The 144,179-nt window shown below is 41.8% G+C and overlaps 4 protein-coding genes across 6 annotated transcripts; 1 reads left to right on the top strand and 3 right to left on the bottom strand.

The window, feature by feature from the left end:
- Positions 1-37,795: 37,795 nt before the first annotated feature.
- On the bottom strand, positions 37,796-38,886 carry LOC135707510 (ring-infected erythrocyte surface antigen-like). Its single transcript, XM_065229356.1, has 3 exons — positions 38,875-38,886; positions 38,170-38,352; positions 37,796-38,023 (listed from the first exon to the last, which is right to left on the bottom strand). The coding sequence occupies exons 1-3, from the start codon at positions 38,884-38,886 to the stop codon at positions 37,796-37,798; spliced, it is 423 nt and encodes a 140-aa protein (XP_065085428.1).
- Positions 38,887-39,330: 444 nt separating this feature from the next.
- LOC135707509 (glutamic acid-rich protein-like) lies at positions 39,331-83,805 on the bottom strand. Its single transcript, XM_065229355.1, has 4 exons — positions 83,688-83,805; positions 40,325-40,428; positions 40,114-40,241; positions 39,331-39,613 (listed from the first exon to the last, which is right to left on the bottom strand). Exons 1-4 carry the CDS (start codon positions 83,803-83,805, stop codon positions 39,331-39,333), a joined length of 633 nt encoding a protein of 210 aa, XP_065085427.1.
- An 11,640-nt stretch (positions 83,806-95,445) lies between these two features.
- LOC135707469 (uncharacterized) lies at positions 95,446-141,573 on the bottom strand. Of its 3 annotated transcripts, XM_065229291.1 has the most exons (4): positions 141,454-141,573; positions 133,694-133,910; positions 96,294-99,601; positions 95,446-96,239 (listed from the first exon to the last, which is right to left on the bottom strand). In XM_065229291.1, exons 3-4 carry the CDS (start codon positions 99,589-99,591, stop codon positions 95,602-95,604), a joined length of 3,936 nt encoding a protein of 1,311 aa, XP_065085363.1. In that variant the 5' UTR covers positions 99,592-99,601; positions 133,694-133,910; positions 141,454-141,573; the 3' UTR covers positions 95,446-95,601. The 3 variants fall into 3 exon arrangements, with proteins under 3 accessions (XP_065085363.1, XP_065085361.1, XP_065085362.1); XM_065229289.1 differs by having other exon boundaries at positions 95,446-99,601; XM_065229290.1 differs by lacking the exon at positions 133,694-133,910 and having other exon boundaries at positions 95,446-99,601.
- Positions 113,458-114,830, top strand: LOC135707508 (uncharacterized). Its single transcript, XM_065229354.1, has 2 exons — positions 113,458-113,833; positions 113,896-114,830. Exons 1-2 carry the CDS (start codon positions 113,458-113,460, stop codon positions 114,828-114,830), a joined length of 1,311 nt encoding a protein of 436 aa, XP_065085426.1.
- Positions 141,574-144,179: the final 2,606 nt, after the last annotated feature.

Raw genomic sequence — 144,179 nt, 5'->3', positions numbered from 1 at the left:
CCGATGACCCCAATGACCTCGAGCCGTTAACACCCGCACATTTTCTGATCGGCTCATCCCTTCAGTCGATCCCTGAACCCAGTTTAGCAGAGCTGCCAGTTAACCGTCTGGATTCCCTACAACTAACGCAAAGGAGACTGCAAGACTTTTGGAAGAGATGGCGCAGGGAATACCTCTGCCAGCTTCAAGCTCGGACTAAACGATGGCAGCCAGCAGTTCCAGTCGATGTAGGCAAGTTGGTAGTCATAAAGGACGATAACCAACCCCCCACGAAATGGAAAATGGGAAGAATTTGTGAAGTCCACCCTGGTAAGGACGGTGTGGTCAGAGTTGTGACCCTAAAAACTGCCACAGGTTTTTTAAAAAGACCGGTCGAAAAGCTTTGTATCCTGCCGCTTCCTGATGAAGATGACAGAGCGAAGCCGAACGAAACAGCCTCAGCGACATAGAACCACATTCCCTTCCCCATCCCATCCAGTCGAAGAGGATCTGCTTTTTACTTTCAGAAATTCAGCGAATTTCAGGGTGGGTGAGAATGTCGAGGAGTGTGACCCATCCGACTACAACCATGGCATCCCCACGCGACTAGCACCAAAGCAGCACAAGAACCACACACCGATATGTCGATCTAGCCCTGCACGATCGAATCAGTTTTCTCAGCACACGCAGGAACACTCACTCTGGAGAGAGCGAAACCATCATCATCGTCATCATCACCATCATCGTCATCGATTGCTGTAGGAGTGATAAGGATGACTAGTGATAAGAGCGGTGAGAATATCACCCACTCTCAGATATCGACGGAGGAAATCATCGCATCAACGAAGCACCGGACTACCTACGGCGATCTTCGGAAGCTGCGACCAGTCCACCTCAACCAAGTCACCGAATCGCACGCGCGGAGACCCACGGAGGAATTTTAATTCGTGTTAATTTAAGTTTATATGTAGTGCTGAATATATGTAGTGTTTTAAATTAAATTGTTTGCATGTTCACTAAAATAAAGTGTAGTTAATTAATTAACCGGTCGCGAGTTACGTAATTGGTGTTTGAAAGACAGAACAACCCTGGATTCTTCAGCACAACACCGTGTTCCACCTCACAGCAACCTTATCACCATCGATGTCCGGGGCTGGAATCGCAGCTGAGCTTGTCCATCGAAGGTAACTGGCCCACCCCGTTCAGTGTGAAATGAAAACGTGTGCTGGAGAGTACTGGTAAGGATTATGCATGGAACAGCTTAGAAAATATGGAAAGACAGGCTTATAGCAGATACTTTTGGTGAGATCTTTCTTTTTGTATTCATTTAATTTTGTTTACATTTTCATATAATCTTTACTTTCTATTGCCGAATAGAGATTCCTAAATATATTCCATTTCCTACTAACACAAATGTTCCCTCCCGTGGCATCTATGAAGGTTCCCTGCACCTTCTTAAGTAGATGTTGGACTAATTTTCCTTCCTATTCCCTGGGATTGTAAGGATGTGGTCAGGTGTATAATGCGATGCTTGATTTGCAGATTTTGATGTATGGGAAAAACCACTAGTCCCAAGTGTTTTTTTTCACGGCAACACACGATAGTTCCTACAAAATGTATTGGTCCAGGATACTTTCAAGAACTGGCTGTGTTGATGTTAGATTAGATTAGATTAGATTAGATTAGATAAGCTGTATTGCGAATATACGTTTACTTGGGTACTCCTATGGCCGTCAGAATGGTTCATCGGTTGAGAAGTGAAGTATTTCTGAAAGTGTTGCGTTATATTTCTCAATGTTTTGGTTTTATGATAAATACAGAAAAACAGACACAACGCATTGAACACATTTCTCTTTGTTAACACTACCGCCATCTGTCGTATACACTCAACAGATGACTGCAGTGTGTAAACGTCAAACGCAAGGGAATTGATACTGCGCGCCACAACTAGTGGTACTACCAACTAAGAAACATTTAAATTTACCGTTAAAAACGATTTCGATGAACATTTTGAAAGTGTTATATCTGCTTGTCTGTTATATTATCTTCACTACTGCAACTTCGGGTAATCCGCAAAAAGTACTTGCATTTTTCTCAGGCACTTTTGATCCAACTGCAATCACTCTCTCATACTCAAAATGTGCCACGACCAAATTGGCACAACGACGCTCTCTGACTAAAGCGCAGGGCTGACAACGGAGTCCAGTTTTTAGCGAAAACCCCCAATCCACCCAACTGTCCCCAGTTCTGGCCCATTGAAAACGACTGGGCAATTATGAAGAGGAAACTGAAGGTAAAAGGTACAGTGATAATAACGGGACCTCAGATGAAAAAATGGTGGGATAAAATCGCCAAAACAGTGGACGAGACCGTTTTGCACCGCTTCATAGTTCGAGAATTCCTTTGAAACCGCAACGAATAATTCGTTTCGTATTTTTTCTTAAACTATAAGAAATAGTATGCCCTTGAGTAAAACCCGCTTTCAAATCCGTCAATTCAAATCCAAAATTGACCAAAATGGTGTTGTTCCATTACTAAGTGGGCCATGCTTTATATCTATTGATTTCGCACAATCCCAGAAGTGATGGTCTGAGACTTTTAAGTGCGTAAAAAAAACTGATTTAACTTCACACGTAACATGACATCATGGACAGGGCGAACCCCTGTTCTTTGCTGTGGAAAAAAAACGGAAAACCAAAATCCGAAAAGCGTGACTGGCAAGAAAAATGAAATGAAATTAATAAATAAATGCAGCCTAGTTATCAACTGAGTATCAATAAATTTTTAAATGAAAATGAGAACTCCGTCAGGGATGAAGGTTACTTCCCAAGTTTTGATTTTATAAGGCTTCTGTAGATCACGATTTCCACACGATTTAAACACTCGATAAAACTTGAAATGATACTTGGGTTGTTTCTTAGATATCGTGAATATTTTAGTTGACAAACTAATCCCTTTTAACCACCAGCTAGAATTTCCCCGCTCTATCTCAAAAACTCCCCCCATTGTGCAGCCACATCTGCATCGATGCGACCGAACACCAGTCCGGCACTACAAGCCGACCGACCAAATTGACCGAGCACCCTCCAAATAAAAGCACCGCGAGATTTCGGAGACCTTAATAAAAACAAGTTATAGCCATTCCATCTACCAATCAAGCTCGATAGGAGGAGTGGTCTCGGTGTTTCGCTCGGAGTGCACTCTTTATTTTCGCATTCGAACGTCGCCGTCATAGTCGCTTATTGCTTCGCTGCGCGTCAAATCCCCCACCACCGCCGCGCTGCCATGCCACCCAATCGAACACAACGTTCGACGACGAAAATCCCTCAAGCTCAACGACGGTTCCTCCAGTCGTGGTCCTACACCATCATGTCTATTCGAGCCTGGAGCTCCCACCCGCCGCTGCCGGCCACACACAAATAGCTGCTGCTATGCTGCATTTATAGCACTGCTTCTTCTGCTGCAAGGCTCCCCTCTTCTTGCTTGCATAGAGGGTAACTTCACACACACAAAAAAAAGAAAAAGACAACAACCCAACACCCTTCTCGCGAGCAGGGAAGCCGTGTCGACTAGCACCGTAAAACAAAACCGTCTACCGGATTGGCATCATCGTCATCATCACCCATCGCCCACCCAAACGAGAGCAGCACCAAAACACAAAACCGAATGCAGCGCATCATTCGACATGTGTGTAGTTGCTGCTATCATCATACCTTGCTACATTCTCATTTGTTCGCACTCATTCGCTTCGAATGGCATCGCGCGTTTATCACTGCTGGACCTCGCTGTGAGTGGGGGAAGTCGATGCCTTCGTAGCACATGTCGGTACGCTTATGATCACTGACTGATGTGATGTTTGATTGTATGGAAACTGTTGAAAATAGGATGCACAAATAACCCTTTAGTTTTTAGGGTGTCAGCGTGGGTGATCCTTATTGTCTAACGTTTGCGAATTTCTGTTGATATCGGCTGCTGATGACATCGGTGACGGAGCTCAGCATTTGAGATCCAGTTGTGAGGCCCTCTCGCACATGTTATCACGCTCATCACAGTGTCATATAACATAACGTAGCTCAAATTCCGATTACTATTCTAAAGCACCCTGCCTTTCCTTGTTAGCTTGTTAACTTCTAAGCGATTCTTTTTTATTTTATTTTTTTCAATTTGCTTATTTGGCTAAGCTAAATACGGAGCCAAAAGTGTTATTCAAGAGGACTCGTCCTGAAAGTTCTGAGCCATCTCCATCAAAACGATTAAGAATCGTAGTAGCGGTTCTCGATCCTTTTCGAAACCTTACTGCTCTTGTCGTCATGCGATTCGATATCCCAAGAAGTTTCGCTAATTGGCTCTCATTGCAAATCAATACCTTCGAGGTGGGCTTTGACAAGCTGTTGTACCTTCCGCTCTAAGATCTTGTAACCTTCGTTGACATGGTTGCTGTGGGAGGAATCACGGTACGGAAACGATGAACCATGAGCCAGTTAGTTGGTGAGTGCGTAGTAAATAGTGTTACTATACATGTTACGACTCGCCGGTGCCGGTGGTGTAGTGGTAAGCGTGACTGCTTTCTCACCCCATAGGTCTGGCTTCAATCCCAGTCAAGGTGGGTGGCATGAAAATCTCTGGTCACGCCTTTTTTCTTCGGAAGGGAAGTAAAGCCGTTGGTCCCGGCCCATGTGTGTTTGAAGCTGCCTTCCTGCACATTCAATTGCCGTCAATGGATGGCAATGGATGTCCGTCGGTGATTGGCACTAGATTGCGGAACAGAGACCGAAATAAAATAATGGAAATAAGACATGTTACGACTAAGTAGACTGAGATATAATTATAAGCACGCTATGAATTTATGACATCTACAAATAAAGCACGGTATACATAAATATAGGGCATAGCAAGCAGTTCCATAGCATAATTCCACATAATTACCATCTGATGCTTTCAGTGCTTTGTACTTCAGAGATGTTCTTCCAAAAACTTGATCGTCTGTACGTTTTTGATATAAATTCAGATCATACTGGTATCATGCGTGAATATCTGAGAGACGCACTTTGAATTCCTGGACAGTTGAAGATCTTCAGAATAATACCTAATCAACCAGAAGAATTGAAAAAATCTCCTGAAATAAACTTCGGCAAAACTCTCTAGAATAGTTCTGTCCACAACTTGAAACAAGTTTTCCAAAGAACTGAAGGGAAATTCTTCTCAGAGCTTAAGGGATGTTCTTCCCAGAATATCAAGGCAGATCTTCGAAAAACTAAATATTGTTCTTCCCAGAAATTTAGAGATGTTCTTCCAAAATCTTAAAAAGTCCTTCTCAGAACTACAGAAAAGTTCTTCCCATATATCCAGGGAAGGTTTATTCAGAACTTCAGCGATGTTCTTCCCAGAACTTTAGGGATGTTTAATTTTGAAAACATTAGAAAAGTCCATCTCTGAACTACAGAAAAGAGCATCCCAGAACTCCAGAGAAGTTTTATCCAGAACTTCTGCGATGTTCTTCCCAGAACTTTAGGGATGTTTTTTTAAACATCAGAAAAGTACTTCTCAGAACTACAGAAAAGTGCATCCCAGAACTCCAGGGAAGTTTTAACTAGATCTTCAGAGATGTTCTTCCCGAAACTTGATCATCTGTATATTTTTGAAATAATTTCTGACCATACTGGTATCATGGGTGAATATCTGAGAGACGCTATTTGAATTTCTGGACCGTTGAAGATCTTCAGAATAAAACATTGTCAACATGAAGACTTGAAAAATTATCCTAAATTAAACTGCGGAAAAAATCTCCCCAGAACTCTAGAAAAGTTCTATCCATGAACTTTAGGGACGTTCTTTCCAAAACTAAAGGAACGTTCTTCCAAGAGCTTTAGGGAAAGTTTTTTTTTTCAAAAGCTTAAGAAAAATTCTTCCATATCGTCAGGGAAATTATTTCTAGAACTTTAGGGAAGTTGTACCCAGACCTGTAGGGTAATTCTTTCTTAAACTTCAGAAAAGTCTTTCTCAGAACTCCAGTAAAGCCTTCCCAGCACTTGAGGGAAGTTTTTCTCGAAAGTTCACTTCTTCCTAGAACTTTAGGGCATTGCTTCCCTGAACTTAAGGGATGCTCTTCCCAGTACTACTTATTTATCTACAAGTTCAGGGAACTAATTCTCTCAATTCCAGGGGAGTTCTTCGCAAAACTTCAGAAAAGTTCTTCTCAGAACTTTAGGAAAGATTTATCCAGAACTTTGGAAATGCTCTTCCCAGATCTACAGGGAAGTACATCAGTAAAGTACGACAAAAAACTTCAGGGAAGTTTTTTCATGAACTTTAGGGACGTTTTTACCACAACTATAGGAAAATTCTTCCAAGAGCCTAAGGGAAGTTTTTATTTTCCTGAACTTAAGAAAAAATCTTCCCATATCTTTAGAGAAGTTCGACTTAGAACTTTAGAGAAGTTCTACCCAGACCTTAAGGGGGTATTCCCAATCTTTTGCCTTTTTTCGGCCTGTTTTTCAATTTTTTTTTTCAAGGAAAATGAATAGTAATGCGCCTAGCTCTTTGGGATTCTTGTTTATTGAACATTAAAGTTTACAAATAAATTTTTTTCGACACAAAAAAAGACATTATTGACGTCACAAAATGGCGGCAAACAGACCCCTGTTCGCCGCAAACGCCTGGACGGGCGAAGACTTTTCTCTGGAACGGCTTCATCTGAAACATATTTCGTGATGAAATTAATAATTTGCATAAGATTCTCTGGAGCTTCTCCCGTTGGCAGCAAAAAATCTTGCAAATTAACAAAATGGCGGCCATATGAAAAAACAGGCGATTTTTAGCCCGCTTTTTTGCAGCTTTAAGGTGTTTCAAACAATGTTAAATGTTAATATTTTTGGCTGAAAGTGGGAGAAGCTCCAAAGAATTTAATAAGGAACAAAATGCGCAAAAATTCAAGTCAATATCTCTTTTAGTTTCTGAGAAAAATCTTCGCCCGATAAAAAAAAAATGTGGTTTCGAGAAAAACGCGTTTAAAGTTTTGACTTTAGTTAAAACCATTTGGGGGTTCTTACCATTAGTCAGCTATGCCTGGACACCGAATTCGCTGATCGGAAAACGGTTTGGGGGGATGAAAGTATATAGTCTAAAGTACAAAAAAACGTGAAAAAAAAAATTGATTTTTTGAAAAAAAAAAAAAGATTGGGAATACCCCCTTAAGGTAAGTTCTTTCTAGAACTTCAATTTTTTTTTCTAAGAACTCCAGTAAATCTTTTTAGAGCATGAGGGAAGTTTTTCTCAAAACTTCATGGAACTTCTTCCCAGAAATATAGGGAAGAGAACTTCTTTCTTGAACTTAAGGGATGTTCTTTCCAGTACTTTAGAGAAGTTCTTGCCAGAACCTTCCTACAAGTTCAGGGAACTACTTCCCTGATTTCCAGGGAAGTTCATACCATAACTTGAGAAGAATTTGTTCTCAGAGCTTTAGGGTTGTTCTTCCAAAACTTCTGAAAAGTTCTTCTCAGAACTTTAGAAAAGTTCTTCTCAGAACTAGAGGAAAGTTTTATCCATAAATTCATTGATGTTATTCCCAGAACTTTAAGGAAGTTCTATCCAGAACTTGAGGGCAGTTCGTCCCAAAACTTAAAAAAAAAATCATCTCAGAGCTTTAGGAATGCTCTTTCTAGAGCTCCAGGGAAGTTCTTTCAAGAACTTCAGTAAAGTTCGTCAAAACATTTCAAGGAAGTTTTTCATGAAATTTAGGAATGCTCTTTCCAAAACTATAGGAAAGTTCATCCAAGCGCTTAAGCGAAGTTTTTTTTTCCAGAACTTAAGAAAAATTCTTCCCATATCTTCAGGGAAGTTCTTCCCAGAAATTTGAGGAAGTTCTATCGAGACCTATAGGGAAGTTCTTTCTACAGCTTCAGATTTTTTTTTCTCATAACTCCAGTAAAAACTTCCCAGAGCTTGCCGGAAGTTTTCCTAAAAGCTTCATGGAACTTCTTTCCAGAACTTTGGGAAATTTCTTCCCCGAACTTAAGAAATGTTTTTCCCAGTACTTTAGAGAAGTTATTCCCAGAACCACATTAAATTTCTTTCTACTTGCTCAGGGAACTGCTTCCCACAATTCCAGGGAAGTTCTTCCCAGAACTTAAGGGATATTCTTCCTAAAACTTCAGAAAAGTCCTTCTCATAACTACAGAAAAGTTCTTCCCAGAACTCCGGGAAAGTTTTATCCAGAACTTGAGGGAATTTCTTCCCAAAACTTCAAAAAAGTTCTTTTCGGAACTTCAGAAGGGATCTTTCCAGAGCTCCAGGGAAGGTCTTCCTTTAACTTCAGTAATGTTCGTTAAAAATCTTCATCGAAGTTTTTCCCTGAACATTCGGGACGTTCTTTCCAAAACTGTATTTTTTTTAAATTTATGAAAAAATCTTCGCATATCTTCAGGGAAGTTCTTCCCAGAACTTTGGAGAAGTTCTACCCATACATATAAAGAAGTTATTTCTAGAACTTCAGAGAGGTTTTTTTTCAGAACTCTAGTAAAATATTCCCAGAACTTGACGTAAGTTTTTCTTTTGACAGAACTTTATGGAATTTCTGCCCTGAATTTAAAGGATGTTTATCCCAGTACTTAAGGGAAGTTCTTTCTAGAACCCAAAAAAGTCCTTCCTACCAGTTCAGGTAACTACTTCCCACAATTCCAGGGAAGTTCTTCCCAGAACTTTAATTAAATTCTTCTGAGAACTTTAGGAAAATTTACCCACTACTTTATTAATATTGTTTAGAGACGTTCTTCCCAGAACTTTATGGAAGTTCTTCCCAGAACTTTATGGAAGTTCTTCCCATAACTTTATGGAAGTTCTTCCCAGAACTTTATGGAAGTTCTTCCCTGAACTTTATGGAAGTTCTTCCCAGAACTTTAGGGAATTGCTTCTCTAAAATTGTAGAAAGTACTTTTCATAACTTTATGGAAGTTTTTCCCAGACCTTAAGGGAAGCTCATCCCAGAACTTGAGGGAAGTTCTTCTCAAAACTGTTGGGAATTTCTTTCCAGAACTTAAGGGAGCTCATCCCAGAACCTAAGGAAAGCTCATCCCAGAATTTGAGGGAATTTCTTCTCAAAATTTGAGGGAAATGCTTCCCAGAATTTAAGGAAATTTCTTCTCCAAACATGAGGGAAGTTCTTCTCAAAACATTAGGAAATATCTTACCAGAACTTAAGCGAACTCATCCATGAACTTGAGGATTGTTCACCCCAGAACTTAAGGGAATTGCTTCTTAAAACTTGTGGAAAGTTCTTCTCATAACTTTATGGAAGATCTTCCCAGATCTTAAGGGAAGCTCATCCCAGAATTTGAGGGAATTTCTTTCCAAAACTTGAAGGAAGCTCATCTCAAAACTTAAGGGAAGTTCTTCTCAGAACTTAAGGGAGCTCAAACCAGAACTTGAGGAAAGTTTATCTCAGAACTTGAGGGAATTTCTTCTCAAAACTTAAGGGAAGTTCTTTCAAAACTTTAGGGAAGTTGTTCCTAGATCTTAAGGGGATTTCTTCTCCAAACTTGGGGAAAGTTCTTCTCGAAACTGTTGGGAATTTCTTCCCAGAACTGAAGGGAAGCTCATCCCAGAGTTTGAGGAAATTTCTTCTCAAAACTTGAGGAAAGCTCTTCTTAAAACATTTAGGCTTATTCTGCGCGGCGTGTGAGGTGAGGTGACAGTGAAGTGATGGTTAAGTGACAATTGTCACCTCGGGTGAGGTGAGTCTCCGTGCAAATCAAATGGATAGTCACTTCAGAAGTGACAGCGTGTCACCTCGCCTCACACGCAGTGCATATTAGGCCTAATTACGGAAGATCTTCCCAGAACTTAAGGGATCTCATCACAGAACTTGAAGAAAGTTCACCCTAAAACTTGAGGAGGTTCTTCTCAAAGCATGAGGGAGGTTCTTCTCAAAACTTTATGGAAGTTCTTCGCAGAACTTAAAGTGTGCTCATCCCAGAACTTGAGGGAATTTCATCTCCAAACTTTAGGGAAGTTCTTCCCAAGGAAGATCATCTCAGAACTTGAGGAAAGTTCACCCTAGAACTTGAGAGAAGTTCTTCTCAAAACTTTATGGAAGTTCTTCCCAGATCTTAAGGGAAGCTCATCCCTGAGCTTGAGGGAATTTTTTCCCAAAATTCGAAGGAAGTTTATCTCAAAACTTAAAGGAAGTTCTTCCCGGATTTTAAGCGGATTTCTTCTCCAAACTTTAGGGAAGTTCTTCCCAGAACTTAAGGGAGCTCATCTCAGAACTTGAGTAAAGTTCACCCCAGAACTTGAGGGAATTTCTCTTCAAAACATGAGGGAAGTTCTTCTCCAAACTTGAGGAAAGTTCTTCTCAAAACTTTAGGGAATTTCATCCCAGAACTGAAGGTAGATCATCCCAATACTTGAGGGAAGCGCATCCCTCATTCTCAAAACTTTAGGGAAGTTCTTCCCAAGGGAGATCATCTCAGAACTTGAGGAAAGTTCACCCTAGAACTTGAGGGAAGTTCTTCTTCAATCTTAAGGAAAGCTCTTCTCAAAATTATAGGGAATCTCTTCCCAGAACTCAAGGGAGCTCATAACAGAACTTAAGGGAAGCTCATCCTAAAACTTGAGGGAATTTCTTCTTAGAACTTGAGGGAAGTTCTTCTCAAAATTTTAGGGAATTTCTTCCCAGAACTTAAGCGAGCTCATCCTAGAACTTGAGGGAATTTCTTCTCAAAAAATTAAGGAAGTTCTTCTCAAAACTTTATGGAAGATCTTCCCAGATCTTAAGGGAAGCTCATCCCAGAGCTGGAGGGAATTTCTTCCCAAACTTGAAGGAAGTTCATCTCAAACTTAAGGGAAGTTCGTCTCAGAACTTAAGGGAGCTCATCCCATAACTTCTTCTCAAAACTTGAGGGAAGTTCTTTTCAAAACTTTAGGGAAGCTCATCCTAAAACTTGAAGAAATTTCTTCTCAGAACTTGAGGGAAGTTCTTCTCAAAACTGTTGGGAATTTCTTCCCAGTACTGAAGGGAGCTCATCTCAGAACTAAAGGGAAGCTCATCTCTGAGCTTGAGGGAATTTCTTCTCAAAGCATGAGGGAAGATCTTCTCAAAACTTAAGGATCTCATCACAGAACTTGAGGAAAGTTCACCCCAGAACTTGATGGAAATTCTTCTCAAAGCATGAAGGAAGCTCATCTCAAAACTTGATGGAAGTACTTCCCAGACCTTAAAGGAAGCTCATCCCAGAACTTGAGGAAATTTCTTCCCAAAACTTTAGGGAAGTTCATCTCAAACCTTTAGGGGAAGTTCTTCTCAAAACTGTAGGGAATTTCTTCCCAGAATTTAAGGGAGCTCATCCTTGAATTTAAGGGAAGCTCATCCCAGAACTTTATGGAAATTCTTCCCAGATCTTAAGGGAAGCTCATCCCAGAGGTTGAGGGAATTTCTTCCCAAAACTCGAAGGAAGTTCATCTCAAAACTTAAGGGAAGTTCTTCCCGGATCTTAAGCGAATTTCTTCTCCAAACTTTAGGGGAGTTATTCCCAGAACTTAAGGGAGCTCATTTCAGAACTTGAGTAAAGTTCACCCCAGAACTTGAGGGAATTTCTTTTCAAAACATGAGAGAAGTTCTTCTCCAAACTTGAGGAAAGTTCTTCTCAAAACTTTAGGGAATTTCATCCCAGAACTGAAGGGAGATCATCCCAATACTTGAGGGAAGCGCTGGGAAGTTCTTCTTCAATCTAAAGGAAAGCTCTTCTCAAAATTATAGGGAATTTCTTCCCAGTACTGAAGGGAGCTCATCTCAGAACTTAAGGGAAGCTCATCTCTGAGCTTGAGGGAATTTCTTCTCAAAGCATGAAGGAAGATCTTCTCAAAACATAAGGATCTCATCACAGAACTTGAGGAAAGTTCACCCCAGAACTTGATGGAAATTCTGCTCAAAGCATGAAGGAAGCTCATCTCAAAACTTGATGGAAGTACTTCCTAGACCTTAAGGGAAGCTCACCCCAGAACTTGAGGAAATTTCTTCCCAAAACTTTAGGGAAGTTCATCTCAAACCTTTAGGGGAAGTTCTTCTCAAAACTGCAGGGAATTTCTTCCCAGAATTTAAAGGAGCTCATCCTTGAATTTAAGGGAAGCTCATCCCAGAACTTTATGGAAGATCTTCCCAGATCTTAAGGGGTGCTCATCTCAGTTCTTGAGGGAATTTCTTCCCCAAACCTTAGGGAAATTCTTCCCAGAACTTAAGGGAGCTCATCTCAGAACTTGAGGGAATTTCTCTTCAAAACTTGAAGAAAGTTCTTCTCCAAACTTGAGGAAAGTTCTTCTCAAAACTTAAGGAAAGTTCTTCTCAAAATTTTCTGAAATTTCATCCCAGAACTTTAGGGATTTTCTTCCGAAAACTTGAAGGAAGTTCATCTCAAAACTTTAGGGAAGTTCGTCTCAGAACTTGAGGGAAGTTCTTCTCAAAATTTGAGGAGATTTATTATCAAAACTTTAGGGAACTTCCCAGAACTTTATGGAAGTCCCAGAAGGGGACTTGAGGGAAGTTCTTTCCAGAACTTAAGGGAGCTGATCCCAGAACTTGAGGAAAGTTCATCTCAGAACTTGAGGAAAGCTCATCCCAGAACATGGGGGAATTAATTCTCAAAACATGAGGGAAGTTCTTCTCAGAAATTCAGAAACTCATGCAGCACAAAGTTCCACCAGAAGCTGCTTAGAATGCTCTTCAATGATGGTATCGGAACTTTTAATAACGACTAAACAATGAATCTGCTTAGAATTCTGTAGACCACCTTCAACCAAGCTGCTTAAGCCACAAATAGCCTTTTATCAGAACTTTTGGTTACTTGGGACAGCAGGTACTCCATAGTATACCCGCTTCAGAGGAAGTCCGATGCTGAGGAGAAAATCCGGGATTATTGAAAAATCAGTTTGGTCGATACCCAAACTGTATTCGTTCTGATGGGGCTGGCGAACTTTCTGGTGGTTCGATAATGAAGTTTCTCGCCGAGAAAAGGATCGTGGTGCAGCGGACGGCACCGTATTCACCAGAACAAAACGGTGTGGTAGAGCGCAAGAACAGATACCTTGTAGAGACGATGCGATGTGTGCTATCGGAAGCGGAACTTGATAAGTGGTTCTTGATAAGTGTGATGCGGGAAGAAACCATCGTATGCACATATCAGGATTTTCGGTACAGAAGCGTATGTCTACGTTCCAAAGGAAAAGCGGCGTAAGCTTGACATGAAGGCGGAAAAGCTGGTGTTTGTTGGGTATGAAGAAGGACGGAAGGCGTACCGATTCCTAAATCTCGAAACGGACTATGTCACAATCAGCAGAGACGCAAAGTTTCTTGAACTGTGTACCGTGTACTGTGTGTATCGGGAACCTGTAGTTACAGCGACAGGAGTGGTTGAACTTCCATTGGCGTTGCCCTCGGAAGAGGAGGAGCAGCTGGTTGAAGCACCGGGTCAGGAATTTGAGTCTGATGCAGAGCCTGATGACGTCGATGATTCTCGGTTCGATAGTGCCACTTCCGAAGCTGAAAGCGTTCTTGCGGAGGAGTTCGTACCCAGGAACTTGCACGAAGCCTTTACCTGTGGAAAGAAGAAGGAATGGAGAGCAGCTATGTTGGACGAATTGAAGTCACATTCGGACAACGATACGTGGGAACTTGTTGGGTTTTCAAAGCGAAGAAAAATGCAACTGGTGAGGTAACGAAATACAGGGCTCGACTTGTGACTCAGGGATACTCCCAGAAGTACGGCGAAGATTTTTATGAAGTCTTTGCTCCAGTAAACAGGTACACAACTCTACGAGCTCTTCTAAGATTTGGCGAGTAGCAGGAAAATAACGTTGACACATTTCGACGTTAAACCCGCTAACTTATATGGCAATCTAGATCAGGAGTTGTCCATGAAGCAGCCGCCTGGATGCGAGGTGTCGGGAAAGAAGCACATGGTGTGTGTTCAACACTGGGGTGGACAACCAGAAAAGGTCTACAGTAATCGACACCAACTTTCCGGAACGGTGTCACGAGTGTAACTCGTTCCGACGGCAAATCTGCCATCAGCTGATCCAACACTTTCGGTCTGCATCGGAAGCACGGCACGCATTCGTTGATTACGGTGTTGGCTAATCTTCTGATCTGCGTGGGCCAGTACTTCTCCCGTACTCTACTTATGAGATGCTGTTGCCCAGCGTGGAAAAAAATCTGGTGGTAGTGTATGACTACTAGTTTGCTCAGGGGATGATGATAGCTGATAATCGCTGGATGCTTGCGACTCGCTGGAATAGGTGCCTTGGATAGCCGGCCACCTACGTACAGTACCCCGTCAACGAGAATTGGTGTGAGTTTGTTGATCGATGACGACGGCTTGACTTGATTTTCGCTCTGGAGTGCAGAAATCTTCCTCAGGACTTACAACAACAAAAGAAAAAGAAGAGAAGTCCACACACCAAGGCCCCTACACCATAGGCATAGGGGGAAACTTGATGGGGACTTCTCACTGACTGAGGTGTTTTCCTTTTTTTCGAGCAATCACTGCTAGAAGAGCGAAGTGCAGTCGCAATTCCAGCCAAGTCCAAGCCACCCAGTGACATCTTTTCACCGTTTGCCTCAGAGGGAATCGTTTCCGGAGGAGATTTCTGCACTCCAGAGCGAAAATCAAGTCAAGCCATCGTCATCGATCAACAAACTCACACCAATTCTCGTTGACGGGGTACTGACGTAGGTGACCGGCTATCCAAGGCACCTATTCCAGCGAGTCGCAAGCATCCAATGATTATCAGCTATCATCATCTACTGAGCAACAGCTTCTATAAGTAGAGTACGGGAGTAGTACTGGCCCACGCAGATCGGTGTATAGCGGTGTGCGAAAGACCGGATGTTGCGGGATGCGTTGCTACACTTGGCCGAAAGGTGAGTGCACCAACAGAAGCATACCGGGTGGCGGCCAAAAAAATGGTCCATTACCTGAAAACTACGAAGGACTGGAGGTGAAAGTTAAATTCCGATGAGGGTCTAATTGGCCATTCCGATGCCGATTGGGTATTGATGATATTAAAAGACGCAAGTCTACAACTGGTTTCGTCTTTCACTATGCCGGCGGAGCTGTTTCGTGGGTTAGCCGAAGACAGAATTGTGTCACGTATTCTGACTCCATCGAAGAAAGAATGGAGTCGGAATATGTGTTACTGAGTGAAGCAAGCCAGGAGCTGGTACGGTTGCTGAGTCTGTTTAAAGATCTTGATGTGCAACAAGTTTGTCGGAACAGAAAGGTCTACTCGTCGATTCAAGCATATCGAAACAATGTAATACTACGTAAAGCAGCTGTTCGAAGACATGGTTTTGGATCTAGAGTACTGTTCAACGGAAAATAAGGTGGTTGATATTTTGACTAAGCCATTGGGTACCATCAAGCACCCTAAGCTGGCTGGAATGCTAGGTCTATCATCGTTAGCAGAACCTGTTCGTTGAGGAGGAGTGTTAAAGGTGCAACGATCATCCTAATAAGGCTTGTACTCGAAAAAAATGTATCATTTTTATTCGTGTGTAACTTTTTTATCCGTGGGTAAAAATTGATGAAAATCTGGGTATAACTAGTTTGGAGTGAACTGTTTACATGTGCAAAATTTCATAACAATCGGTTCAGTGGTTATTGAGATGTCATCGAAACGAGAAGGAAATCGCCGGAGAATTTTGCGCGCCGTCATCGAAAATCCGACTGCGACCATGAGATGGATCGGAAGACAACTTAGAATCACCCATTCAACGGTGTCTCGGGTGGTAAAATCGTTTAAGGAGTCCCAGACGACCGAGCGGCGGGTTGGAAGTGGAAGAAAATCGAAGACAGCTGACCCTGTGAAGGCCCGGAAGGTGTTGGATTATTTCAAGCGTAATCCGAACCTTTCGATTCGCGACGCGGCTCTGAAGCTAAAGTGTTCTGTCTGGTTCGTTCAGCAAACCATGAAACGAGCTGGGCTTCGTGTATTCAAGGTCCGGAAGGCACCGAACCGGCGTGATCAACAAAACACGGCGGCCAAATCCCGCGCAAGGGAGCTGTATCGAGAGTGGTTAACGAAACCGATGTGTGTGGTTATGGATGACGAAACCTACATCAAGGCAGACGCAAAGCAGATACCGGGGCTGGAGTTCTGCGTTGCCAAATCACGGTTTAATGTTCCTGAAGACATAAGGAAGAAGAAAGTGGACAAATTCGCCAAAAAATACTTGCTCTGGTACCATCAACAGCGAAATTTACCGCACCGAGTGCCTTCAGAAGCATCTGCGGTCCCACGGAGGCGAAACATTATTTTGGCCGGACCTGGCATTATGTCATTACGCGCGATCGACGTTGGATTGGTACAGAGACAATAACGTTGTTTTTGTACCAAAAACCGCCAACCCCCCAAATTCACCAGAGATTCGTCCGGTGGAAAGATTTTGGGCCATAATTAAGGCAAAAGTTCGAAAATCATCCAAGTGCTTAAGAACGAGCTGGACTTGAAGAAAGAATAGATGAAAGTGTCCAAAAAGGTCGGCTCCACCATTGCACAAAATGTAATGAGGGGTCTTAAGGGAAAGGTGTGGGCTTTCAGTGATGGAAAGAAAATCGAATAAAGTAATTATGCTGAAACATAATCTATATGTATCAGTTCATTCCCTGAAAGTTTCAAGAAAATCCGACTTAAAATAAATTGTTGGCGAACATTTTTGTCTGGTGCATTTTTTTTTGAGTACAGGCCTTAATAATAAACACTATCAAAAATCTTGACCCAGTAGCATGCCGGTCCTGTGACTCAGTTCAGAGGTTTGGTGCTACTGACCTAGTTACCCGGGAGACTTGATCGAGCCAGAGTAAGTCTCTTCAAGTCTCAGTCTTCAAGTTTCTGTGATTTTCTGGCCTGAACATTCTTGAACTACCACAGACGTTGTCCAATGTTCGTAACTTTTCCAAAGTTCCCTGAAGTCGTTGAAGAATGGAAAAATAGTCGTAAAAATTAGTTCACGCAATTCGATTGCTAATTATCATTTGTATTTGTTTCGGAAACAACCATCAATGTACATTTCAGTGAGTTAACTGTCATTCAAAGTCATGAAAACCGAAATACATCAACAGCTCTTTGGTTCATCCCAATTATCAGTCCCGGGCCAAAACTGCAACAAAGCGAAACTGCTGGCTCGATGTGGTGACGGAACTTACCATTGCCGCCAGCAGCGTATAGTTTGAAAGAATGCAATCAAGAAATTCCAACCGGGGAAAATGCTGCACACTGCACTAATGGGACTCTGGAAGAAACCAGGGAAGAGCCAGAGCAGCAGCATAGCGGGCTTGCGGGCGGACGGACGAACGGGTCGGAGTGAAGCAAAATACTATCTAGAAAAATGCCAGTTGACAAATTAGAGAAATTGATTGTGATGATGAACAATGGCAGGACTGATTGGAGGCAGGATGTTGTCCTTTCTTCCTGATGACGACGTTGATGACGGTGATGAAGATGAAGAGTTGTGGAGGAAAATTCCTTTCCCGTCATTCGACGTTATCCGTGGAAGATGAACTGATGAACCGTGAAAGCATATCCTTGCGTTTGTTTTTTGAATTAAGGAAGATTGACAAAATGGGAAATTGGGTTTGACTGGTTGCAATTCTCTCGAACAGAAAAATGGCAATCGGGCGAAGCTTGCCAACTCTTTCCTCTAGTTTGAATTGATGCAATTTGCCTTCCTGCTTCTTCACACAAACACACATGGTGCGAGTTGGTACCATAGTCATCGTCGGACATGTGCAACCGGATGCTGCGCCTAGCTGCCTCAACTGACTGCTGCGGTTGATGGGTTCCGAAAAATACATACCAACATGCAGATATCGACCAACGACCCGACCAACCGAAGGACCTAGAGAAAGAGAGAGAGAGACGTACGCACCGGGATATTTTTCTCCTCCCACTACCTACATACATGCACTGCAGGGAGATTAAAATCTCCGGCTGAAAGAAACGAATCGGAAAACAACAACGTCCTATTAAAAAAAAAAATGTACTGACGCTTTTCTGCAAAGCGTAGGAAATAGTTGGTCTATATGTGCAAGCAGCACCACACACGAAACGGATGCTAGGTACCTACTGGTGTATTGGCGATGATCATGTGCATCACCAGCAACGGTGGCATCGAGGAAAAAGGAAAAACGTGAAAAGTTTCGGCATGTGCAGGACCAAGGCAGGCTTTTTTGTTTTGCACCGATCCCATGTGGCCCTTTCGGTGCTGGGATCCAAATTCATCTAAAACCGCTTGAGAGCTTGAAAATCTCCAAACCAGACATTTTATGCTAAACGCCTTGGAAGTATTGGTAATGCAGAGTAGGCCTTTTTATTCCAATTTCTCAGTTTATTTTGAAGCAACCGTAGCAGGCATACAGCACCGATAGGTGAATTAATCCAGGCATGCCGTTTCTGCCGTGCGATAAAACCAGAGCTGCCAGGTGGTTTTATAAAAAATCTGTATCCACTCTATTAAAAAATCTGTATTTTCTGTACTGACGATTTTTTTCTTAATTAATCATGTTTTGTTGTTTTACAAATACAGTGCATACAAAATAACCATAAAAAGTGCTTAATCACCTATTCGGGCTATCGTACTAACCATACGGGATACAATTGCGCCATTTGTGATATCGTCCGTACTTATTTGTAAGAGTGATATGAAGCCGTTTGAAAATGTATGGAGATTTTAGTTTCTATTCATTATCTTCCTGATAAGCAGTTTTAAATGCAAAAAAGTGCACGAGTTCATTACTATTTGATATTTTTAATATAGATGAATACAATTAATTACATCATTTGTTTGGTAGTTACACTGAAAAGTCGAGAGATGTCGCCCCGCCAGTGCTGGTAATATCATTTTTGCAGTATGGAGAATATCAGAAAATCCGCCATTTCTTACGAAATACATTTTCAATGCAAGTAAAATGTTTACGAGTACTTGTATTTGTACCATTTTAATGTGCTCGGGCACTTTTCTTGTATTTAACATACATGCTTATATTGGAAATATTCAATTAATACTGTAAATCCCCATACAATCTCAAATCGTTTACTACCAGCTCAATATGCATCCGAAAGCGGTTGGTCCTCTGGTTGTGAATGCTGTCAAAAACACCATAACATGATTAATTGTCGATGGAAATTTGATAGGTTCCCGAGCAGAGGGTGAGAACAAAATGAAAACAAGAATTATGTTGTTTTCATTATTCCTGATAACTCAAATTGATTTCATTTTGATGGAGTTGATGGCTAACAGAACAAAAATTAGAGTTAAAAGATTTGCGAAGAATATCAAAATTATAACATATATTGATATTAGTGAAAACTGCTTGATAACTTATTTTGATATAGATATTTATTTAGATTACAAATTTAGTTATCAACATGTTATTGCATGCATGCCGAAAAAACAAAATAAAAATACATCAAATTTTGATGTCATCATGAGTTATTAAAAGGCAGCTATATAAACGCACAGTGGAATCGATTAAATGTTCCATAAACTTTTTAATTTTTTTTTATGTTAGAGGAGCATAGCGACGAGTAAGCTTCTCCTAGTCTTTTGAGCCAAATTGGATTTCGTTTTCTTTCATGTTCGCCTTTTTCCTTCTGTGAAGTTATATTTAGTAGAGAGTCGCGAATTTTGTGATATTCTCCATACTGCAAAAACAGTTTTCCAACCACTGGAGGGGCAAAAATTCTCGGATATTTGATAAAACTACCACTCAAATTAAATGGTTAGCTAATTTAGAGGTGTTAATTTGTTTTTATAAATTTTGAATTTATTTTTTCTCAAGCATTTTATAAAAATCTGTATAAATCTGTATTGTTATTTAAAAATCTGTGATAAATCTGTATTCTGTATCGGGTCTGTATTAAGATTAAAAAATCTGTATAATACAGATAAATCTGTATAAATGGCAGCGCTGGATAAAACCCAACCTATCCTCGCCAAAGTCGCAAAAAGTAAAGGAAATCCTAAACTGGATCCTTGTTTTTCTTTATTTTTCGGGATTTCTAATCACATCGTCCGTTGTATGTGAAAATGCGCGCATTCGCAACGCTACTGCTGCGGCTGCAGAAAAGTGCACAAACTACAGGGGGCCTGTCCGAGCATGGCAGGCAACGACGACGACGACGACGATGATGCCTGGAAAAAAACAAGAGCAGTAAGGATTGCCGAGCTGGGCTGCTCGCTGGGAGGAAGCTGAATAGTGCACACGTATGCGTTTTGGTACATGTAGGTGGAAGCATAGGAATGTGAAAGAGGCGCTATCGAGTAGAGTGCAGTTTCGCGTGTAGGATTTTCCATTTCTTTTATGGCGCTTTCCCGCTGTGATGGACGGTCAGTGCTTGGTGCTTTCGTCTTTTCACCTTTTTTTTGTTATCGGTCCGTTTTCCCAACGATGCTGATGAAGAGGAAACAGGATTTTGCATACACCGGAGAATGATGCAGAATGGGTGGCCCACTTCGGAGCTGGGTGACATTTTCCTGGAAATTAATAAAATTGCATATTTTAATAAAACGCACAGTCGGTGTACAATAAATCGAATTAACGATGATAGATTTTCAATATTATTGTCGCTCCAGCTGAAAACTGGGAAAACCCACTGGCGAAAATCGATTTTACGTTATACAGTGTCGGAAGTAGAGCGCTGTAATTGCACAATCAGAGACGAACCAATTGCTGAAAGTCTTCAGACTTTAAATCTCTTTAATAAAGTAACCTAACCTCAGAGCTGCCAGGTGGTTTTATAAAAAATCTGTATCCACTCTATTAAAAAATCTGTATTTTCTGTACTGACGATTTTTTTCTTAATTAATCATGTTTTGTTGTTTTACAAATACAGTGCATACAAAATAACCATAAAAAGTGCTTAATCACCTATTCGGGCTATCGTACTAACCATACGGGATACAATTGCGCCATTTGTGATATCGTCCGTACTTATTTGTAAGAGTGATATGAAGCCGTTTGAAAATGTATGGAGATTTTAGTTTCTATTCATTATCTTCCTGATAAGCAGTTTTAAATGCAAAAAAGTGCACGAGTTCATTACTATTTGATATTTTTAATATAGATGAATACAATTAATTACATCATTTGTTTGGTAGTTACACTGAAAAGTCGAGAGATGTCGCCCCGCCAGTGCTGGTAATATCATTTTTGCAGTATGGAGAATATCAGAAAATCCGCCATTTCTTACGAAATACATTTTCAATGCAAGTAAAATGTTTACGAGTACTTGTATTTGTACCATTTTAATGTGCTCGGGCACTTTTCTTGTATTTAACATACATGCTTATATTGGAAATATTCAATTAATACTGTAAATCCCCATACAATCTCAAATCGTTTACTACCAGCTCAATATGCATCCGAAAGCGGTTGGTCCTCTGGTTGTGAATGCTGTCAAAAACACCATAACATGATTAATTGTCGATGGAAATTTGATAGGTTCCCGAGCAGAGGGTGAGAACAAAATGAAAACAAGAATTATGTTGTTTTCATTATTCCTGATAACTCAAATTGATTTCATTTTGATGGAGTTGATGGCTAACAGAACAAAAATTAGAGTTAAAAGATTTGCGAAGAATATCAAAATTATAACATATATTGATATTAGTGAAAACTGCTTGATAACTTATTTTGATATAGATATTTATTTAGATTACAAATTTAGTTATCAACATGTTATTGCATGCATGCCGAAAAAACAAAATAAAAATACATCAAATTTTGATGTCATCATGAGTTATTAAAAGGCAGCTATATAAACGCACAGTGGAATCGATTAAATGTTCCATAAACTTTTTAATTTTTTTTTATGTTAGAGGAGCATAGCGACGAGTAAGCTTCTCCTAGTCTTTTGAGCCAAATTGGATTTCGTTTTCTTTCATGTTCGCCTTTTTCCTTCTGTGAAGTTATATTTAGTAGAGAGTCGCGAATTTTGTGATATTCTCCATACTGCAAAAACAGTTTTCCAACCACTGGAGGGGCAAAAATTCTCGGATATTTGATAAAACTACCACTCAAATTAAATGGTTAGCTAATTTAGAGGTGTTAATTTGTTTTTATAAATTTTGAATTTATTTTTTCTCAAGCATTTTATAAAAATCTGTATAAATCTGTATTGTTATTTAAAAATCTGTGATAAATCTGTATTCTGTATCGGGTCTGTATTAAGATTAAAAAATCTGTATAATACAGATAAATCTGTATAAATGGCAGCGCTGCCTAACCTAACCTATCCTAACCTGTAATCGCACAAACATGCGCTACACGCTATTTTGAGGCTACTCATTTTTGAGTCGAAAATCACTCAGTTCATCCAAAAGGAAAGTTACCCGAAAATGGGTAAACGTGCTTTTACTCAAATCTGAGTAAACGTGCTTATTTCGCTTCCCGCACGTGCAGATGGCTTGCCAAACCAGGAATTTCTTCGCAAATTTGGACATCTTCTGAGTGCGGACATGCTCCGGAACGCTGAACTTATCCTTGGCCGTGAAAAACAGGTTGCCGGGGATCTGTTTGAAGTCGGCCTTCACATATGTTTCGTCGTCCATGATGCAGCATTCAACTTTCGTCAGCATGTTGAGGTACAACTTCCTGGCACGGGTTTTGGCGGACTTGTTCTGCTTCTCGTCGCGATTAGGGGCCTTTTGTACCTTGAACGTTCGAAGACCAGCCTTAGTTTTGGCCTTCTGGACAAAACTTCGGCTTAGGTGCAGCTTCTTAGCCACATCCCTAACGGAGGCGTTCGGATTTCGGTTGAAGGCCCCAACTACGCGGTTGTGATTTTTGGTGTTGTACGGAATACTTTTTCCTTCACTTCTGGGCTTCCGATCGGTGGTCAACCGTTCCTCGAACCGCTTAATCACTCGCGACACCGATGAATTCGCGATTCCCAACGTTTTAGCGATGGAACGATGCGAGAGATCCTTGTTCTCGTGATGAATGCGCAAGATTTTATCACGCACGAGCTGTTCTTTCGACTCCATTTCCGCGAGTTTTGATCACAGGACTTTAAAACTTGCAGGATGTAAATAATGCACTATGAACTAAATCCACCCAAATTTTCATTAAATTCTACCCAACGGTTAAAAAGTTAGAGCAATTTCATAGTGTGGCAATTTCATCGTGGACACCCTTTATTACGTAGCTGCTTCATTTTCACTGTTTCACTTCTAAAACCTCACTGCACAAAAATCGCCTGTTCACAACGTGCGCTATTTTGAACTTAGGAAAATGTTCATCTCAGAACCATTTACCCAGAACTTGGGTAGATTCCACTCATCGGAGCTAAACCAGTTTACTCATTTTTTAACAACTCCATACAGCATGCAAAATGAGTGCGATCTACCCAGTCACTGAGTAGCCTCAAAATAGCGTGCAAGCAGTGTAAACACGGCGAATGAGAACGACCCAAATTTGAGTTTAGTTCACTCGTAATCGCCAAAAGTGCAGGAACGCAGCGATGAGTTAAATTTGTCTCATGGTTTTCTGTGGAAAACCTAAAAAATCTGCCGGAAAATGAGGAAATTGACGAAAATTTTATTCAGTCTCGGAGTAGTACCAATAGACTGAGTGAATCCAATCTTTACTTTTCTCAAATTCGGGATTTTTTCCCTGGAAAAACCTGGGAAAACATGAGGCAAATTTACTCATCGCTGAGTTCCTGCACTTTTGGCGATTATGAGTGAACTAATAATTCTAGAAAGAGCTGGAATTAGAACGTAACAGCTTTTGTAAACAATGACTTCTCTCGAAAATTTCTCGAAAGACATGGCTGTCTCCGGCAAATCGACATAACCAGCGAGAAGGGGAAGACTTCCCCTACCCGATGGATATGTGGGTTTGTGTAGGCCTGCCTTAAATTCCTAGAAATTACCTTCCATAGAGGTAACTCTAAGACTAGAAGGTCCCGAATAAACGTGCTCAACTTTTTGGCTCAGCTCTGGTACTCTCTTCGGTCCCAAGCTAATCGATGAACCCCTCGAATCATAGGAAAATCCATGAACCCCTCATTTTATCTGTCAAACTGCCATACACGCTTATTCTGGTCAACTCAAAATTGAGTTGAATGTACTCAGCGGCAAGTAGGGCTACTCAAAATTGAGTAGCCTTATGTTGTCTCACTTTTGAGTAAACGACGTTCTTACCTAAGGCCTGTACTCGAAAAAAAAAAAAATGCACCAGACAAAAGTGTTCGCCAAAAATTTATTTTAAGTCGGATTTTCTTGAAACTGTCAGGGAATGAACTAATACATATGGATTATGTTTCGGCATAATTACTTTATTCAATTTCCTTTCCATCGCTGAAAGCCCGCACCTTTCCCTTATTACATTTTGTGCAATGGTGGAGCCGAGCTTTTAGGTCACTTTCATCTATTCTTTCTTCAACTTCAACTCGTTCTTAAGCACCTTGGACAATTTTCGAATTTTGGCCTTCATTATGGCCCAAAATCTTTCCACCGGATGAATTTCTGGTGAATTTGGGGGGGTTGGCGGTTTTTGGTACAAAAACAACTTTATTGTCTCTGTACCAATCCAACGTCGATCGCGCGTAATGGCATGATGCCAGGTCCGACCAAAATAATGTCTCGCCTCCGTGGGACCGTAGGAAGGGCAACAGACGCTTCTGGAGGCACTCGGTGCTCTAAATTTCGCTGTTGATGGTACCCATTGTGATGTACGGTTTACTCAGTCTACCGCATTGGCATATGGCGTGCCAGAGCAAGTATTTTTTGGTGAATTTGTCCACTTTCTTCTTCGTTATGTTTTCCGGAACATCAAACCGTGATTTGGCAACGTAGAACTCCAGTCCCGGTATCTACTTTGCGTCTGCCTTGATGTAGGTTTCGTCATCCATAACCACACACATCGGTTTCGTTAACCACTCTCGATACAGCTTCCTTGCGCGGGATTTGGCCGCCGTGTTTTGTTGATCACGCCGGTTCGGTGCCTTCCGGACCTAGAATACACGAAGCCCAGCTCGTTTCATGGTTTGCTGAACGAACCAGGCGGAACAGTTTGCCTTCAGAGCCGCGTCGCGAATCGAAAGGTTCGGATTACGCTTGAAATAATCCAACACCTTCCGGATCTTCACAGGGTCAGCTGTTTTCGATTTTCTTCCACTTCCAGCCCGCCGCTCGGTCGTCTGGGACTCCTTAAACGATTTTACCACCCGAGACACAGTTGCATGGGTGATTCCCAGTTGTCTTCCGATCCATCTCATGGGCGCAGTCGGATTTTCCATGACGGCGCGCTAAATTCTCCGACGATTATCTTCTTGTTTCGATGACATCTCAATAACCACTAAACCGATTGTTATGAAATTTTGCACATGTAAACAATTCACTCCAAACTAGTTATACCCAGATTTTCATTCATTTTTACCTACGGATAAAAAAGTTACACACGGATAAAAGTTGTGCATTTTTTTCGAGTACAAGCCTTAGACTGAGTCAAATCCACTCAGCGATATTTTCAGTTGCGGGCCGGTTTTTGTTTTGATTTTTATTGAAGGAAATGGAAATTTCCTGCTCCGGATTAGTTCTACCGGAGCAGAAAATGGTTCAACATCGTTTCCCTAAGCAATTCGTACTTGACATGACTCCGACATGACTAGCATTTTTCCAAGTCCAGGATTTTGCTGACTGAGTGGCTTTTACTCAGATTGACATTTCTCGTTTACTCAATTATTGACAACTCGATACATCGGACAAAAGTGAGTACGATCGACTTACCTGGTGGGTAAGCTGAAGTTAGCGTGCAGCGAATCAAAAAAAAACATAGTGTAGTATTAGCATTTTAACTAGAATGGGGTTCGTTAATCGATTTGCTTGGGACCAATAGGCTAGTCAAGTAGTGGGCCAATTTAAAATCGTTAGTTTCCACTGGTTGCTGTTACGCCCTAATTCCAGCTCTATCTAGAATTGGAATAGTTTTCGAGTTCGTGATTAGCGGCGCTGGTGGTGTAGTGGTAAGCGTGATTACCTCTCACCGCAGCAGGTCTGGGTTCAATCCTAGTCGGCGCTGCCACGATGTGATGTTCTGAGGCATAACACGCCTTCCTTCGGAAGGGAAGTAAAGCCGTTAGTTAAGGATTTCCCTGGAAGTAAGTCCAAACAAATATATTTTTGTAGCTATGCTCTACTTTTATTCAGTGATCGGTTAAGACTAATTAACAAATGCAACTTATGCTTCGAAGTTAGTTCTTGGTTACTATCGAGTGTGGGAACAATGCGGGTGCTTATTTGTTTCTGCTAATGCTGCTAGTGCATTCTGGTGATTCTCCTGCTGGGTGGTCTGATGACATCATGCTATCGGTGATCGTCGTGATTCCAGCGAAAGTTATCCAATCGTCTGACTATCGTCTGATTTGGCATACAATTAGCTGACTCTGGGGGGAATCTGCTAAATAATGAAGCGGGTTGCACTATGTTACTAACTCGTTGGTCCCCGGTCCATGAGTTGATGGGTCGATAGGTAGGGTCCAGGTGTGGGAGCTGCCTCCCTGGCGTCGGTAGCATTGGTGCTCAGCACGGAAAACAAGATCGACGGAAAACAAATCAAGGAAAACATCAGCGCCGGTGGTGTAGTGGTAAGCGTGATTACTCATCACCCCAACAGGCCTGGGTTCAATACTAGTCTGCGCCATCGGGATGCTCTGAAGCATAACATCTCTGATCACGCCAAGGGGTATTCAACTCTGCACACCATAATCTGTGCCGCGAGATTCAGTGGTGCCGATAGCTGAGACAAGCTCTATGCCGAACGTGCCGAAGTAGGCCGAAGTGTACCAATCATGACCCTGAAGTTATAGTGCCTTTTGTGATTGTGTTTACATTTTCAAATTCCTTGATTGTTTATCGCAAACATTAAGCTTCATTTTCATTTGAACGTGAGTGGGCAGTGGAAGATTAACTTGATGCTATCCAACCTATACGGTGTTTACCCAAATTTAACCCGTCCAATACAAAAACGTGTACAGAAACGAAATTTCCTCCAGCTGCCTGTTCCCCAATAAAATCAGATCCGGAACTCGAACGGGCGAAAGACTCTAGAAACAGCATCCTCGGACCAGTTCATCTGATCGATTCATAAGTACGTGACCTCGAAGACATCACCCAACCCTATCGTGTCGCTGATAATGGTATCTCTCTCCACCACCCAATTACACACGTTCAACCTTACCAAGTTCACGATCTTATGTAGTTGTGCTATCTTATGCAATGTACTACCATTGAAAACCAATGGGAAATGTACCAGCGATGAAAACCATCAAATCAGTGTCAACATTTCAAAGAGGCTTAATTTCTGTTATAAACAATGCCGTTAGCCGTCGATTTCTCGCGGATAAAAGCTCACACATGAAACCTAATGACACCAACAGGTAGATGCATGTTCTCTATTCAGCTAGCATTTGGAGGAGTGAACTTTTATTTGCGAGGGTTAAAGCAACTGTTTACAAAAAACATTTACGTTCATTTAAAAAGTTAGCACTGAAATATCTTCCCACTCCTGATCAGTTATACTTCGGAAATGATTTGTAGATAAGCTTCGCATTTGCAGTTCTACTGTAGACAGGACCCGGTGGTCGTTGTTACTCATCTGCACGCCTATGAGCTCTTGGCGAACAGCAAGTTGCTTAGTGTCGTCATGCGGGAACCGTTGACTCCACCAGATAGAGCAAGAGTTTACTGGTCTTACAAGAACTCTACATCGGGGCCTCTTGAGAAAAAACTAGTGCAAGGACGATGACAGAGATGCATCTGCAAAATGGCCGGATCGTTGATGATAAGTGTGTGCATGTTGTTGGATTCACGGAATGGCATGTAATTGCATTGATCTGTTCCTACTAATCCTATACTATTTCGTTAAGGCAACCGTACATACACACTACGAAAATGTCATGTAAATTTAGGTTTTGGAAGCGAGTTTAGAATTCAATAAGAACCGTGAGGACGAGAAAAAAGTGCAGAAGGAGAGTGAGGAGCAGAACCATCCAAGACAACTGGAAATTCATCCACGGCGTGGCCAGACTCCGTAGTGTCAGTCATTAGGCATACGGCGCGGTTAGACCCCGAGGTATCCGGAATACTCACCAAACGGCCCATCGACTGTTAGACGCCACGAGGATAGCGAGGAGAGGAGGGGGGAGAGAGAAAAAGAGAAATATAGAAGAGCCGTCGCGGAAAGTCCCAAAGTACGTGACCGGCTTGAGAACCAAGTCGAGGGTTAAAAAAACGTGTGAATAGTGAAGAAAAGTGACCAGAAGGAAGCTGAGAAAGGAGAAGAAGTGGCTGCGAAAGGACCAACAGCGGGCCCGCGCTGAAGAACAAGAGGAAGAAGAAACGTTAGGCGAAACGAGGTAGGAGATAGACAATAAATAAGTGGGAAGAAGAAAGGTACCTGCAGACAAACGAGAAATACAGTGGAAGTTTGTTATGTGTGCACGGGAAAAAATCCGATTCCATTTTCATGAATAAAAAATCATGAAATGAAAAAACTTGCCATCCCATGAAATCGTAACAATGATTCATGATTTCGTCATGGAAATTCATGATTTCATAATGCAGTGGAATCAAGACCGCTACAAGCGTTATACGTACTTGGCAAACCGTCTTCATAAACCGCACTACATAGGTATCTCTTATACGCCTTTTGTCTTCCAACTTATTCAAGTGCTGATAGTCTAGTGGTGAAAGTATGGGTTTAGTGATCTCAAGGTTCTTGGTACGAATCCAGTCTGATGCTTTATTTTATTCTTTTTGCATTTTTTGGTTAAAAGTTAAACCCATGAATTTAGCTCATGATTTCAACTCGGATGATTCATGATTTTGGCAATATTTGCTGCGTTACGCAAAAGTTGCTCATGATATCATGAATATTATTCATGGTGTATTTTCATAACATGAAAATACGCTGTGTTCATGAAATCATGAGTCATTTTTCTCATTTCGGAGATCGGATTTTTTCCCGTGTGCAATATATTTGAGTGTTTCCTAGGGGTCGATATTCAAGCGCGTATGCCGACCCTGAGGCAGTGTAGAGGGGGGTCTCATTAGTGCTGGTCAGGGAGTACCCCACCTGTTGCAAAGCTCATCGGAAGAAACGCGATCAAGTGCTGAAGAAGGTGCAGAACAAATTGGTGCTATTGAAATCGATCCGGCTGTGGATCTCCCATACAGCCTGGCATCTCACTCCGTATCGGCTACTCTTATTATAGGTAGTCACGAAGGGTTGTTGTTTATCATTTCAGGCTTCCTACCAGTTTCTGCTCTGACTTGTCTACTTGATGGATGATCGGCAGAACAATAGGAAGCGGTCGCAGTTATACCCGAGCAAAGGATTATACCAAATTGATAACATTAACGGCGCCGGTGGTGTAGTGGTAAGCGTGATTACCTCTCACCCCAGTAGGCCTGGGTTCAATCCCAGTCGGCGCCGCCGGGATGTTCTGAGGCATAACATCTCTGATCACGCCTTCCTTCGGACGGGAAGTAAAGCCGTTGGTCCCCGGTTCATGAGTTGATGGGTCGATAGGTAGGGTCCAGGTGTGGGAGCTGCCTTCCTGGCACGTCGGTAGCATTGGTGCTCAGCACGGAAAACAAGATCGACGGAAAAAACAAACCAAAGGAAAAAAAAAAAAAAAAAATTGATAACAAGTTCTGATACCCGGTTATCAAGATTTGAAAACCGAACGTGTTATCATTGTGGTTGAATAAACAGCCAACATAACAAAAATTAAAACAAAAGAATACTCATTGAATATCACAAAAAATACTGATTTAGTTATCATTGAAAACATCTTGATAACAAATCCTGTGATCCATGCAAACTTTGTCAACACATTTCAAAATATTTTATCGATTTGGTATTAAAAGCTTACGCTGATAACTGAAATATGACTAGCAGTGTTTACTTTTATACCATGTGAATAAAATTTGAAGTTTTGAACTAACCTTGCATCATTTGATAAGCTTTCATGATAAAAAATGATAACACAATTAGTCGAGGTTGATAACTAAATTAGTTATACGATAACAACTGAAAACAAATTGATATCTGGAATAACAAGATTTGTTTTAAAGATGATATCAGGTTGTTATTTTACTTTGCTCGGGTATCCAGTCATGGTTGTAGTTTAAAGGGGGCGGAGAAGTCACTCCTCAACAAAGGTGGACACACATCGAAGGACGAAGATGGGAGGACTACAAAACGGCCGGTGGTGTAGCTGGTTTGATTTCCAGTTCCCACAAGAAGAAAACCCCACCTGGGCACGATTCGGAGCATCGTCAGCCTTAAAAGAACCAACTGTTGGCTCGACAATTCCTGGGGAAGAAGCTGCCAGTATTCTGTGGAAAGTTGGAAGAGTGGCCGATGTTCATAATCGCATATGAAACATCAAATGAAGCTTGCAGCAGAGAGAGATAAGAAACCCTGCAGGATATTCGGTCATCTTTATCATCGGATTCGAGCATGGAAATGCACGTTGCAAACTTAATTTTCGGTGCAATGTGGGTCAGTGTAGTGAACCACACAATCCTCTGCTGCATTTCGACCAGTCACCAGCCGCCAATTCGCATACCATCCAGCGCAAACCATCGGTGTTATTCCGGATGATTCCGCTAACACTGTACAACCGAAGCTCTACCGTGGACACCATAGCTTTCCTCGACGAAGGTTCTTCGTATACGTTGGTCGAGAAGTCGCTGGCAAACGTACTGCAAGCAAAGAGGGTCGTGCAACCACTTCGAGTGACGTGGACAGCAGGAGTGACCCGATTGGATAAGGATTCAAGAAGAGTGGAGCTCTATATTTCCGCACGAGGATCGTCACACGGTAGAAGATAACGCAACAAACCGTAGCTATGTCAGAGGTGGTCATCGAACATCCCCACCTTCGAGGTTTACCGGTGTCCGATCTCCGCAGAGGAGTTCCTCAAATCATCATCGGCCTACACGACATCCATCTACACGCACCCATCGAATCCAGGATCGGTTGACCGGATGAACCAATCGCCGTCAAGTCGAAGCTGGGATGGACGATCTACGGACTTACCCATTCAAGCCACTCAGAAACGGGAATAGTTGGAAATCACAGCTGCGACATCGTTACGATTTGCACGACCTGTTACGGAGTCATTACGCCCTAGAAGAATCTATGATTTCCGTAGCGCTGCTCCCCGAATCAAGCGAAGACAAGAGAGCGAAAGAGATCTTGAACAGCACGACCGTCAGGATTGGGAACCATTTCGAGACGGGTTTTTTTAGGAGAGAGGACGACCGACTATTCCTAGCCAGCTACCCGATGGTGGTCAAACGGTTCCAGAAACTTAAACTAAAACTTTCAGGAAAATTAACAACCCCGAATTTTTTTAAAATTTATTTTCGTGCACAAAACTACCCAAGTAACCAAAAGTTCTGATTAAAGGCTATTTGTGGCTTAAGCAGCTTGGTTGAAGATGGTCTATAGAATTCTAAGCAGTCTCATTTTTAAGTCGTTATAAGAATTTGAAAGTTCCGGTACCATAATTGAAAAGCATTCTAAGCAGCTTCAGGCGGAATTTGAACGGTAATTTTGTTGCTAATAAAGACTTGTGCGGATTGCTTCATGTGGCTTGAAAGTTCTGTCGGGACGTTGTTCGAGCTTTATGTAACTTGAATGTTCTGTCGGAACTTCTCTGGATTAGTAATGCAGTAATGACCCTGGCTCCCTTTCTGAAAATATTTTAGAATACACTTTGAAACCCATGCTTTTTTTCAGTGGTCTTATTGCACAGAGAGAAAGGCATGAGAAAGATTTGGAATTACGGCTAAAATTAAAATGATTTACTGATAAGTCTGATGCGTGCAGAGGCTGACAAATTCTGGTCATTACTGAAACCGGTATATGTCACTTCGCAGATCATAACTCCTGTCCGATACCAACAGTTAAGCAGAAATCGCCATAGTGAAATCGTTGGAAGATCTCTTCTACACTGCCGACCACATGCGATTATGCTTACGTTTGTGACGTAGGACTTCGTCTGTGATTTCTGTATGGGGGTACACTTTGTAAAAACCGAAAATGGAACATGCAACAAAATTATGAAAGATTTTGAACGTCGTGAATTTGCAATGGTTTCGTTTGTGAACGATATCGTATCGCATCGGATTGACTCAGTAGAACTGTTATCAAAGCTTAATTTTTACATAAAGGGTGATACGGTCAAAATTTTGTCAATATCAACTTGACGTATTTCTTTCAATTTTGCATTTAAAAAACCTGAACACCCCTCATTTTGAAGGTGTGTGTGTGTAGAATGTTGCTCCTATTTTGATTTTGGAATTCACTCTTCAGTTGTCAAAATGCCATCCAAGCAAGAAGAGCAGCGTATCAAAATTTTGCTCGCGCATCGCGAAAATCCGAGCTACTCGCACGCAAAGTTGGCAAAATCGCTAAAAGTTGCCAAATCAACCGTTACAAATGTAATTAAAGTGTTTGGGGAACGTTTGTCGACAGCCAGGAAGTCTGGATCGGGGGGAAATCGAAAACCGGAAGCCGCTGAGACGACAAAGAGAGTTGCCGGTAGTTTCAAGCGAAACCCTAACCTCTCTCTCCGAGATGCCGCAAATAAGCTGGGTGTATCGTCTACAACCGTGCATCGAGCCAAAAAACGAGCCGGACTATCGACTTACAAGAAGGTAGTGACTCCAAATCGCGATGATAAACAAAATACGACGGCCAAAGCGCGATCCCGGAGGCTGTACACGACGATGCTGACGAAGTTTGACTGCGTGGTAATGGACGACGAAACCTACGTCAAAGCCGACTACAAGCAGCTTCCGGGACAGGAGTTTTATACGGCAAAAGGAAGGGGAAAGGTAGCAGATGTTTTCAAGCACATGAAACTGTCAAAGTTCGCAAAGACATATCTGGTTTGGCAAGCCATCTGTACCTGTGGCTTGAAATGCAGCATTTTCATAGCTTCCGGGACTGTCAACCAAGAAATTTACGTGAAAGAGTGTTTGAATAAACGTCTGCTGCCTTTCCTGAAGAAACACGGTTGTTCCGTACTGTTTTGGCCGGATTTGGCATCTTGCCATTACGGTAAAAAGGCCATGGAGTGGTACGCCGCCAACAACGTGCAGGTGGTTCCTAAGGACAAGAACCCTCCCAACACGCCAGAGCTCCGCCCAATTGAGAAATACTGGGCTATTGTCAAGCGGAACCTAAAGAAGACCAAAAAAACTGCTAAGGGCGAGCAGCAGTTCAAGGCAAACTGGCTTTCTGCGGCGAAGAAGGTGGACAAGGTGGCTGTACAAAATCTGATGGCAGGGGTCAAGCGTAAGGCCCGGCAATTTGGATTTCGAAAAGCGGAAGCCTAACTAAATATTTTTCCTGAATTTTATACTAATTGAACTTGAAAAAGAAATTTAATTTGATTTTTTAAATAAACGATTTCACCGATTTACACGCGTTTTCCCTTGACCAAATTTTGACCGTATCACCCTTTACCTTCTCGGCAGCTGCGAACTCGAAATATATTTACTATAAATCACATTCGCACAAATTATGCCAAATTTGGTCCACTAAATCAAATTATGACAATAAACATAGTGCAACTATTGATTTTATAATGACAAAAACCAGATTAAAGCAGTACTTTAATTCTAATCATAATTTTAACACATGACTTGTAACTTGTTTTAAAATGGTCTACATCTGATTAACGACAATAAATATGAATTCAAAATTGTGGACAGCATAGTTCGCAATTCTGTGGGCTTGCTCTGATTTGTCGAACTTTGCCTTTCCCATTCCGGTGCTACGAATTCAAAGACATCAATCGGGAAGCTTTGAAAAAGCATCCATTAGCGCTAAAAATGACGAATTCCAGACGTTTGTTTTTGGGAAAGCAATCCCACAGTATGGCATCAAGAGGAGAAGGCATAACTCAGCAAAAGGCAACAATAAATTCTTTTCTGCTGATGCTCGATTGTGAACTTCCTCCTCCGACGGTTGTGAACGTCTTCCGCCGAACGGAGTTACAGTGCAATGGTGCAGGAAAAAGTGCATTACAGAGCAAAACTAACCTCAACCATTGCTCCCGTCTCCTTCCCGTTGCTTCGCTTCCCGGCCAGCGCTCTGAGAGGCACTGAGGTTGATGTCGCCGTAGCTTTTGCCAGCACCATATTACCGTTGCTGCTGATTATGACGGAGCAGATGATGATGACGATCAACGATGATGATGATGATGATGATGGTGGTGCAAGAAGACGTGTGTATGCAAAAAAGCGCATCTAAAGAGGCAACATAAATCATACTTTTTCCTATGCTGGCTGGATGGATGGAACAACGCGTTTCGTCTCTGCTGCTGTCATTCCGGCAGGAGAAGAAAGAAAGCGTCCTTCGAATCGAAGCTCCCTCGCTGGCTCTGACTGACGTTGATTTGCGAGTGGTTCGTGAGGGAGAACGGACCACTTTGTTCCGAAAAATCCTCGAACGGACTCACCGTGACCCTCCTGGATGCACCTTCGGGCCAAACTTTCCGCCAACCATCACGCCTCGGGTCGGTGCTTTTTCCTCAATCACGTTCAAGGTTCGTTTGGATGATGCTGTCAAAAAAAGCTCAAACCAAGAAGGATTACACACTCTGTGCACCCACCGTCGGCTCCACCCGGGAAACGCCCTCCTCCCCGGATTAAGCTGTACCGAACTAATGCTGATGACTTACGCCCTCCGTCCTGCTCCACCTCGTTCCCCCGCTAGGTTCGAGGCAAAAGGGCTACTTATTTATCATCCCCACCACACCGCGGCTTATCCCCATAGCACCTGATCACCACCGTTCGTTACTGCGTTGTTGGCAGCCGGGATTCGATGTGATGGACTAGCAGTCGGAGCTTTGACAGTCACACGAAAGCGTAGGGGTCGGTGGAGAAAAGGGGCAAGACACATCCATTTTTCCAGGAGCTGACTTTTTGCCGTCGCATCGTTCGAATGCAGCTTTCGGCTACTGCTACTCTTCCCAGCTGCAGCTACTGTTGGTGTGTTTTGATACCGGGATGTTCATTTGTCAGCGTCAAAAAGTCTCACATTTTTACCATCACAGCATCACGGCTGCATTCGGCAAGGGGATCGGCAGTGGCAGGTATGTTGTAGCTTATTGCGATTTGGCTTTTCGTTTTTTTTTTTTCTTTTTGCAGGGCCGAGATGTGACCGTCGCAGTGTACCTTATCGATCATTTTGGCGAAGCACATATTCAAAAGCTTGTGTGGTGACGGTGTAGACGCGGACATTTTCGATTCAGTTATTTGAGATAAATATTGCGTTCTAAACTAGTGAAACAATTACCAGGTTGTTAATATTTAGTACTATTTAAGAACACCGATAAACTCGGATTTGTAAACCAGCTGAACAAGCGAAGTGTCCTGATTTTTTTCTACAGTTTCATAACCGCAATTTCCCGCCATCGATCGTGCGTACCCCGAGAACTTAATCCCATTATTACCGCCGCACCCAAACCGCAAAAAAAAAAACGAACAAAAACGAATCACGACCCGTTTTAGTGCATCACATTGCAACATATGTCCGGGGAAAACCTGACCTTCCCCAGCGCGCGAATCCTGAGCTCCGCCAGCAAGTGTATGATTTTAATAATAAACATAAATATTGAAATCCAAAACTATAGTAATTTAGATTTTTTTTTCGCGTTAAACACTGTAATTTTCAGATGACGGCAGTTGAAAGTGGGGAACGTCTTCATCCACCACCAGTGCAGCAATAGCCATCAGCAGAGAGGATTCGCTCCGACATTCACCGATCACAGAATTGATTCACCCTACGGCGCGGCGGGCTGAGGATCGGGTAATCACAGAAACCACCGTCACTCAATATTCGTCCAATTTGATAGCGGTGTAGGCGTTTATCCGGTGGAGGGGAAGGTGGAAGGTAGTAAACGTTCATGTAAAAAAGCGAAAGCCTTGCAACGATTCTTTCCGGATAATGTTGGAAAATTGCATCCATACAAACAACTGGAATTTGCACTATTACAGCCGCCGTCGTCGTCGTCTTCGTGGTGCAAAGTGCGACGAGTTTCGGTTATCTCAGACGAGTACGAGGTAAGGATGGGGATAGATAGTCGTAGCCGAGATAGGTGGTCATAAAGGCAAATTGAGAGCACCAGAACCGAAGATGTGGTTCAGTCTGCAGGTAAACTAGGCCTAGCCCCTCAACTCGGCCTACCATGCAAATAAATACTTTTCCGTCAAGATATCCAATCTTAAGGGAAATAAAAATTTCACAACACTCTTAAAATTGTGATCTGCAAACGCTATTTAATACAATTTTGTCTTTGTTATATAAATTATAAGGTCTTGAAAACAATTAAAAAACCATTACTGGCTGACGTTACGTGAGGAATTCAAATATTGCTTTAATTTGATTTTGTCATTGTAAAGTCAATGTTGTCGCAGTGCTTGTTGTATGTGTCCATCATTTGGTTCATAGGTCCATATTTGGCATAATTCGTACGTATTTTGCTTGATCCTATTCCATTTAGTTTTATGACGGCATTAATGGTGGCAAAGTTGCCTGGACAAAGTTAAACGTCAAAATTTGTTTATCTACCGATCATTTTTTGTGCGATCATTGTACCGAGTTTCTACTCCAGCGTTGGATCAACAAGTTGCGTGGCATCCTCGATAAGGGATCGCCCGGGCTCATCAATCGGAAGCAGTGAATCAGGAAGTGTATCTACATAACTTGGAACAGGTGGAATGATGCGAGGAAGTTAATGTGCGCTTGCTTGGATTTATTGAAACAGTTGACCCTTTCGGCGAATCAAACCGCTGCGAAGGCAGCTAATTTCCAGCTGACTGACAGCTTCTGAAGTTTCCCGTCGGCAGTTTTCCGCAGTCCCAGTTGCATGTTATTCGAATCATCATCGAAGTGCAATTTCTGGAGAAGTCTGGTCTGTTTTTATTCAGAACGTGACGCAAACGCCATTGACAATATTTTTGGTATTCCAATCAATTTTAAGCATCTTCCAGTGCTTCGTGAACCGCATTCACTTCACTCTTCTCAGTCGGCTGTTCTGTCATCGTTGACCGGTTCAGTCGGAGCTGTTGGGCCTCCCAGGAACTTCTGGAATTGTATTCCTTTTCCCTTCCGTCAACAGTATGGCTAGTACTATTACTCGACTATCCTTCGGCATTTCCTTGTGATTCTGTATTTAAAAGCTCCAATCGATTTATTTTATCTCTGTCTCTAGGCGGATCCATATTTTTAGTTTAATTTGTAAACAGTACGGAGTTTTGTAATACACATTATTGGTACCAAAAAACACCAATATATGCCTTTTGTTCCCGTTTGAAACCGAAAGGTTTTAAAATTGCTTTTATAATGATAAAACACCTTTATGGAGTATTTTGTCGTGACATCAATAAAAAAAAATACCGACCAAGTTTATGGTTGACTAACTCATTAGTATTATACAAGGAAAGAGTGCTGCAATAAAATCATTTTTAAAACCAGACCCGTTTTGACTTTATCGTCAGACTTTAAATGGTTTTTAAAACAGCAAAACGCTGAACTACTAACCAAGAATGTGTTGCACCATTAAATGCTGATTTTAAAATGCTCCAAATCTTCCTCCGAAGCTTCATCCAAATCTTCTTCCAAATCATCCTACAATTCTTCCTCCAAATCTTTCTTCAAATCTTCCTCCAAATCTTCCTACTAATTTTCCTTCAAATTTTCCTCTAAATATACCCCAAATTTTCTTAAAAATCTTCCTATCTATCTTCCTCTAAATCTTCGTCCAAATCTTCCTCCAAATCTTCGTCCAAATCTTTCTTCAAATCTTCCTCCAAATCTTCCTTCAAATCTTCCTTCAAATCTTCCTTCAAATTTTCCTTCAAATCATCCGCAAAATCTTCCTCCAAATTTTCCACCAAATCTTCCTCCAAAACTTCCTCCAAATCTTCCTCCGAATCTTCCTCCAAATCTTTCTCCAAATTTTCCTACAAATCTTCTTCCAAATCACCTTTTCGTCCAAATCTTCCTCTAAATCTTTCTCCCAATCATCCTCCAAATCTTCCTCTAAATCTTTTTCTCAATATTTCTCCATATCTTCCTCCAAATCTTCATCGAAATCTTCCTCCGAAACCTCATCCAAATTTTCATCCAAATCTTCATCGAAATCTTCCTCCGAAACTTCATCCAAATCTTCCACCAAATCTTCCTCTAAATCTCCGTCCAAATATTCCCCCAAATCTTCGTCCAAATCATCCTCCGAATCTTCGTCCAAATCTTCCTCCAAATCTTCGTCCACCTCTTCGTCCCAATTTTCCTTTAAATCTTTCTCTCAATCATACTCCAAATCTTCCTCCAAATCTTCCTCCAAATCTTCCTTCAAATCTTCCTCCAAAACTTTCTTCCAATCTTCCTCAAAATCTTCCTCCAAATCTACCTTCAAATCTTCCTACAAATCTTCCTACAAATCTTCCTCTAAATTTTCATCGAAATCTTCCTCCAAATCTTCGTCCAAATCTTTCTTCAAATCTTCCTTCAAATCTTCCTCCTAATTTTTCTTCAAATTTTCCACTAAATATACCCCAAATTTTCTTACAAATCTTCCTCCAAATCTTCCTCTAAATCTTCGTCCAAATCTTCCTAAAAATCTTCGTCCAAATCTTTCTTCAAATCTTCCTTCAAATCTTCCTTCAAATTTTCCTTCAAATCATCCGCAAAATCTTCCTCCAAATCTTCCTCCAAATCTTCCTCCAAATCTTCCAACAAATCTTCCAACAAATCTTCGTTCAAATCTTCCTCAAAATCTTCCTTTAAATCTTCATCTAAATCCTCCTCTAACCTTCATCCACATCTTCCTCCAAAATTTCATCCAGATTTTCCTCCAAATTTCCCTCCAAAGTTTCATCCAAATCTTCTTCAAAATCATCCTACAAATCTTCCTCCAAATCTTCCTCCATATCCTCCAAATCTTCCTCTAAATCTTCCTTTAAATCTTCCTCCAAATCTACTACCAAATCTTCTCCCCAATCTTCCTCTAAATCTTCCTCCAAATATCCCTACAAAACTTTCTTCCAATCTTCCTCAAAATCTTCCACCAAATCTACCTCCAAATCTTCCTAAAAATCTTCCTACCTATCTTCCTCTAAATTTTCATCCAAATCTTCCTGCAAATCTTCCTCCAAATCATCCTCCAAATCTTCGTCCAAATCTTTCTTCAAATCTTCCTTCAAATCTTCCTCCTAATTTTTCTTCAAATTTTCCACTAAATATACCCCAAATTTTCTTACAAATCTTCCTATCTATCTTTCTCTAAATCTTCGTCCAAATCTTCCTCCAAATCTTCGTCCAAATCTTTCTTCAAATTTTCCTTCAAATCTTCCTTCAAATCTTCCTTCAAATCTTCCTTCAAATTTTCCTTCAAATCATCCGCAAAATCTTCCTCCAAATCTTCCTCCAAATCTTCCTCCAAATCTTCCTCCAAATCTTCCTCCAAATCTTCCTCCAAATCTTCCAACAAATCTTCGTTCAAATCTTCCTCAAAATATTCCTTTAAATCTTCATCTAAATCCTCCTCTAACCTTCATCCACATCTTCCTCCAAAATTTCATCCAGATCTTCCTCCAAATTTCCCTCCAAAGTTTCATCCAAATCTTCTTCAAAATCATCCTACAAATCTTCCTCCAAATCTTCCTTCATATCCTCCAAATCTTCCTCTAAATCTTCCTTTAAATCTTCCTCCAAATCCACTACCAAATCTTCCCCCCAATCTTCCTCTAAATCTTCCTCCAAATATTCCTACAAATCTTCCTTCAGATTTTCCTTCAAATCTTCCTCTAAATAATTCCCTAAATCTTCCTCCAAATCTTCCACCAAATCTTCGTAAAAATCTTCCTCAAAATCTTCCTTTAAATCTTCGTCTAAATCTTCCTCTAACCTTCATCCACATCTTCCTCCAAAATTTCATCCAGATCTTCCTCCAAATTTTCTTCCAAAGCTTCATCCAAATCTTCCTCAAAATCTACTACCAAATCTTCCTCCCAATCTTCCTTCTTCCAAATATTCCTGCAAATCTTCTTACCTATCTTCTTTTAAATCTTCGTCCAAATCTCCCTCAAAATCTTCGCCCAAATCTTTCTCCAAATCTTCCTCCAAATCATCCTTCAAATCTTCCTTCAAATTTTCCTTCAAATCTTCCTTCAAATCGTCCTTTAAATTTTCCTTCAAATCATCCTCCAAATCTTCCACAAAATCTTCCTTCAAATCTTTCTCCAAATCTTCCTCCAAATCACCTTTTCGTCCAAATCTTCCTCTTTCTCCCAATATTTCTCCATATCTTCCTCCAGATCTTTCTTAAAATCTTCCTCCGAAACCTCCTCCGAATCTTCATTCAAATCTGGACGTGATTTCAATCTCAATTTGATTACTTGGAGTGGCTCAAATCCAAGTTATTTTGTCAATTTATTTTTGATTTGATCTAGTTTTTCACCATTGGGCAGACCTTTCAAGACAACCTTAAACATACGTTCAGTTATGGTGTCGTAAGTGAAAGATTCTGGAGAAGACGTTTGAATCTGTTCAAGGTTTCAGCCAATACACGGCCAGTTTGAACTGAAAACTTGAATTGTACGAAAATCAAAAGTTCCTTGCGACAAGCATTGAAATCGGAAGTGGTTATCACAATAGGGGGGGGGACCTTTTTCTGGGATTTTTGCCTGGATGATGAATCATTCTCATCATCCGTGAGCATATCAAATTGAGTGCTCAAATGAATTTCATCAGAAGGGGGATCATACGATTGTCCTTCTCTTTTGCGTTTAAGCGCCATGGCGGCAGGAGTTTCTACAAATCGACTTCAAAGCAGATTACTATAATAATCCGAAGGATCGAAGAAGAATTTCCCTGATCGATATCCAAGCAGGATTACCTCTGGTAGGGTCCAAACAAAAATAAAAGAGGAATAAGAATCAAACAAGGTAGAACATTTCCTAGTAATATTCAGCACTGAGAAGGTAGCTTTAGGTAGCAGTAACACCGGCTTGCAAATAGATTCAGACGAAAAGGTGTTAAGTCACGAAAGGTCAGGAAGTCACGAAAAGGTGTTAGGTTTTAAACGCGTATAAGTTTGTCATTTATATCATGAGCACTTCCATTATCGATTTTGACTCAACTTGGAGTTTATTATTTTTAGTCTTGCTATGGCAACATTAAGTTATCTGATGTACATACTAAATTAATTTCATACGACACTTATGAGTAACTGCCACATGCTGAGTAATAAGTAATTGAAAAGGGCATTTTTATAAATAAGATCGTTAATATCGCATACCGGCTTCTGGACCACTGTACATTTTTAAATTGTCCTCTTCCCTGGAGGCAACCGAGAGATGTCTGAAATAATTATTTTGAACCATAATATATGAATTCATAATAATTAATCAAATTAAAAAATCATTTTATTTTGACAACACTAAATGTTCAGGCTCCTTGCCAAAATTGAACTTCTGATCCAGTGCAAATAATGTGCAGCAAGGCTCAACTGTTCAACTTGATATCTCTAATTTTGGCTAGAGAATCGTCAAGCTTTTCCTGGAAGATAAAAATAGCTGCCTCGACTAAATTGCTCCCACGGAAACAACTAATCCAAAAACACGCACGCCATCCTCCTCGAAGCCTACAACAATCACATCCCTCTACTACTGACAGCTTGATACGCCAAGTCGAGTCCATTGCTCTGATTGTTACATCGCAATTGATGTCAGCGCATTAAACGAGCCCTCATCCAAACTCCCTTCCTCCTACCGACGGTGAACTATGGCGATCCCAATCCCTCGCGATCCCCACCCCATCGTCCACCAACCATCTCGCTTAAGGAAACTGAAAAACGCACGGCCTGCATCTTCACGACCAATTAAAGCAACTCAAATTTAGGTTACTCATAGACTGAGTAAAAATTTTCTAGATTTTCCAGGAAAAACTTTTCTAATGTGAGGAAAATCGAGACAGGTTTCACATATTAGTAAACACCTAGACTGAGAAAAATGTTCCTCAATTTCCCTCAAATTCGAGCCCATTTTTGAGGAAAAGCGGAGGCAAATGCTATTCTCTCTCAGTCTACAAGTGACCTACGTTTTTGCTATTTTGAGTTATTATCCACTCACTTTTGAGTCGATCTCATTGGCCGTGTCCCATCCTTCCGCTGCAGACGATACGACGAACGAAAATACGAATAAAAAAAGTGGAGAAAACTATTTCAAGCCCATTAACCAGCTCATTTCCCAGAGGGCATTTCCTATCGAGTGAGCGGGTGGTTGGCAGACAGAGCCCAGCAAAAATATAGCACAAAATCGATTTCTGCGCTTCGCGCAACCAAGTCGTGAGATAAAATTTAACGCACGATTTTCGCCAGGGTCCAGAGCCTCTCGTCCCGTCGTCGTCGTCGTCGTCGTCCGCGGAACGTGAGACCCCTTGCCCACCCGATACTGCACCACGCGGACGACAACCGAAGGGGATCAATTTCATTGCATCGCTCTGCTTGCTCCGGCCACCCCCGCCATCCCCTCCCCCCACAGCGGCTAGATTTATCCCGAATAGTTCAAGACGACCACACGAATTAAAGCCGTCGAGCGCACACTGACTGGCTGGGGTCAACGTTGTGCGAAAAGAAGATTACTGACGAGATAATAAAGTATAATCTTCGCTTCGGATACGTACCTACGACGGTTGAAATCGAGGCCTCGCCTAGTCCTTCACCACCGCCGCCGTCATCATCGTCGTGTGGGTGTGTGTGTGTGTGTGAAGCTGTGTCAGGGTGTGACCTCCGGGGCTAGATTTAGAGACAGCGCGCGAATCTTAGAGACGCGATTGCGAGCGCCGAACTGGAGCAACGCGGGGAACGCAAATTGCCAAACGAACCGTCCCTGTTTCCTGGGAATCGCAATAGAGCGCCGCTGACTGTTCAAAAGTAGCATCGGATCCGCGAACCGCAACCGACCGGTCACTGCACTCGTTTAGTTTTATATATTTTTTTTCGCATTTTCGGACCCTTCCAGGAACGGCTCACGAAGCACACGATCGCTGCGTCCAGCCGGGTCCCTCCAGCCCTCGAAATGAAGGTCAATAATCTTGATTGCAATTAACCCGTCAATCCGCCGTCGAAGGAGTGAAGTTCGATGCTCCTCCACTGCGAGCAAGGATACCACGACGGCTAGGGCCTGATGGTCTGTAGCTGCAATTGTTCGTTCGGCGGCGCGCGGTATTGTGTAATCGAAGAAAGCACGTGCGCCCAATTTTTTTTTCGGGCGCATCAGCTGGTCGCATATAGGTATATTTTTTCATTGTTTACCAGTAGGGGAGAGCGAAGAAAGTGCGTGTGAATTTTTGCTCATTTACATCATCGCCGACCGTTCAACAACGTTGTTCAGGCGGAGTCCTTCCGGCGTGTTGTGTTGGAATTCTTATCTTTTTACTTTTTCGGTCGTTTTTTTGCCTGCCCGTGCTCAACGCTCAACAGGTGGTGACTCGGAAATGGGCTCGTGCGTAAATTTTTCTTCGACTCGTTTATTGCTTGTTCCTCCTTTGGTCGAATGATGTAATTGGATTGGGTGGCCGTCCGTCCGTCCGTCGTCGTCGTCGTCGAAGGGCTACATATGGCTGCGGAAAGGTTCTCTCGTTTTTCAAGGAGTATGGTCAGTTTAACAAGGTTAAAGCGGGGAGTAATGCACCTTGGAGGGTATGATGGATTTTGGACAATCGAGTCACACTGAATTTTGACCTTTATATATGGTATGGTGCATCTAGGGGCTGTCCATATACCAAGTGGACGGCTTAGGGGGGGGAGGGGGTCAGTGAATGTCCACGCTTCATACAAATTTCAATGCATGATTGTCCACGCAGGGGGAGGGAGATGGTCTAAAATCTTTTAAAACATCATCATCCAACAACATCCACGCTCTGCTCCAGCTACCAATTTATAGGTTGAAAGCTATCAAGAACGAAGTAACTTACCACTCTCCATTTTGAGGTATCGTGCCATTAACACAGGAAACGAGCTCGTAAAACTGAACTTTCGAGAATGGTAATTTTTTTCCATAATATTCCAGAAGCCTTACAGACATCTACCAGAGGTCCTGTGGACTTCTAACATAAGTTTTGGATATTTCTACCAGAGGTTCTGGGAACTTCTACCAGTTCTGCAGGTCTTCATGTGCACTTCTTCCAGATCTACCTGTAAAATTCTTCCCGATCATCCTATGGGCATCCTCTAAATCTGCCTGTGGCCTTTGTCCAATCTTCCTCCAAATCTTCCTCCAAATCTTCTTCCAAATCTTCCTCCAAATCTTCCTCCACATCTTCCTCCAAATCATCCTCAAAATTTTCCTCCAAATCCTTCCAAATCTTCCTCTTCCTTTAAATCTTCCCCCAAACCTTCCTTAACATCTTCACTCAGATTTTCCTGTGAACTTTCTTCAAATCTTCTTCCAAATCTTCCTCCAAATCTTCCTCCAAATCTTTCCCAAAATATTCCTACAAATGTTCATCCAAATATTTCTCCAAATTTACCTCCAAATCTCCTCCAAATCTTCCTCCAATTTTTCCTCCAAATTTTCTACAAAATATTCCTCCAAATTTTTTTCCAAATCTTCCCCCAAACCTTCCTTAACATCTTTACTCAGATTTTCATATGAACTTGCTTCAAATCTTCCTCCAAATGTTTCCCCAAATCTTCCTACAAATCGTCCTCCAAATCTTTATTCAAATCTTCCTCCAAATCTTCCTCCAAATCTTCTTCTAAATCTTCTTCTAAATCTTCTTCTAAATCTTTCTGCAAATATTCCTCCAAAGCTTCCTCTAAATCTTCCTCCAGATCTTCTTGCAAATCTTCCTCCAGATCTACTTCCAAACCTTCTTGCAAATCTTCCTCTAAATCTTCCTCTAAATCTTAATCTAAATCTTCCTCCAAATCTTCCTCCAAATCTTCCTTGAAATCTTTCTCAAAATCATCCTCAAAATCTTCCTCCAAATCTTTCTCCAAATATCCTTCCAAATCTTCCTCCAAATCTTTCCAAAAATCTTCCTCTAAATTTTCCTCAAAATCTTCCTCCAAATCTTCCTCCAAATCTTCTTCAAATCTTCCTTCAAATCTTCCTTCAAATCTTTCTTCAAATCTTCCTTCAAATCATTCCCCAAATCTTCCTCCAAGTCTTTTTGCAAATCTTTCTTCAAATCTTCCTCAAAATTTTCGAAAAAATCTTCCTCCAAATCTTCCTACAAATTTTTCTCCTCATTTTTCTCTAAATCTTTCTTCAAACCTTCATCCAAAGTTTTCTTCAAATCTTCCTCCAAATATTCTTTCAAATCTTCATTCAAATCTTCCTCAGACTCATCATCTAAATTATCCTCCAAATCTTTTTCCAAATCTTCCTACAAATCTTCCCCCAAACCTTCCTTAACATCTGCACTCAGATTTTTCCTATGAACTTGCTTCAAATCTTCCTCCAAATTTTACCTCAAATCTTCTTACAAATCTTGCTACAAATCTACCTCCAAATCTTCATTAAAATCTTCTTCCAAATCTTCATCTAAATCTTCCTCCAAATCATTCTCAAAATCTTACTCCATATATTCACCCAAATCTTCCTCCAAGTCTGCCAACAAATCTTATACAAAATTTTCCTCAAAAATTCCTGTAAACTTCCTCCAGATTCTACTCCTGTGCACTTTATCCAGATCTTCCAAGTCTGTCAACAAATCTTATACAAAATTTTCCTCAAACATTCCTGTAAACTTTCTCCAGATTCTACTCCTGTGTACTTTATCCCGATCTTCCTGTAGACTCCCTGCAGATTTTCCTGAGGACATCCTGCAGGTCTTCCTTCGAACTTTCTCCAAATATTCCTGTGACCTTCCTTCAGATCGTCATGCGAACTTACGCCAGATCTACCAGTGGACTTCCTCCTGATCCACCAATGAACTTCCTCCAGATTTCCTATGGCCTTCCTCAAGATCCAGGTCTTACTGTGAAGTATCTCCAAACCTTCCTGTCAACTCCCTCCAGATCTTGCTGTGGACCTCCTCTAGATCTTCTTGTAGACTTCCTCCAGATCTTGCTATGGAATTCCTGTACATCCTTCTGTGTACTTCCACTAGATTTCCCTGTAAATTTCCTCCAGATCTTCCTGTGGAGTTCCTTCAGATCTTTCTGTGGAAATCTCCCAAATCCTCCTTCCTCAAGGTCTTCGCCAGATCTTACTGTGAACTTCCTCCAGATCTTTTGTGGGCTTTCTCCTGATATTCGTTCACACTACTTGCAGATCTTCCAGTTGAATTTCTTCCAGATCTTCCTGGAGGAAGACTTCCTCCAGAATTTATTCAGGTCTGCGGATTTTCTCCAGACCTCCGGTGAACTTCTTTCAGAGCTTTTTACGGATTTCCAACCGATCTTCCAGTGGACTTACTGTTGATCTTCATGGAGACTTTCTTTAGATCATCCTGTGGACTCCCTCCAGATTTTTCCAGACTTCCTCCAGGTATTCTTGTGAACTTCTTCCAGATCTTCTTTTTCACTTCCTCCGGATCTTCCTGTGTACTTCCTGTGGACTTCTCTTCTTGTGGATTTCCTCACAGTCTTCTCCAGATATTCCTGCGAACTTCCTCCAGATCATCCTGTGGACATTCTTCAGATTTTCATATGAGCTTCTTCTAGATATTCCTGTGCAATTTCATCAGATCTTTCTATGTACTTCATGTGGACTGCCTCCTGACCTTCCTATGGACTTCCTCAAGGTCCTCTCCAGATCTTCCTGTGAACTTCCTCCAGACCTTCCAGCGGAATTCCTCCACATCCTTGTGTTGGCTTCCACCAGATCTCCTTGTAAACTTCCTCCAGATCATCCTGTGAACTTCGTCCAGATCATCTGGGCAATTGTTCCAGATTTTCCTGAGGAATCCCTCTAGATTTTTCTGTGGACTTCCTCCTGGTATTCCTGTGGACTTTCTTCAAATATTCCAGTGAAGTTCATCCAGATTTTAATGCAAATATACTCCAGCTTTACCTGTGAACTTCCTCCAGATTTTCCTGTGGACTCCCTCCAGGTCTCCAGTGGAGTTTCTCCAGGTATTTCTGTGGACTTTCTCTAGATCTTGCTTTGGACTTCCTGCAGGCCTTCATGCGGACTATCCTCAAGAATTCTATAATCTTGAAACTTTTATTTTTTTTTTCTAAAAACGTAGCTTTTTTATGGAATTGAATTTGAAAATTTGTTGCTATAAATCGTTATATATTTAAAAAAATTTAACAATTTATTTTCATTTCACAAAAGTTTTTATATGATTTTCTGCATTTAAAATAACTAAATATTTAAAGTATGTTTCTGATTCCAGTGACATTAATTGCTTAAATCATTCATGGGGGTAAACCGTGAAAAAAAAACCTGGAATTTAATTTCTTAAATTAAGTGGCAACCCTGCAAGATCTTCCTGTGGACATCGTCCAAATCTTCGTGTGGCCATCCTCTGTGTACCACCCCAAGATTTTTCTGTGGATTTCTTCCAGATTTCCTTATGAACTTCTTCCATATCTTCCCATGGACTTTCAACCAGATCTTCCAGTGAGCTCCTTTCAAATCTTCCTGTGAACTTCCCCTAGGTCTTCCTGGGGATTTCCTTCAAATCTTCCTGTGGTGACCCTCCAGATCTTGCAGTAAACTTCCTCCAGAGCACTCTGTGGATTTCCTCCACGTTTTCCCCCCGAGTTTATCCTGTGTACTTCCTCTAGGTCATCCTGTGAACTTCCTGCAGGTCTTCATGTGCACTTCTTCCAGATATTTCTGCGGAATTCCTCCAGATTCTTCTGTGGACTTCCTCCAGATCATCCTTTGTATTTCCCCCAGGTCGTCCTCTGGTCTTTCTGCGGGTCTTTATGTGCACTTCTTCCAGATCTTCCTGCGGACTTCCTCAAGATTCTTCGGTGGACTTCCTCCAGATATTTCTGTGGACTTCCCCTAGGTCGTCCTGTAAACTTCCTGTAGCTCTTCATGTGCTTTTCTTTCAGATATTTCTGCGGACTTCTACCAGATCCTTCTGTGGACTACCTCCAGATCTTCCAGTGTGCTTCCTCCACAGATCCTCCTGTGAACGTCCTGCAGGTCTTCATGTGTACTTCTTCCAAATCTTCCTGTGGAATTCCTCCAGATTCATTTGTGGACTTCCTTCAGATCTTTCTGTGAACTTCCTCCAGATCCTCCTGTAGATTTTCTCAAGGCCCTCTCTAGATCTTGGTGTGAACTTGCTCCAGATTTTCCAGTGGATTTACTCCAAATCTTCCAGCGGACTTCCTCCAGATCTTCCTACGGACTCTCTACAGATATTTTCACCTTAACTAATAAACTAATTTTACGCACTTACAAATTTTTACAGAAATCTGTAAAATTTTACCGAAATCTCAACAGCTGAACGCTCGGTACACAGTTTCGCAGATTTCCTGTAATTTTTCACAAATATCTGTAAATTTTTCACAGATATCTGTAAATAATTACAGGAAAACTGTAAAATTGTTTACCAAACGTTCAGCTGTTGAGATTTCGGTAAAATTTTACAGAAATCTGTAAAATAATCTTAGTGTGTAAGGAGTTTGCTTTGAGAATCGTTCGAGAACAGTTGTGCTTTTGCTCCGCTGCGGGTTTTTAGTTTATTTTATTTTTTATTTTTAGTTCGGGCTGTCTTTGTCCTGGCGTGGAGTTTTTCGGTGCTCGCATTTGATTAGTTTGGTGTCCTGGGCACGATAATTTGATTTGGAAAGGTTTGTTGGCTGATGTTTTACTTTGGTTGCTTGGTGTGCTCTCGTTTCCCTTTGTTGCCAGTGTGACTCGACCGCGCCGATCTATTGTTAGGTTTTTGCGATGTGCATTGCTTTTGTGCACAGAGTGATTTGAAAAAGTAAAGTTATAGGTATCTATTTATTATCTGGTTCGAATCGCTGGAGGAAAATAAGCATGGAAGTATCGGGAATGTGCTTCCGGATATATTTATTAGGTGAGTACGTTCCAGTTGAAGATTGTTCTTATACATTTCTCGATCGCATTTTCGAGGGGACGGGCAGTGCGTTTTATGGTCGGTTTGGTTTGGCTGGTGGCTCGACCACGCGTGCTGGTGACGCTATCAGGTAGGCGAAAATTTCCCCTATCTGATGGTGGTGTTGGCATGCGTGAGGGGGATGCCGCTTGCGCCGAATTGGGGATCGAATGCATTGTTTGCGGGAGCGGGTGCATCCCTTCGGAAGAATAATCGACATTAATTTTCATCGATTCCCATTTGCCAGAGGGATGACCTCGATCGTATGAGGCATGTTCCTCGGTTTGTATGGTTAGGTGCCTATGAATAATGCATTATGATTTTTTTTCATGTTGAAGTATGTTTCAATAAGAATATAAATGTCGCGATCGAACATGCAAACTTGGCACTTGACCGATTCGTTTTTGAGGAACGTGGTTGAAGAATGACGGTAGTTACGTTGGATCGTATTTGATTGTGTGGTTTGGTGGTTTTGATGCGGTAGTTTGATGGTGAAAGAAAGGCTGACAAAAAGTAAAATGGCACGCCCCTCGCGCGTTGCTAGCATGCCTCTAGTGTTGAGAATCGAAAATATTTGACAGTGGCTTGTTTACACTTTTAAAGAGAACAACTGGTGCAAGTTTGATCAAAGTAGTCGATCGCGTTCAGAATTAACGTCAAATGGATCTCTAAAGAAGGAAAAAAATTGTGCACAAGCACCTGGAAAATCCGGAGTGCTCTGGTTCCAAGCTGGCTAAAGTGCAAGGCTCTTGTACGACCGTGTTTTGGCGGAACACAAGGGCTGCACTTTGATCGATGACGAAACATACATCAAACTCGATTTTAAGCAGCTTCCCGGTCAAAAGTTTTACATTGCGACTGGACGTATGTGCCGGGAAGATTCAAGTTCGTGTTTGCCGACAAGTTCGCGAAGAAGGCCATGATTTGGCTATTGATTTGCAGTTGTGGCCTGAAAACGGAACCATTCGTCACATCCTCGACTATGATATCCCAAGTTTATATCGAAGAATGCTTGAAAAAGCGTGTATTGCCGTTCATCCGCAAGCACAAGGGCAAAGTCATCTTCTGGCCCGATTTGGCCAGTTGCCACTACTCCAAGGTGGTTCTAGAGTGGTATGCTGCCAACAAGATCGGTTTTGTCCCCAAGCTAATGAATCCTCCGAATTGCCGGGAATTTCGACCAATCGAAAAATACTGGGCAATTTCAAAGCAGCGACTTTGACGAAGCGGCGGGGCAGTCAAGGACATCCAGCAAATGCGGGCAAAATGGAAGAAATGTGCTGATTCCCTGTCTGTTTTCACTGTGCGGGCGCTGATGGGCTCCATCAAGAGGAAGTTTCGAGATTTAGCTTGAACTGGAGAAATGTAACCATCTTATGCTGTAACTTTGAAGTTTCAATAAAAGTACTGTAAAGCAACCATTAATGGACTTTTTAAACTTATGTTATCACGAATTACAGGACTTTTTGTGCGTACCAATTTACTTTTAGTCAGCCTTTATGAAGGAGAAAACAGCCGTTTTAAAACCGAGGTAGCTTTGAAGATATGCAATATATATATATTTTTAAATCGTTTATTTATCCAGGCTCATTTGCCGTAGCTTTGTGGAGCCGATATTCATCGTTTGGGTAACAAAATTACTTAAAACTAACGTTAGTAAAGCGGGGGCCGATTACTCGCGGCTATCTCGAGGTAAGGGGTAACAAATTGTAACAAACGGTAGGGATTGAGAACATAAGGTTTTTTAGAGTAATGTGCTCTTGATCTAGAACTAAGCGACATACTGGAGAAAAAGACAAACATGAGGGTACACCGATGGAGACCTAGCAACTCGAGAGAACACAAGATGACACTAACTACTAAATCCTCAGATCGATCCGTTTTAAAAACACATAAATTAAATTAAAATATTCGAGATCTCGGCTCACCAAGATGTCTCTAACGGGCCGCAAGTGTTGTTTTCCTCGGGCCCTGAGGGATGCGGATAGCTCGGATCTAGCAACACAATGTAGGGTAGCATGACCAAAGCATGTGGTCGATATCGTGGTAGCCACTACCACAAGCGCACAAATTGCTGCCTGCGAGCCCGATTCGGAAGAAATGCGAGTCTAACGAGTAGTGATTAGACATGAGCCTTGACATGACACGTATAAAGTCACGGCTCATGTCCAATCCTTTGAACCATGGCTTGTTTGATACCTTTGGGAGAATAGAATGTAACCATCTTCCCAGATCACTCTTATTCCATTTTTGTTGCCAGTTGGTGAGGACGTGCTGACGGGTAATTGAAAAAAATTCCGCAAAGGCGATTTGTCGATCAAAAATATCGCCTTCCATAGCGCCCACCTAAGCTAGCAAGTCCGCTTTCTCATTACCCGGAATTGAACAGATGAGATGGGACCCAAAGTACTCAATTTAGCTCGGATTTCGGTCAGGAAATACGAGGAGTGCTTCATCGGCCTCATTGATCGAATAGCCTCCAACGAGCTAAGGCTATCAGTAAATATAAAATAGTGATCAGATGGTAGTGAGGCAATTTGCTCTACTGCGTAGAATATGGCTGCTAGTTCCGCAACGTATACGGAAATTCGTTGAATACTCCAAATCCAGTGGAAGCGTTTCTAGTTGACCCATCTGTGAAAAAACTTTTATTGTTACTAACATGGTGGTACTTGTTTGCAAAAATGAAGGGAACAACCATCGACCGATGGTGATCTGGTATTCCACGGATTTTTTGCAACATGGTCAGATCAAAATTTACAGAGGAACTATAAAAGTCTTGGAGGCAAACACGAGAGGAATTGAATGAAGAAGGGCCAATCTCCAGCGTCATGTACTCGTAATAGAGACTCATGAATCTTGTTTGTTGATTTCTGTCGAGCAGCTTCTCAAAGTTTTCTATTACCAATGGGTTCATTACTTCACAACGGATAAGATACCGGAAGGTCAGTTCCGCGAAACGATCTGTCAGTGGGAGAACACCCGCGAGTACTTCGAGGCTCATCGTATGCGTCGAGTGCATACAGCCAAGTGCGATTCGGAGGCAACGGTATTGAACCCGTTGCAGCTTCACTATATGTGTATTCGCCGCGGATGTGCAATATTTGTTCGGTGGTAACATCGTCGCGTCAGTCGTAGTTTACTTTGTGAAGTAAGGGCACGGTAGCCCAAAAGTGTGACAATTTTATGGATTCTGTTCCCGTCTTAGGTAAGGACCAAATCGAAACAACGAATGTCGCGTACAAGTAATCTTTAATGAAGGCAAAAGTGCTTTTTCGTAGCTTTTTTGTCTCCAGGTTTAAAAAATCATCGGTTTTTTTTTTTTTATAATTACTTTATTTGTACAGGCTCAATCGAATAAACTTTACAGAGCCGAGTTATCCTTTGCGTTATACATTATTACTGTCTTAAATTTAAAGTTAAAGGAACTGGACCGAGTACTCGCGGTTGTCTCGAGGTTAGTGGAGATTTGCAATTTTTTGGATGGGAAAAGGGAAGAAGGAGGTTTGAAATGTGGTTTACGATACAACTATTTAATTAATCCTAAAGCATGAAATTATTTCTATTCATCTTGAAAACAAACATTGAAAAAAAAACCCACACGTACAAAATACAAACTAAGCACAAGGTTAATCAAACTTACAATCTAAGGTTCCTTAAAGTAAACATATATGAGTTTCATAAACTCCAGATCGCGTCTAGCCAAAATATCCCGAACTGGAACATTAGGTTGTCTACCTCGAGCCCGAAGGGAATCATAAAAATGTGATCTGACTCCACGATACTCCGCACAAGACCAAAGGATGTGATCAGCGTCCTGGTAACCTTGTCCACATTCACAGAGATTGCTGTCTCCCAACCCCACACGGAACAAGTGAGCGTTTAGACAATAGTGATTGGACATGAGACGAGACATCACGCGTATGAAGTCTCGACTCAAGTCCAACCCTTTGAACCATGCAAACTTCGACACCTTAGGGATAATTGAATGTAGCCAACGTCCCAAGCTCCCTTCACTCCATTGATGTTGCCAGCTAACGAGCGACTGCTGACGATAAATAGAGAAAAATTCACTATAGGCGATCTGTCGATCATAAATGTCGCCTTCCATAGCGCCCACCTTCGCAAGTGAATTCGCCTTCTCATTGCCCAAAATTGAGCAATGCGAAGGGACCCACGCGAAGGTGATGATGAAAGAGCGCACGGATAAAGTACTAAGCAGTTCTCGTATTTTCAAGAGAAAATACGAGAAGTGCTTTACCGGCCTAATGGAACGGATAGCCTCGACAGAACTGAGACTATCCGTAAAAATAAAGTAGTGGTCTGGAAGAAGTGAAGCAATAGTTTCCAAAGTGTAGTGAATTGCTGCCAGTTCAGTCACATACACAGAACAATTTAAATAAAAAAAAAAAATTTAAATACACCAAAACCAGCGGACTCCTCTATTAGAGATCCATCTGTGAAAAACGTTCTGGCAGAATCAACATGGCCAAACTTTGCAGCGTATAATGACGGAGCAATCATAGGACGATGATGCTCTGGAATTCCGCGGATTTCCTGCGTCATAGATAAATCAAAATTCACTGTATTGCCGAAATCGGAGAAGATTACACGATTGGGAATATTTCTTGAAGGGCTGACATCCTGTGTTAAATATAGGTAGTACAAAGTCATAAAACATGTTTGAGGATTTAGCTCCAGAAGCTTCTCAAAATTTTCGATCACCAGTGGGTTCATTACTTCGCAACGGGTGAGGAGCCTAAGAGATAACTCTGAAAAACGGACGGATAGTGGCAACATGCCCGCCAGCACTTCGAGACTCATAGTATGAGTCGAGTGCATGCATCCTAACGCGATACGAAGACAACGATACTGGATCCGTTCCAGCTTGATGATGTGCGTTTTAGCTGCCGACTGGAAACAAAAACTACCGTATTCTAAAACCGATAAAATCGTTGTCCGGTACAACGTCAGAAGATCTTGTGGATGGGCTCCCCACCACGTTCCGGTAATTGTTCGAAAAAAATTGATCCTTTGTTGGCATTTTCGTCTCAGATACTCAATGTGGGATCTCCAGGTGCATTTGGAATCGAACCAGACCCCAAGATATTTAAAAGACATGGAATGAGTGATCGGTTTACCCAAAAGTTGAAGCTTCGGTTGTGCTGGGCTATGCTTCCTAGAAAAAACGACCAACTCAGTTTTCTCCGTGGAGAATTCGATACCTAGCTGAATAGCCCAAGTAGACAAATTGTCCAAGGTATCCTGTAAGGGTCCTTGCAGGTCAACCTCTTTTGGCCCTGTGATAGACACTACGCCGTCATCTGCAAATTGTCTCAACGTGCAATTGTCACTAAGACAGACATCAATTTCTCTAACGTAGAAATTGTACAAAAGGGGGCTTAAACATGAGCCTTGGGGGAGACCCATGTAGCTAAATCGAAAAGCTGTAGAGTTTCCATGAGAAAAGCTCATATGTTTTTCTGACAGCAAATTGTACAAAAAATTATTCATTAATGGAGACAATCCACAAGCGTGGAGTTTCTCTGAAAGAACTTCAACGGATACTGAATCAAAAGCCCCCTTGATATCCAAGAACACAGAAGCCATTTGCTCTTTCTTAGCAAAAGCCAACTGAATTTCCGAGGAAAGCAACGCGAGACAGTCGTTCGTTCCCTTACCCCTACGGAAACCAAATTGAGTATCTGAAAGAAGGTGGTTCGTCTCAACCCATTTGTCGAGGCGAAAAAGGATCATTTTCTCCATCAATTTCCGAATACACGACAGCATCGCGATGGGCCGATACGAATTGTGATCCGACGCGGGTTTATCAGGCTTTTTAATGGCTATCACCCTCACTCGTCTCCAATCGTCGGGAACAATATTGAGCTCCAAGAACTGATTGTACAAGTTCAACATGCGCCTCTTAGCGACGTCTGGGAGGTTTTTCAGCAAGTTGAACTTGATTCTATCAGATCCCGGGGCAGAATTGCCACACGAAACGAGAGCGAGTGAAAGTTCCACCATTGAAAAAGGCTGACTGATTTCGTCTACCGAATTCGCGGTTTCGCGAGGAATCAACTGCGACGGCACAGAATCCGGACACACTTTTCGCGCGAATTTAAGAATCCATTGATCTGAGCATTCCTCGCTTTCGTTGTTAGTAGACCGGTTACGCATTCTTCGCGCCGTACTCCAAAGCGTATTCATAGACGTTTCGCGCGACAATCCGTCTACAAACTGCCGCCAGTAACCCCGTTTTTTGGCCTTGATGAGGCTCTTGAGTTCGCGTTCAAGAGATGTGTATGCGTTGAAATGCTCGCGTGTTCCGCGTTTCCGAAAAAGTTTAAACGCGTCGGACTTTTTACGGTAAACCTCCGTGCATTGTTGATCCCACCAGAGCGATGGTGTTTTCTTACGAATAGACGATCGCGGCACCGGTCGTGTTTGAGCTTGAAGTGCGCTGTCGACGATGAGATTAGAGAGGAAATTATATTCCTCCAACGGCGGAAGCTCTTCCACTGACGATGCTGTATCGTCTATCGCGGATTGGAACTTAGTCCAATAGATGTTACGGGTTAGATCATACGCGACGTTAACGGATTCTGACGAGTTGAACCCACTGGCAATCGAAATTTTGATCGGCAGATGATCACTACCGTGCGGATCCTGGATTACATGCCAAGTGCAATCCAACGATAGTGAATTGGAGCAAACGGTGAGGTCCAATCTGCTACCATCCGAGGATGGACCAGCCAAACGTGTTACTTCTCCATTGTTAAGGATTGTCATGTTGAAGTTGTCGCAGAGATCATAAATCAAAGTAGAACGGTTATCATCGTACAGCTCCCCCCAGCCTGTACCGTGGGAGTTAAAATCTCCCATGATCAACCATGGAGCGGGAAGTACCGCACATATGTCGAAAAGTTGTTTGCGATTAACAGAGACTCTAGGAGCAATATATACAGAAGCAATACAAAGGCTCTTACCTTTAATGGTAGCCTGACATGCGACAACTTCAATACCGGGGAATTCGGGAAGATTCACTCTATAGAAGGAATGGCACTTTTTGATCCCCAAAAGTACCCCTCCTCCACGTGAATCCTCACGATCCAATCGAATAATGTTAAAATCGTAAAAAGGGAGATCAATTTCTGAAGAGAGCCATGTTTCACAGAGGGCAAATGCATCGCAATTATTGTTATGGACTAAATACTTGAACGAATCTAATTTCGGAATAAGACTTCGACAATTCCACTGTAGAACAGTGATCAAATCCCCGACCTCGTTTAGAAAATTATCCATCGAAGGAGATGATAGCTGCAAGAAGGGGCCATTTTGAAGTCAATTGCTTCAAGAAGGATTTCACAGTGGGAAGCAATGTAAGGACAATGCTTTTCAGAGGATCAGAAATGTTGAGGTATTTGAGAATACCGTCCACAATGTCATCAAATGAGAACAGCCCAGATGAAGAAGGGGTTTCTGTTCTTAAAATTGGGGCATCAGGGGTTTTGGATGTCCCCGGAAGAGGTGGAAAATCCTAGGTATAGTCAGTTCTGCGGAATCCAGGAGGAGTAGAAGTCTCCTTTTTTCCACCACTCCTTGACTTGGGCAAGCTGATTTGGGGTTCTTGATCTGCAACTTTCCGCGAACGGATGCGTTTTCGTTTCCGGGCAGAACCTTCCGGAAAACTTAAAGAAACTCCCTCCTCAGCCAAGTCAGAGCCAGACTCGTCATCTGACAAAAGAGCGAAGGGATTTGTTTCGTTGGTCGATGGCTTGGCTGTCTTAAGCATTTCTGCAAAAGACCGCCTGGAACGTTCCTTAAGGGAGCGTTTCATTTTGTCCCCGAGCTGTTTGTACGCCGGGCACGACGAGAGAGCATGAGGAGGAGTTCCATTGCAGTACACGCATTTTGGTGCAGTAGCTGCGCAAGCGCCATCCTCATGCTTCTCCCCGCATGTGGAGCAGCGTGCCTTGTTGCCGCAGTGGGAGGCCGTATGTCCCAACCGCTTACAATTCTGGCAGTTCATGACCCGAGGTACAAACAACCGCACAGGAAGACGAAGTTTTCCCAGCTCGATGTATTGAGGAAGGGCAGATCCAGAAAAGGTCACCCGAAACGAGTCTGTGGGGGTAAAACTCTTTTTACCCTCGCTGAGCGATACTGACTTCATTCTATGAACGGCCAGTATCTTTACCGGAGGAAGCAAGGGGTTCTTGAATCGGCCAACCGCTTGCTTCTCCAGTATCTCGGGGTTCAGGCTCACCTCAGTGACCACGCCTTCGATCTCCACATCAGAAGCTGGAATGTACACCCTATATTCCAGTGTGAAAAACTGGGAAACAGCAATTTCATTGGCCTGTTTCAGGTTAGCGACGGTCACACGAAGTTTGTTGTGCCTAACCTTCGTTATTTCGGTCACGGCAGAGAATCGCTTTGTCAGATCGTCAGATATTCGAACAACATTCAAGGGTTTGTTTTTGGGCTGAAAATAGACAACCCATGGGCCAGTCGTGTCATTCGGGTAGGCCCGCAATCTGGAGCTTTTCTCATCCTGCCCATTGACAGACTGAGACGACGAACCAGGGATGACATCATCATTATTCTGAGATGAATGGTCATCCATGTCGTCTTCTGACAAAACATCCATTTTGTTCAACTAGTGGGAGCGCAAAACGCTCTCCCACTGAACGCACAGAAAACACTACAAACACAGAAATACAAAATGAAAATTTAACTAATGGGGGAGGAAAAGAAACAAGAAAAAAACAAAAACTTATCTGATAATCCTATACTACTACCACCGAGCGTTATATGTGTAGGCGTTTACACAGATGGCTGGAAGAGACGCGCTGCGTGGATGACCTTCGCTGTGGTGCACTTGATCGAGGCTCGGTACTCAGCGCACACAGGCGCACGATGATTGATGAACGATGTAGATGTAGAAACGGGTGCTCACACTCGATGATGATGATGATACGTAAGCGGGTATGCGTGAGCGCGTATGCGTGACCACGCAACGATGATGCCCAAATTGGTTTGCGAATTACCAATAGCACGGATTAATCGTTCCGAAAATGACACTTTCTACTACAAAAAAACTCACTTTTCGATCAATTTACCGGGAATTATGCCAGGAGTCACTTAGTGAGAAAAAACTGATAATTTATATCAAGCGAATACCGAGAAAACTTCCAAAACAACGGAGCGCGAAACAAGTCGACCGTACTTCTTGCTAGGACGCAGTGAGTGCATAAAATCATCGGTTGTAGAGGCTTATTCTTGTGAAAAAAGGCACAGCTGTCCAGTTTGAATGTTTGCAATAACAACGTGATCGTAGCTTATATGATGTGATATGAGGGGCTTGGTGACCTTATAGCGACCATTTTTGCTTACTGAGTAGAATATCACGAGTTTAATCTCAAGCCATTCCACATTCAAGATTCGTTAATCACTTTGGAATAACAACAAATCCATCATTCGAGTACCACCATGTGCTATGCATCTTCCCATGCAATTAATTATCCAGTACCAGCAAGAACATTTCCATTTCAATCACAGTCAGATGGCCAGCACAGCCATCGATGCAATTTCGGAAACATACCATTTAACACGCAACTAAGGAACAGCCAGGCATGTGCGTTATGAACGTAGCAATATAATAACCCAACACATGTTTTGCTGACTCAAATTGCATACCGGGGTGGTCTCGCACCACAGCCCCAATAAACAGCATAAGCAAAATAAATCAAAACAAAGGCATCGATGGGCGCGCAAGGGCAAAAACCCAAATATCAATATTTGTCAGCATTATGTCCCAGGCGTCTCTTTCGTTCTCTTTTTAACCCATTAGAAGATAGGAAAATTCAATGTAAATTGTTGTAAACCGAAGGCTATAAAAGCCAATGAAATTTGTAGAATAAAACAGTCTTTTTCCAACCAGAGACTCAGCTTTCCTCAAAGCGATTTTCGACTGTAACCAGTCGTAAAAGACCGCTAACTGAAGAACTCCTCCCACGGCGAATCTAAGTCCTCGCGACTGAAGATAACCGCCTGAGTCTCCATGCGCACGTGCGAGTAGGTTGTGATGAGCGCGCCAAAGTGAGTGCGTAGTGTTGTTCACCGCAATGTTTCCTTAAGGAAGAAGGAACATTGCACAACCATGTAAGTAACGGTAAAAGTTTTTTTCACAGATGGGTCTCCATAAGTGCTTTCACTGGATTTGGTGTATTTAATCAATTTCATAGCGCCTCCTATAAACTGCAAAAACCATGCTCCATATCCGTTGAGGAACTCGCAGCCATATTTTACGCAGTAGAGCGAATTGCCTCACTACCTTCTGACCATTATTTCACTTTTACGGATAGTTTTAGCTCATTGGAGGCTATTCGTTCAATGAGGCCGATGAAGCACTCCTCGTATTTCCTGCCTGAAATACGATCTAAACTGAGTGCTTTATCCACCTGCTACTATACTATCACCTTAGCTTGAGTCCCTTCTCATTGCTCAATTCCGGGTAATGAGAAAGCGGACTCATTGGCTAATGTGGGCGCTATGGAAGGCGATATTTTTGAGCGACAAATCGCCTTCAACGAATTTTTCTCCATTGCTCGTCAGCAAGTCCTCATCAGTTGGCCACAAAAATGGAATGATGGTAATTTGGGAAGATGGTTCTATTCTCTCACAGGCAGGGTTGCTTCCACTCACTTGCTATAAAAAATATTATTCGGAATTATGCAATCATTAGATGCAATAATGCCATGTTGTACTTGTTAGTAACAAGACGAGGGAATAAATTATGTGTTTGACTCATAAAGCCTGCCAATTTCGCTTTGAGAGCGTCACAATCAGCGATCTTATGATTCGTGAGCGTTCACTCAGAGTGAGCGCTCACGAGTCGTAAAATCTCTGATTGTGACGCACTGAAAGCAATATTGACAGATTTTATGTGTCAAACATATACTTCATGACCTCTTCTTGTAACTTACAAGTACTAATAAGCATTATACTATATCACGATTTCATAATACAGAAAAACATTTTTTTATAGCAATTGAGAGGAAGTAACCCTGCCCACAGGTGTCGAACAAACCATGGTTCAAAGGGTTGGACATGAGCCGTGACTTTATACGTGTTATATCAAGGCTTATGTCCAATCACTGCTCGTTAAACTCGCACTTCTATCGAATCGGGCACCTATATCGAGCATGTTGTTTGGTCATATACCTTACACCGTGTTGCCAGATCTGAGTTATCCACATCCCTCAGGGCCCGAGGAAAACAAACCGCGATACCCGTTAGAGATGTCTTGGCGAGCTGAGACCTCGACTATTTGAATTTAATTTATGTGTTTTTAAAACGGATAGATCTGAGGATTTACTAGTTAGTGTCATCTTGTGTTCTCCCAAGTTGTTAGCTGCCCATTGGTGTACCCCCATGTTTGTCTTTTTCATCAGAGTGTCGCTTAGTTCAAGATTAAGAGCACATTGCCCTCCAAACCTTGTGGTCACAATCCCTACCCTGCCATCCATTTGTTACAATTTGTTACCCCTAACCTCGGGATAGCCGCGAGTAATCGGCCCCCTGCTTTACTAACGTTAGTTTTAAGTAATTTTGTAATCCAAACAATGAATATTGGCTCCGCAAAGCTACAGAGGATGAGCATTATATAAAAAAAATCAATCATTGGTGTGTTGTAATAAAAACGTTTTTGCTTACTGAGCAGAAAACCGTGGGATCAATCCCAAGCTCCTTCGCGTTATAGGATCGTTAGGATATCAATTCTTCTTATCGTTTACCAAAACGAATCAAGCTGCAAACCCACCCGGGCGCGGCCGCCGCTGGTATTGCCTAGTTTGAGATCGCCAGTTCTTACATATTGAGGATGCATGCTAGTCCCAAGCATCGTCTATTGGTTCTCTGTATAATTACAGCTGATCTGGCAATAACATAGTAGCATCCGCGTGCGGTCAACCATGCTCATGCTAAATAAAACTGTTCTCTAAGTAGTTTCCTTTCCACAGCTGAACAAATAGATACACAGTCACTTACTTACTTCTATTAAATATCAAAAAATGTAATCTTATAACGTACAGTAGAAAACTAAACAAACAAAATCTTTGTATTACATTAGGTAATGAAAATGTTCAAAAATGTGAAAATGTAAGAGATTTAGGTGTTATTCTAGATTCTAAATTGACATTTGTGGACCATTATAACACAATAATACATAGAGCAGGCAATATGCTTAATTTTATAAAACGTTTCGGTCTCCACTTTAAAGATCCTTATACAATTAAATCACTTTACGTTGCTTATGTGAGGTCAATTTTAGAATATTGTAGCGTTGTTTGGTCACCCTATAGAGATCTCCAAGCGCAATCTCACGAACACTTAAATACAACACATATATATATAAAAATTAAGAAGAAGAAAATTCAAAAAGGTATCGCGATATCACAACTACTTAAAAAGGTAGCGCGCGGTCTCACGCACACTTTTGTGCATCTGGAGAACTCTATATGAAAAAGCATGAAGAACGAATAGAGTCAATCCAAAAGCAATTTTTATTATATGCATTACGTAAGTTAGGTTGGACGGCTTTTCCTCTCCCGTCATATGAAGCACGTTGTTTGCTGATCAGCATTCAAACATTGAAAGAACGTCGGGATTACGCAAAGATTTCTTTATTAAACAATATCATTTCTCAACGCATTGACTCAGCTGATCTATTGTCAAGGTTAAATTTGTATGCACCTTCCCGACAATTACGCAATCGACAGTTGTTCGCAGTAGATCGCCATCGGACCAATTACGCTAAATTTGGACCGGTAAATCAGATGATGACTGTTTATAATCATCATTGTGAAATGATTGACCTAAATATGCCCTCAATAGAATTAAAAATATATTTCAGAACTCTGCAAAGTCATACACAGCAAAAAAATAATTTTGATATCACGTCAAAGTGGATGCACTACAATCATGTCGAAAATATGGTGTAATGTTACTTGCTAAAAAGGACAAAATTATCATTAATACAATGCATGAACTGACATTACGCTGCTTTTACTGCATTTGTTTATTTATGTGGTCATAAAAATTACATGAAATTTTCGTCATGATTGTAGTGCATCCACTTTGATGTGATATCAAAATTATTTTTTTGCTGTGTAGAACATAAGTCCTAATGTTAATATGTAGTCTACGATTTGATTGATTGACGAATAAATAAATAAATAAATTCGGCGAGAGTTAACCAAAACACAATACCTTTCCAGTACCCAAACAATCCGCAAGTCCATACAAATAAAACAAGGTGCATTTTGAGTGGACGGCGCAGCCGAAAACAGCCAAAAATTTCATCAACAGCACGCGCTTTTTCCAACCGAACCTCCTTCCTCGTTAGATGATGTAACTCCCGTGTGCTGCAAACGACGTCGTCGTCGTCGTCGTTGTTGTTGTTGTTGTGCATCAATAAAACCCCTGGAAGCAAGAAAGGAAGGAAGATCCCGATAAAACCCAACGCTCCATCCTCTTTTCCTCGTGTGTCCGTTTTTTTTTTAATTTTCCACAAATTTCGTATTCCTCCTTCATGAATCACACTGACACTGACTGCGCCCCAAGGGCCGACGTCGTCTCTGTTGGCTCCTTTTTTAGCGCCTTAGTTGCTCTGACGTCTAACGCCAGCCAGGCGAACGAGTTCGCGAACAGAAGGGCTGGCTGGTCGACTGGTCAGCTTGCTGCCCGAAAGTTCATTGAACTCGATCCCTTAGGTTACCCGCCGCGCACGAGTTCAATCAGGAAGAGGTTTTGAGTGGGTAAGTTTTCGTTTGTTTTTATTTTTTATTTTTTGCGAAACAACTGTTGATCGTTTTTTTTTGCTTTAGTGGTGCAGTTGCAGAAGGGTTCGCGATCGCATTTGGAATCAATATATCCATATGGTCAGCACCGAGCAGGTCAATGGCCTGAAGAGGAGTTGCTTTTTTTGGGTCCGGGAATGATTTGATGAAAGTCGGCTCACTCTGCACTTATGATCCTGTGGAAAGTACAAGTAGTATCACAATGTCATATCTTGGATATTTGCAGGTCGTTTCGACTCGACCGCCAAACCCTGCGATTGCCGCTGAATCCGGCGGTCGTAACTACAATGAGCTGGTAAAGTTCAAAACCTCATCGCCGTCGTCGTTCTCGTCGTGAATCAGATCGATGCAGCCTATAAGACACGCTTTTTGTCATCCTTCCGGGCCTAGATTGCCGGTGCATGGTCGAACCGAAGGCACTCCCCATTCCACCTTCCGTCATATTTGCCTCATCGCTGTAGCAGCGCACCACCAAAAAACCACCCGCACTCTGCTGGGATCCAATGTGCATCCGATGATCGGTGCAGCGTGCAGCATAACAACATCAGCAACAACAACACGTCACGACGGCCAAGTCTGTTGCGCTCACTCGCTGATGGTCATGTAGTTCATACACGGACGATCGATATGCTTCGATTTCGTCGTACTCCCTCATCCTACGGAGTGGGTTCTAACCAGGGTCCTTCCTCGGCCTCGGCACTAGGTCTTCGATTTTTGATTAAGATCAAGATAGGTTCCTTACACGCCTTTCAGAGCTGCCTGCAGCCTCAGGAGCAGCAGCAGCAACCGCAGCATCCCCTTTCCGCTCCGTTTGGGTTCAATCTACTTAGCCGTCTCTAACCTGCCCGTCGTCGTCGACGACGATGGTGCTCACACGGATCGTTATTAAAACATATCTTACGCGATTATGTTTTCATCATGTTTCGCTCGAGCAGCGAGGGACTTTCAGTTTTGGATTGCACTTTTTCGCCATCACCAATATACACGACATGTTCAGTCTGGTATAATCAACTTTCTAACATTTTTTCCTGTCCCAGAGATTGCCCAAACTTCTTCCCTACAACCGTCCTAGGAAAATGCGAGCTTCAGCTCGAACCCCTTCCGGCAGCGATGTTCCGATGGATCGGATGGCAGTGCATTTTGATTTGCTTCGGATCTCGTTCGCTCGCAAGAACCACCTCGCTGACCTACCACAATATGTCATGAGTTGAACCAACCAGCCAGCGAGCTGCAGCGAGGATGCCTTGAGCAGATTTTTGTTCGCCTTCGTGCGGTGCATTCCGTCGTCGTCGTCATCGTCGTGGGCTGGGGTTTGTTTTCGGTTGCATTTGCAATTGGAACTCTCCCCTTTCCGATGCAACTTTGTTGCTTGCATATTGTGAAGTACTCTTGTTGCATCAGGCAGACTTTGTTTTGTTTGGAGAGCATAGACGCTTCAGTGAATTAATATGGATCAATGGGAGCTATTCGAAGTATATGATGTTACTTTGGATCCATTGCAGATGCGTGGCATTGAGGCAGTTTCTGGATAAACTTTTCCGAATTTTTGTTAGAAACCAGAACCGACTGACATTGGAATGGGGCTTCGGGGCCGAGAAGTAATGATACAAATTCTGGTTTTAAACCAGCCCTTTAATGGTGGTTACTTATGATTACGAATTTACGTAAAAGTGGTCAATTCATGAAACTGACACTAGAGCTCCGTGGTTTTTTCGAAACCATTCATAAATTAAGATGAACAATAACTCAAAAAGACGATATTTTTAAATGACTTATTGATTAAATGATGATGTTGTTTGCATGTAATATGCAAATGGTCCTGGATAGCAGTACGTGATCGATGTGACACAGCGAGTCATACGGGAGAAAGAATGGATTGATGAGTGATCACTTGTTTCAATACCTACTCAGTGAACGTTCTACCACTACAAATGTTGATCTGATAAGGAGAGTGAGAACGGCGATGGACACCCGACACCAATGAACACCCATCAGGTCATCGAATCCTCATCGTAGCTACAATAGATCAGTGCTACTACTATTCGCATCGAAGACGGTCGAAGATCGAGGAAAGTGAAACATCACTATGTGATTTTGTATTACTTTAATTTTAAGTAAAACTACTATTTAATAAATGTGCTAGTTGTGTGGTCTAAGTTCAGTTTGAATAAATTATTATGTGCTAGTGTTAAGTGTTTAAACGGTGTTTTTCTGCATGAAGCTGCATTAGAGCTAAAACGGCTCCGAACATTGATTATGAAGTGAACCGCCATTATTTACACTGGGCTCACCAAATCATCAACAAACGGATGAAATCGATAGGTGACATTAGTGATTCCCGTAAGTCCATTAAACCCATTGAAGCAACATCTGGTCCTTCGAGCCGGATGGTCGTCGACCCGATTCCGACCACCCGGAGAAACTACGGCAAATGGCACCATCGCTATTCCTGCATGTACATCTGAATAGAGGATATCGCCATCATCCGACGTCCCATTGTGGAGGGAGCTGCTGATCAAATTCAATACAAGGCATTGAAATTTGATTGAATAGGTGAGTGGTATTCCAATCACTTTATGTTTTCATCGCATGTCTACCGGGTCTTTCCGTTGCTTGCATGTTCATATCGTCGACAAGATCTTCCTCTGATCCACAACTACGGCTGTGTGAACCTCCGGCCGGCATCCCCGGAGTGATTCGTCGAGATTGAAGTCCTTCATGGATCGCAGTGACCTATTGTTGTGCAAGCAAGTAGCCATTGCCCGTTGGAACACTAGCACCATTGGCATCGAGAAGCCATACTTCACGCTACCATTTTGGTGAGATTTAGCAGCTATTTCTGTGTTTTCCTGCTCTGTTGAATTACGCGGACACAGACACGTGGACGATTCGAGGAAGTTCTAACCCTGTGACGTCACCATCCTTGGCTTCATTCAACGACGCAGAGTAGTTCGAGAGAAGGAGCGTTTCAATAAATACAAGGCAAATAATTGCCTTCGAGAAGATGGAGAGAGCACCGAACATTGGGATATACTGTTGATACATTTTCTCACGAGCCGTCTCGATCCTGTGACTCGACGTGATTGGGAAGAATTTTCTGTACTCGTGACGACGTTGCCTTCAAGGATCTCACCGACTTCATCCAACGAAGAGTGAACGTTCTGCTGCAAGTGTCTTCCAAGCAAACTGATCCTCAACTATCTCAGCCACTTCGAAAACCACCGAACCCTCGTGTTGGTAGTTATGGAGCCTTCCAGGAGAATCGACGAAAGTGCTTCTTCTGCCCGGAAGAACATCCAATCTACCAGTGCAACATCTTTAGTCGCATGCCGGTTAAAGAGAAGGAGAAACTCATCAAGCACCATCAGCTGTGTCGCAACTGTTTCCGAAAAGGTCACATGGCACGTGACTGTCCGTCGGTGAATTGTTGCAGAAGGTGCAGATCCCGTCACCACACTCAACTATGCACTAACACACCAAACGCTGGGAGATCATCAAACGCTGTAGCAGCAATAACGAACAATAACCGAGATTCGAACTCTTCGGCTACTATCTCTCAAGATCCGCAAGCGTCATCCTCGTCTTCTCAAGCGCTGGCAGGTACTACGAATGCTGCACACTCGAGAGTGAAGAGCTGTAACTCACAACTATCTGCGAGATCCAAGGTTCTTCTAGCCACTGCCGTGGTGATTGTTGTCGATGATGCTGGGAAGGAACATTTCGTACGAGCCCTACTGGATTCTGGGAGCGAATGTTGCTTCGCCACCACACAGTTGTCTCAGAGAGAACGAGAGTCGATGTGTCTATAGCTGGAATAGGAAAGTCCTCTGCTAATGTGAAGCACCAATTTCGAGCCGTCATCAAATCCCGAAATTCGAACTACTATACCTGTGTCAATTTTCCCATTCTGCACAAGGTCACCATCGATCTGCCATCGGTCAACTTGATTATTGATCATTGGAGCATTCCTGCCAACATTGATCTTGCCGATCCCGCCTTTTTTAAATCGAGCACTATCGATATCGTATTGGGTGCAGAAATATTCTTCGACCTGTTTTCCGTTCCAGGACGCATTTCGCTTGGAGATTCTCTTTCGTCTCTCACCAACTCGGTGTTTGGTTGGGTGGTATCAGGAAAAACTACTCAGAGTTACCCTGAATCCTCAGTTCGCTGCAACGTTGCAACCATATCCGAACTACACAACGACATGGAGAAGTTCTGGAAAATTGAGGAAGATCCATCTGCTACGAATTATTCCCCGGACGAAACTGCCTGCGAAGAGTTCTTTCAGCGTACTGTTTCACGTGATTCGTCGGGTCGATACATGGTAAGACTTCCTTTCAAGGAAACTGTAACTCAGCGGTTGGGTGACAACCAGAAATTGGCTCTGCATCGTTTTCGCTTGTTGGAGAATCGGCTGTGCTTCGATCGCTCAGCAGTATCGGGACTTTATGGCTGAGTATGTGCAACTGGGCCACATGGCCCCACTCAGTGACTTCGGAGAAGAGCTCCATCCGAAGTACTATCTACCACATCATCCAGTGATTAAAGAGAGCAGTACAACCACAAAGCTACGTGTCGTTTTCGATGCGTCTAGCAAGACGAGCTCGGGAATTTCTCTCAACGACGCTCTTCTTGTCGGTCCAATCGTACAGGATGATTTGCGATCGATCGTTATGCGTTCCCGAACTCGCGAAGTCGTCCTTATTGCGGACACCGAAAAAATGTATCGTCAAGTACTACACTTCTCGACGACCTTTGCTGTTATTGGGAAATTATCAGCCTCGTCACTCGCTAGCTGCTTTAGGACCCGTGTCGCCAAATAAGGAGCCGATGCAGTCCCATACGTGACGGTCTTGAGAACGAAAGTTTGTAGTGGTTGGTCCGGAGATGATCGCCAGAAGATGCAAAGGTATGCATAGTCGTCGATGAAGTGTAGTACTTGACGATACATTTTTTCCCAGTGCAAACCGAGCGTTTTGATCGTTTCAAGTACAAAATCGATCTACTTCTACCACCAAACGCCGTACTCACGAAACGTCTAACGCTGTCCTACATTGTCCAGCTCTTCGATCCATTGGGACTTGTCGGTCCAGTCGTCGTAATGGCCAAGGCGTTCATGCAAACACTGTGGACACTCAGAGACGAAAATGCAACGGTTTGGGAGTGGGATCGAGAGCTTCCATCAAGTCTTCGGGATAAATGGATCAACTATCACTCCAATCTTCCTGCGCTTAACGAATTGAGAATTGATCGCTTCGTTCTTCTCCCGAAATCAGTCGAGATTGAACTTCACCTGTTCTCGGATGCTTCCGACATCGGATACGGCACTTGTGTCTACTTGAGGTCAACCGACAACTATGGACAAATCAAAATCGCTCTTCTGACGTCGAAGTCCAGAATCGCAGCTTTGAAAAAACAAAGCACACCCAGGCTCGAATTGTCTGGTGCTCTACACTCCGCCGAGTTATATCTTCGAATCGCCGCTTCTCTTCAGATGACGCGTTCTCTACTATCTTCTGGACTGATTCCACGACAGTCATCAATTGGCTCAAGGCCACTCCGTCCACTTGGACTACGTTTGTTGCCAAAAGGGTGTCCAAGATTCAGCATGCAACGCAGCATTGTACTTGGAACCACATCGCAGGACTGGAAAACCCGGCTGACGTGATATCTCGTGATTGCTTGGCGTCAGATATCATCTACAACACACTCTGGTGGAGAGGTCCAGAATGGTTGCAGAAAGAAAAGGAGTATTGGCCTATTCCTGGACTGCAGTGCGGATCAACTGATAATTGCGACACGGAACGATGGAAGATTGCTACAATTTCTGCTCCTGCCACTACCACATCTTCGTTCATCGATGAATACGTTGCTAATTAATCCAACTACTCGAAAATGGTACGAATTACTGCTTAATGGCGACGCTTCTTTTCATTTTTGCTAATACGAAAGGAAGATCGGAAATTCATCTTCCTCACGACTGATGAACTAAAATCTGCTGAACACGCACTCATACGATTACTGCAGCAACAATGCTTTCCGGATGAATGGAAGCGATTGGAGAACGGACAGTCAATTTCGAAAAGCTCTCGACTGAAATGGTTCCATCCAATGATCTTTCCCAACGATAGAATCATCCAGATCGGTGGCCGTCTGGGCCAGTCAGCCCAACATGAAGACTTCAAGCACCCAATCCTGCTGCCAGGCTCTCATTCTTTGTCGACATTGCTCTTGCTATCGTACCATCAGAAACTACTACATGCTGCTCCTCAACTGATGGTCAATACGATTCGAATTCGTTACTGGCTCTTGGGCGGAAGAAGTGTGGCTCGGCAGATCGTACACAAATGCGTCACCTGTGTACGCGCACGACCTAAGCTCATCGAACAGTTCATGTCCGAGCTCCCGGCTGCTCGTGTGACTGCCCACGACCCTTCTCTAAAGGTGGAATAGACTTTTGGGGACCAATCTATATCCAACCACGGCACAGGCGCGATGCACCGATCAAAGCATACGTAGCTGTGTTCGTATGTTTTGCGACGAAAGCGGTTCACCTTGAACTCGTTGTTGCTTTTAAGAAGCAAGGAACACAAAGACCAGGTAGCTCGAGAGTGTACGGAAAACGGAATCCGTTGGCACTTTAATCCTCCAAAAGGATCTCATTTCGGTGGGCTCAGAAGCATTTCACTCGGGTACTAGGTTCTCGAGTGTTGGCGTACGATGATATGGAGACACTTCTAGCTCAAATTGAATGTTGTCTAAACTCCCGTCCACTCACTCCATTAAGCGACGACCCTGCTGACCTCGATCCTCTTACCCCGGGTCATTTCCTTGTGGGCTAAACATTGAAGGCTGCTCCGGACGTCAACCTCGATTCGGTCCCGTACAATCGGTTGACTCAGTGGCAGCAGACGCAGAAGATGTTCCAGGAAATTTGGAATCGATGGCACCTCGAATACTTGGCAACACTACAGCCTAGCGCCAAGTGGTGCAATCCTCCGGTAAAAATAGAGAAGAATCGTCTTGTGATCTTCAATTAGGAGAATCTACCATCAATGCAATGGCCGACTGGCAGGATTCACAAACTACACCCCGGCAAGGACGGTATTGTGCGTGTTGTTACACTTCAAACACCACGTGGGTTCATCACTCGTCCTGTCGCAAAACTTTGCTTTTTACCGGTAGCATCTTCACTCTATGACGACAAAGAGTCTAAGGGCGGTGCGGCTATTGCAAGCATCAATGTTGGCACATCATCATCCGGAGAGAACAAATAAATACAAGGCCCAATATCCTTGGGTCCAAGGTAAGGACCTGTCCAATCTGTCCAGCTATTTCATCCGGATCTACCGGGTCTTTTCTTTACATGTATCATCTCACCATTCTAACTGAGGGATTATATACCGCATGGCCACCCAGGAGCAGTCTTCATCAGCATCACCAACAGTCGTCACAACAACATTAGCAGCAATCTGCAGAAATGGTTATTTCTGAGGGAGGCAGGATGTTTGCATGTAATATGCAAATGGTCCTGGATAGCAGTACGTGATCGACGTGACACAGCGAGTCATACGGGAGAAAGAATGGATTGATGAGTGATCACTACTACGGCATGCTCAGTGAACGTTCTATCACTACAAATGTTGATCTGATAAGGAGAGTGAGAACGGCGATGGACACCGACACCAATGAACACCCAGCAGGTCATCGAATCCTCATCGTAGCTACAATAGATCAGTGCTACTACTATTCGCATCGAAGACGGTCGAAGATCGAGGAAAGTGAAACATCACTATGTGATTTTGTATTGCTTTAATTTTAAGTAAAACTACTATTTAATAAATGTGCTAGTTGTGTGGTCTAAGTTCAGTTTGAATAAATTATTATGTGCTAGTGTTAAGTGTTTAAACGGTGTTTTTCTGCATGAAGCTGCATTAGAGCTTAAACGGCTCTGAACATTGATTATGAAGTGAGTCTGTGAGGACCACCCTAGCACAATACAATCACCGTAACAGCCGACCAGATGATGGCTCCGGCTATTGTACTGGCCATCGATCGACCAGCAGTTGATTGTAGATCCAGATCACTTTCGCTTTCATTAGCACACGGGAGATGAGGTGGACGATGAGAGCGAGAGATTCGGTCTACGATTCGATCTCTTGTGAAACTCACCACATACACGATGGTATACTGGGATCGGGTTAGAGAGTAGATAACGGATATTTTGTATTTTAGTTGATAAGTGGCACAAGGTCGAAGACGGTCCTGCGAGACCGAGAAATATTATTGTAATTTGTGGTGTAGTCTGTTCAGAATAAATGTAGTGTAGTTAGAGTTTGTGTTTCGTACAAAACTTGTGTGTTAATGTTATTTGTACAATGAAGGAAGAGCTTGTACCCTTCACCTGTTGTCCGTAATATGCGGTGAAGATTTGCGTGCCCATCACTGATCCGTTCCCTGTCGATCAATCATCGAACGATTGAGTTGGACACCAACAATCGTTGTTACGCTAGTGTAGAGCGTTCACCTCCAACGAAGTTTCTTCAGCAAGGACCCAGGTAAACCTACAAAGTGAACCGCCATTATTTACACTGTGCTCACCAAATCATCAACAAACGGATAAAATCGATAGGCGATATTAGTGATTCCCGTAAGTCCATTAAACCCATTGAAGCAACAGATGTGATGAATTAAAACTATAAAGGGTGATACGGTCAAAATTTGGTCAATATCAACTTGACGTATTTCTTTCAATTCTGCATTTAAAAAACCTGAACACCCCTCATTTTGAAGGTGTGTGTGTGTAGAATGTTGCTCCTATTTTGATTTTGGAATTCACTCTTCAGTTGTCAAAATGCCGTCCAAGCAAGAAGAGTAGCGTATCAAAATTTTGCTCGCGCATCACGAAAATCCGAGCTACTCGCACGCAAAGTTGGCAAAATCGTTAAAAGTTGCCAAATCAACCGTTACAAATGTAATTAAAGTGTTTGGGGAACGTTTGTCGACAGCCAGGAATTCTGGATCGGGGGGAAATCGAAAACCGGAAGCCGCTGAGACGACAAAGAGAGTTGCCGGTAGTTTCAAGCGAAACCCTAACCTCTCTCTCCGAGATGCCGCAAATAAGCTGGGTGTATCGTCTACAACCGTGCATCGATCCAAAAAACGAGCCGGACTATCGACTTACAAGAAGGTAGTGACTCCAAATCGCGATGATAAACAAAATACGACGGCCAAAGCGCGATCCCGGAGGCTGTACACGACGATGCTGACGAAGTTTGACTGCGTGGTAATGGACCTACGTCAAAGCCGACTACAAGCAGTTTCCGGGACAGGAGTTTTATACGGCAAAAGGAAGGGGAAAGGTAGCAGATGTTTTCAAGCACATGAAACTGTCAAAGTTCGCAAAGAAATCTCGATGAACATTTCAAATGGTCCTATCTGCTTTGATCGATTCTCTTCATCGACTTTCTCTTTCGTTAATAACTAAGCTGCAAAACCTTTCCCTGTTGTATTTGACGTTTTGTACGCTAGATAAGAACCTCCTTTATCAAACTATGTGGTAGAATTAGCGCGAAATCTGTTTGCATGGCAGTGGTTATGAAAAGAGAAAGTCGATGAAGAGAATCGATCAAAGCAGATAGGACCATTTGAAATGTTCATCGAGAAATATCTGGTTTGGCAAGCCATCTGTACCTGTGGCTTGAAAAGCAGCATTTTCATAGCTTCCGGGACTGTCAACCAAGAAATTTACGTGAAAGAGTGTTTGAATAAACGTCTGCTGCCTTTCCTGAAGAAACACGGTTGTTCCGTACTGTTTTGGCCGGATTTGGCATCTTGCCATTACGGTAAAAAGGCCATGGAGTGGTACGCCGCCAACAACGTGCAGGTGGTTCCCAAGGACAAGAATCCTCCCAACACGCCAGAGCTCCGCCCAATTGAGAAATACTGGGCTATTGTCAAGCGGAACCTAAAGAAGACCAAAAAAACTGCTAAGGGCGAGCAGCAGTTCAAGGCAAACTGGCTTTCTGCGGCGAAGAAGGTGGACAAGGTGACTGTACAAAATCTGATGGCAGGGGTCAAGCGTAAGGCCCGGCAATTCGGATTTGGAAAAGCGGAAGCCTAACTGAATATTTTTCCTGAATTTTATACTAATTGAACTTGAAAAAGAAATTTAATTTGATTTTTTAAATAAACGATTTCACCGATTTACACGCGTTTTCCCTTGACCAAATTTTGACCGTATCACCCTTTAAACATTAAAGATAGTCCTTCGTTAACTAGTAGCTCCAAAGAAAGATCTCCAAGAAGTCAAGAGAAAGAAGTCCAAGGAATCCAAGGGATAATGTTCAAAAAATCCGTTCAACGCGCCTAGAAGTTATTGAATACTTAAACAGGGGAAATGGCTCTAATGTTGACCTATGGATCTAAGATTGGGCCCATCGCTAAAAATCTGCTATTTATCAATTTTATCTAGATGAACGCGTCATTGGAATGATACTAATGGATATTATGGACGCTATTGAAGTTTTAGTCGATTGCTGAATTTATGTATGGGCCCAAATTAGGGGTATGTAGGCCGACATTACATCCATTTCCCCTACCACCTAGAAATCATCCATGATAACAAATAGAAAAATTATATCTATGAGCAGTTCTAAAAAAACCACAGAGTGCTGAGATCAGTTTTCTTGAACTATCCATTTCGGATATTCCGGAGAACCATCCAATGGACCCTTGGGTCCATTTTCCAGTCACAACGCCGAGTTCATTTTGATGAGACGTCTGTTATCTTCCACAGGAGTATTCGTGGTCTCCAGGGTCTATTTTCCGATCATAACTCCGAATTCATAATGATAAGACGTCTATGAGAGTTTTCCAAAAAAAAATACGAAACTCTTGGATCAGTTTCATGAATTGACCTCTTTCGGAGGACCATCCACTGCACAATGGTCTCAAAGCCATATTTAGGAAGACAAAAATGTTTGCGCCCAAACCATCAGTTTTAGGTATATAGTGTCTTTAGAAAAGTTTCTTCAAACTTTTTGGCCGACCTTTTTATGTTAGTGAAATTAGGGTGGTCCACAAAATTGATGATTTGAAAATACAAACTTTTTTTTATTATTTGAGATAGACCAATGCAATGTTCTAAAAAGTTGTTGAACAATCAATTCGTAAAAATTTTGCTGAAGATAGCAAGTTTCCATCTCTTATGGTTCAAGAGTTTTGTTTTTTTTTTTTTAACAAGCAGGTTAGAGTTTCCCCTAGAAAACAGATTTCTTTGAATATCTTTTAATAAGTTCATTTCTCGTAAAAATGTTGTTGTAAACACATTTAGAACTTTTGATGACGCATATTTTTGCTGAAGCAACTAGGGTATTATCTTTTTTTTTTAGAAAATTAATTGAGATTTTCTTCGAAAACATGGATCTATTAATTGGGCCACCCTAACCTGCTCGTTTGAAATAATCATAACTCATGAACCATAAGCGATAGACATTTGATGTCTGCAGCAAAGTTGCTTCAAATTTATTGTTATACAACTTTTAAAAACACGGCATTAGTCCATCTCAAATAATTAAAAAGTTTTTATTCTTAATTCACAAATTTTATGGACCACCATAATTTCACTAACATAAAAAAAAATACGAAGAAACTTTCCCCAAGACACCATAAACCTGAAAGTGATGGTTTGGGCGCTATCATTTTTGTCTTCCTAAATACGGCTTGGGACCATTGTGCACTGGTCCCCAGGGTCAATTTTCTGGTCATAACTCCAAACTCATTCTGATAAGACGCCAATGAGTGGTTTCGAAAAAAGTGGCCCTCTAAGCTCAGTTTCAAGAACTGAACAATTTTATGGATGTTCCTTATTTTGATGGTGAACCATCCCGTGGTCCCAAGGGTCCATTTTCGGTCATAACTATGAGTGATTTCGAAAAATCAGAAGAGCTCTAGGATCAGTTTAATGAATTTGCCTCTTTTACGGATGATTTGGACCCTCTGGTGGGCCATTTCGTGGACCTAAGGGTCAATTTTCCGATCACAACTCCGAATTCATATTGATAATATGTCAATGAATGATTTTGGATCAGTTTTATGAATTGACCACTTTTATGAATGTTCCGGGTCGTCCGGTGGATCATCCCGTGGTCATCAGGGTCTATATTATGGTCACAACTTTGAATTCATTCTGATAAGACGTCTATGAGTGGTTTTGAAAAATCCGCGAAGCTCTAGAATCAGTTTCAAAAATTGACTTCTTTTACGGATGTTCCGGATGTTTAAGTGGACCACCTCGTAGTTTGCAGTGACCAAATTCCGGTCATAACTTCACATTAATTATGATAAGACTTCTATAGGAGGTTTCGAAAAAACCGTTCTAGGATCAGTTTCATGAATTTACCACTTCTACAGATGTTCCAAATTTGGTGGTAAACCATCGCGTGGTCTCCAGGGCTTATATTCCGGTCACAACTTCCCCAGCGTCCATATTCCTATCTCAACACCGTTTTTTTTTTGAGTTTGACGTTTATGAGAGGTTTTGAAAAAAACGAGGAGCTATAGGATCAGTTTCATGAATTGACCACTTTTACGGATGATCCGGATCTTCTAGTGGACCATCCCGTAGTCCCCAGTGTCCATATTTCGATCACAACTCCGAATACATTCTGATAAGACGTCTATGAATGGTTAAAAGAAAAACCGCGAAGGTCTAGGATCAGTTTCATGAATTGACCACTTTTATGGATGTTCCGGATCTTCCGGTGGACAATCCCGTAGTCTCCAGAGTCTTTATTCCGAACACAACTCCAAATTCATTCTGATAAGACGTTTATGAGTGGTTTCGTAAAATCCGCAGAGCTCAAGGATCAGTTTAATGAATTGACCACTTTTACGGAAGTTCCGGATCTTCCGGTGAACCATCGGTCCACAGGGTCCATATTCCGGTCACAACTCCGAATTCATTCTGATAAAACGTTTATGAGTTATTTCAAAAAAACCGCGGAGCTCTAGGATCAGTTCCATGAATTGACCACTTTTATGGATGTTCCGGATCTTCCGGTGGACAATCCCGTAGTCTCCAGAGTATATATATTCCGAACACAACTCCGAATGCATTATGATATGCTTCCGATATCTTAACGCAGCACTGTACACCATCCATCGTAGCCTTGATCAGTCTCATCAGTTTCCCGGGAAAACCGTTGTCGTCCATAAACCATAGCTGTTCACGGTCAATAGTATCTTAAGCGGGTTTAAAATCGATAAATAGGTGGTGTGTTGGACTTTTATATTCGCGACATTTTTGGAGGATCTTCCGCACAGTGAAGATTTGGTCTGTTATCGATTGCCCGTCCACAAAACCGGCTTGATGACTTCCCACAAATCTGCTTGCTAGCGGCGATGCGTTGAGAATGGTGATCGCTCGGTAGTTCTCACATTCTCACTTGTTCCCCTTCTTCAATATTGGTCATATTGCACACAATCAATACGAAACTAACGATTTTAAATTGGCTCACGACTTGACTAGCCTATTGGTCCCAAGCAAACAATTAACGTACCCCATTCTAGCCGAGATTCTACTACTACACTATTTTTTTATGTGTTATATGCGACAGTTAGAAGATACTGAGAGGTTAGCACATATCATCGGCAAGAGACGTGCGTGTGAGAAAATTTGCGAAAAAATCTAAGGGCACCGGTGGGATTCGAACCCACAATTCCCATTCAGTACACGGGTGCATTGCCAATTATACAACGGTGGACCTATGGTCTACGGATGTATTTGGCTAATGACATATGAGTTTCGAATCCGTTTCCCTCCCTTAGTCTTTTTGCGCAAGCGTTCTCAATACACAACAATCGTCTATTACCGACGATACTGAGTGGTTGCGGTACAAGCACATATCGTCGGTAATAGACGATTGTTGTGTATTGAGAACGCTTGCGCAAAAAGACTAAGGGAGGGAAACGGATTCAGATTGTACCGTGGCGGGCGTCGGTACCGAATATTTTTTACAACGTTGAGAAATGTCTTCCATCAATCAAAACGTGGTCGATTTGTGATTTTGTCGGTTCGATCCCAGCCGAGGTCGGTGGGATTTTTCTGAGGCATAACAATCTCTGGTCACGTCTTCCCTAGGAAGGGAAGTAGAGCCGTTGGTCTCGACCCATGTGTGTTGAATTGAATGGGTGCGATATCTTACACAGGTGTGGAAGATGCCTTCTTACACATTCGATTTAAGTCAATGGATGGTAATCAATGTCGGTCGGTGATTGGAATTAGATTCCGGAACAGAGACCGACGTTAAATAAAGGAATGAAGACACAATGGTTGCTGCCGAGTACAGACGAACATACGAACGCGTGACACACGTGCTTATGTCGACAGCTGAGCGAACACTGTATATTTGTTTCTGTAATAATTGTATGAGTACAGAGTTGATATAACGTTGATAGGATTAAGTCAAAGGGTATTCAACTCTGCGCATCCCAATCTGTGCCGAGTACTTTATCTGTGCCGAAAACTGAACGTACCGAAGTATGGCAACCAAGCTATCAGTCTCAGTAACCCATGAGTTTGGCAACCCTGCACTTATGACTTTTGAGATTGTGTGTTTACATTTTCAAGTCAAGGCCGGAAAAAAGTCGTGATAATATTCGACGAGCTGATTGCTGGTCATCCGCTTCAAGGAAATGGCACTCGAAGGAAGGAGAAGGGCAGGCATACCAAAAGTACCGCCTCATGACAGTATTCCAACGGCTGTCGCTTTCTTTTTCCTGCGACAGCCTTGAGATTGAGCTATAAGCGACAGCCCACAGTGAGGCTTTTATACGACATGCAACGTTGCCGTCTTGTGCTGTTCACGACAGCTTGTTCTTAGTCATGTATTTTGTTCGTTCGGCTATGACAGCCTCGGATCGTCATTCGTAACTTTCCTCGTACATACAACAAGCAGTCCGTCAAACTGCCGATTCGTTGCTGCTGTCTTTGAAATTTTGTTTGTATGTATGTCGTAAAACTGCTACTACACTACCAGTGTGGCGCCGGAGCTCGTTCGGTTGCTATCACGTTCGTGCTACCCATTGCAAAATTTTCATCCGATATATTTTTTTTAAACGCACGGTCTCCGGCGAAAAATATAAGCCTACCCGACACCAACCTGACTTCTACCAAACCCCAACCCGATGTTGGCCCGACATTGACCTGACATAAACACAGAATTGACCCGACATTGACCCGACATTTGGCCGACGTCGACCATAAAATGACCTTACATTGATCCGACATCGGGCCGACATATCTGTTCGGGATCATTCTTCTGGGTTTCTTCCATACTCCACTGCCGTATATCAATTGTATATAATGTCTCGTGACAGCCTTTTCGTGACAGCCACTTGGGTAAGCTGAGGGATGTCGTCGGTTTGTGAAGGCTGTTATGACGACAGAAACATTGAGAACCTGGTCATAAAGAAATGCATAAATACAGCCAATTCGGTTCACTACGTTCCAAGCACGATGATTTTAGCAAAGCGGGTATAGATGCGACTGTTCTAATACAGCTTTCATTCGTTCGTGCGTGCGCTGTTACCAATACACTTCGAATTCAGATCTGAACGTACGGTAGCAAGCGGTAGTAAAGCACACAAAGCAACAGTCAATTCAGGTATAAACCAACTGTCGCGAGGTGGCTGTACTTTTTGGAAGCCTGGAGAAGGGTGACTGATGGCAGAAGTTGTCCATCCAGGAGAAGACAGTTCTTTGCCGTGCGTCATTCTGGCAGACGTTTGCCAAAACCAAGAACCAAACCGGCAAGTGGAAGATGAATCTTGTCTGCAATATCGTCATGCTACTCGGGCAATGCTACAATCTGAAAAATAGGAAGAACTCGACTTAAAATGCCCACCGGCGGTAGTAGTAGCAGCAATTGACCTGCAGTAGCTTCGTTCTCATTCGCCGTGTAGTCCGACCAATCGATACTAAAAAATAAAAAAAAAACTGACAGCACAAATCTGAAAATTGAGATGTATTCAAACGCGTGATTATACCAACAATCAATACGAAACTAACGATTTAAATTGGCTCACTACTTGACTAACCTATTGGTCCCAACCAAATCGATTAACGTACCGTGTGTATAAATTCCAGTACTACACTATGTTTGTTTTGATTCGCTATGAAAGTTTGACAGATAAAATGAGGGGTTCGTGGATTTTCCTATGTTTCGAGGGGTGTATCGATTAGTTTGGGACCGAAGATAGTACCAGAGCTGAGCCAAAAAGTTGAGCACGTTTCTTCGGGACCTTCTGGTCTTAGAGTTACCTCTATGATTATACCATAGAGGTAACTCTATTTATGATTATACTTTCAATCCGCCATTCAAGGCAAGTATGATCGTGTCATGATCAGTCCCGCTCCTGATTCGTCCATTGGTTCTAGCGCTTTACCAACCATCAATCATGCATCGCCCGGCTGTCACCTGAACACTCTGGGACGCATTGAAGTTAGCACTACGGAAGCCCCTTCTTCTCCCGCCACAGTGGAGTTAATCCAGCCATCGTCCTACACTCGTCCTGGACCTGTGTGTGGGCTTGGAGAAGGGGTCTTCCAACCCGCAACTCAAGGCAAGTATGTTCGTGTCATCACCAGTTCCGCTCCTGATTCGTCCGTTGCTTCTAGCGCATCACCGCCTCAAGAGCAACAACCGACTGGTTCAACTGAAAATTCGGACAAAAATTGATGCGAGTATGACGCTATCATCTTGATTGAAACTGGACTTGACGATAGCATCAATTCGACTCAGATTCTTGGACCTGGCTACAACGTGTTTCGCAACTTTCGCAACAGCGATAAAACATGCTTTGGTGGCGTGCTGATAGCTGTGACGCAACTTTATGTGAGCTCATTTGCGAATGTCAGACACGGTACTATACTGGCACAAGTCTGTGTATCATTGGACTTACATGGCTATAGACTACACACCAAAAAATTCTGAATTTTACTGGCGATGTAAACATCCATCCATGCAAACATTCATATATGTAAAGTTCCTTTTCACGTAAACTAGCAGCTTGGAAGAAATGTTGCAAACAAAAGTGGACAGTTGCATCAACAATCAATACGAAACTATCGATTTTAAATTGGCTCACTACTTGACTAGCCTATTGGTCCCAAGCAAACGATTAACGTACCCCATTCTAGTCGAAATTCTAGTACTACGCTATGTTTGTTTTGATTCGCTATGAAAGTTTGACAGATAAAATGAGGGGTTATTCGGTATTTCCTATGTTTCGAGGGGTGAATCGATTAGCTTGGGACCGAAGAGAGTACCAGAGCTGAGCCAAAAAGTTGAGCACGTTATTTCGGGACCTTCTAGTCTTAGAGTTACCTCTATGGTTGCATACAATATATGGAATATTGCATGACATGTCTTATAAATTTACACGATCTATAATCTAAACTTGTATGATATATGACGCTCCATTTATGTGCATCATAGTAACGGAAATTTACACTACTTTTTTTTAGCTGTGTATATTTAAATATGCGCTGTGTACATCCCACCCGACCGAAGTCACGACGTCGAAGTTATGGAAGCGCATATCGCTTCAGTCAAAGTGTTGTGCGACAAGGATAAGATTCTTGTTTGTGGCGAATCGATGACAACAGGGTCTACCTCACCGAAACATCTTCACTGACCGCTGCAAGTATTGCTCTCGTTGATGGAATGGATTTCGTTAATCTCAGTCAACACAATACAGTCCGAAATGAACTTGGCCGCACGCTGGATTTGGTATTTTGCAACGGTGAAAATGATTTCGATATCCACGAATTCGCTGTGCCGCTTTTACCTATTGATGCTCACCATCCTTCCTTAATTCTGTCGCTACCTGGTCCACTTGACTGGCCATCTCACCCAGCTTGCAACATGGATGATAGAGCAGGGCTTCTAGACTTCAAGAAAATTGATTATGTCTCATTACTGCAGTATATTTTTGATGAAGACTGGGCCGATGTGTTTGAATGCATTGATGTTGATGAGATGACTGTGCGTTTCTGTAGCATTATTCAACATTGGTTGGAATCAAATGTTTCTCTCAAAAGACGACCAATTTCCCCAGCTTGGAGTACTTCTCAGCTTAGCGTTCTGAAGCGTGAGCGTAACGCAGTCCAGAGAAAACTACGTCGTCACAGAACAGCTGACACGAAGACTTCAAGCGTGCCAGTATCGCTTACATTAAACTTAACAGTGCCGACAAATCACACGTCCTCAGAGTCCAGTGGAATTTACGGCGTAACCCCCGGAATTTTTGGAGCTTTGTCAACAGCAAAAGGAAAGATTCGAGTATACCGTTCAACATGCTACTCGATGGGAAAGAGTTCATTTATCTTAGCGAAGCGTGTGAGATGATTGCTAAACACTTTGCATCTGTCTTCGATAAAAAAATATGACAAGTGACGTTGAAGCTGAATCTGCTGCCTCTGATACGCCTAGTGACTTAGTGGAACGAATGTGAGGTAATTCGGGATATGGTACTTTCAGCAGCAAACCTCACTTCTCTCCGGTCCAGATAGAATTTCGGCAGTGGTGTTCTGCCGTTGCTCAGCTGCCTTAGCAGAACCTTTAGCAGCCATATTGAATGCATCCTTTGAGCAAGGAAAATTCCCAACATTGTGGGAGCAGTCGAAAATGTTCCCTGTTTTCAAAGCTGGCAATAAATGGGATATTAAGAACTATCGAGGTATCACCAGTCTTTCGGCAGCGTCCAAACTTTTTGATATCATCTTGCGCGAATTTGTCCTGAATCGCTCGAAGAACTACATTTCAACTGACCAGCATGGATTTATTCCCGGTAGATCGGTAGCTACTAACCTTTTGGATTTCACCAGTACATGCATCACCGCGATGGAGAATAAGGCACAAGTCGACGTCATATATACTGATCTGAAAGCCGCATTCGACAAAATCGACTAGAAGGTTTTGTTATTCAAGCTTTCCCGACTAGGAGCGTCTGAGCAACTTAGGTCGTGGTTACATTCCTACTTGACTGGACGAACTCTTCGAGTACGATTAGGATCTTGTGTCTCTTCTACGTTTACCAGCACCTCTGGAGTACCTCAGGGAAGTAACCTGGGTCCACTTTTGTTCACGTTATTCTTCAACGATGTAGCAGTCATCGTCTTTAAGCTCTGCTAGGTTTGTTTGTGGATTGGTGCTGTCGCAATAAGCTCATCATCAGCGTTCCAAAGTGTGCAGAGATGACGTTTCACCGCTCTAAGAGATCAATCCATTACGACTACTGCATTGACAAGAACGCAGAGTAGAACGTAAAACGTATGAGTGATCTTGGTGTTCTTTTGGACCCAAAGTTGACCTTCAATCTTCACTAGTTTGGTTATCTCTAAGGCGAATCGTCAACTGGGATTTATTTCGAAGATTGCCCGAGATTTCAAAGACCCTCACTGCTTGAAGGCACTATATATTGCTCTTTAGTTCGGTCCATGCTTGAGAATGCATCTGTGGTCTGGTCTCCATATGAGCTAGTGTGGAATCTCCGAATAGAACGTGTTCAGAAGAGATTTTTGAGGTTGGCTTTGCGCAGCCTGCCGTGGCGCGATCCAATGAATTTACCACCTTTTTGTCGTATCACATTTATTATTGTTATCTATCATCTGACATCGTGGTCTTATTGAAATATTCTTAATCCTAGTTTAATTAAATATATGCAGAGATCGTAAACGTTGTTTAAAAGTGTTTGTAGACATATTAAAATCAAAAACATGATACCCTTCTTGAAACCGTATGCTTATAGAGTTCAAAGGGTCATTGGAGCCATATAAAGTATTCCTCGGAGCTGGTTGGATTAGTTGTCGTGACCGCAACACTCGCTCTGGGGCATAAATCCTCATACGATTCAGTAAGGCTGAACTATCAATCTCTGCGCGAAGTATCTTAGCTCCAAATACAGCTTGATGCATCTTACGACGATTTGCCAGCGGTTCGATATTCAGCAAGGCACAACGATGCTCCTGAGGCGGTAGGTTTACTGGGTCACGCCAATGTAGACTTCGTAGTGCAGCCCGGACAAATTTACGTTGCACAGATTCGATCCTGGAGATCCACACAGCTTCATACGGTGACCAAACAATCGATGCAAATTCTAGTATTGATCTACCTAGAGAGCAATAAAGAGCACGCAAGCAAAGTGGATCATTGAAGTCTTGCGCGATTTTTAGAATGAATCCTAATTGACGGTTGGCTTTGTCAACAACAGCTGAATAATGCATCTTGAATGTGAGTTGGTGATCCAAGATCCTTCACTTTATCAACGCGCTCAAGTTCCTGTCCATCGATCGTGTAGTTGTACAGAATAGGGTTTTTGCACCGCCGATACGAGATGATGCAACACTTAGATACACTCACTTTGAGGAAGCTGGAGTTGCACCAATGAGCGAATCGATCCAGTAACTCTTGAAGTTGCCTGCAATCGGCTTCATTTCGTACTACGAGATAAATTTTAAAATCGTCTGCATAAATCAGCAGTCCCCCATTTGCTAAAAGGATCGTCACGTCATTGAAAAATAATACGAATAACAATGGGCCAAGGTTGCTGCCTTGAGGCACACCATAGCACGGAGTAAACGGAGCAGACACTGTTGATCCTATTTTAACAACGAGCTACCTGTTGCTTAAGTACGAACGAAGCCAATTACATACTCTGCTGGAAACGCCTAGTCGAAGTAGCTGGGCAAGAAGAATATCGTGGTTCACGGTGTCGAAAGCAGCCTTTTTGTCGGTGTATACAGCATCAACCTGAGCTCCATCGTCCATTGTGCCGATGCAAAAAGAGGTAAATTCACACAGCTTGCTGTCCACTGATCGTTTGGAGTATAATCCGTGTTTAAAGGCACTGATGTAGTTCCTGCAAGAGCTGAACAGTACTTCATTGACGATGATTTCGAGGCATTTAGATCCAGCTGACAACGAAGTTATCCCACGGTAGTTAGAAATATCTGACTTATCACCTTTCTTGTGCACTGGAAGCATATGGGAGGTCTTCCAAGCAGAAGGAAACCACTGTTGCTGCAATGATTGGTTGAAAAGTATTTGAAGAGGAGCAACCAAAAGTGCACTAAAATTTTTGGAATACACACGAAGGAATGCCATCCGGGCCAGGTTGATAAGACTGCTTGAGTTTCTGTAGAGCTGATTCAACCGTCGCTGTGTTGATGTTGAATACATCAAGATCTACCGCGTCTCTTGGTACCAGCTCAACAGCTACAACACGGAAAGTGACCGCTGCAAGAATTATTTTACAGCGGTTTGTTTACCTAGGCGCCCACTTTCTGTGGTATAAATTTCACGGTGTTTCGTGCAGTGAGTCAAAAATTATTCCAGATGGAAGCCGAGAGGAGAGAGAAAATTCTGCACACCCACGTTGATAATCCAACGTGGTCCGCAATAAAAATAGCAAAAACGTTGAAAATCGTCAAATCAACCGTATATGCTGTGCTCAAACGTTTTAGGGAGCGAAAGAGCGTGGATCGAGTGCCTCAAGGTTAGCGTCGTAGTGGAACATATGACCGCAAGCTGAACCAGAAGGTGTTGAGAACCGTCAGAGCAAACCCTGGACTATCAGATAATGAAATCGCACAAAAATACGCTGCTGCTCGCAGTACCGTTCGAAGAATTCGTTTGCGAGCAGGATATCGTTCTTATCGAGCCAGCAAGCAACCAAACAGAACGTTGAAGCGAAGTTTCGCCACCAAAACTCGAGCTCGGAAATTTTACCAGCAGGTTTTGACGAAGTACCAAGGATGCTCATCGACGATGAAACCTACGTCATAATGGATTTCGGACAGCTTCCTGGTCAAAAATTCTACATGGCGACGGCACGAGGAGATGTTGCTGCGAAGTTTAAGTTTGCTTTTATGGAAAAATTTGCCAAAAAACTGATGATGCAGCTGCGGAGCAAAGACCAAAGTATTCGTGACAAATAAGACGATGGACTCGAAGCTGTACAAGTAAGAATGCCTCAAAAACCGCGTACTACCTTTCATTAAAGCCCATAAAGGTCCCGTGAAGTTTTGGCCAGATTTGGCGAGTTGCCACTACAGCCGGGAAATCATCCAGTGGTACCGCGATAACAACGTCGTAGATTTCATCGATAAAAACATAAATCCACCCAACGGCCCGCAGTTCCGGCCCACCGAGAGATTTTGGGCAATAGTGAAGCGGAAGCTTAAGAAAAGTGGAAAAACGGCTCGGGACGCGATACAGATGACCAAAATGTGGAACAAATGTGCCAAGGAAGTTGACTCCGGAAGTGTGCAGCGTTTGATGGGAGGATTAAAGAAGAAAGTGCGAATTTTCATCAGAAACGAAGAGAAATGATTTGTATTGAAATTTTTTTTCTTAAAAGTTCAGTGAATTACCTTTGTTTTGATGCATTAACCTTATTTGTACGTCAATCCGTTACCGAGATACAGATGATTTTATTATTCCGGATTCTAAATGGACATAGCTTTAACGTACATTTCGTACGAAAAAACGATTGTATCCACGATAGATTCAACTAGCTTCGTCAAACTGGTGCTTTAGATACAAACATCGTTGACAACAATATCGCTGCAGTAACTTGGAGCGCCGTCGACGCAGGGTGCGAAGATGCACATTGGACCAAGCAGGACCGCAGACCGATGCATGCCACTGGACCTGGACGCATTGGATCACAGAAGAAAACTGCAACAAGCCTAATTTGTAGCGAAACTTTTAAATGGCAATGTGGGCTGCCCTCAACTGCTTTCACAATTAAACTTCCGTGTTCCTCAAAGGTTGTTGCTGCAATCATCCTTACTACAACCAAGATTCCATCGGACTGCATATGGATACCATGAGCCAATGGGCCTGGGGGTAAAATGAACAGGTGGGGTAAAATGAACAGGTGGGGTAAAATGAACATGTAGTGAAATCACGGCAAAAATAGTTAAATTCAGAACCATATTATCAGCAACCCTATCTGAAGAGTATTTTAAGCTGTTTGAAACACCCTCTACGAATCAGGAGCTGTCAAATGAAAAGAAAAAAAAAAATAAATGAAAACAAAATCACCGGCTCGATTCGGACTGTGAAAGTTATTTACGCTCGCAGAAAATAAGCTTTTTGTAAGTGAAAAATCAAAATCTAACCAAATATAGCCATCAGTTTCGTTAACTTGACGTTTTCCTAAGGATTTATGGAAGATTGTAAGTATTTTCATCAATAATTCGTTTTAAATTAACACTCGAAAACAGCTAATGCACTGGGGGTAAAATGAACAGTTCATGATGGGGGTAAAATGAACAGTGTGTATAATCATGGCATATTTTCGGATGCCTCGGGTTTATAAAAGAAAAACGCAAAGACAAACATGGACAGACACACAAATGGCAGCGGCTAACCCTGCCGTTGGATGCGGAATGTCTGTAAGAGCTGCACCTATCAAATACCAGATCCCAAGGATCACGCTCGCCAGGTGGATAGCTTCACCGAAGAAGAAGAAACCCCTAGGATCGAAAACATCGGTGTTCTCTACTGAACAGGAAATGGAACTAGTGCAACATTTGCTTGATCTGCAGTCCCGATTCTATGACATCACTATGAGGGATGTTCAAATGCTGGCATATGAGTTAGCTGAGCGGAACGGCTTACCTCATCCGTTAGCGTTAGCGTTAGCGTTAGCGTTGTTATGATATACTTCGTAGATTGGATACTAGCGACACTCACGTCTCTTCTGAAATTCTCAGCTAGACTACTTTCAGGAATAATGCTGGGGAGTAAACATTGATTCCAATCTAAACAAGAGTAACAGAAGCATGACTGTCGCTATTCCCGGCCACGCCCATCTTTACCATAACTAGGGATAAGGAAGGAAATGTTGATGTAGTACTTACTTAACGAGAGGCCACCGACTTAGCGACACCCTCATAAGTGCTACGGAGTTGGAGGGTTGGGTAGGATATTCGGTTAGGATTCACCTCGAGCTGGCGATGCAACCAAAAGTATGTATTGTTTATTTGTTGTTCATTTAATCTCTCGATAGCCGACTATCGAAAGAAAATATTCATTTTGTTTAGTGATCATGAATTTTAAGAGTCATGACGGAGAGCTTGGGATTAAGCCCATGATTTTCTGATCAGTAAACAGAAACGATCCCTCCAGGGTCATCGAGCATCTCAGAACCATAACGCTTCGCGACAATACAGGACTACGTTTTCGCTTGATATGCAAATAGTTTCCGACGTTAATGTTCCATATCAAATATACAAATGATGGTGGCGATTTATTGTGCTGTGGAAGAGCTTGGGGTTAAATCCATGATTTTCTGCTCAGTAAACAAAATCGATCCCTCCAGGGTCATCCAGCATCCAATAATCCACAGCGCTTCGCGTCAAATTACGATTAAGTTCTCTTTAGTTATGTAGCGAATGATTAAGATATGCAGAATTCATATGCCTTTTCGACCGGTAATCAATTCAAAATATACAAATAGTACTGCCAACGACGACGACGATTATAGTGAATTTAGAGCTTACCCCTTGTCTAGGATAAAGATACCTTGGCACCTCCACAGGATCCTCATGTGCATCTATCACTGTCTGCAAACATATTAAAAGTTAACGCACATGATATTCTGAAATTAATGTTTTTATCTGACATTCACATAACTTTCATATTATTATTATTATTCTATGTGATAAATCACACACATTTCACTGGACACATAAATTTCATGTTGTGTTTTGGAGCGATTCCCAATTATAAGACCACATGAAAGTTATGTGAAATTCTAATGGATATTTGCCATCTGAAATGTGATTTTTTTTTCTTTTCTTTTTCCGTTTTCCCTCTTTCCGCTTCCCCTTTCCTTTTTCCCCCTTCCCTTATCCCCTTTTTCCTCCTTTTTATTTTTTTTCCTTTCTTTTTTTTTGAGTGTATTATTGCCACGCACAACGCACCGCTCCTAACCTTAATCAGTTGTAAATTATTCGGTGCGTGGTGTATACAGAACATTAAAGATATGTTTTCAAAAAAGAATTTCCAGTTAATGTGCCGTCGGATCGGCGAGTTTGAAGTTTGGTTACAACGCATCCCAGGTGACGGAAATTGTCTATTTGGTAGCCTCGTTCTCCAAATACTGGGAATTCATCCTGCCGAGTCAGTTTTCCCAAATAAGGTGTCGCAGATGCGAGCATCAATCGTTGAACATCTTCAACGAAATTTTGCCAGATACTGGGTCTATCTAGTCCCGTTTGCCGAAGATGTAATAAAACACGGATTCATCGACGTATACGACCGTGTTTGGAAATATTTAGAGTTGCTTTCTCACGACGGCACTTGGGGTGGTGAGGAATGTTTATCCATTGCGTGTGAACTCTACAACGTCAGTATCACCATCTAGGAAGAACGCACCGGTCGGTTTAGAGAGTATCCCGTAGGGACCGCTACCTCTCAAAAAGTCGCTATTTATTATACTGGCTCTCACTACGACAGCGTTGTCTTTTGTGCTCATATTGACATCCAAGATTCTGCCGGGTCAGTTGATATTCCAACAGCTGGACATGTGCTTAATGTCCTGCCTTTTTGTGATCACCTGGCCGTTTGTCGATCTTTCCTTCATCAGTTGGCAATAACCCCGGGTGAAAAAGAAGTGTCTGCGCTAAACTCGATGATGCTTAAATACGCCCACCTTAAATCAAACTCAGATTCAGGTAATCATATCATCTGTAGATTTTGCACCGTTGCTAATAACTTCTGCCTGATTTATTCTAGGCCAAAGTGTAATTAATCGATCCAATTTTGAAGACACGGCGCACAAGATTCTGTCTGCTCTCTCTGAATTGTTTGACACTAATATAACTGTTTATAGCGAAGATACAGATGAGCGGCACCTATTTACCGTCAACTCAGACACTTTATCACGTGTAAGGATTTATCTGGGAACAAGAGACTGCATTTGCATCAGTGGCAGCGTACTGCAAACCACTGACTTGTCACCTCCGGCAAAGAAGACTAGAACTGGAGAGCTTTTGGGGGTTCAATCTTGTTTCGTCGGATCAACGAAGGATGGTAGTCCGACGAAACTGCTTCTGTCAACACCAGCTACTGACCTCTCTCTCATTCCTACTCCTGGCGTCAATGCATCTGATAATTCCTTATTTATTCAGCCTACATTACCTACTACTGTTTCGGTTGCCCAACCTTTGCCCGTTCAATCATCGTCTGCTAATGAAGTCGTAGCCTGATCTTCTGTGGTGCAATCAGGCTCAGACAATAATGACGATTGCCTTCCAAAAATGGTCTCCTGGAATGTGTCGGGTTGTCAAACACGCGAGAAGCGGAATGGAATTGATTATTGTCTTCATCATGACGGGGTTGGAATTGCTTTCCTTTAGGAGGCTAATATTGACGCAGCAAAATCCGATACTAAGAATTATATTTGGTTAACTGGGAGCACTCGTAAAAACAAAAAACGCAATTTGGCCATTCTGGTTTCCAAGTGGCACAATGTTAATGTAAACGATATTAATTGCATTGGGTCATTTATCTTGACGGCTAACGTATATTATACAGCTGGCCTTACCACTTACCGTATGATAGTGGTCAATGTGCATGCTCCAAATAAAACCAATTCGACATATTTGGGACAGCTTGGTGGATTCTATGCGAGCTGCTCAGACAAGGAACTCGTTATTCTGGTCGGTGATTTTAATAGTCATCTTGCCTACAATGACTCCACTGAGCGAGAGAGAAGCTGTCTTGGGAGAATTACATGTCACGAAAAGAGCAATCAATCTGGAGTACAATTACGTTATTTTTTGGTACGGCACAATATGGTAGTTCGATCCATGCGGTCCGACAAGTCACTGTTATGGACATGGACTAACGGTGTAACACGTTCACAGCTAGATCATATAATAAATCCTTTTGTATCCAAGCATTACATTCGCGACATTAAAGCAAAGAAACCCGGAGGTGTCAAAACTGACCATAAGATGATAACCTGGTCTATGATGCTAAACCGAAAAATAGGTGCTAAATCAAACCCTAGATGCAATCAACAATTAAAACGATTTCGACAACCTCACTTCCTTCCGTTGGATGAGCCTTCAATCCTGCAACACTCTGATGCTCAAAGAGTGTACCACGAAGAGCTCCAGAAGTCACAGTCCGATAAACACTTGTGGGTAAGTAATGCATGGGATGGTCTTGTCCAGAAGATGAGGAAGGCTGCAAAACAGGCCATTCAAATTAAAGGGCGCCTACCACCTGGTCGGGACTGCCGGAAACTGGTGGCACTGATATGCAAATATAGGTTCTGGATGTCGTGGAAACCTTCGGTTAAAATATCCACTAAACTATCTGACGTTACTTCTCGCTTGAAACTTAAACTACAGCATTATGACGAGAAAAATGCGAAGAATTCTTTAAAAACCTTCACAGGTATCCTTACGGAGCCCGTATCAACCGTACTCATAAGTACCTCAAAAAACACCGCAAACGAAAGAGTATAGTGCGCTTCTCAACAATCCCGATTACCAGCTGGAATGCAGTACGTGAAGATCATGCAGACGGATTGCCCGAGCAGATTCCTGAAACTGACGGTCGCTCATTACCAGCGAGCCCTACGCTTGGAAATATACGTCGACTCCTGAGTATGATGACAAATGGGAAGGCTAGTGGCCAAGATCGCATACCCACAGAGTACCTGAAGTATGCAAATTCCGCTATTTTGCTAGAGTTGAAGGATTTGTTAGAAGCTGTGTGGACCGAAAATAATCTTCCGAATTCTTGGAAGAATAATCTCATTATTCCAATACCAAAAGTTCCTAACCCGTGTCGACATCACAATATCGCCGGATTTGCTTATCTAGTTCTGGTTATAAACTATATGCGATGTGGGTTCTCGAAACGCTTCAAAGATATGTGGGCAATATAGGACATCATCAAGCTGCATTTTTGTCCGAGCGATCAACCTTCGATCATCTTTTTGTGGTTCAGCGTATACTCCAAGAGCGATGGAATGGTGGCGTTCCAGTGGCTGTTATGTCGTTAGACATCGAAAAAGCGTTTGACATGGTTAACCTCAAATGCCTACCAGCTATACTTAAAGGTAAACCACACATCAAGAGAAGCTCTTTTTAATTAATCACTCTCATTTTCTTAAATTATAAATGTACAGGGAAAGGAGTACCGCATGGCGTGATCAATCGAGTTGTAGAATGTTTACGAGGCGATGTGGAACAGACACTCTGGCAAGGGGAGCTTTCGCATCCTACTCCTCGTCACATTGGCATTAAGGTGATACTCTAAGGAAGCCTTAGCGTGAAACTTCAAAGGCACAAATGTCAGCTTCCACAAAACATACAAATTTGAAATTGCTACTCTCTGTTTGTAGTAGCACAGCAAACAAGGAGTAGCAATTTCAAATTTGTATGTTTTGTGGAAGCTGGCATTTGTGCTTTTAAAGTTTCACGCTAAGGATTCTTTAGAGTATCCCCTTAAGCAGGGGTGCCCTCTGAGCCCTTTTGTGTTCAATTTGATCATGGAGGCGGTTTTAGAAACTGTGGAAGAAGATTGTGGAATATTCTGCCTCAATCAAAGTGGCTCTATTACCTTACCAATCGTCCTGGCATACGCCGACGATTTAATAATAATTGTTGAAAACCCGGAACACCTAGAGCTCATCGTTGCCTCAATAAAACAATATTTAGCTACTGTTGGGCTAAATATTAATGAAGACAAGTGCCAGCTACTTGTGCGAAATCCCACCGGTTCGACACAGGATCGGATGGACATCTTGGGGAAGAATTATGAAGTGCAAAAAACATTGAAGTACTTGGGCTGCTACTTAACTCCTAAATTAGACCGACCGCTGACTACCAGAACCCGGTGCCGTAACACCATTAAAACATCTAGAGTTGTGATGGATTTCTTGAAGCAGCATACTCCTAGCTGGGAGTTGGGGAGATTGATCTATGACACCGTCCTTGCGCCTGCAATGCTCTATGGCACTCAAACTGCTGTGCTTACAAAGCACAGTAGGACCTCACTTCGGAATTATGAAAGGCAGATCGTGCGAGAGATGGCAACACTATGCCGTCACGAAGAACCAGATGCGTTACGTCGATCAATACACGTTTTACTACGGAAGAAGAGAATTACACAGAGAGTTCGTGTGCACCAGCTGCGCTATTGGGGGCATATTCAACGCCGTCCTGCCATTCACCCAACGAAAGGCTTACCTCATCCGTTCAGTCACAAACTAAAGATGGCAGGTAGAAACTGGCTAGAGGGGTTTCTTAAGCGGAATCAAACCCTTTCCTTTCGGAAACCTGAAACTACATTTGCGGCTCGAGCAAGAGGTTTTAACAAAGTTTCCGTGGGTGCTTTTTACGGCATTCTTGGTGACACATTGGACAGCAAGCAGTTTCCTCTGTCACGCATAGTCAATGCTGACGAGACCGGTATTAGCACGGTAATTTTGATAGTTTTTTTTTTTAATATAGGTATTTCATATTTACTTATGGCATTGTAACAAACACAGGTCCCTCCGAAAAAGATGAAAATTGATGCTAAGAAGGGCAAGAAGCAAGTAGGGTCCATAACATCGGGTTAGAGAGGTGTATTAACCAGAGATGCGACCTATCACAATCACCATCATCAAACAGCTGATGGTAGTAACGCTTTGTACATTCATATCAATGTGCTCGTCGAAGCTCTCTCCATGACCATCCATCAAGTTGACGAAAGAAGTAAAAAGCAATTGGTGAATCTCGTCTTCTGTTGTGATCCATCACCGATCTGGTCATTCCTGACAATCACGACACTCATCGGTGCTCGTTTTGAAGCAGTGGCTGCTTTGCTTGCTTATGTGAGTGTGTTGGTGAGTGAGCCCAACAGCTTCCGTTTAATGTTGCCTGCTTTGTTTGTAACTCACACACTCGGGCCTGCCGAGACGAACTTGGAATGCGAAGGCATTGTTTTCATTTTCTTCAGTCGTTTCGCTTTTTCTCATGATCGTACTGCAGAAGTCTTTACTGTTTTCGTTGTGCTTTTCATTATCAGCAGCGAGTGTAACGATTCGCTTGTGAGCAGCGACCATTACTGGTGATTGTTGTTTGCCATGGATCTAACTCTCACTGCGCGACAAAACGATCTGTAAGCGATAGTCGGTTGATGCGAAGACGAGTGTCACGTGAGTGTCATGATATTTTGCATCACTGGTATTAACCACCATAATGATGTGCATGTCCGCGTCAGGGCAACATGTGTCGCCTTACATTATTTTCCCCCGAGTAGGCATGCACGATGCGCTTAAAAAAGGAGCACCGAATGGGACGAAGTTCAACTGCAATCCTTCCGGATACATGACCAGTGAAATCTTCCTCGACTGGTTTAACCACTTTCTGGTAAACGTAAACCCTACGAAGGAAAACCCTGCACTCCTGATAATTGATGGTCACAGCTCCCACTCCAAAAATCTGGCATTTGCTGAAAGAGCTCGTGCTAATTTTGTTACAGTTCTCGTGTTGCCGCCACATTGCAGTAACCAAATGCAGCCCTTGGATGTGGCTTTCATGGGATCATTTAAAAGTTACTACGCGAGAGCTTCTGAGGACTTCATGTGACGTCTCCGAATTGATGGGTGCCGCTTTTCTCAAGGCTGCTTCTGCTAGTGACAAGTCCGATGGTAGTTGATGAATCCACAGTACAGCAAGTAACACTTCCAGTTTTTACCATTGATTCAGTTGTTCCACCAGAACACCACGATAGCACAGACGAGCCTTTAATTGGTAGACCAGATTCTTCTGTTGTCGCTCAAGTTGATCCAGCTTCTGAAACCGCTCCGAACTCATCATTCAACATCACACCGTCACAAATTTTACCATTGCCGAAGATGTCTATTCCTAGAGTAACAAAACAAAAGCGTAAATCGGAAAAGGCAGTGGAGATAACCACCGAAAGCTACCGTCAAGACCTGGCTATAGATGACAAAAACCAACAAAAACCAGCAAGTCGATCAAGAAAGGGCGAAAACTACCAAAGAATGATGAACGTTGCGAAGATACCTTATGCGAATTGTGTGGTGATTCTTTTTCTGATTCAAGTGATGGTTATGGGTGGAGGAAATGCCTCGCCTGTTTGAATTGGTTTCATCAAATATATCATATTAACAATATGATCCATTCATGCATTTTCCAAATATTGCAATGGCGACCCGCACGCGCCATCTAGCGTTGAAAAAGGCCAGCAACAATCATTCAATTACAATCGAGGGGTGCGAATATAGCACTTATTACAAAAGTAAGAGTCACATTATTTTTATTAATAACATTGTGTATATTTATTACTTTAAAATTTGTCCGACATGTTACTTTTGGCATCAAATAAAATAATATGCTGAAATACATTCATTTGAAATATTAAACAAATTTTCATTTGGTTTATCCCTCGTGACGATAAACAAATACATTGGTAGCCTTTTTGCCAACAGAGGTGCTTTCATCGCTAAAAATTTGGTTCGCCAGCTAAGCGGAAGAGTGGATCATATTGTTAATATAATATATTTGGTTTCATGCTAAATGTAGCAACGATGATGGTTTTCGATGTCGCATATGTAACTGATACATAACTCTTTTGATTTGTTGATTGTTGAATAAGATTCATTATTTTGATTTGTTCCATGAATTATTACTGATTGAATAAATGGTTTTGTACCTTAATTACCGTTTTTTTTTAACCATTTTACCATATTTTTTTTATGATAAATAGCTTTTATGAGGATACCTTATCATGTTTGCCTATTTTTAAAACAAGATGTTTAATTTATTCGAGGAAAGTACTGGCGAACTCGGCATTTCCCGGTATTCATTTTGAAAACGTAAGCAATGTTGTTTCTAAAGCTATGTTGAAGATTTACAGTTTACGTAATCGTTGAAAGATAACTACCTCTGTATGTTCATTATGCCCCCACTACATGTTCATTTTACCCCCAGCATCTGTTCATATTACCCCCACTGTATGTTCATTTTACCCCCAATACATGTTCATTTTACCCTCATATAAAAAATCAGCCTTGTATTGTGAGCTGGTGGAAATACAGGAATTATATTGAAAACTTGTTGTTTTTGATACATTGCTATACTGCCCATAATAGCATAACTGTCCCATATGAATAGGAAATCAAGCAAAGATGGGACAATTATGCGAGTATTGGCAGTATAGTCCACTATTTTAAATATGAAGGGAAGCTTAATTTTACGCAGTAAGACAAATATGTTATTAGTTTATAAAAGAGAAAACGGGGGAATTGCTTAGGGTGATCATTTTACCCCCAGTTCCCCTACCCTCTTGCTACTGTGTGTTTCTATTGTCATATAATAAAACGTGAATTTTCCCAAAGGCACTTGTCAGCGGTAGGTGGATTAATCAGGGTTTTTTTTTATTATATATATATATTTTTTTATTTTTATATTAGCCTATTTTTCGAACAAAGTTTATTTCTTCAAATGCACTGCTGCTAGGAAATCATCTCACAAAGGTTTTGTACGAAAATATTTATTCTATAAGAACCTTGTTTATACGCTACAGTCCAAAGCAAGAACCGTCATTACATTGTTTGCAAAAAAACATGCAGAGGATCCACTCTTGCAATTGATATTCATGGTATTTGATTAGCGTGTACAGTTTATTCCTAATGCTACAGTTCATTTCTAATGGAGAAATCCAAAGTTCGGTAAAGTCAACATAGATGAAAAAGTATAATAATATTAAAATAACAAAAATATATAAAATGAATAAGCAATCCGGAAACATAATATGATTCGGAAGGGAAGTAAATCCGTTGGTCCCCGGTTCATGAGTTGATGGGTCGATAGGTAGGGTCCAGCTGTGGGAGCTGCCTTCCTGGTGTGGGTAGCATAGGTACTCAGTATGGAAATGAAGATTGACGGAAAACAAATCAAGGAAAAAAAAAATGAATAAAAAGCTGTGCTCATCAGTCAACTTTGCCCAGAGAAACATTCTATTGAATGCAGTGCAGAAATGTGCAATTATACCACTGGTTTCCTGATTAACACCTTGATCAGCAAAGAATTGCACCGTTTCCACATTTCCTTTATGGCTTGCATGATGGAGGGCAGTCCAGTCATAATCGTCCATCTCATATGGGTCCGAATTGTTCCTAACCAAGAGTTTCACAGCGCTCGTATGGCCCTTCCGTGCTGCAATGTGAAGTGGAGTTACACCGAAGTTTGTCCGAGAGCAAGTGTCCATACCTTGATCAATCAAGAATTTGACCATTTCCGCATTTCCGTTATAGCATGCAAAATGAAGTGCAGTCCATTGGTAGTTGTCCATCCGATTTGGGTCCGCATTATTCGCTATCAACTGTTTCACAACACTTACATGGCCATCCAGTGCAGCGATGTGAAGTGCAGTTTGACCAATGAATGTCTGACAGTTGGTGTTGAAACCCTGATTAATCAAGAATTTTACCGTTTCCACATTTTCGTTTCGGCTTGCATAATGGAGGGAACCCCAATTTTTACTGTCCATCGCGTATGGGTCCGAATTGTTCTCTATCAACAATTTAACAACGCTCGGATGGCCATTCTCCGCAGCAATGTGAAGTGGAGTTACATCGTGGATTGACCGAGAGGAAGTGTTCATACCACGATCAATCAAGAGTTGAACCGTTTCCACATTTCCTTTGCGGCTTGCATAATGAAGTGCAGTCCTTCCATCTTCGTCCAACTCGTTTAGGTCTGCATTATTTTCTACCAAGAGTTTCACAACACTCGCATGGCCATTCAGTGCAGCGATGTGAAGTGGCGTTTCGCCGTAGTATCTGCGATTGTTAGGGTCCACTTTGCACTTGAGCAGCAATTGAACCACACTAACATGACCATTCTCAACGGCAGAATGCAGCGCAGTGCATTTATCGAGATTTGCATTGTAACCAATTAGAAAATTACATATTTCGAAATATCCGCATTTCGCAGAGACATTTAACATATTGTTTAGTTGATGACTGGAGAACGATTCAACTTTTAGGGATGAAACCAATTTCAGACAACCACTCTCGCAGGCCCACAAAGCTACGTTCCAGTTTAGCCGGCACAAATCGTTTAAAGTCTCGGAGCAGTTTTCCTCTTCTCCAAGCTTGATCAGTGTCAGTTTCCTAATAAAATCGCGTTGAGATAGAACGTTGATCAATAAGTTTGGTTTCAACTCGGAAATGTGGTCACTTAGATATGTTGCTACGAAGTATTCACCAAATAATAAATGGCAGAACTGAACATCATTGTTGACTACCTTCACCAAAATAGATTTTTCTGCATCCTGCTCACATCGACTTTTGAATGTGTCATATTTTTTCTTATAATCCGGCTTCGTGAATAAATCCATGAGCATTTCAATGTCTAGCAGCCTTATCGCTAGCAGTTGATGTTCCAAAATATACACGTCAATTATTGAATTGAACTCAGCATCGTTGATATCAACCGTGCACTTAAATTTCGCTACAATTTTGTTGTGAAAACATTTACTGACAAAATGCTCTAAAAGTTGTACAATATTCAATATATCTTCTGACCAATCAAACGATCTCATATTGTCGAAATTCCCTGCTGAACTAAATTGTTCGAATTTGTTAGAGTAAATTTCAGCGAGCATTCGCATCATCAGAGGCAACCCGGAAATTTCACTGAAGTTGGATAAAATGCTGGAATGATATTTTTTTAAAAGAAGTTCCGAAAAGTTTTCAACAACTTTCTCATCAACACTCTTTTTCACCCATATTTTCTTCAAGTACCGGATCTGGTCCTCACGCTGAAAAGGGACTAGATATATTAGCTTCACATCGAACTTACTTTGCAATAATTCCTGCACGTGGAGTCTCGAGCTGATTATGAACTGAATACTCTTTTTCAAACTGAGCAGTTCGAGTATACTAATTACTTTCTCGGTGTATTTGGAATGTATTTCGTCAAATGCATCCAATGCTAAAATAATGGAATATCCTTCGTCATTTCGCCTTTCCGGGGCATTTAGGATGAGATTACAGTTATTCTCTGAAAGAACAGCGCTGAGAATTCCCCGGACATCGTTTAAGCTTGATACTTGTTCTATTTTGTTGAGTTCATTACAAAGTGTTCTTAAATACATCAAGAATACTGCAGATTGGTTTTGTTTTTGAACTTCAAACGCCAAAAACTGCAGTAATCTGGTTTTTCCCATACCGGGGTCTGCTACAAGTAAAATATGTTGCTGGTTTTTTAATCTTCCTCGAAGCTCTTCAACAAATCTAATATCACTTATCTGTCGAGCTATTGTGCTAGTCCTATCCTTATCTGTTGCCTTTCCTAATAATTTACCGGTTGGCTCTAATGCCACCTCTTCGTACTTTATATGGCGGTTAATAAACGTAATTTGCCACTCTTCTGCCTCTGGCATTACGCGCTTTATCACACCCGTCTGCATTTCACGCTTTATTTGTCCAAAGCATTGTTCTATATCTTGCTTGGTCAAAAAGCGCTTCCTATTTTCGTTAACAGGTTTGTTACAGTTGGCAAAATAAGCTTCCAGGTCGATATACACCTGCTCCAAGTCTTTTTCCCCCAGCTGACCGAGAATGTCCGGCTGGATCCACGTCTTCATCCAAGCCAGTAGTTCACCAACGATGATAGGCCGCAAATCGTTCGGTTGACCCACCGATAGAGTCAAATCGCGAAAGAAGTCACGAATGTCATCCTCACCAACGAATGGTGGCAAAAGTTTGTTCCTTGAGTCTTTCGCCAGGAAATTATTGTTGGCGGGTACTTCTTTCTCCATATCAACCTGATCGCTTTGCAACATAGTGTATAGCATGGCAACATTGGGCTTTGTATTTTCAGCATTGAAGTCGCCGGCAAAGCGACACTTTTTCCGGTCTATGATCATAACGTCTTTCAATGGAGTGCAATAGTGAATGAACATTTGGCTGATCGTTCCGCTATGAAAGAACTCTTTGATCGCATCTTTAATCGCAATGAAATCTTTGTTGATGTAATCGCACATCTCGTCGATAGCCTTCTCGGTTGGAATAAGTTCTAGGTTTCTGGCACTGGATCCAGAAAAACGTAGGATTTCATTTACTTCTCGTTCTTCGATCTTCACCCACTCGTTATCGGTCTGTTTCAGATCCTTATTGGTGAAGATGTAAAACATCTTCTTGTACTCCCTTGGCTCCAATCTTCCAGTCACACTCAAGTAGGATTTGGCATACTTGCATAAATCAAAGTCTCCGTTGCGTTTGGCACTATTTCCGGTCGGAAACAGGGCATCCAGATCGACAATTTTAACCTGTTCATCCTTGGTATCAGCGTGTTTTGCTTGAATTAAGTGGATCTCCTCGTTTGTATCGTCAATCAACACAACATCGTCAAACTTGTCGGCCATCTTCATTTCATACGCCATCCTTGTAGTGGAACTTAATTCCCGCATACGCAGCGACAGTGCGAGGGCAATGTCTGTTTGGAATTTTTCACCGTGGCCACCCGACTTAATTTCGCTTTCATACAGTTGTTGCTCCATTTTGAACCACCTGAAAAAAAAAGATACATATTTCATCAACTCAATAATGTAGTAATAATTAATTTGAGAACCACTGTCGATCCATATCAATCCACACCAAACAATCTTTGACTGAGAGCTAAGTATGATAATCTTTCGGTCCGAACAGGAGGTTACTTTTTTCGAAGCCCTCAATAGTTCGATTACCGATCTGAACTTAAAGAAAGCAGTTCACGCGATTCGCGATTCCGCGTGCGGAAGTCGATTAGTGAAATGGTGAAAAGTGACGCGTTAAAAATGGGCTGGTTTACTTCCGACGAAATTGTGACACTCTCCAAACAGTGGCACTATCCGTAATAGCATTTGTTGCCATAACGTAATTTTCAATACATACAATCGGCAACAGTCGGAAAGAGTGGCCAACATGGCACTCCGGATGCACACCACTAATGTATGAAGTGTACCTGCAAAGAGCCGGTGAAAATGGACTGAAATGAATCAGTTATAAGTGCTAGAAGAAAAAAAAAATGCATGGAACAGTGAAATGCCATCAAAAACAACAATTTAAGTGACTGTGAAACTTAAACAACTTAATTGCCAATAAGAAAAAAAAAAATAAAGAATATAAAAAAACTCATACCTAGTAGAAGTGACAACAGGATTGAGCAAAATGAAAGCACTGCCCGGAAAAAAATAACCATACAATTACCATATAATAATATAAAATCACAACTAAATCTTTTGCCAACAATCGATCTTATTGTATGTCCCAACCCACATTTTTTTCAGGCTGGGGGGTATGAAAATATTTAAATCGATTTATCTCCAGAAATACGGCTCTAATCGAGATTTGGAGGGTTTAGAGGTGTCAGAATTTTTTTCCTCAAAAAAAATGTCCCAACCCACTTTTTTTTCAGGCTGGGAGTATGAAATTTTTTAAATCGATTTATCTCCAAAAATACGGCTCTAATCGAGATTTGAAGGGTTTTTGGGTGTCAACATTTTTTTCATAAAAAAATGTCCCAACCCACATTTTTTCAGGCTGGCGCTTATGAAAATCTTTAAATCGATTTATCTTCGGAAATACGGCTCTAATCGAGATTTGGAGGGTTTTTAGGTGCCAGAATTTTTTTCCACAAAAAAAATATCCCAATCAACAATTTTTCAGGCTGGTAGTATAAAAATCTTTAGATCGATTTATCTCCGGAAATACGGCTCTAATCGAGATTTGGAGGGTTTTTAGGTGTCAGAATTTTTTTCCACAAAAAAATATCCCAACCAACAATTTTTCAGGCTGGGAGTATAAAAATCTTTAGATCGATTTATCTCCGGAAATACGGCTCTTATCGAGATTTGGAAGGTTTTTAGGTGTCAGAAATATTTTCCTCAAAAATATATGTCCCAACCTACATTTTTTTAGGCTGGCGGTTATGGAAATCTTTAAATCAATTTATCTCCGGAAATACGGCTCTAATCGAGATTTGGAGGGTGTCTAGGTGTCAGAAATATTTTCCTCAAAAAAAAATGTCCCAACCCACATTTATTCAGGCTGGGGGGTATGAAAATCTTTAAATCAATTTATCTCCGGAAATACCTCTCTTATCGAGATTTGGAGGGTTTTCAGGTGTCGGAAATTTTTTCCTCAAAAAAAAAAATGTCCCAACCCACATTTTTTTCAGGCCGGGGGGTATGAAAATCTTTAAATCAATTTATCTCCGGAAGTACGGCTCTAATCGAGATTTGAAGGGTTTTCAGGTGTCATAATTTTTTTCCCAACCCATATTTTTTCAGGCGGGGGGGTATGGAAATCTTTAAATTGATATATCTCCAAAAATACGGCTCTAATCGAGATTTGAAGGGTTTTTGGGTGTCAACATTTTTTTCATAAAAAATGTCCCAACCCACATTTTTTCAGGCTGGGAAGTATGAAAATCTTTAAATCAATTTATCTCCGGAAATACGGCTCTAATCGAGATTTGGAGGGTTTTAGGTGTCATAATTTTTTTCCCAACCCATATTTTTTCAGGCGGGGGGTATGGAAATCTTTAACTTGATATATCTCCAAAAATACGGCTCTAATCGAGATTTGAAGGGTTTTTGGGTGTCAACATTTTTTTCATAAAAAATGTCCCAACCCACATTTTTTCAGGCTGGGAAGTATGAAAATCTTTAAATCAATTTATCTCCGGAAATACAGCTCTAATCGAGATTTGGAGAGGTTTCAAGTGTCAGAATTTTTTCCTCAAAAAAAAATGTCCCAGCCCACATTTTTTTCAGGCTGGGGGGGTATGCAATCTTTAAATCTATTTATCTCCGGAAATACGGCTCTAATCGAGATTTGGAGGTTTTTAAGTGTCAGAATTTTTTTCCTCGAAAAAATGTCCCAACCCACATTTTTTCAGGCTGGGAAGTATGAAAATCTTTAAATCAATTTATCTCCGGAAATACGGCTCTAATCGAGATTTGGAGAGGTTTCAAGTGTCAGAATTTTTTCCTCAAAAAAAATGTCCCAGCCCACATTTTTTTCAGGCTGGGGGGTATGAAATCTTTAAATCAATTTATCTCCGGAAATACGGCTCTAATCGAGATTTGGAGAGTTTTTAGGTGTCAGAAATTTTTTCCTAAAAAAAATGTCCCAACCCACATTTTTTCAGGCTGGTGCTTATGAAAATCTTTAAATCGATTTATCTCCATAAATACGGCTCTAATCGAGATCTGGAGGGTTGTTAGGTGTCAGAATTTTTTTCTTAAAAAAATTGTCCCAACCCACATTTTTTTCAGGCTGGGGGGTATGAAAATCTTTAAATCGATTTATCTCCGGAAATACGGCTCTAATCGAGATTTGGAGAGTTTGTAGGTGTCAGAAATTTTTTCCTAAAAAAAATGTCCCAACCCACATTTTTTCAGGCTGGCGCTTATGAAAATCTTTAAATCGATTTATCTCCATAAATACGGCTCTAATCGAGATTTGGAGGGTTGTTAGGTGTCAGAATTTTTTTCTTAAAAAAATTGTCCCAACCCACATTTTTTTCAGGCTGGGGGGTATGAAAATCTTTAAATCGATTTATCGCGGAAATAAGGCTCTAATCGAGATTTGGAGGGTTTATAAGTGTCAGAAATTTTTTCCTTAAAAAAATGACCCACCCCACATTTTTCAGGCTGGCGGGCGTGCCCGGGGTGGGGAATGGTGGGGTAATTGGCCACCTATTTTATAAATAAGATTTATATTTTAACATTTACAAAATTATGATTTAAAATATTTTGATTTCTTGATAACTTGATTTGAAGGCAAAATAACTTCATTTCATTAAATAAGGGCACTGGAAACCTTTTATTGCTCAAATTCCTTTAAGATGGTGCCTGAAAATTGCTCCAAGAAGGTGCATGAAGGTACAAACTTTTTGATAAAAAAAAATTGCACCACAAGGGTGTAATTTTTTTTTCAAAGTGGTTCATGGAGGGTTAAAAGAAGAGGGTAAATTTAAGGGTGAAAAAATTCATCTTCGTGGTGGAAAATAGAAGAAAAAGCTTTTTATTGAATATTTCTGGTGTAAAAATAACATCAAGGTGGTGCATGGAGGGACTAATGAAAATGAAAATTGGAAAAAAAATGAATCACGCTAAAAATTTGGAGGCGCGCATTTAACTGAACATTTTTGGTGGAAAGTTCGCTACACTGTGGTGAATGTAGATGCAAGGTTTATTAATTTTTCTGGTGCATAATTTGCATAGTTCTGATGAATGCAAGCTTCATTGAAAATTCATGGTGGATTTGCAGCATTCTGGTGCATGAAGAGGCAAAGCCTGAAAATTGCACCACAAAGGTGCATGATGAAACAAACTTTCCTGAAAATGTTTGGTGCACCGTTCTGGTGAATGGAGGAGCATGCTTTATTGAAAATTTATGGTTCAAAATTTGCATCGCTCTGATAAATGAAATGAACGGAAAATTTCTGGTGGCACAAGCTTTATTTAAAATTAAGCTGCATTGAAAATTTCTGGTGGAAAATATGCACCATATATACCAAATATGAACGGATGGGAAAGTTTTTCGGAAAAATTTTGGTCTTCTGCTGAATAGAGAAACAAATTTTAATATTAATTTCTGGTTTAAAATTTGCACCTTTCTTATGATTGGAGGGAAGCTGGGTTATTGAAAATTTATGATGAAAAATCTGAAAACAGGGGTAAGCTTTATTTGGTGGAAAACCTCCAACATTCTGCACCAATCAGAAGATTGGAGAAGAAATTTTTATTGAACATTAACGGTGGAAAATTTGCATCGTTCTGATCAATTTAAATTTTCTGGTGTACAATTTTATGGAGGCAAGTTGGTATTGAAAATTCTGGTGTAAGATTTGCAACAATCTGCTGCATGGAGAGGCAAGCTGAATTTAAAATTTCTGAGGTAAAAATTGCACAGTTCTGGTGAATGGAGGGGCAAGCTTTATTGAACATTTCTGGTTGAAAAACAACAACGTTTTGGTGAATAGGCGGGCAACTTAAACTTGCCTTCCGAGAACCTCAAGGGTATTGAATTCTGAGGACAGTTCTATAAGAAAAGATTTCTGGGGATGATTCCATGAAAATTCGGCGAATAATTTCTAGTGAATCCTGCAGATATTCCGAGAAAAACCTCAAGGATATTCAATTCTTATGACAGTTCCAAAATATTTCTGGGGAGAATTCAAAGTAAATTCTGTGGATAATTTCTAGTGCATCTTGTAGAATACCGAGAAAATCAAATTTTGAATGATATTCCAAAGGGTTCTGAGGTCAGTTCCAATGTGTTCTGAGAAATAATCATAAAGAGTTCTAAATATAATTCCAGTGAACTTCTGAGAAGAGTTTCAAAAGAGTTCTTAGGAGAGTTCTAAAAAATCCAAGAAGAACCTCAAGGATATTGAATTCTGAGGACAGTTCCAAAGGATTTCTGCACAGCAAAAAAATATGAATTATAATGGTGATGTAAATATTCATGTATGCTAAAATTGATGCATGTAAACTTCCTTTTCACGTAAACTAGCAATTTGCAAGATATGTTGCTTGCAAAGATGGAAGATTCCAAAGAAATAATTCCAGAGGACTTCTGAGAAGAATTTCAAAAGAGCTCATAGAGTTCTAAAATTTTCGAAAAGAACCTCAAGGAATTCTGAGGATGGCATTTTTTGCAACTATACAATGATTAATGACAGCTTTTGGATTCCCTAATTGAAAAGTGGGTAATAGTTTGCCATTGAACCTTGGTCTATTGTTGTCTTACTAAAAAATCGACTACGAATCTTCTCTGAAAAATTCAATTTGGTTCTTTAGTTTTGTAAAATATATGTCGATTTCCATACATAAAGGGCTTTGTTTTCTGAGAACAATGATATTTTTTTCGATCTCATTTACATCCATCTCGATTTTTAAATCAAGGTTTAAAGCAAAATAATCACTTCACTGTTTGGCACAAAACTAACAAATTGACAGCTCAATCCCATACAAAGTACCACCGAGGGGCGCTAAGGTGGTGATTTTTGCTAATGTAATCAAACTTATTTAAAATAGTTCCAGTGCTCCAAAATCGATGAAATTTTGGATTCCGGTTCCATTTGTGATGCAGATTACGAATATGCAATTACCTCAATACCCCTAAAGAACCTAATTCATTTGTTACCATTGTTAGAAAGTTACAACTGTTTATGTGCGTTGTAATAAATTCGGGTTTGTCCTTTATATCATCTTTAAAATATGTTGAATGTTCGGCATCTTTTTCTGTCACCCCGACTGGCGGTACTTTGGGACGGTTCATCATCGGCATCGTCGATGGGATTAAATTACCAATTTCCATTCGCTTTCTGAAAGCAGTTTAATAAAAAAAATAAATAAAATTAGTTAAATTAAACCGTAGGGGAACAGAGGTGGGTGACAGCACTTTGGAGCACTCCCCATCCCCAGATTAAATGCACCATTGGAAAAAAAATTGCCCCTCCTTAACAAGATTCCTGTGCCACTCAATTGTGACACATTGAAAAAGGTCTCCATTTTGGCAACATAGATGAAGCACAGTCAACTCTCCACAACTCGATGTACACTAGCTCGATATCGAGTTATATAACCACAGTAAAAATAAGTGTCATGGCTACTGCGATAACAAATTTGTATGGGATAGTTTTTCTTTAACTCGATAATTCTATGACTCGAGCTGTAGAGAGTGCACTGTAGTTACGTTTCCAAGCACGAGATCTGTCTTTACTGACATTGGTTTACATTAGGAAAGTTTGGAATCACTTTGAAAAAGTTCAGACGGAAAGAACTGAATAACTTGAGAAAGCTTAGGATCACTTTGGAAAGTACTGGACCATTTCAGAAAAAAAATACAACGTACATAATAACTTCGAACAGTACTGAACGTTACAAAAGTTTTCAATCACATCGGAAAAATTGCAAACACTGGATCCGTGTATTCAGCTCATAACATATTTATTACTTCAGAAAAGCTTGAGTTCAGTAGGGAAAATGTTGAATCACTCAAAGATAGACTCACTTCCGAGAGTGTTAAATTTTCTGGACTGATTTAACACTTTCGGCAGTAATGTCACGACTTCTTGAGAGCGTCTAAAACAAGAACATGATATAAACGTAAAAAACACTGAAACAGTAAACGTATTCCCTATTAAGGTTTCCAAAGGTAACATCAATTGTAACAGCACAAACATCTCTTGTTCTTATTTCTCAGATTTGCGTAGCGACGATTGCGTTACTGACACGCACACATGCTCAAGGAGTTTGGTATTCCACTTTTGCTAAAAGCAGTAAAGGCTAGGTTCACGAGGTTTCCTAGATAAAAGTTTCCGTTAACTTGTACGAGAGCCAAATGGGATGTGCCATTTTGCATTATTCTACATATATTTTTATGGTTGCTGTTCTTTTATGCTGGCGATTGATTTTTGTTATCTTAACAGCAGTCATAATTTATAACTACTCAAGATATCACAAATCCACTACCTCTAGAATAAATTGAACAGCAACGCAGAAACCAAAATGGTAATGATTTGTAAAAAGTTAGAGGAATCCTGAGTAAAACGCATAAAGCGAATCCATATTTATGTATCTTTATCTTTTGTTTGTTTATTTTAACTATCATCATCTCCATAATCTTTTCCTTATTTAGCCTAGTACTTGGGACTTAATAAGGAGGCTTCAAAGAAAGTCCATTGTCCATTGCGCCATTGCTTCGATTGGCGCAGTAAGAGCTTCATACGGCGGAGGTTTTGATTTGATAACAAACTGGTAGTTTTGGGAACTTTGTTTTGCCCTTGAATGTTTAGGAAAATTATAGAAATTGTTCAACGTTTTTCTTGAAATTAGGAGAAAGTCAAGTATGATATGATATATCATATGGTAAACATTGGGTGCGACTACTTAGCTCAAATTTTAGAAACACAGCACTGTTTAATTGTGAAAGTATTTCTGTTGATTCTATGCGATGCGCATGCAGCGTGCTTAATATGATGGAAGGGGGAATGCGGTCCAATTCAATTTGCGAAGGGCATATAAAAGTCCGTATTTTCGCTCGAGTTCTCGATTCGATTTTGTTTCGTTTTGTGCCGCCGTTCCCATTGCAAGACGAGAGCGGATTCCGCCGCTTTTCACGCCGGTGAAGGATGTTGCCAAGCTGGGTGCTGAACTGGCAAAACACAAGCTGCTGCCTCGCTTCAAGCTTTGCAGCATCGGTACCAAAATCATGTGCTCCAGCCTGGAGGAGTACAAACAAATAGGATGTTTCCTGAAGAACAACAACGTGCACTTCTTCACGCATGATCTGCCGTCGAGCAAGCCACTGAAGGTGGTTTTGCGTGGATTGCCGTCGTTCGAGGCGACTGCGGTGAAATCCGGGTTGGAGCGGTTGGGGCTCAAGCCTGAGACAGTGTACCCGATGAACCGGCGTCCCAACCAAAACACCAGCTTCCGTAATCAGTTGTTCCTGGTGCATTTCACGAAGGGATCCACCAGTCTTCCGGCTCTGAGATCCAAAATCCGGGACCTGTTTCAGGTCATCATCAGTTGGGAGCATTACAAACCCCAACATCGTGATGTAACGCAGTGTATGAACTGCCTCTCATATGGCCATGGCACCAAAAACTGCCACATGAAGACAAACTGCGGCAAATGTGCTGGAACTCACTCAACTACGTCCTGTGGGCAAGTCGATGACATCGAGCCAACGTGTGTCAACTGCGGTGGAAACCACCAAGCCTCCAATCGCGGATGTCCCAAGCGAGTGGAGTTCATTAATATCATTCGGAAGGTCACAATCAACAACCGGCTCGGTCGCCTCCGTAATCATCGTTTGCCTCCTGTACTCACGGAAGTCCAGTACCCAGCTCTCCAGCCCCGTTGACATGTTCCGAACCTAGCCCCGCTTCCACTCAACAACCAACAAGCCAATCCTGCGAGTATCCAAATGGTTGCCAACAGTCGGACAGTTCAGCATCGTCTCGCTGCTGCTGCGGCCCAGCCAATTCCAGGTTCATCCACCGCCCCTGGATTATCATACGCTGGTGCTGTCTCAGGTGAATCTGTCGACGATTCTCCGTTCACCTCGGAGGAACTTGTGACGCTCGTGGCCGAGGTCATCATCATCATGCGCAAGACTCGATGTGAACAGCTTCATGCTGCCTTGTCACTCGTCACCACGTATGGACCGTGAAGCTATAAAAATTGCAAATTGGAACGCTTGCTCACTGACGAACAAGCATAGAGAGCTACTCGATTTTCTCAACACCAAGGAGGTCGACATTGCTATCATCACCGAGACGCATTTGAAGCCCGAGCTGAACGTATTCCTTCCCGACTTCCGGCTCGTCAGAATGGAAGGTGGAGGAGTGGCCATCGCTGCAAGACGGAACATCAGTTGCCGGCTGCTACCAAACTTCCAGCTGAAAACAATTGAAGCCATCGGAGTGGAGGTGAGCACATCACTTGGCCCAATCACCATCATCGCGGCCTACTGCCCCAAGCAAACCAACATCAGGGACGGGTCATCAGTGGCCCTCCGCAAAGACATCATCAAACTCACCCGGAGGAGCGGGAACTTTATCATCGCTGGCGATCTGAACGCAAAACACCAAGCTTGGGGCAACGGTCGAAGCAATAGAAACGGCATCATCCTCAATCCTCATCTTCGTAAGCAACATGGGACACAACATCTCGCAACCTGTGGTATTCCAGGAGCTGAGCTCGGACCACTACCTGGTGGTGGCCGAAGTTGGATCCTCGGTTAACCGATTCGAAGCATCCCGGCGCAACTACCATCGAGTCAACTGGGTGCAATATCAACACTGCGTCGACACAACCATCGACTACGATGCCCAACCGGGGACGTCCGAAGATGTTGACCGGTGTCTACAAACCATCGAGGAGGCGATTTCCCGGGCCAGCCCTACCAAAGATCTCATTAGACTCCGTAACACCATTCGTAGGCAGTACCACCGTACTGGCCTGCCTAACTTGAAGTCCAATCGATTAACAAAGATCATTCAGGCCAGGATGGTGGATTTCAGAAATAACGATTTTGCTAGTAAGATCCGCTCTCTCCCAAATTGTGCTAAGCCCTTCTGGAAACTTACAAAAATTCTTAAAAACAAGCCTAGGCCCATTCCACCACTGACCCCACTGGATCGTGCCGGCGACCCAGTGATTCATCTGATAACTCCTGAAGAGAAGGCTGCCGCGATAGGTAATCACTTCGTCAGCTCCCATAATCTCGGACAAAACATCGTCAGCCTCAAACAGCCCTCATGAATCTGAGGTTGCTGAAAATGCAACCAATGTTCTTCAGATTCCTAACATTTTTCCAGAGGAATCCGAGATCATGGCTGACGAACTGTTGGCCTATATCAAATCATCTAAAAACATGAAGGCCCCAGGTTTCGACAACATCCTGAATCTGGAATCCAAACACTTGAGTTCCAGATTCTACAACCATCTGGCACTGATTTTTAATCAGTGCCTCGAACTTGGCTACTTCCCCTCGCGTTGGAAGTCATCTAACATCTGCCGATGAAAACAACTTGTTACTTGAGGAACAGTTTGATTTTCGGAAAGGTCGTTCGGCCGTCCACCAGCTGTCTCGAGTAACAAACATTCTCAGACGGAACAAGTTTGTTTCGAAAACATCTGCCATGGCGTTGTCGGACGTTGAAAAAGCGTTCGACAATGTCTGGCATGATGGCCTGGTGTTCAAATTGCAGCAGTACGGTCTTCCAATCTTCGTAGTGAAGATAATAAACAACTATCTATCAGACAGGACGTTCCGAGTCTCTTTGAATGGCATCACATCGGATGCTTTCAACATCGGTGCCGGGGTTCCACAAGAAAGCATCCTTGGCCCCATCCTATTCAACCTGTTCACCTCCGATACGCCGGCTCTCCCTGATGGTGGATCGTTGTCTCTGTTCGCAGATGACACATCCTTCGTCTACAAGGTAGGCTCTGACAGGCACACTTCATGAGAGGCCTAGACGTCCTGTCTGAATACTTCAGCAGCTGGAAGATCCGTATCAACGCGGCAAAGAACCAGGTCATTATCCTTCCACACTCTAAATCTCCCAGACTTGTTCCGTCGGAGAATAACAAGATTTGCCTAAACGGCACAGTGGTGGAATGGTCCAAAGTGGTCGTGTACCTCGGGCTAACACTAGACAGCAAGCTTCTTTTCAGGGAGCCCGTTGACAGAACGAAAACCAAGTGCAACATCTTGATAAGATCGTTGTATCCACTTATCAACAGGAAGTCAACCCTATCCCTGAAAAATAAGGTTGCTGTCTACAAACAAATCATCCTTCCTGTAATCGAGTACGGGATGCCAATCTGGGAGAGTTGCGCAAAATGCCATCACCTTAAAATCCAAAGGATCCAGAACAAGATCCTTAGGATGGTCCTAAACAGTCCCCCGCGGACTAGAAATTCTGAGATCCACCTCCTGGCTGGAATTCAGACAGTAGAAGAACGGAGAGTATTCATTAGAGTGATGCAAAATTTGAAATTTTCGCTCCACAACACTTAAACGATTCCAAATCGGATCTTGACTAACCTCTAAAAATTTGAACCCATTTGGTGAGAAACTAAGATGGCACAAACCATTTGAAGTTTGTATGGGAATTACTATGGTAAAGCCAACATTTTTGTTCATGTCTATCTAATAATTCACCATAACGGTATGCTTCAAAAGCTTTCAACTGAACTTGTAGAAAAGTTTCCCAGCTACAAGTTTGCTCACGACAACTTTTTGATTAAATGCAATGATCGAAAGTTATCAATGGTTCAATGCGCTGATGTCTTATGATCATGCTCAATCAACTGCTCATCAGGCAACATTGGTGTTTCTGAGGCGTTGAATAGGACACAAAAATCATGGCTACTATGTCACACTGCCAACTACAGTGTTGCCTGCAGAGCAGCTGCTTGATCATGTAATAAGTTTACCAATCTCTTAAATAATTAATAACTTTTTCCTGTCTCGTTTTACATAGAAACGATCTTCAGCAAAGTGGTAGCTGAGAAAATTTTCTTTAATAATGGCTAAGGATTTGTTTCGCAGCTCAATATGGAAAAAGACTAGAAGGCAATGAACAAAAAGTTGTGATTTGCCATAGTAATTTACATGTAAACTTCAAATGGCTTGTGCGAAGTCTGTTTCTAACCAAATGAGTTGTAACTTTGGGAGGCTTATCAGGACCCGATTTGAAACCATTTAAGCACTGTGGAGCGAAAAAGTCGAATTTTGCATCAGTCTAGTATTCATCCTGGAAAGGTTCAGAGACACCTGTCTGAGATCAAATCATCAGATCATACGTGATCTAGCACGATAGGTTAAGTTATACTCGTAGTTAGGTAGGTTATCACTTTTTTAAAATTCAAATAAAACACATCCCCAAAGGGGTATTCTGTAGACTAGTTGAAAAACGAAAATATTAAATTAGAATATCAAATTCAACAAAGATGAAGAGCCAGGTAGGCCAATCAATTGAAATGATAAATCAATGTACTGCCATAATCAACAGAAATAAACATAATTTTACTACTTTTACTACGGATTCTATGCGTTCCTCGTGTACGGCAAATGATAGTTCCGTTTAGAGTACGGCAGTGTGAAAATTGCATATAGAGAGTAGAAAGCGAGCTAGGACAACTTTTTAGGTTCTAAAAATTTATTTTGAAAACAAACTATTTGATTGCGTTGCGTTAAGTATGATTGGAGCCAATTCAGAAGGCTAGATTCCATTCCAATGTTTGGCAATTTAAAGAGTAATAATGGTATTGTTGGAGATAGGAATAATATTTGTAAATATCAATCCAATTAGTTAAGTGTTAAATTACCATTCCAAATTATACGGACTGTTATTGAATTGCGAGCAGAGAGAGGGAGAGAATTTTGTATTACGATACCGACCGATAGATAGCCGATGGTCACTGCCACAGTAGGAGATAAGGGACGAGCAAATTTATGTTAATAGTTCAGTTACAAAATACACGTTGAAGGAAACAATACCTACGTCGTCTGTTTCTCTGGTTGGTCGATGACAAATTTTTCTTGTGATCAGTGATTCGGTTTGGGCAGAATTCGTCTCGGTGCTAGTGATCTACTAGCGAAGAAAGTCCTTCTAGTGCGGCAAGACGTCTATCGTCAACATTGGTCCTTCGAACCGGATAGAAGGCAATTCATACCGAGAAAGCTTTCGCGGGGTGTAAAAGTGACCATTTTGCTTACCAAACGTGCACTGGCCATCGATGTTGCTGCCATTGCGTTTCGGCAAAATTTGCTATTCTGTGCGAACAAAGTGCGTGTGCGCTGTGGGGTATTACCAAGCCGGATGATCCTCAGTGGTGTGGAGAAGAAGATTATTTTAATCAATCAGTGCATTTCGTGCTTTTGCTTCGCGCGTGGGGATAATACCAAGTCGGGTACTATTCGGCAGCAGTGGGAGATAATTCGATTAGCGCATACGATCTTGTAACGGTATTTGGGTGAACGATAGTGGCTATCGCTTCTAGTGTTTCGATCGCGGGTGAAAAACACTTTCGAAACACTTTCTGCCGTCGGGAAACTGTTAGTGCGTGTATTTTGTGTGACGAACTAATTTGCGCTTGGCGTGCACAAAGGCGTGTGTTACTCTATTTGGAGTAGAAGATCGGAAACTGTTCCTGGCCATTTTGCATCGTACGTTGCCTTTGTATGGTGGTGAATGACCCTGCATCGCCATCACGCCGCTGCCATAATCAACGTTTGCTAGCTTCGCTTGGCGACGCTGTTGGACGTCATCGCTCACTGGCACCATTGGAACTACTTGGCGCAATTTAGCCGAGCCTTTTTGGAAAGCATCCGATCCCCAGGATTGCTCTCGGTGAGTCTGTTCCATACTAGTGCATGTGGCTAGCAGTAGCCGTGTTTAGAACATAAGAAAGTGGGTAGATTTTCTATTTGCTATTGTGGCTTGGTGGTTTATACGGCCACGAATCGAGTGGAAAACCGTTCTTCCCGCGTCGGGAAGGAGATATTTCGTTTGATTGTGTATCACCCTCGCCGTGTCGGTTCCGCGTAGAAACGGTTAGTTCGCGTCGGGAAGGATTTTTCGTTTCGATTAAACTACCGTTTCCGTTCGTTTTCTTTCGCGATGCCTGCTAAAGAGGAGAAACTATTGGCTGACCGCCTAACGCAGCGGGAATCCCGCAGATGACATTTTGCGTGGCTTAAATCCGTCGGATATCCTGAATTCATCTCGTTGGAGGAATGGTCCGTCTTGGCTCGGGCTCACTTTTGATCGCTGGCCAAAGACCATCATCGATCAAGAATGTTCCTCCACGGCATCTGAAGAAGGGCGCAAAGTTCCGATCGTGGCAATGGCCACTGCACAAACCAACTTCTGCGAGGATTTGTTTTCACGTTACTCTCGTTACAGAAAACTACAACGAGTAGTAGCATTCTGCGGTCGCTATCTGCAGCGATTGCAGGATCGCGCACAGCTGCGTCGTTCCGGGTCGGATTCTCTTACGTTGAACATGAACGTCCGAGATAAATCATCTTCCGTTCTACCACTGAACACTGCCAAGCTACAATACGCCGAACAACTACTCTGCCGTTTAGCACAGCGCGATAGTTTCACTGAGGAGCTGTCAGATCTCTCAAACGGTGACCGTGTCGCCAAGTCATCAGCACTGAAATGGTTAACACCGTTCGTAGATGAAGACGGTACTCTCCGCGTTGGTGGTCGTCTACGTAAGCCGCGCTGTCCGACGTGATCAAATATCCAATCGCGTTGTCCGCCAAACATCCGCTAGCTGCTCTGCTGGCTAGCAGTTACCACGTAACACTACTGCACGCAGGTCAACAACTCCTGTTAGCCACTCTTCGCCAGATGTTCTGGATCCTCGGCGGTAGTAATCTTGTCAAGTCCGTTTACCACCAATGCCACAATTGTTTCCGATCCAAGCCCACTCTAGTCCAGCAGAGCACAGCCGATCTGCCGGTATCGCGAGTTTCACCGACGCGTCCGTTTTCCGTGTGCGGTGTCGATTATTGTGGACCATTCTACGTAAAGTCTGCAATTCAAAAGCATGGCCCCACCAAAGTGTACGTGGCAATTTTCGTCTGCTTCTCAACCAGGGCTGTCCATATGGAACTGGTTAGCGACTTAACAACCACTGCTTTTCTAGGTTCACTCCGTCGCCTAGTCGCCCGTCGAGGAAAGGTCGTCGAACTCCATTCCGACAATGCAACTACCTTCAAAGGTGCTTCGCATGCCCTTAACAGGATCTACCGCATGCTGAAGGTCGGAACTTCCGATCGTGAACAAATTTTCGACTGGTGTTCATCCAACGAAATCTCGTGGAAGTTCATTCCGCCCCGGGCACCACACTTCGGAGGTCTCTGGAAGGCTGCAGTCAAATCGGCGAAGACACACCTTCTGAAGGCGATCGGTAATGTCAATATAGCTTATGAAGATCTTCTGACCTTATTGGCGCAAGTCGAGATATGTTTTAACTCTCGACCCCTCACACCAATTCCGGAGGACCCCACCGACCTTGACGTCTTGACTCCAGGAAACTTCCTACTTGGAAGTAATCTTCAAGCGGTTCCTGATTTGAATTGGAAGGAGACATCGGATAATCGCTTGAATCACTGGGAATTGACCCAGAAGCGTGTGCAGCAAATCTGGTCCCGTTGGTATCCGGAATACTTACAACAGTTACAATCCCGTGCATCCAAGGGTTGAAATCCACCTGTCACCATTGATGTCGGTGTCATCGTCATCATCAAGGAAGACAACGTTCCACCAGCAAACTGGCCGCTTTGGAAAATCGTGAAGCTTCATCCTGGAAAGATGGCGTCGTCCGAGTGGTGACTCTCCGCACAGCCTCATCTAAAGAAGTCGTGCGTTCCGTAGCACGAATCGCCTTACTTTCTTCGTCACTACCTACATCAAACAACTAGACAGGTAGAGCAACCCATTATGGGAGAACTTGCTCGATGCGCACCTGCGCATTGCACAGGTAATTGCAGGTCCAAGTATATATATTTGCCTTGAATGATCTACCTGGTGTTTTTTCTTGTTCCCGGTCTACTTCGAGGAATCTAGAAAAGCCAGTGGAAAATTCCATACGAACTGGACACAAGTAAATGAAAATTACTTTGACCCGCTTTACCTATTTTTAGGTTCCTGCACTATAGTGCCGAGATGAATGAAAAGAACTTAATTTTGGGTACTTTTTTCTAATCGTGTATGTGTATGAATGCACTCGTGAATTAACACACACCATCATACACAGGTTCCACTTTTGCTCAGAAGAGGCGTTGCCGTTACTGTCTCCTGATTTTTGGCAGAGTTGCCAGTCTTCTTGATTTGTAAGTGGATCTCCTTGTTTGAATTGTCAATCAACACAACGTCGTCAAACTTGTCGGCCATCTTAATTTCATACGCCATACTTGCAGAGGAACTTAATTAACAGTGTGAGGGCAATGTGTTTTTGGTAATGTTCTCCGTGGCCACCCGACTTAATATCACTCTATTTTGAACCACCTGAAAAACAAATTAAAGTGTAAAAACAATGCTAGATATAATAACAGAATTTTAATTATCACTCCGAACAGGGTGGGTAAAAACCTTACGCTGACTACGAAGCCTTCGAAAAACGTGTATCGGCAAGTTTGCAATGACATAGCTTAGCTATTTCTTGATGAATTTCAAAAATAGTGGTACCACTAGAGAAAAAAGTTCCCAAAATTGAGTTAATTTCACTCAAAACGTGGCTTCAGTGGGGCTTGGTAAAATTAAGTTAAAAAAGAAAACTTTATTATGAGAAATACTGATCAAGAATATTTTAGATTCTTTAGAATGGAAGTCAACGAATATATGACAACCAAAGTAAAATTGAATTTATTAGCATACATACAAAGCATTTGACAGAATTGATATCCCAATGCTGATTTTTAAATTAGAAAAAATGGGAATTTTGATGAAGCTCCTCCCCTTGATTAAGTCTTATTTAGTTGATCGCCAGCAAATCGTAAGATTCAACGAGAAAACACCCTTCTTTTTATTTTGTACATTAATGCCGTCTCTCTTATTAAAAAAAAACTATTAGAGTTCTTATATACGCTGGTGACATGAAACTTTTTTTAGAAATATGAAGCGATAACGAAATGAATGTGTTTTAGAATGAAATACATGTTTTTTACAGATTGTGTAGTAAAAGTTTATTGAACATAAATAATAAAAAAATGTAACCTCATAACGTACAGTAGAAATCGAAACAAACAAAATCTTCGTATTTTTTATGAGTGAAAGCAGAGCTCTTCCAATTAACGTGTGGTTTATTTGAAGGACAGTTTGATAATGGAACAGAAAAATGAAAAATCAAATAAGCAGGACTACTGAGATGGTATTAAACGATTGCTTCTTCACAGATAAAAATTCTGAATTTTAATTGTGATGTAAACATTCATTCATGTAAACTTAAATTTAATTTCACGCAACCGAGCAACTTGTAAACAATGTTGTTTACAAAGATGGGCTTTTGTATACAATATTTGCTACATTGCATGAAATGTGCCAGAACTTTACATGATATATAATGTAAACTTATATGATATATGACGTTCCATTTATGTGCATCATATTGAACAGAAATTTACACTACTTTTCGAACTGTGTGGCTTCCAGGTTCTTTCAATATCATCCCCTCTCAATCGTGTAACCCTAGACTCATCCGTAGTTCTTGAAAGCGTCCAGAGTCCCATGGCTTGGTGAATATGTCAGCTGCTGGTTCGCGAGTACCAATAGATTCCACTTGAATGCGTCCTTTGGCAATATGATCTGATGAAATGGTTCTTAACATCAATGTGTTTGCTTCGTTTCGTCTCCAAGTTATTCGCCATTCCAATACAGCCTCTGTTGTCATCGAATATGGTGACAGGTGTTTTCGGATCCTTGGCCTTCATATCTTCAAGTACTCCAGATAACCACAGGGATTCTGCAGTAGCGGCGCTCAGAGCTACATACTCGGATTCACTTGACGAAATAGCAACTGTAGTTTGCTTCTTGCTGCACCATGATACCGTTGATCCAAAAACCTTAAAGACGTATCCCGTGACTGATTTTCGATCTTCATTGTCGGCCGCCCAGGCAGCATCAGCAAATCCAACGAGCGGACGGTCGTCATTGCGTTCGAACTTCAATACAGCATTGGCACTTCCCTTCAGGTAACGAAAGATTCGCTTCAAGCACTGCCAGTGTGATTCTGTTGGTTTTTGTTGGTAGCGCCCCAGATACCCTAATGGAAAACAGATGTCCGGCCGAACGCACAGCATAATATACATTATACTGCCTAGTAGCTCCCTGTAGGGTTCTTCAGTTGGCGTCCCTTCTCATTGCAATTGCAGTCCCTTCTCCATTGGTGACTTAGCTGGATTGCATTCAGCCAGTCCAAAACGCTCCAAGACTCTTGCCATGTGCGCCTCTTGCGAAAGTTGAAGAATTTCTGTTTGCCAATCGTACGCTATCTTCATTCGCAGAAAGTGGCGTGCTTCTCCACAGTCAGTCATGCTGAACAAAGTCGAAAGCTTCTCTTTCATACGTGCGATGGATTCCAATTCCCTCCCTGCGATTAGCAAATCGTCCACATAGAGTACAACGTACAGCTTGTCTCCTTCTTCGCATCGTTTGTATAGGCAGTAGTCATGGCGGGACCGCTTGAAACCCATCTTGACTAGTTCACTGTTGAATTTTTCATTCCAGCATCGTATTGAAGCAATCATCCATACAACGATTTCAGCAACTTGCAGGTCATATTTTCTGGAGCCTGGACGCCTTCAGGAATATCCATATAGATATCCTCCTTCAAATCTCCATGCAAGAAGGCAGTTTTAACGTCCATCTGATGGAAATGGAACTGGTTGTGGACGCCTACAGCTAGCACAGTCCGGATGGTTGGTAACTTCGCCACCGGTGAAGTCAACTCCACAACGCTGCAGGTAGCCCTTTGCTACTAGTCGGGCTTTATATCGAGCGGCCTGGCCATCTTCGTCTTCCTTCACACGGAATATCCACTTGGATTTGAGAGGTTTCACGCCACGTGGGCAGGGCGTCATCTTCCACACACCGTTCACCTTCATGGATCGCAATTCGTCATCAACAGCCTCCAGCCATTTCATACGATCGCAGCGGGCTTCGATGTCACTGTAGCATTGAGGAGCATCTGTGGAATACGAGCCAGCAGAAGTTGCTCTGTAACCGGTGAAGAAATTTAACAACTTACCGGGGAGCTTGCGCTCCCGTCCACTGCGCCTCAACATCGCTTGTCCTTCGGACTCGAGTTGTTCTAGTTGCGAAGGGAGCGCTCCGGTATCATCCACCTCCAAAACGTCTGCATCATCAGCAATCGGAGTATTCTCACGTGACATCGGCCTCTCTTCAGGTGACGGTTCCATTGAATCACGAACGACTTCCCCCTCTTGCTTGTACGGTACTACAACGTGTTACAAACCCTTTTGTTACGCCCGCTCAGCCCACAAGTGACTCTAACCACACTCTGGGTTGGCTACTTTCCGCCGAGGTTTGCGAAATTAGAGGAAAAACCACAAGACAATTAATTTGATTACTGACAGGGATTTATTGAAATTTTGACCTAACGGTCCCTAACAGCCCTATCTCTTCCTATATGTAACTACTTACGGTTTCTTTTTGTGTGTGGTGTCAGTGTCGGGCCCGTCGATGAACGCTCGCTGATTGGTTCCGCAACGGATTGCACGATGTCTCCGTGCCTAGTTGTATCCTTGGCCTCCTTCCTTGCCGTTCGCGCCAATCGTGCCGATTGCCCCGATTGCGCCGATCTGGCCTCCCCGATATCTGGTGATGATCGTTCGTGACAATCGTGCCGACTGCCCCGATTCCACCGTGTGCGTCGATTACGCTGATTGTACGGATCGCAGGTTCGCTTCGTCCACTTATGTCAGCTTACCGTTTTTTGTATGGCAGTGACGACTCTGGTGGTTTCGTAGAACCTTTTTACCGCTTTATGGAGAATAAATTCCTTCACCAACTTTTTCTTCGTGAGCTAACGTATGGGTGCTTTCCTGGTGCTCAAGCAAGTGACCGAGCCAATATATTTGCAATCCTCAGGAACGGGCGAATAGGCCTTTTTCTGTGGTTGTTGTAGGTAGCATCCACCCATCAGGCAGTACTGCTACCAAAAATACCAGCGGTTAGGGGTGTATTGTGGGTGTGTCGTGTTGTTGAGGCTGCATACAAAACCTTCACAGTGTGTTGTGTTTTTTTTATTTAGTCGTTAGCCGTCTTTTGCCTCCTAGATTAATTTTGCATGATACCTAGTTAATTATTTGCATGGATTTTATTATTTATATAGCTTTTATATTTATTATTTAAGTTTGTATTAATTCCCTATCTTGCTAGTTAAGATTTTATTTATGATTATTCCTCTATACACATAAACAAATCCCCATTTGTGGTGAGAAAACTATGGACTGAGCGAACGACTTGTCACACTTTCCCACAGCTCGGATAAAAATTATTAATGAAATTAATAATTTTTGGAAAACTAAATAACGACTCTCGCCATACCGCACCTGTACCACAGTACGGCTTTTGGTAAATAAATAATGTATAACAAAAAGACAAATAATAAATTTTTATGGTAAATTTAACGAAACATCTATATCAAGAAAGATACTACAGATCACAGATCCGATAGTGTACAAACCAAAAATAACATTCAGTAACAAAACATAGAATATATACAGTTCCGGAACAACATTTATTATTCTACAAGCTTGTTTACAAGGTTCTCGAATCCTCGAATTCCGAGATAGCAATATTAATACTTTGTTTCAAAGCCATTGATCAACTTTGGAAAACTTGGTAAGTAATTGATTGGTCTAAGTATTCTATTGTGAATTAACGGTTACATGAAAGTTTCACTATTTTGATTCGATTCGGATTAGTAAATTACTTAATTTTTTTACCGGCGTGACAATGACGAATAATATCTTTTTAATAAATAATACTGGATCCACGATCATTCACAGGAGTTCTCATCTTTGTCAATTTGTAATTTTCTAATCGGCTTCAAATCAAATTTGATGAAAATGTGTGCTCTTGTGAGTAGTAGAATTCACCAATGTGGTTTTACCTTGATGGAAATTATCATGGAGCAAAACTTGGAATCCATTTAGTTTTTCTATTAGTATGCTATTGTAATGTTTCCCAAAAGTCACCGCATCTTTTCTCATAATCAATTATGATTTTGAAGATTTAGACCTCTTCGAGTAGCTATAGCAATCTATTTGCAAAGATCAAAGGATTATTGACGATCTTATTGGCAAGTAGCACAGGGAGCATCTCAAATTGATCATATTAGAACTTTTAATAATTATATTCTAAAAACAGCTGTATAGGTACCTAATATAAATATTACATCGATGAAAGGCTTACTAACCCTATAAACATTTCATTTCTTTGTCTCGAAACATATCCAATTGCGCCGCAGATAGTTAGAACGATGCACAGGATAAGACAAACGTATGGACCATCAAACAGTTAGATGACGATGGTTGCATCTGCATATTGGCTTATCCACATAATCTCTGTCATCCACGTCACATTACAGAACATTTTATAATCCTAGGCTTTTAAATCGCCTGCGGAAAAAACACCAAGGTTGTTCCCTTTGAGGTCAGCAACCTCGTACGAACATGTACCTTTCTTCGCCAGTATAATACATGGCTCATACACTTCACCTAACTTGGCATTGAAATGGTCGGCAGCAGAAGACTGACGAAAACTACGTTTGAATACTCTCTGACCGATATTGAACGTTGGAGAGTATCTTTTGTGCCTCAGATCGTACCTCTGTTTGGTACTCTCGTGACCTTTTTGAAGGTTATCTATTACTTTTTCGAAGATCGCTTTACTAACGATCTTCATTCGTTCCATCCTCTCTTGCTCTGATAATTCTCCGTTATCCGGAGCACGATGTTCGGATCCTTTCATCACAATCTCGTGACCAAATATCACTTTATAAGGTGTGAATTTAGCTGTCGAATGTATCGTATTGTTTAAAACGAACTCTACTTCTGATATCTTTGAGTCCCACATTTTTTGGTTCTCACGTACGTAGCTACGAATCATAGCGTTGATCGTACGGTTTAGCGACTTTGCAGTCAATTTTAATTGTTTATAGGAAAGTTTGAACATACTGAGAGGTAAGCACATATCATCGGTAAGAGACATGTGTGTGAGAAAATTTTGCGAAAAAATCTAAGGGCACCGGTGGGATTCGAACCCACAATTCCCATTCAGTACACGGGTGCATTGCCAATTATACAACGGTGGACCTATGGTCTACGGATGTATTTGGCTAATGACATTTGAGTTTCGAATCCGTTCCCCACCCTAGTCTTTTTGCGCCGGCGTTCTCTGATACACAACAATCGTCTATTGAGCGGTTCCATATCATTAAAGCAACGAGTAATTTTCATCTTTTTTGATTTGCATGAAACCTTGCATACAAGTTTTTGGGGAAGAAAAACGCCGTTTTGCATACTTGGTTCGCCATTTTGAATCTAGCCTTACTTATGAGAAGGGCCTATGAAAAATGCACATGATATCTACAAAAAATTGTATCTCAGAAACGGTTTGTCCGATTGGTTTGGTGTCTTGGGCGAAGTTTTAGACAATTGTTGGTGTTATATGGAGAAAATATGCACGGTAAAAAAAAAAGTTTGGTATTTGTGTTTTGAACTAAAATATAAATTTTCCCTTTAAAGTGACATGTCAATAATTTTTTTATTATCCTTATGTTATAGCTGACTGAAAATGCTATCTAGTGCACAGTAAGTTGTTCTGGAGAAAAATAGGTTACGATGAAAAAAATTGTTTTTTAAAAAAATACAATTTTCAAAAAAGCTATTAAGAAAAGTCAAAAAAGTTTGTCACCCTAATTTTATGAAAGTACATCAAATTTTCAAACAAAAAGTACTTCGGTAACATTTTTCTAAGATGCACCGTTTAGAAGATATTACTGATTTAATGTTGTTTTTTTTTGATAACTTAATAAGTTTTGGCCCTTTTCGGATGTACTCCGTGTTTTTCCAGTTTCAAAAGTATTTTTTTCGGAAAGATTGGAAAATTTTGAGTTAAAATGACACTGACAGCTTAAAGATTCGAGTGAAATTCTCTGCCTTAAAAGTATTTTGAAAAACAAGTTACAAAATCCCACTATCAGGAACAATGATTTCTTCAAGTGATTTTTGGTGCGTTGTGCTGAAAATGTGCATTCAACTCTTGCATATCGCCTAACAGTTTAATCCATTTAAACTGGATGTGTTTATACTGTGCATATTTTCTCTCTATTGCCGAACATCGCCACAGACATCAAACCGATGAGACAACTCGATTTCGAGATACACCTTTTTGAGAACTGCAAATGTAAGCTCCTCAATTAGCAAGATTCAAAAGAGCGAATCAAGCTTATTTTTCAGCGATGGTGATTGTGCGCAATAAAAAATAACATTATGTTGGAAATCATCAGTTTATTTTTATTCCTGTATTTTTATAAAATTATTGTTTACACAACTTTCTTAACAATATTGAATATTTTGGCATCATTGTCAGGACAGTTTGAATAAAGCTTTGCCTTTATTGTATTTTCTGATAGAGGAAGAAATGAGTGGAATTTTAGAGTTCCTTGAATTGTTTTTGCATTATTATATTGATTATTTAGCTGCAAAGACATATTTTCGTATTCTTCTGTAGTTGAATAACAAAATGACAACTTTGTAAGTTCTTCTTCTTTTCGTTTGTTTGCCCAATTAAACAACTCTCTTGCAGTCTTTATCGGGTGTTCGCGTTCTTTGGCTAAACTTGCTCTGGTAGCCATGCGTTTTATCGTACCTCCAATAGCATCGCATGGACCTTTTCCGTGCGATGTTGCGAAGAAATGCCATTCAGCGTCAATACCATACTTTGACTTAAATTTACAAAGGCTAGAAAAGTTTTTTCGGTTTTTATACTGTGAAGCAGCACCATCTGACATAAAATAATTTTTTTTTATGTTTTTATTTTGATCAATTTGTAAAAAGTTTATCATTTTATCAATAAACAAATTGACAGCGACTGAATCATGTCTTAGTTCTTCAGAAATTATAATGAAGCTAAAATGTATAATTTGCATATTTTCAGTATAATATATTACGAAAGGATGGATTGTGGCCTGTTGCACGTTCCAATGGTGTGATTGAACTTCATCCTGCAAAACGAAGCTGTAATTTTCAGAAAAGTCACAAATAGCTAAAAATTCACCATCTTGCAAGTTTTGTTTTGTAGTTTTCAAAAAATTGGATTGTTCGGTTTTTACAAAATCATGCGGAATCAAACTTTCTAATTTTGAGCTGAAAAATGAAACAAACTCATCGGTTTGCTTTACAATAGTTTCTAAATCACATCTGTCAGTGGTAACCCATTGTTCGAATGAAAGCTTTTCAACAAAGTTTTCTTCCAGTTGTTTCAATAAACTGTCTTCTAAAACTGAGGTATCTGGGCAGTTTTTACATCTTCGTAGATGGCAATGAGTTGTCTTATTTTCGCAAAGTAATCTATTCGTTAATGTTTTTAGATCATTCAAGACATTGTATTTTTTAAGCTATGTAGAATTAAATTGACATTTTCATGCGTAGTGCAAACGCAAACATTATGTGTTCCTGTGATAGTCAATAGTTTACATTGCCTTGGCCGGAGGCTTGAGATGAATCAAATACATTATCTCTTTCCTTTCTTGCATCTGATGCCATATTTCTACTGGTTTTAAATTCGTCTACAATTTTTTGTACTGACCATGATTTTGGCAACAATGATAAAATTGATAGTTTTTCTTGCTTTGTGGCTGAATTTAAAAATTTAATTTTCATATTTTCTATGACTTCATCAAACTCGTTTGCTTTTTCTGTTTTAGCGTCTAATTTAAAAAGATTTCTTCGTACACCTTCGACGATTTCAGCGCACTTTTTTTCAGGATAGTGAACATTTTTAACCTTACCTAAATCTATAGGCGAAACACGAATAGCTGCTATTCCTCGGTTGAATATTTCGACGTCTACAGGCATCGTGAAGTCTTCATTTGATTTAATTGTGCTTAGCGTTGACTCTGATGGTATCGTGACCAAACTTTCGCGAGGTAGATTTGCTGGCGTAGGTATATTGTTATTGAAGAAGATTGTAAATTGTATATATGTACCTGAATTGAATAAAGAGTGCGGCGGTTGTTGATTGAGGTATCAGTCGGCAGCCCTCTAGTTTGATGGAAGGTGACTACTGCGTTCTTTTTATTTATTATTAAGGAACGGTCAACGACGGAGCTAGCCTCGTTATGGCCAGCGTGGCCATGGTGGACTAGTTCCAACAAAGACCATGTTTACAATCACCAACTGTACGTAGTACAGCTAACTGGTATCTGATTACCTGTATCTAATACTTGTTAGCACGTTTTCAGCACAACGCACCAAAAATCATTTGAAGAAATCATTGTTCCTGATAGTGGGATTTTGTAACTTGTTTTTCAAAATACTTTTAAGGCAGAGAATTTCACTCGAATCTTTAAGCTGTCAGTATCATTTTAACTCAAAATTTTCCAATCTTTCCGAAAAAAATACTTTTGAAACTGGAAAAACACGGAGTACATCCGAAAAGGGCCAAAACTTATTAAGTTATCAAAAAAAAACAATATTAAATCAGTAATATCTTCTAAACGGTGCATCTTAGAAAAATGTTACTGAAGTACTTTTTGTTTGCAAATTTGATGTACTTTCATAAAATTAGGGTGACAAACTTTTTTGACTTTTCTTAATAGCTTTTTTGAAAATTGTATTTTTTTAAAAAACAATTTTTTTCATTGTAACCTATTTTTCTCCAGAACAACTTACTGTGCACTAGATAGCATTTTTAGTCAGCTATAACATAAGGATAATATAAAAATTATTGACATGTCACTTTAAAGGGAAAATTTATATTTTAGTTCAAAACACAAATACCAAACTTTTTTTTTTACCGTGCATATTTTCTCCATATAACACCAACAATTGTCTAAAACTTCGCCCAAGACACCAAACCAATCGGACAAACCGTTTCCGAGATACAATTTTTTGAAGATATCATGTGCATTTTTCATAGGCCCTTCTCATATGTAAGGCTAGATTCAAAATGGCGAACCAAGTATGCAAAACGACGTTTTTCTTCCCCAAAAACTTGTATGCAAGGTTTCATGCAAATCAAAAAATACAAAAAATAAAAACTGGAAAAATTTCCCACTTGTTCGTGGAACCGCTCTATTATCGACGATATGTGCTTGTACCGCAACCACTCAGTATCAGTTGATCGTACGGTTTAGTCGTTCCGTGGGGTTCGCTTGACTACGGTGTCTGGCACTAGCCCAATGTTGTATTTCATACTTTGATAACAAGTCTTGGAACTCTTTTGATCGGAAAGTAGTGGCATTGTCGGAAATTACATATTGGGGCACTGATAAGCGTCGGAACCATTGCTGTTCCAGAATCTCACAAACGCTACTGGAGGAAATCTTTCGCACAGGAATTAGGAGACAATATTTCGAAAATACGTCCATTAGGACAAGCAGGTGAGCATTGCCTCGAGAACTCCTCGGCAGGGATTGGATGTAGTCCATTGTGAGAATCTGGAATGGCTTGGTTGTGACGCGTTGATTACCCATTTGTGGGACAACAGACGTAGTTGAATGTTTGATCCTTTTACAAACTTCGCAATTGGCAACATAGCGCTTCACATCTGCTGACATTCGTGGCCAGTAGTAGCGCTTTTTGATTTTATCAATCGTCTTCTCAAAACCAATATGGAAAGCGTTATCATGTTCTTTGGTGAGTATTTCAGTTCGCATCAACTCAGGGATACTGATACTTCCGGTACACAGAATTTTGATTTTGTTAGGTTAATCCGTAAATTAGCCTCCCTTAACCTCCTTGCTAACTCCTTCAAGTGAGTGATGTGTTCTCTGAAGGTTTTGCTAGCCACAACTATATCGTCTAAGTAGACAAATATGTTGGGCTCTAACTCCCCAAATCCCAATACTCGGTCCATTAATTTGCTGAGCGTCGCAGGACTGTTAACGAGCCCGAAAGGAAGACGCTTGAATTGATAAAGTCCCTTTCCAGGGATGGAGAATGCGGTATATGGACGAGATTCTGGACTAAGTGGAATTTGCAAGAAAGCTTGACTCAAATCTATTGTCGTGAGGTATTTGAAAGATCCCAATCGACTGAGAATGCGATTTTGATGCGGAAGCGGGTACGCATCGCGCTTTGTGCGCTCGTTCAGCTTTCTGGCATCTAAGCAAAGGCGAACTGCGTCGCTGTCTCGCTTAGCGACTGGTACCACAGGTTGTGACCAATCGGAGCGAGACCGTTCGACAATATCGTCCTTGATCATGTTGTCTAAAGCCATATGAATTTTACGCTGTACTTCTGGGCTCCATGGATATGGATTCTTACGAATTGGAGGGTGCTCACGAAACTCGTTCCTGATTTCAATTGTGTGAGTGAGTACCTTGGTACATCCAATATTACCAGGTTCGGGAATCAAGAACAATTGTTTTATTTCGTCCAGTTCGTGTTGTTCTTCGGGAGTCAATGACATTTCATCTTCGAAAGCCTCTTCGGAATCGTCGATAGTTTCGATAAACGAGTCTCGGAGAGAGGGATAAATTCCAAATTGATCCCAGAATGACATCCCCAGATAGCATTGTCGCTTCAAAGAAGGTGCAACGACGAAAGAAACTATCCGCGTGACTCCGTTGAACAACACAGGAACTTCAATTTCCCAAAAAACAGGTACTGGATGCCCTTCAGCAGTTATGAGTGTCAAATCCGAAGGTGAGTAAGCTAGATTCAGATTCGTGACAAGACGTTCTGATCCCTTACCCAGAATATTACGATTAGTCCCGCTGTCCAAAAGTGCTACTAATTTTATCCCTAGCAATTCGATTACCACGAAAGGTCTGTTATCTCCTTGTGGGTGGAGAAATATGGTATTTACCTCCTCACACTGGGAATTTATGACCATAGGATGATAACCGAGCTGTGATAGGATATAATTAATAGAATTAACTTCCTCACTTCGAGGGCTTTCGGTGCAAAGATCAAGACTACCCTGCCTCACTGAGCAGTCTTGCTCAAGTTTTTTGTGGAACAGAATGGACACTCCTTTTATAAGAAGCCGGAAAATCCACAGACTTCACAGAAAGTTTGTTTCTCCTGAGTACATTGCGTGAAGTTGTGTCCAAAACTATGGCAATTAAAGCAAGTACCCTTCTTCATCGGAACATAGCTTTTTAAAATTTTCTCTAGCGTGTTCAAATTTTTACTTGGCCCTGGTTTCTGGTTATCAGGTTTACCAGACGGTTTTTCCTGCTTCTGATCAGGTGCCTGATTGTTCGATGGGTTCGGTTTCGAATATTGATTTTGTTGATAACTTCTGAAGTTAGATTGTCGGTTTGAGTTAGAATACTCTTTTTTGTAGTTTTCTGCCTTATTCCACGGTCTATTGTTATTCGATGGTGGTCTTCTTCCATCACCTATCTCATTAACTTGCCTCTCATTTGGCTTATAACCTCTCACATTTTCCCTATCACTTCGGGCAAACCATTGCCAATTAATGGAGTCGAAGTTTTTGCCGAACTCTCTCATCTTCGAAATAGTGGAGATGTTTGCTGCCAACATGGCACTCTTGTACTCAGAGCGCAGATTACGAAAGAGTATTTGGAACTTTTTCTGTTCGTCGAGTGGAACACTCATATTCCTGAAGATTCGCGTCATTTCTAGGTAGTAGTCTTGAAAACGTTCTCTCCCACCTTGCTTTCGCAAGTGAGCTTGTCGCTCATATTGATAGTATAAATCGGGTGGCAGAAACTCTCGCTTCAATTCGCCCACAAGGTTATCCCAAGTACCTAGCTCATTATGTGCATTCACCTCCATAAACCAGGATCGTACTTTACCCACTAACAAGTGATATGCAGAATTGTACAACTCTCGATCAGAATATCCTTCTGATCGGGCACTGAATTCAATTTCTCGGAAGAATTCATTTAGACGACGGCCGTTATCAGCACCATCGTAGTGAATTTTCCATTTATGGATTGGAAGGCGTTGGCTACAATTTTCCCGAATCGGATTACCACGATCAGAAGGATCCCTCTGCCTAGGCGGTTGTTTCGGAACCGCACCTTTCCCTGATGTATTTGTCGGTTTGCTGTTTTCCCTAGATACTTGTCCTAAAAGGTTCTGATCTTTCTCTAGCCAGTCAAGAAATTCTTTATACGATACTTTACGCTTAACTGATTGAACAGGATCTGACTCTCCTTCATCTAATTCATCACCTAAGTTTACTCGAGTGCTGTTTTTTGAATGATGGTGAGATTTCATATTTTGAATCTCAATATCCATAGATTTCATTCTGGTTAGCAGTTGATCCACAATGGACTTCAAATTTGAATTTTGAATTTTTAGAATTTCCAATTCCTCAATGGTTTCACCACCCACAGCTACTTCTTCTTCCTCGTGCTCATTTTCTTCTTGGACGGGTAACAAACCTTCCCGTACATCGGGAATCTCATCATATTCTTCCTCATCCTGGGCTCCTTGTTGGTCACCAGGGTTTGGATTCGGTGTAAGATTGCCTGTCCCAACATTATCCTCAGGAAACGAATAGCGCAGTCTAAACAAACTATCGTTCACAATACTGATCTCCGCACTCCGAACTTCAGGGTACGGTGATGGAATGGAGTAAAATGTATTTAAAAGTCTCACGCATTGTCCTGCAATCTCGGCAATGGTGTTTCGTTCTGAGTTCTCTGTTGTATGAACTTTTGCTCGTAACATGCGGAAAAGATAATGGAGCAATCGAGATTTACATTTTTGATCAGGAGATTTTTTGTACACTCTGCTCTCCAGTTGCTGTTTAATGTCCTGCACATTTTTGTCACAATTTTCTAACTCATCGATTAACGATTTCCAAACTTTATCATATTCTTTTGCAGATGCATCATCTGCTCCTTCTCTTTTCAGTTCAGCTCTACATTTTCGTTCCTGCACTGATCGTGACTCACTATGCGCGTCTATTCCGCGGATTGCCAATTCGTGTGTCAGCTCATCGTCGAACAAATGAGCAACGTTCATGCCATAATACTGTGAAATGAAGTGGTTCATATTGAACACCGAACAAAAATTATAAAAATGTGCCTAAAAATTTAGCGATGAAATAAATATTCACCCAATACTCACTCGTAAGCAATTTTCATCAAATTTGATAACCTAGGAAATTTCTTCGCTTTCTCTGAAAGCTATTGTTTATCTCGCAATACCTTGTAATAATAGAATGTTCAATTCGATTGTCTACCAGGGTGGTGACTTTGCTCGTGGATATTCTTTTTGTTTTACACAATGGGATCACGTGTCTAGAAGTACGTTTACCGATTCTAGAAGTTTGTTAAAAGATTTATTACAATCTACTTTTGAGCAGGTTGTTTTACAAAATTCTATCCACCAAAGGTCGTATTTGGAATCAATTACCAGAATCACCGGCGTAAACGATTATCACTATCGTTCTCCTCCCTCGCTTACCTCGAAAAAAATAGGAAGTATTTTTTTTTGTTGGTCGCCAAAATGTAACAAACCCTTTTGTTACGCCCGCTCAGCCCACAAGTGACTCTAACCACACTCTGGGTCGGCTACTTTCCGCCGAGGTTTGCGAAATTAGAGGAAAAACCACAAGACAATTAATTTGATTACTGACAGGGATTTATTGAAATTTTGCCCTAACGGTCCCTAACAGCCCTATCTCTTCCTATCTGTAACTACTTACGGTTTCTTTTTGTGTGTGGTGTCAGTGTCGGGCCCGTCGATGAACGCTCGCTGATTGGTTCCGCAACGGATTGCACGATGTCTCCGTGCCTAGTTGTATCCTTGGCCTCCTTCCTTGCCGTTCGCGCCAATCGTGCCGATTGCCCCGATTGCGCCGATCTGGCCTCCCCGATATCTGGTGATGATCGTTCGTGACAATCGTGCCGACTGCCCCGATTCCACCGTGTGCGTCGATTACGCTGATTGTACGGATCGCAGGTTCGCTTCGTCCACTTATGTCAGCTTACCGTTTTTTGTATGGCAGTGACGACTCTGGTGGTTTCGTAGAACCTTTTTACCGCTTTATGGAGAATAAATTCCTTCACCAACTTTTTCTTCGTGAGCTAACGTATGGGTGCTTTCCTGGTGCTCAAGCAAGTGACCGAGCCAATATATTTGCAATCCTCAGGAACGGGCGAATAGGCCTTTTTCTGTGGTTGTTGTAGGTAGCATCCACCCATCAGGCAGTACTGCTACCAAAAATACCAGCGGTTAGGGGTGTATTGTGGGTGTGTCGTGTTGTTGAGGCTGCATACAAAACCTTCACAGTGTGTTGTGTTTTTTTTTTTTAATTTAGTCGTTAGCCGTCTTTTGCCTCCTAGATTAATTTTGCATGATACCTAGTTAATTATTTGCATGGATTTTATTATTTATATAGCTTTTATATTTATTATTTTAGTTTGTATTTATTCCCTATCTAGCTAGTTAAGATTTTATTTATGATTTTTCCTCTATACACATAAACAAATCCCCATTTGTGGTGAGAAAACTATGGACTGAGTGAACGAACGGAGTGACTTGTCACAAACGAGTGGTGTATCTACTTGATTTTCAGGATTAGCTTTGTAGGGAAAGCAGGTTTCATGAAACTTCACGTCACGAGCAATCATAATTCGAAGTTTTTCTAGACTTGACTTCTGACCGTACCAGCATTCAGCTGGTGTCATACTTCTCGGCAGGACTACAGTAGGACTTCTGTTCACCAGGTACACGGCAGTAATGACAGCTTCTAACCACATCTTTTTCGGGACTTGAGAATCGATTAACATCGTGCGGACCTTCTCAACAATGGTTCGGTTGAACCTCTCCGCAACGCCGTTTTGTTGAGGCGTGTAAGCAACGGTTGGTTCGATTTGAATACCTTTCTGTGAGTAAAAACGCTTTTGGTTGGTAGAAAGATACTCACGGCCTTGATCTATTGTTAGTTTCGAGATCTTCATGTTGAATTTCGCCGTTACCATTGCTTTATAGTCGCGGAATCGATCAAACACCTCCGATTTCCTCTTCATCAGGAACAGCATTGCAAAAATGGGTATGGTCGTCAATGAAGAAAACAAAATATTTCGAACCATCCCACGCAGTAGGTTCGATTGGTCCACATACGTCCGAATGAATTCTTTCCAACGGCCTTGTTGCTCTCGGGCGTGTGCCGTTGAATGGTTCACGACATTGTTTCCCTTGCACGCACGCATCACAGAACGCCAGCTTGTCTGCTCTGAAATCAGCACCATCCACAAGATTGTTACTTATGATCGCTTTCTTTCCCTGTTGACTCAGGTGTCCAAGCCTTCGGTGCCACAAATTGGTCGCTTCAGTTTGACACATATTTGCCGAAGACACTGGAATGTCTACCACGAACTCGTACAGGTTACCTCTCAAGTTCACAGTAGCAATGACTTCGTTGTTTTTCTTGAGAACCGCAACGGAACCGCAGAAAATTACCACAACGCCTGCCTTCACCAACTTTTTAACGGACATCAGGTTGTCGCGAAGCTCGGGGACATAGAGAACATCCTTCATGTTCAACGACGTGTTCTTGTTACTGCTTCCGACGATGGTTCCAACCGTTTTTGATACCAGTGTTTCGTCCGTCCTTGTGCTGCTCCTCTCGTCATGACCAACGTGATCTTCTCAGAGAGAAAGCAGTAGGGTGGTTGTTGCGTGCTGTACCATCATCAGCATTGTTGACGGCTACTCCCGCCTTGAGTTGTTGCATTCAAAGTGTTTTTATGTTACTTCATACGCGAAGTTAGCGATTTTCAGAGTTGGTTGGAAATGCATTAGTGTGATAAGAGAGGAGCAACACAATAGTTGGGTAAAGAAGAATTGCATTATAACACACCATCGACTGGAAATGCTCTCGCAACGTGGGGCTTTAGGTAGTGATGAAAACGTCGCTAGAACTATTCCACAGCCGCAATCAGGACGCACATTTTTTGCCTGTAGACTTGGAGACATACTTCAAGTCTCCACGTACATCGTAAGGGTTAGGCAAAAGATATGCGTTTGACTTTAAAAACTGTCGCATTAACGGCCCTTCGCTCATTTTCAACTTCTATTCAATGTTCATACTGCCGTACTCTAACGGAACTATCCACCTACTCTCTTCTAAAGATCATTCTCTAGCTAATAAATTATCACACTAAAGCTTCATGTTAGCATTTCCAACCAACTCTGAAATATATCAAAATATTCTTCGTTAATAGCTTTATGCAACATAATTCACACATGTGTAACTTTTAAACAAATACGGAAAGTGCTATATCAATCGATTGTAAAAAATATTACGTTTTGAGCTTAACAATGATTAACGGAAAATAAACCTAAATTTGACTTCATCTATTATAACTCAACAGCGGTGCCGGTGGTGTAGTGGTAATCGTGATTACCTCTCACCCCAGCTAAGCACGGAAAACAAGATCGACGGAAAACAAAACAAGGAAAAAAAGTGTAACCCAACAACCAAAAGCGGTGCGATGCTAGTTTTCATTGCTATGACGACGACTGAATTAAGGTTCAATTTACTTTGATGCTTCTTGGAAAATTTCAAAGGCAGTTTTTCCGACGCATTATTTCAGATTGCAAAAAGCTCGCACTATTCGATTCCTTTTGATATTTTACACAAAATGACGCGAGCTTTTTGCAATCTAAAATAATGCGTCGGAAAAAAACTGCTTTTGAAATTTTCCAAAAAGCATCAAAGTAAATTGAACCTTAAGGGTTCTAAGTCCCAGAGGGGTGAAAATCCATTCTATTCATCGATTTCCTCTTGAGATGACCATGCCTTAACTAAACTATTACACACTATTTCTGCTATGCTCTTCTATAATCCAGAACAACAAATGTATCAATGAATGTGTTTGCCGTACGAAACGGAAAGTCGATGAAGAGAATCGATCAAAATCACTTGCACCCCTGCTTCCAAGTTTGGTTAAAAATTATAACTCTGGAGAGCATTTTGTTTGTTTGACCTTCCCCCAAGCTCTTCCCCTTTTCCTATCCTTCGACAATGTACCCCTCTAATCTCGAGTAAGCCGCGAGTATTCGGCCCAACTCCTACTAGACATAGAATTAAGTGAATCTTGTTACAAACAAAGAACAATGAATTATCGGCTCCGTAAAGCTAACGCGATTGAGCCTTAAAAATAAACGAACTAGATAAAAAAATATGTTTGGTTGATGTGGGCGTGTGGTTCTGAATATATCGATGAGTGGGCAAAAATTCACACATGCCCGAAGATCGGAGGCAAATACAACTTCGACTTGTTTCGTCTACTAACGATTCGCTGATGACTGGGAAGCAGCATATGCATGTACGTAATTTGTTAGTTATTTCAACGCTTTTGGACAATGCTTGACACTTACCCCCTTCAGTCCGCTTTGAGAAGCGTCCGAGAACGGTTGTGTGTTTTTGCTCCGCTGCGTGCTTTTTTTTTTTAGCGCTCGGGCTATCTTTGTGCTGCCGTGATTTGCACTGATGTTTTTCCCCTGTTGCTTTGGTGCCTGGTGTGCTCTCGCTCTCTTTGTTGACGGTGTGACTCGACCGCGCTGATCTATTATTAGGTTTTTGCGGTGTGCATTGCTTTTGTGCACAGAGTGACATGAAGAAGAAAAGTGATATTTAGTTATTGTGTGGTTGGATTCGCTGAAGGAGGAATTGTTTAAAAATGACTAGAGAAAATTAAGCATCGAGAATGCGCTTCCGGATATATTGATTTGGTGAGTACGTTCCAGTTGAAGATTGTTCTCTCTAAATATCTCTTTTTTGAATACATTTCATTAATCAAACATTATTATATGCTGGGTTTGGGGGGGGGGGGGGCAGCCTAAGGGTTTCAAAGGATTTGTAGACTGGACAAGGGTTCGTGGATTTGCCAGTCCCTTGTCACGTGTTGATAGACGTACATCTTGTCGTTTGTCTTCCAAAGGTCTTCAATGAAGTTGATTCACCCTGCTGCAACAAACCATCAGGCAGACCTTTACAACAAGTGAAGTATCTGCAGTCATAGGTAATCCTTGCACTGATGGTGGGTTCTATTCACATCACATCACATGCTTGACACTTACCCCTTTTTCAATAGTTTCTTGTTAAAAAATCAACAGTCGAAAGCATTGCTGTCGATGCGTGAAAATATTTCCGATCGATTGGTGATAAAATTATTGAAATTGTTCGAGGGGCAGCTGAGTTGTTAACGTTCAAAATCTTTCATAATTTCGTTACTTGTTCAATTTTCAATTTTCACAAAGTGTACCCTCATTTAGAAATCACAGACGTAGTCCTACATCAAAACGCTTCACGTAAACAAACAGTGTTGCCTCTTCAGTGTTGTTTGTACCTTTCAGTGTCTGGAAATATCTTGACTAGTATTCATTCTCAAATGCAAGACGATGCGTTGAATTTGATTGGCATGTTTTGAAATTGAATAATTTGCACAATGATAACGATGATGGTCCCACCTCTTACACCTACAAAAGATTCAGCTGCACGATTTATCTTTAAGATAATTAAATATGACATTTTAACCAGGTTAGCAAACAAATGCGAACTGGTTACAGTGACATAGATAAATTCCCTCTAGAATTTAAAGTTGCTTCACAGCGATATAAATTTGAAAAAAGCTTAGAATAAATTTATGATTTCTTTGTTTTAGCCGCATGAACGTTTTTAAATTATCTGGGAGGGACTTTCATGGGAAACAAATTTAAAGAAGTGACCATAAGTGTGTGGCAATTGACCACAGGGCAGCTACATTTTATAGCAGCTATAACGGCTGCCTTTCCTACCGGGTTTGTAACCCTTTCCACTGTGAGTGTATTGGTATGGTGTTCTTTTGAGGGGATTAAATAAATTAGTCTGAAATTAGCTTACAGTAGACGTACACGCGTTTTTATTGTCCGTGACCCGAAATTGACCCAGCTCAGAAATACGAGGTAAAACTCAACTCTTACAAGCTGTAGACAGGATCTGAATAAGAGATGCCTTAGGCTTGAAAATCTCTCTAATAAAGGTAAAAAAAAAAAAAAAACAGGGTCTGAATCTCAGATCCACAGAGAAGATAAAAAGAAGGGTGTGCGATAAATAGTCTGGATAAAATTTGCCAGACGAAAGTGATCTATCCGGTACGATTGAGTGATCTAGTAATTGCCACGCGGTGAATATCGCCAGACAAAAGATTGACCGTTTTATTGACCTTCGTCCATAGTGCTATATTGTACTGCGTGGTCGATCGATCAACTTTTGTATGGACAGTGTAGTACGGTGAAGACTAAAAGCTCTTCGAAGAAAATCGGGGTTTCTGAGGTAATTGAAAAAAAAAGACAGTACGAGTTCAGCATATTGCGCGTATTAGAAGGCAGTTCGGTCACGTGGTGCGGTTTCGGGAGAAATTTCATTGCCGGGGAGCTCGTGTGTCGTGTGTAGGACATATCCATTGTCGGGGATTGTTCTGAGTAGCATCGGAGTATGTAGATATTTTCCATCGCCGGGGAATCTATCTAGTCGAAAGCGTAGGTAGAAAGCTCTACCGTCGGAGAGTTTTTGAGTCGATTGTCTGCCACGGGCGTGCGTAGGTAGTTCTACCGCCGGAGAACGAACCGAATAGTAGTACTGAATTTTGGGTATGCTCAATTCCGACTCGAAACCCTCCGAAGATTCTGACGAGCAGCTGGGAGATAAAGTGACTGATCGAAAAACCAAAGTGAAAGTGCAAAAGATCAAGATGGAGAACGAGTTAAAAGCCCAAATTGAAGCTTTAAGGTTGCAGATCGAACTGTTACAGCGCACCAGCGGTGCAGAGGGGCAATTTGCAGCAATTGTAAATCGATTGCCGGATATTCGGGAGCTACGAGAGTATGTGTCGGAATTTGATCCCAAATCTCCGACGTGCATGTCTGCCGAAGCATGGGTGAAGTCAATCGATGATACGGGAAACAGTTGTCACTTGAAACGCGATTGTAAAGCTAATGTAGGATTCAAAAGTGAACCGAAGCGAGAAGGGAAAGGTCCCATGGGGGGAGGTACGAATTTGATGCGTATGGTCGATAAGAAAAGCTTGTTCCGAAAGACAATCGAGTTAGCTGCAAATCAATATGAAGCGCATATTGATTCGGGTGCGGATCGGTCAACCATCTGGGAGTGATTCAAGAATATCTAGATGGTTTCGCGTTGAACATGAGAGAGATGGGGAAGGCATAATCATCGGAAATGAAGATCCAGCTCGTCGATAATGACCCAGTGTTTGTAAAGCCGCAGAGAATGGAGTACGCTAAAGAAGCAGCATTGGCCGATATTGTGAATGAACTTTTGGAGGCCGGGATCATCGAAGAGACCGAATCTCCCTTCAACAGTCGCGTTGTGCTAGTGCCGAAGAAAAATAAAGAATATCGGATGGCTATCGACTACCGTTTGCTAAACGCGAAGACGGTTAAGGACAGATTTCCTATGCCGGATATTGAAACGTGCCTAAACAAACTCGCGGGATCATGTGTGTTTATTGTAGTGGATTTATATAGTGGATACTATCAGATTCCGTTGGAAAAGCAATGTCAAAACTTCACAGCTTTTTCTACGACGGAGGGACACTATCGGTTCCTTCGAATGCCATTTGGATTGGCTAATGGGTGCGCTGTATTCCAGAGAGCAGTGAATAAACTGGTTGAGAAGGCACGAAGGTGTAGTGATCGTAGCATACATCGACGATCTTGTAGTGGCGGGAAGAGTGGAAGAAGAAGTGCTCTCTAAATTCATTACCCTGTTAGATGTTGTGCGCGAAGAAGGGTTCACCATAAACTTGAAGAAGAGCTATTTCTACATGCGAAAAGTGACATTCATTGGGTTTGAAGTTACCGGCGAAGGAATTAAACCTGGAGTAGTGAAAACGGTGGCTGTTAAAAAATTTGCTCGGCCAAGAACTGTGCACGAAGTTCGACAGTTTCTGGGACTCGCAGGATTTTTTCGTCGTTTCGTGAAAAACTTCAGTTTGATAGCATCACCGTTATATAATCTTCTGAAGAAAGACGTTGAGTTCAAGTGGGGAGGTGAGCAACAGGAAGCATTCGAGAGCCTCAAGGAAATCCTGACTACACGCCCAATACGGATGCATCGAGCATCGGATTGGCTGGAGTTTTGCTCATCAAGCAACATGGAGGTTGGAAGCCATTAGGGTACTTTAGTAGAAAAACGAGTCCAAGTGAATCGAAGTACCATAGTTACGATTTGGAAATCTTGGCGGTTGTGGTTAGCGTGGAGCGATTCCGTTTATATTTGCTTGGTCGTTTCTTTATCATTCGCACTGATTGCTCAGCTGTTCGAGATGCTTACTCAAAACGGGAGATGGATGGCCGGGTTGCCAGGTACTTCTTGAAGCTGCAAGAATATGATTTTCGGTTGGAGCATAGAAGTGGATGTCAAATGAAGCATGCGGATGCTTTGAGCAGAAATCCAGTGAAGGAGTCAAGGGATGAACAAACCGTAGTGGAAAATATGCTGTCGATCGAAATCAGCAACAATGACTTTCTGGTTTCTCTCCAAAGACAGGACCCGAAGTTGGTAGAAGTTATAGAGAATCTCGGTAGGGATCCACTGTGTAATGAGGATCGTCAGGTGAATCAGTGTTACGTCGTAGAGAACAATAGACTTTATCGTCTGATCGAAGGGGCTAAACGATGGGTGGTTCCGGTTAGGATTCGCTGGAGAGTAGTGAAGAATTTCCATGATGATCGTGGCCATTTTGGCGAAGAAAAGGTGTTCCAAATGATTAGGGATCAGTTTTGGTTTCCTAAGATGAGGAAATATATTCGAGGATACATAAAAGCATGCCCTAAGTGTGCTTTCGTGAAGAGCAAAGTTGGGCGCGAGGAAGGTTATCTGCATCCGATCCCGAAGACGCCGATTCCGTTCAACACCATCCACTTGTATCATCTGGCCTTTCATGCGTTCTAGCAAGGGCAACGAGCATTTGCTGGTACTGATCTGCGCATTTTCAAAGTTTGTGGTGATAAAGGCTGTCAAATCAACACAATCTGGTCCTGTGCTGAGCATGATAGATGAAGTCGCAGGGATTTTTGGATTTCCTGGAAGAGTAATCACGGATCGTGGAACAGCTTTCACATCGAATGCCTTTGGGAAATACTGTCGCGAAAACGGAGTGGAGCATGTGAAAGTGGCAGTAGGCACACCTCGAGGAAATGGTCAAGTCGAGCGAAGCAACAAAACCATTTTGAATGCCCTAAGGAGCACTATCGATGTGGATGATCGCAAGTGGGACAACGTGGTCAGGCAGATTCAGTGGGCGATTAATATTGCACCAAACTCGACAACTGGAGTGACACCAACGTCTTTGGTCTTATCGTTAAAGCCAAGAGACTATGTGTATAATGAATTGATTGTCGCTTTACATGACGGATCTGACGGTGCTGTATGCGATGCGGATGATTATCGAGCCAAAGCAGAAAAATCAACGAGTCAAAGGCAACTTGTACAGAAGAAATACTTTGATCGACGAAGGAAGGCAGCTGAGCGATACGAAGTCAATGATCTGGTTCTGTTGAAGAAGGATCAGTTTGTACCTGGTGGGAGCAGAAAATTGGAGCCTCGATATAAAGGACCTTTTGTGGTAACTGGAGTTCTCGATAACGATCGGTACCAGATTGAGGACATTCCCGGAAGCGACAGACATGGAAGGCGTTTTCGTACAGTTTACTCAGCCGACCGAATGAAGCGTTGGTCTTCCATAGGTGAATTGGATGAAATTGGAGGAGACGACGAAGATGATGACTATAATGAGATGTCTCGGAGCTGAACGGTGAATTTGAAGACAAGTGAAATGAATTTGATAATAATTACTAAAATTACTAAATCAGCGGAAGATGAGGACATCTGGTTAATCTGGGTGTCCGAGCTGTGGCAATTGACCACAGGGCAGCTACATTTTATAGCAGCTATAACGGCTGCCTTTCCTACCGGGTTTGTAACCCTTTCCACTGTGGGTGTATTGGTATGGTGTTCTTTTGAGGGGATTAAATAAATTAGTCTGAAATTAGCTTACAATAGATGTACACGCGTTTTTATTGTCCGTGACCCGAAATTGACCCAGCTCAGAAATACGAGGTAAAACTCAACTCTTACAAGTGTGAGAGAACACCAACACGGCCTCCTTTAAATAAACTATTGCTCTAAATTTTCCCATTTATTTTTTAAAAATCCATTGGTACTGAACCGAACCGAAATACCGGTACTCGCAAAAAGGGTCCGGTACTAACAACCCTACTCATACTGCTCAAAATGGAATAAACCTTGACTATTTTTCCAAAGGGACGCATCTGCGTTTGCAAACAAAGATTGAAACGTCAATTTTTCGAAACCCTTAGCATTCCCACGCAAAGTTAAAACATCATCTTGTTGGGAAAACATCAGGCGTAACATTTGAAAACGGCATGAAAGTTTTTGTCAACTAAATTTGTAATCCCCTTTCCACGCGAACCGAGGAACGCCCACGTAAATCAATATCAATATCGGAAAGGGGAGAATTTCCCCTACCCGGTGATGTTGCTGGTTTGCGTGTAAAAGGCCTTGTAACTTATGTTTGCTAGAGCTTTTGTGCCGTTTCCAAATGTTGCGCGAGTCATTACTCTTTCTGATGGTGGTGTTAGAAAAAGTAATCAAGAAAAATCTTTTCAAATATGCTCATCCAAATAACGGAAATAACAACATCCGAAGGATGCTTTTCAGGATTTTGTTTCTATTATTGATTTGTGTCACTTGATAGCTGTCAAACTAGCATACTGGAGTGTTCCTATTAAATACTTGGATTACCCATCAGGTTTGCATTTACATTGACCCTGGATTCGTAAAAATGCAAAAGGGGCGTATTGCCCCGGTGGGGCGTTTTACACACTCTTACCCTACCTACGGGATCTGCTCCGGCAAGAGAGAAAGTATACGAACAAATACAGCTATAACTGGACCTCCTGCCAAGTTCCAATGACCTCCCCCCCCCCCCCTCACTAATCGATAAAATCCTCAATACATCGACTGCATATGAGAATCCATATGACTGTCCTCCAAATAAAGGATGATATTTATTTGAAAATTGCCTGTAAATAATACAGGGCTCAGTGGACAACAATTTTAGGATAAGCTGACTTACAAATGCTTTAGATTAGATTATGAATTCGATTGTTTACATTTCCATATTGCATAGCCATGAACAGCCATTCATCATGGCTACCAAAAATCCTTGTTGGTTGGTAGAGGAAACTTCTTCCACCACGAAATAGACAATTTACACATTTCATCGAGTAGATGTGAATTGATATGTCGCACGATATGGTTATGATAGATAATAAATTTGACCTTATGGAACGATAATCCGGAACATTCGGAATCGATTCCAAGGTAGACATGGGGTCTTATGATTGTTCTCTATTATTTTCTCGAGTTCCAAGAAAAATATTGCATGTTGTCGCAATGATAAGAAAGATATATGATAAAGATTGAAAAATAACAAAGAGGGAGGGGCCTGATGGGGAGTACCACCCAACACATGTAACAACCACTTACCGGAAAGATGCTGAAACAATTTCAATCTAATCGGCCAAAGCGTTTCAGAGACACAAATTTTTGCAAATGAAAAGTTTGTAAATCATTGGTCTTGAGCAGCATTTTTCAAAATTATGAAATACACAGCTTTACCCAAGAAGCCCTCGCCCTAGGACGCTTAATTTAAAAGATAAATTAAGTACATTCTAAGCAGAATTAAACAGATACCTTTAAAAGATGGTGCTTTGTGAACTTCCCTAATGTTCCTCTGCAATCTGATAGCATATGTGAGAGTTATTATTTTCTTTTCATGATATCAACTTGTATGATTCATTGATTCAAAAGTAGCCAACGATTAATTTCTTGAAACATATTATTGAGAGGATATGATTGGGGGCCCTGGTTTCAGCCCACCATTAATACGGCACTGGTTCAATCGGTTTCTTTTGTCCACCAAAGCTGACTCTCATGTACCACGAAAACAGCGATAGCTGAATTCGGATTTGAAATCGTATTTTTGATTACATAGAATTTAATCTAATCTACACGCACTAGTTAACTGTTTTCCGTGCACTTAAGTACTAACCTTTTAGGACAAACGTTCAGGTCAGCGCGTAGTCTGTGTTCCACTTTGAAATGACTCAGCTTAGAACTTCGAGAAGGGGTTCGACGGAATTACCTCGATACTGCTAATTGTTCACCTTACAAGAGAGCGATTTAAAGACTGACTGTCATTTTGCTGCTTTGAACGGGTGAAAACGGTCACGGCAAAGTTAATACAGTAGTAGCTCGATGTAACGTAGCTTTATTTTTCATTTCGCTACGTCACATCGAAACAATATGAAAATAAAAAAAATAAAAAGTTTCCAATCAATTATATTTTTTAACTATCAGACTTTTCAAAAGTTACGCAACTTCGCGGCTACGTTATATCGAGGTATGACTGTGTTCTTTTTTATCTTTCAACAGTGCACTTTAGATTTTCGTTATCAGACGTTTGTTATCAATTCGATTTATGGTTGACCCGTTTTCACATGAACAACATGTGATTTTCGTCACTGCTAATCGCTCTGATAAAGCCCTGCCAATTTAAAATCGGTACGTTTTCAATCGGATGTTTCTCAGAATCTGTTTGGCTTAGAATAAAACGTTATTGGAAGAAAATGTTACGTATTCATTTGTAGTTTACAGTTTAAAGGGTTTTGCGATTGCAACCTGATTCTCAATAGGGCTAGTAAGTCCCAAAGTGAAATTACGGGAACTCTCGAAGTGTTTAGCAAGTTTCTGAACTTTTTCGGAATTTCCTTATTCTTCTTCTTCTTCCTAATTTTCCAATGCCTGTACAATTTTTGCATACGTATAATTGTGTGGCAAGTACAATCACAACTCTATGCCCAGGGAAGTCGAGACGTTTTACAACCCAAAACATTCCCAGACTGGACCGCGGGAATCTTTGCTTTGTAGCTGAACCTTTACTGACTGAGCTAAGGGAGGCTCTGGAATTAGTGATCAAAATTTTACCACTAAGGGCTGGAATTGGCATTTGAGTATTTTTAAAATTTTTGTGTCTAATTTCGAAACAATATTTTCAAAAGGTTTGTTCCTCAGGGCAGATAATCGCTTTTTAATTTGTTTTTGCAAATCCCGGCAGATAACTTTCATGGTGGGATCACGAGTTCTTTGATATTGCCTCCTACGGACATTTTTCAGACGGATCAAGAGCTGAACATCGCCTTCTATTATAGTTGAATCGAATTTAACCTCACACTTTGGTACTGAGGCAGCTCTTGCTTCAACAATAGAAATAGTCAGAGATTCAAGAGCGTAATTATTTCATCTTTGGTTTGAAAAGGAATGTTTGGATCAAAGCTATATTCCATAAATGTTCAATATTGCTCCCAATCAGCTCCAATTGCGCATTACTGCCGTCTAGGCTCTACCACTCACTCTAAGTGAACGCCCACGAATAATAAAATCGCTGATTGTAACACTATGGCGGCTGTACGCAACGGGACGTCAAAATCGTCATCGGTGACATGAACGCTCGTAACTTTTTCCCCCGCAAGGATATCCACAAAGCCACCTGGAGATCACCTGAGCAGCACACAGAAAACCAAATCGATCACGTTCTAATTGACGGGAAATTCTTCTCCGACATTATCAACGCCCGCACGTACCGCAGTGCGAACATAGATTCGGACCACTATCAGTTGCAGTCTGGATGCGCTCAATACTCTCGACGGTGCATAACACCCGTCGAAGTCAAACTCCGCGAACCAACATTGAGCAACTACGGAACGCCGGAGTTGCCCAGGACTACGCGCAGCAGCTGGAATTTGCACTACCCACGGAAGAGCAGCTTGGCGTAGCATCTCTTCAAGATGGCTGGAGGGACATCCGTTCCGCCATAGCTAGTACTGCTGCAGCGGCACTAGGTACTGCGATTCCGGTCGGAAGAAATGACTGGTTTGACGGCGAATGCAAGTTGTTAGTAGAGGAGAATGTTGCAACACCGCACTAGATTGAATGTGGAGCGATACAAACAAGCGCGGAACAGACAAAACTCGGTTTTCTGAAGGACCGAGATCGCGAGGCGATGGGAAATCTGTACCGCGCATACGACACACGAAAGTTCTACGAGAAGCTAAATTGTTCGCGCAAAGGCTACGTACCGCAAGCCGATATGTGCAAGGACTTGGGCGGTAACCTTCTCACAAACGAGTGTGAGGTGATTGAGAGGTGGAAGCAGTACCATGACGAGCACCTCAACGGTGAAGCAGCAGAAAACGAAGGTGGCACGGCAGCAGACCTTGGAGCACGCGCAGAAGACGACAGGCTACCGGCCCCTGATCTTCAAGAAGTTGAGGAGGAGATCGGTCGGCTGAAGAACAACAAAGCAACCGGTGGAGATCAACTACCAAGTGAGCTAGTCATAGATATTGCCAGAGGAGTGGATGGAAGGTGTCGTAGCCCAATCTACAAAAAGGGCGACAAGTTGGATTGCTGCAACTCCCGCGCGATCACACTGCTGAGCGCCGCCTACAAGGTACTCTCCCAAATTCGATGCCACCGCCTGTCACCATTTGCAAGAGAATTCGTGGGGCAATACCAGGCGGGATTCATGGGTGCCCGCGGCATCACTGACCAACTTTTCGCGATTCGGCAGGTTCTGCAGAAATGCCGCGAATACAACGTGCCCACACATCATTTGTTCATCGGTTTAAAATCCGCATACGACACAATCGATCGAGATCAGCTATGGCAGATTATGCACGAGTACGGATTTCCGGACAAACTGACGCGATTGGTCAA

This window comes from Ochlerotatus camptorhynchus, unplaced genomic scaffold, assembly GCF_037179485.1.
Source record: "Ochlerotatus camptorhynchus isolate MF236.1 unplaced genomic scaffold, CSIRO-AGI_Acam_v1.1 ptg000313l, whole genome shotgun sequence".
NCBI lineage: Eukaryota > Metazoa > Arthropoda > Insecta > Diptera > Culicidae > Ochlerotatus > Ochlerotatus camptorhynchus.
This window is presented reverse-complemented; position numbering and strand designations above follow the sequence as displayed.

What these genes read in the sequence shown, in the direction of transcription:
- LOC135707510 (XM_065229356.1), bottom strand. An exon ending in TGGATGAAAATTTGGATGAG is followed by an intron (nt 38,024 to 38,169) that starts GTTTCGGAGGAA and finishes GAAGATTTGTAG; the next exon opens with GAAAATTTGGAGAAAGATTT.
- LOC135707509 (XM_065229355.1), bottom strand. Translation starts at nt 83,805, where the DNA reads ATGGACGATGGAGCTCAGGTTGATGCTGTATACACCGACAAAAAGGCT. An exon ending in AGGCGTTTCCAGCAGAGTAT is followed by an intron (nt 40,429 to 83,687) that starts GTAATTGGCTTC and finishes AATCACGTCCAG; the next exon opens with ATTTGAATGAAGATTCGGAG. An exon ending in GAAGATTTAAAAGAAGATAG is followed by an intron (nt 39,614 to 40,113) that starts GTAAGAAGATTT and finishes ATGTGGATGAAG; the next exon opens with GTTAGAGGAGGATTTAGATG.
- LOC135707508 (XM_065229354.1), top strand. Translation starts at nt 113,458, where the DNA reads ATGGCCACTGCACAAACCAACTTCTGCGAGGATTTGTTTTCACGTTAC. An exon ending in CCGCGTTGGTGGTCGTCTAC is followed by an intron (nt 113,834 to 113,895) that starts GTAAGCCGCGCT and finishes AACATCCGCTAG; the next exon opens with CTGCTCTGCTGGCTAGCAGT.
- LOC135707469 (XM_065229289.1), bottom strand. Translation starts at nt 99,591, where the DNA reads ATGGAGCAACAACTGTATGAAAGCGAAATTAAGTCGGGTGGCCACGGT.